The 144,179-nt window shown below is 43.1% G+C and overlaps 1 protein-coding gene, 1 non-coding gene and 2 pseudogenes across 2 annotated transcripts; 2 read left to right on the forward strand and 2 right to left on the reverse strand.

The window, feature by feature from the left end:
- Positions 1-1,176: 1,176 nt before the first annotated feature.
- TMC3 (transmembrane channel like 3) lies at positions 1,177-56,721 on the reverse strand. Its single transcript, XM_061394602.1, has 22 exons — positions 56,422-56,721; positions 54,416-54,562; positions 48,858-48,933; positions 45,106-45,187; positions 39,867-39,973; positions 38,673-38,771; positions 38,428-38,570; positions 34,811-34,958; positions 34,060-34,103; positions 32,490-32,637; positions 30,451-30,560; positions 27,810-27,888; positions 25,578-25,823; positions 24,116-24,244; positions 23,787-23,854; positions 19,531-19,659; positions 17,943-18,053; positions 15,700-15,825; positions 14,980-15,058; positions 12,854-12,896; positions 10,321-10,570; positions 1,177-3,939 (listed from the first exon to the last, which is right to left on the reverse strand). The coding sequence occupies exons 1-22, from the start codon at positions 56,508-56,510 to the stop codon at positions 3,120-3,122; spliced, it is 3,273 nt and encodes a 1,090-aa protein (XP_061250586.1). The 5' UTR covers positions 56,511-56,721; the 3' UTR covers positions 1,177-3,119.
- A 6,349-nt stretch (positions 56,722-63,070) lies between these two features.
- TRNAW-CCA (transfer RNA tryptophan (anticodon CCA)) lies at positions 63,071-63,143 on the forward strand. The gene has a single exon. It is a non-coding gene; the product is annotated as a tRNA-Trp (tRNA).
- Positions 63,144-97,492: 34,349 nt separating this feature from the next.
- LOC133233974 (neugrin-like) lies at positions 97,493-98,895 on the forward strand (annotated as a pseudogene).
- Positions 98,896-110,707: 11,812 nt separating this feature from the next.
- LOC133234267 (ribosome biogenesis protein NSA2 homolog) lies at positions 110,708-111,780 on the reverse strand (annotated as a pseudogene).
- Positions 111,781-144,179: the final 32,399 nt, after the last annotated feature.

A 144,179-nucleotide genomic window follows, 5' to 3' on the forward strand; every position in this document is an offset into this window, starting at 1 on the left:
TCTCTGTACTATTCTGCATCTTTTAAATTGCTGTAAATTAAAGTCATACCTGATACTAAGTGCTGGAGTGCATGTGAGCTGTGTTGCTCACTGAAAGCTGATGAACACATCTGCAACCCTGGATAAATATTGGCTAAACGCGTGTTTTCTTAGGAATGCTGCAAGGCCTGCCGGATGGAATGCTCCCCTACCTGCACAGAGACACAGGTACTGCTGCCTGGGGCAGAGCTAGGCTTTTTCAATGTCCCAGGGAACTCTAGGCTACAGCCCCAAGACCAAGCATGTGAACTAGAATACCTGCATGGACGAATTCCTGCAGGCACCTGTATCACAAAGGGATGTTCCCATGGCAGGGTAAGCTTTTCATCTGGAACACGCCACAACCTCCTGGGTCTGTCATGGTCGGGAGGGCATTTTGTTGTTGTTGTTGAGTCATTCAGTAGTGTCTGCCTCTTTGCAACCCCATGGACTGCTGCACATCAGGCTTCCATGTCCTTCACCATCTCCCGGAGCTTGCTCAAACTCATGTTCATTGAGTTGGTGATGCCATCCAACCATCTTATCCTCTGTCCTCCCCTTCTCTTCCTGCCCTCAGTCTTTTCCACCATCAGGGTCTTTTCCAACGAGTCAGCTTTTCGCATCAGGTAGCCAAAGTATTGGAGGGCGTGATACGAAGTAATTAAGCACTGTCAAGAAATGTGAAAATACTGCACATTTTTTTCATGGTTTTTTGGGAGGAGTGTTAACCTGGGTCTACTTTTTATTTTTTAAAGTTTTATTTAATTATTTTTGGTTGTGCTCAGTCTTCACTGCTGCACAAGCTTTTCTCTAGTTGTGGCACTCTCTAGTTGCAGTACTCAGGCTTCTCATTGCAGTGGCTTCTCTTCCTGCTGTGGTTCCTGCATTGGCAGGTGGGTCCTTTACCACTGAGTCACCAGGGAAGACCTCTGTCTACTTTTAAAATGGCATTATTTATATTAGATTTTTCTCTGAGGTTAGAATTAGCTGTAGATCTTGGAAGATAATCTTGTTACCATGTAATTTATGATTCATTCATTACTCCAGTCCAGTCATTTATTCATCCATCCATTTACACTTAACAGATGTTTCATGAAATACCTAGGATAGGCAGCCTTCTGAGATGCCCCCAGGATTCCTGCCCCTGTTGTACATTTCCTAAAAATTTATTGAGTATGTTGGCACCTGTGAATCCGATAAGATTTCACACTCATGATGAGGTTCTATTATATGGTAAAGGTGAATTTATTTAGATATAATTAAGGTCTCTGACTAATGAACTTTGAGTGAATCAAAAGGACATTATCCTGAACGGGCCTGACCTAATCAGGTGAGTCCTTTAAAAGATAGTCCATGTCTTGCCAAGAGAGAGATTCAAACGTGGGAAGGCCTTCTCTTGCCGGCCTTGAAGATACAAACAGCCACACTATGGAGAGGATCATGTGGTAAGGCAGGCCGCCTCTGGGAGCAGAACACCTCAGTCCTACAACCCCAGGGAAGTGAATGCTGCCAACGGCCACACAACATTGGAAGGTGACCCCCTAGCCCCAGATGAGATGCAGGCTCTTGGATGATACCTTGCTTGAGACCCTAGCTGAGCATCCAGGTAAACCATGGAAACTGAGATGATAAATGAGTGCTGTTTTAAGTTACTAAGTTTGTTATGTAATGAGAAGGGGAAAACAAGTACAAAATCTGTTATATATCAGTTACTAGGGCTGCAGAAACGAATAAACACCATCCCTCTCCCAGAGGAACTCAACAGTCTGATGGAGGAGACAGAAAACTTAAAAGATAAATTTAAAGTGAAAGAGTTATCATGGAAATAGGAGAGGAGTGCAAATGAGTATAGCTCTGTTCTTTCCTTGGGGCTCATTGGCTGGGTGCCATCAACCTGGAATTTTCTGTGTCTGTGCATTCCTCCCCCACCTACTACATGGAGAAAGCCGTTGGCAGTTAAGAGAAAACAAGGTCAACAAACAGAAGTAGAGTTGAGAAGACAAAATCCAGAAGGTGTTTGATAGCCAGGTCCACCTGAGCCTGAAGCTAGCTTGATTCTCATCCCTCCCAGTTAAAGGAACCAATAAACCTTGGGGAGATTTTGTTACCTCCAACCCAAGTGTCCTGACTAATTCATACAGATATATGTGTGTGCTTAGTTGCTCAGTTATGTCTGACTTTTTGTGACCCCATGGACTGTAGCCCACCAGGCTCCTTTGTCCATGGGATTTTTCGGGCAAGAATACTGGAGAGGGTTGCCATTTCCTCCTCCAGGGGATCTTGCCAGACCCAGGGATCCAACCTGTGTCTCCTTGTCTCCAGCATTGCAGGCCAATTCTTTACCCGCTAAGCCATGGGGGAAGCCCTAATACAGATACATATTTGGGTAAACAGTATGGTACGTTCTTCAGTTCAGTTCAGTTCAGTCGCTCAGTCACGTCCGACTCTTTGCGACCCCATGGACTGCAGCACGCCAGGCCTCCCTGTCCATCACCAACTCCCGCAGTTGACTCAAACTCATGTCCATTGAGTCAGTGATGCCATCCAACCATCTCATCCTCTGTCGTCCCCTTCTCCTCCCGCCTTCAATCTTTCCCAGCATCAGGGTCTTTTCAAATGAGTCAGCTCTTCACATCAGGTAGCCAAAGTATTAGAGTTTCAGCCTCAACATCTTACATTCTTAATAAATTTTACCCTGGTCACTATCAAACTGATTATTAATATGAAGTAATTAAGCACTGTGAAATCTTTAAGGGCAGCCAACTCATTTTGGGGTGCTTACCAGGAAGAACTGAGTTATGTGTGCTGCAAGAGAACATTATAACACAAACAGGTCACTCCTAGGATTCAGGACAAGAGTAGACATGTCAGGTGAGGGTTTTGCAATTAGACGAGCTGCCTGGCTTGCTTATGATTTGGAGTCACACTGAATGGGTCTCTGGGCCACAACCAGCAGATGACGTGCCTGGATATGCCCCACTGATCACATCCGCTGGGTGTGTTTGTCTGTCTTCCCAGAAGGGGAGGGACCATGCATTGTCAACCACACCACACTCCACCAGTAGGAGTGATTTCTAGGAACAGGATGCCAGAAGAAAGCCCTAGACGTTTGAACAAACCAGGTCATTCAGACCTGCAGTCAACTCCTGCCTCGATATGGCCTTCCTCCGGCCAAACTGGCCCGCAGACCTCGGGAACTTGGGCTGGCTGTGGGTGACCTGGAAGTACTGGTTGATGCCACTGTTCTGCTGGTCCCTGCTGGATGCTGCTGACATGAAGTCAGATTCTGTGACAGATGGCTCAAACTTGGCCTTAACCCTGGGCTTCAGAGGGTGCTGGGGGTATTGGAAATTCTGGGAGCGTGCTTTTTTGTGCATGTACATAGGCCTGTCAAGTTGACCCTCAAAGCCATCATTCCAAGATGTGTAATGTGTTGGTCTCTGGAGCTCAGGAGTCAGGGCCTGACTTTCTGAACTTTCGCCAACATAAAAATGATGCACCCCATGGAGGTCGGTCAAGGAGCGAGGGTGGAAGGCCCGTCTGCTCACCTGTCTCCTTGGAACCTCCTCCTCTTCTTCACTGAGCTGTGGAGAAGCCAGGGGTGCACACGGTCTCATGTTCCTGGGGTACATATCCACAGTGTCCCCAGAGGTGTCTATCTTGAAATGTCTTTCTGGCCAGAAAGTTGAATGTTTCTTTTGCTGAGAGTCACGTTCATTAATGAGATAGTATCTGAGGGCGTGGGACCGAGGACTGTGTGGCACCAAAGCTGAGACCCCTAACCCATGGTTGATTGGCTGAAGATCTTTTCGGAAAAGAGGTTCTGAGTGAACGTCTTCAATGTGCTTTGTAAACATCCCAGGTGTGCAGGATCTGCTCCTATGAAGGTCACTTGTGCTCATACGTGGGCCACATGGATACCTGAAAGACAGAGGCTGTTAGACACCTGTGGCTTTGGTGTTCTCAGAGCCCCAAGCCATACAAGCGTTGCAGGACAGGTGGCCGCTGCCTCTACATTTTCATCAAAACCTGCTCTGAAGTATCAATGAGTGTCCAGTGATTAAGACTCCACGTTTCCACTGCAGGGGGTGCGGGTTCCCTCACTGGTTGAAGAGCAAAGATCCCACATGCCATGAGGCCAAAACACCAAAAGGTAAAACAGAAGCAATATTGTAACAAATCAAACCTGACACATCAGGGCCCCCCCTCCCCCACAGGGGAGAGGAGGAGAGCGCCCAACTCCTGCAAGACATTCAGGAAACTCGTCTGCACAGGGAGCTGACCACACCGCACACAGGCTGGTTCAGGGGACTTACTATCCTATCCTAAACTTCCCAGTCGTAACCTCAAGGATAGCATTTGGAAATCGTAGTGTCTTTGTCCTCCAATATGAAGACAAACCAGGGTCAGGTCCCTTTGAATGCAGCAGCTCAGTAACAGAAGCTACAAGATAGACTGATGTGAGGCAATAAGCAATAAGAGCAGGCTTCAAGAAAAGGAACCAAGGACCACACTATTAACGAGTGCACAAAAGTCTTAGAACCCCTATTCCAAATGCCACCTTGAATAACATTATAATAAAAAAAAACATCTAGGAAAAAATTTTTTAAAAATGTGTAGGACCCTGTATTAGTAATAGCCTGTGTAGTGTTAGTTACTCAGCAGTGTCTGACTCTTGCGATCCCATGGACTGTGCTCCACTGTCCAGAGGATTCTCCAGGCAAGAATACTGGAGCTGGTTGAAATGCCCTCTGCCAAGGGATCTTACCAACCCAGGGATCGAACCTGTGTCTCTTGCGTCTCTTATGTCTCCTGCATTGGCAGGTAGGTCTTTATCAATTTTGCCACCTGGGGAGCCCCAATAGTCTGCAGGGCACCATAAAAGAAAAGCACACACTGGATGCCTTAAACAGCAGAAATTTATTTTTTCACAGCTCTAGCGGCTAGAAGTCCAAAATCAAGGTGTTCTTAGGGTTAGTTTGGTCAGACTTCTTTTACTGGTTTGTTGACAGTCCTCTTCTAACACTGTAGTTCTTGTTTAGTTGCTAAGTCGTATCCTACTCTTTTGCAACCCCATGGACCGGACTGAGCCTGCCAGGCTCCTCTGTCTCCATCCTCACAGAAGGAGAGAGAGTTCTGGGTGTCTCTTCCACTTCTTATAAGGATGCTTCCTATTGGATTAAGCCACCCCCTCCCCCCACTCCCGGTTTGGCCCCATTTAACCTCTAACCTCCTTATAGACCCTGTCTCCAAATACAGGTGGTTAGGGCTTCAGTATATAAATTTTGAGGGGATACAGTTTTGTCTGTAACATTCTGGCTTTTGGCCCCCCAAATTCATGTCCTTCTCATGTGAAGAATACACTCACCCCATTCAACATCTCCAGAATTCTTTAGGCCTAGGGGCTTCCCCAGTGACTCAGAGGTAAAGAATCCACCTGCAATGCAGGAGACACAGGAGATGCAGGTTGGATCCTTGGGTTGGGAAGCTTCCCTGGAGGAGGAAATGGAAACCCACTAGAGTTTTCCTGCCTGGGAAATCCCAGGGACAGAGGAGCCTGGTGCACTACAGTCCATGGGATCACAAAGAGTCAGACATGACTGAGTGACTAAACCACGACTAAACCAGTGTGTCTAGGAATTGTGGAGTGCATTCTGTGAACATTGCCCCTGATCATCTCTGCCATGTAGCTGTCCAGATTCTTGGACAGCTCCTCCCCATAATGTATGGACAAAGATTGTCACCTTCAGTTACGCTACCACAAGTCAAGGAACTACCAGAAGCCAGGACAGGCTTGGAACAGATCCTTCTCTAGAGCTTTCAGTGGGAACAGGGCCCTGCAAACAACTTAGGCTCAGACTTCCAGTCTACATAACCAAGAGACAATACATTTCTGTTACACTAAAAAAAAAAAAAAGAATGTCACCTGCCATTTCTTTAAACCAAAAATGTAAAGCCATCAGGCACAGCAGCTACCCAAAACAGGGCAGCCTGAGGGAATTTCAGAATGGAGAAAAATAAGATACTGGCCCTAGGTAGCTGAGATTCAAATCAAATGAATGATTTCAATGAGCCCAGACTCTTGCATCTTTCCATAGAATAGGGAGCTCAGCTCGGTGCTCTGTGATGACCTAGAAAAGTGGGATGAGGGTATGGAGGGAGGCTCAAGAGGGAGGGGATATATGAGTACATATGGCTGACTCATGTTGTGCAGCAGAAATAAACACAATATTGAAAAGCAATTATACTCCAATAAAAATTTTTTTTTAAGGCACTAAAATCATTAAGTTGAGTTGTCTGTATTTTGCTACTAGCAGTTATCCTTTGATGTTCCACCGCATGGTTGCTGCTGCTGCTGCTGCTAAGTCGCTTCAGTCGTGTCCGACTCTGTGTGACCCCACAGATGGCAGCCCACCAGGCTTCCCTGTCCCTGGAATTCTCCAGGCAAGAACCCTGGAGTGGGCCACTGCATGGTTATTTTCCAGCAAAACTTCCTATGTATTCTGACTTCTCCCTTACCTCTTTGGAACAGTCCCTCACAACTATCTGAGATGCATGTCCTAGGCCATAGTCCTCACTGTGTGTGTGTGTGTGTGTGTGTGTGTGTGTGTGTTAGTCACTCAGTCATGTCTGACTCTGCGACCCCATGGACTGTAGCCCGCTAGGGCTTGCCACTTGCCACTTGCCCACTCCAGTATTCTTGCCTGGGATTCTCCAGGCAAGAATACTGGAGTCGGTTGCCATTCCCTTCTCCAGGGGATTTTCCTGACCCAGGGCCTCCTGCATTGCAAGTGGATTCTTTACCATCTGAGCTACCAGGGAAGCCCAGTCCTCAGTAAGTCTGCTGAATAAAACATAATTCTCAAACTTTAGGTTGTGTGTTTGTTTGTTTTTTTTCAACTGACATCTCTCGAGGACTATTGGAATCCCTCCTCCTTGCCAGAACCCAATATATACACAAAGACAATTCCTGTTAACTTACTGTCTTTAAAACAAGACAATCCCCCCTGCCAAATAACCGTCCTATATTTTATCTATATTGTTTTCACTGTGTTACATTCTGATCAAATATAATTCTCCATATAAGTTATGGCCAGTGTGTCCTTTTCGATACCCAGTCTCCATGAAAAGACCGCAGGGTTCTGCTTTCTTATGTGTAGGTACAATTGAAATAATTGACCCACATAATGCAGAAATGGTCTTGCCAATAACTTAGCCAGCCTAGAACTAAAATATAAAAGATCTTGCCCATAATATAGTCAGTCTGGAGTGAAAACAAACAAAAAAAGATAAAAACTTTAAACAACAAAGACCTACTGTATAGTACAGGCAACAATAGTCAGTATCTTGTGATAACCTATCATGAAAAAGAATCTGCAAAAGAATGAGGTGAAAAGAAAGTGAAAGTCACTTGTCTGACTCTTTGTGACCCCACAGACTGTAGCTCACCAGACTCCTCTGTCCATGGGATTTTCTAGACAAGAATACTGGACTGGTTAACCATTCTCTTCTCCAGGGCATCTTCCTGACCCAAGTATTGAACCCGAGTCTCCCGAATTGCAGGCAGATTCTCTACCCTCTGAGTCACCAGGGAAGTTATATGTATATATCTATGTTTATATAACTAATCACTTACTAATGTGACTTTGTAAATCAACTATACTTATTATAATAATAATAAAGAGACAATGTTCTAATTCCAAAGAGACTCAAAGGCCTTGGTGGTTCAGCATCGCATTTCTTTCCAGCCTCATCTCCTGCCTCCCTCCCAGGCTCTCTGTGTGTTTGTGTTCAGTTGCTTACTCGTGTCTGACTCTTTGTGACCCCATAGACTCCTCTCTCAGGTGCACTCTGTCCATGGGATTCTCCAGGCAAGAATACTGGAGTGGGTTGCCATTTCTGTCTCCAGGGGATCTTCCCCACCCAGGGATCGAACCCACGTCTCCTGCATTGCTGGTGGATTCTTTACTCCTGAGCCACCAGGGAAGCCCTTCCAAGGCTCCCTTTTCTATGGTCATTTTCCAAACATGCTTCACTTCCTTATAACATCATACCTTTGTTCATGCTTATTCTCTGCTATGGTACATTCTTTAATTTTTTTGTTTTTTATTTTTAATTTTTTGTTTTTTCTTTATAACATTCTCTCTATATCCCCAAACCAAAAATATAATAAATGGAGATGGGTTAAATAAATCATAGTGTGTCTGTATAGCGGAATAGTAATGGACCTTTTCAATTACTAGTATAGTAATATACACCTCATCTTTATTGAGGTATAATTGACATATAAAAATTATATATGTTTCAAGTACACAACTTGATTTAATATATGTATATATTGTGAAATAATTACCACACTCAAGCTAATGAACACATTCATCACCTCACACACTAACCACTTTTTTTACACAAATACCATTGTCTTCTTTTTTTTTTTAATCTACTGCAGTGTCTCCTTTTTTTTTTTTTTAACTTTAGCTCTTACATATACATGTATCCATTCTCCCCCAAACTCCTCTCTCATCCAGGTTTCCATATAACATTTAGCAGATTTCCCTGTGCTATACAGTAGTAGGTCCTTGTTGGTTATCCATTTTAAATATAGCAGTGTGTATAGGCCCTTGTTGGTTATCCATTTTAAATATAGCAGTGTGTGCATGTCCATCCCAAAGGTCCTAACTATCCCTTCCCCTCATTCTTTCCCCTCAACCCCCTGGCAACCATAAGTTTGCTCTCTAAGTCTATGAGTCTCTTTCTGGTTTGTAAGTCCATTTGTATCATTTCTAGATTCCACATATAGAGTATGTCATACGGTATTTCTCCCTCTCTAACTTACTTCGCTCAGTATGTCAATCTCTTGGTCCATCCACGTTGCTGGAAATAGCATTATTTCATTCTTTTCAATGCCATTGTCTCCTTTTAATGGAGGGATTTAATTGACTAAGAACTGCAAACTTTTTTTTTTTAAACTGGTATAGGTCTTAGGCAATACTGTCTATAACCAAGAATGCTCAGGATCATAGTTTCTTTCTTAATAAATAAAAAGAATTGTACATTGTCACCAGGTGTGGTTTATCCCAGAAATACAAGAATTGTTCTTTTTAAGTCAATTTAAAAAGTGGCTTTTCATCAATACTATTTTATGGGATTTTCCTTGTGGTCCAGTGGTTAAGACTCTGGTTCCTGATGCAGGGGGCATGGGTTTGATCCCTGTTCAGGGAAATAGATCCCACATGCTGCAACTAAGACCTGGTGCACCCGAATAAATAAATAAAAGTTTAAAAAAAAAAACACAGTTTATTACTCAATACTATGGTACATTCTTGGCTTTTCTCCATTAGTGAGCTCTTACTTAGTCTTTAAGGCCGAAGTCCGTTTCTATTAAATATTTATGCATTCTCCATGTAGACTTACCCCGTCCTCTGAAAGTATATGTTTATCACAGAAGTATAGCATTTATCACATTATATAAAAATTACTGGTATCACTCTCCCACTATACTGTCAACTCCTTGAGGCAGAGACTGTGTCTGATCATCTCTGCAGCTACAGTAATCACAGAGACTAGAGTTGATTCTCAATAAAAGCTTGTTGAATTAGACACTAGAGAATTCTTTACAATAAATTTGTTTTGGGAATTCATGAGTTAGAGTGTTGCTGCCATTGATAAGCAAACAATTGACACACTAATTAAAATTAATCCCTCTGGGATTTCCCCGGTGGTCCAGTGGTTAAGATTTCACCTCCCAATGCAGGGGGTGCAGGTTCGATCCCTGGTTGGGGAACTAAGATCCCACATACCTCCTGGCCAAAGAACCAAAACATGAAACAGAAGCAATATTGTAACAAATTCAATAAAAGACTTTAAATATGGTTCATATTTTTAAAAGTCTTAGAAAAATATTGATTTAAAGGATAAAATAAAATTAATCCCAGTCTTCATTAAAGTCCCCAATGGAAAAAAAAATTTTTTAAGGCATTTTCTTTTCATAGGCTATAGAAATAAATACCCTAGGCTGGCGGGAAGGTTTGCTTATAGGTTACATGGCAGAAGGCTGAGAAGGAAGAATTCATCCTGCTTGATAAACTTTGTCCTCTCATTTCTTCTCAATAGCAGCTGTCACAGGAAGAAGTGGCCTTGTGACATGCAGCAGAAATGGAATGTAATGGCTCTCACTTCCTTGGAAACTGTTAGGGCCTTTGAAGCGTTAATGGCTTTTTATGCTGCTTTTTATGGCCCTGGGCCATCACTGGAGGGTATCACCAAGGAGGCAGATTTTCTGCCGAGTTGCAGATGACTCACCTGGTAGAATAGTGCCTAGACCTGGAGAAGCCAGGAAGAGGGGAGCTGGGGCTGCCGGGCCCTGGCTGGGGGCTCGGGGTCGTGGGCTGGGCAACGGTCTCCACCCTACTACTCCTGCTGCTCGATGAGTCAAAATTGACCACAGTGCCGTTGTTCTGGGGTGTCACCGAGTAAGCCGAGGACAACTGGCTGCCGAGATCACTGTCCTTGGGAAATCTCTTGGTGGTTTCATCCTGGGTTTGGATGCGGGCTGCAGGAAGAGGGAGGGCAAGGGGAAGACACACTCAGGTTGGTGTCACTGTCAGTATCCTGACTTCCTGCAGGTGGATCTAGAGTTGTGTGCACTTGCAGATACTCCTAGCCAGATGGGTGACACTTTATCATTCAAATCATTTCTTCACTGAGAGTTGGAGTTGGAAGGAAGTGTTGTTTACTTGCTCAGTCATGTCTGACTCTTTGCGACCCCGTGGACTGTAGCCTGCCAGGCTCCTCTGTTCATGGGATTTCCCAGGCAAGAATACAGGAGTGTGTTGCCATTTCCTTCTCCAGGGGATCTTCCCAACCCAAGGACTGAACCATGTCTCCTGCATTGGCAGGCGGATTCTTTACCACTGAGCCACCTAGGAAGCCAGAAAGGAGTGTCGGAGGAATCAAACGAACTCCAAGCCTTTTTAGCTGCACCATCTAATGGCCCCATTAGCTCTGGGGCTCTGGTCGTTTATCTATGTAATGGATATAGTGGAGCTTGGATGATAATTACGATGTTTTAGAAACAATTCAGAGAACATTGTGAAAAACAAATGTGGTCTTGGGCTGGAAAATGAACATTAGAGGATGATATTGCTATCCCGAGAAAATTTATAGAAATCCTAATTTTTGAAGGCAACTGGAACTAAGCTGAATTATGCTCCATTGGCAAATAATACTTGACAATGACAGTGGAATTTGGCCACCTGATGCTAAGAGCCAACTCATTAGAAAAGATCTTGATGTTGGGAAAGATTGAGGGCAAGAGGAGAAGGAGGTGGCAGAGGATTAGATGGTTACATAGCATCACCGACTCAATGGATATGAATCTAAGCAAGCTCCAGACAATGGTCAAGAATAGGGGAGCCTGGTGGGCTGCAGTCCAGGGGGTTGCAGAGTGGAACACGACTTAGTGACTGAACAACAATGAAACAGTGGAATTTTGTAACATAAGCTACAGTCTCTTCCCACAGCAGTTTTTATGTGTAGGCTTGCTCTCTGAGAAAGTGGTTGGAGCAAACACAACCCTGAGGCCTCAAGGCTCTTAGGCATTTTCCTGGAAGGAAACACATCCCTCCCAATTAGTTCTGGATTAAAGCAGATGAAACGGGACTTCCCTGGTGGTCCAGTGGCTAAGACTCTGAGTTCTCAGTGCAGGGGGCCCAGGTTCCATCCCTGGTCAGGGAACTAAGAGATTGCATCCCACAACTAAAAATCCCATGTGCCAAAACTAAGACCTGGGGCAGCCAAATAAAGAAACAAATAAATATCAAAAAACCATCGAATTTAAAAAAAAAAAAGGAAAAGCAGACATAAGAACCAGCCAACAGAGCCTTTAGGGTCATTTTCTCATTCATTTTCTGCAGGACAACATGAGCCACGCAATTTTGCCATTGTCTGGTGATCCTTCTGGCTCATACCATGACTTGTCAGTGGCTCCAAGTGGCAGATGTGTTTCCTTTGAGTTGTACCTGTCCACTTTCCCCTCCCTTCAGCCCACAATCCTCCTTATATTTTCATTCTTTCTACAGGGATGTTCTTTCCTTCTCCCTGGATAAGCCTAGATGGGAGCAAGTGTGTCCAAGAACTGCTGGGCAAGACAGGAAGAGGTGAGCCCATTGGGCTTGGATTCCTTACTGGGAAATCTGTTTTCATGGCTGGACCTGCCCACCTGACATTGTTCTGCAGGTGGAAGACACAGATGCCCCCACAGGGTCATGGGGGACATGACCCAAGGGGCAGAGACAGGGGAGGGCATCTTGCAAGGAAGAAATGAGCCACTGAGAGGAAGTACACAGATGTGAACAAGGCCAAGTCATTCTTATGGGCTTCCTCCAGAATTTTGTGCTGCTTTTTCTTGCCTATTTCAATATTTCCTTCTGATTTCGGACATGTTTTGGGATTATTCACAGGCTTAGGTCTGGTGTAAAAATTATAGATACAGACCAACATTTATATCCTAAGATTATTTTTTAAAGAAGGCTTTAGGTTACAGTTTTTGTTTCATTTTTTATTTTATTTATTTTTGATCACACCTTGAGGTATGTGGGATTAGTTCCCCAACCAGGGATCGAACCTACACTGCCTGCATTGGGAGCACAGAATCTTAACCACTGGACCACCAGGTATTTGCTTATCCCTAGATTTTTATTGGGTCTAATTAATTGTGAAAACTGAACTAGAGTAGGAAGTTTTATTGTTGTTGTTGTTAGTGTTGAACCTTAAACTGCTGTTTTTTAAAAAATGCCCACCAACTGAGACATCAGGAACTCTTGTTTGTACTTACCTTCTACCATTTGGGCAACTTTTTTCCTATCTTCAGATCTTGCCTAAAATATAAATGATAATCATACATTTGTTCTGGATTTAGCAGGAAGGAGTAACAAATACTATTCTTATGGGGACTGGGGAAGGCGCTTGTAGCTGGGCCATCATTGCTCATAGTTGGGCCATGGCCAAGCTACTACCATCACCTGAGGACAGCATCTGCTGACCCTAAGCCTGTGACTTGAATGAATACATGCTGATACCTGAAAGCTGAACTTTAATCCCTGGCAAGTTTCGCTTTTAGGGGCAGCTGTTTGATAGATTTTGTTGAGATTCTGCTAAGAATGGTTTGCCTGAGACACAAAAGAGAAATATGCATCCACCACATGGCAGACGTGTTTTCATAAAAATGCACTTTGCAGCTCCGGCTGCATCTCTCTCTCTCTCTCTTTCCTTTCTTTCTTTCTCTCTTTCTTTTTTTTTTTTTTAGTGGCCAAGCCATGCAGCCTGTAGGATCTTAGTTCCCACATCAGGGATTGAACCCGTGCCCCCTGCAATGGAAACCCAGTCTTAACCATGTGACTGCCAGGGAAGTCCCCAGATACATTTTTTTATTTGACTTGTTATGAAACAAGTTAGTGTTTCTTCCCATTAATTGATATTTATGAGAGTTTAAAAAAAAGAAAGGTGGGAGTTTTTCACATGGGGTTCTGGGGCTGGGGTGAAGCAAGTGAGATCTCCAGGGGCCAAATTTAAGGAGGAGCTCACACTTGGGGCTGTGAGAGCACAGGGTCGATGTGACCCTCTGAGTCTGTGCCTCTAAACTGGGCACCCTGGTGCCTCGCTTGTCTCCTCCTAGTCCCAGGCCTAGGGGAATACCTGGGATGCGTGCAGAGGAGGAGAAATTGTGGAAAGACTGGTGAGTATTGGTCATTCTCTGACTGTTCTGAGATCTGTGGTTTGAGCCCCAGACACGAGAGAAGGTACAGTAAGTCCCCTCCACACAAAACTTCAAGTTACATACTTTCAAAGATGTGAACATGCATCCCATCAACATCTGGCCTGAGTGACAGCTCAGCTCACCCTCCGTCTCCTATTGTTGACGACCCTTCAGCTCCACCATCTCCCACCTCCACTCCCTCCTCCAGTCAATAACTCTTCTTGCCTGTTCACTCGATGAGAGCCCCTGTGTGCCAGCTGTTGTACTGTGCTACTGTACTTTTCAGGGTACTGTACTGTAGGATTAAAAATGTTTTATTTATTTTGTATGTCTGTTTGTTATGTACTTTTTATGTGAAAAGCATGATAAACCTATGACAGAACAGTGCTGCTGCTGCTAAGGCGCTTCAGTCGTGTCCGACTCTGTGCAACCCTATAGACGGCAGCCCACCAGGCTCCCCCATCCCTGGGATTCGATTCTCCAGGCAAGAACGCTGGAGTGGGTTGCCATTTCCTTCTCCAATGCAGGAAAGTGGAAAGTGAAAAGGAAGTCTCTTAGTCGTGTCTGACTCTTCGTGACCCCACCCCATGGAGGAGCCCACCAGGCTCCTCCGTCCATAGCATTTTCCAGGCAAGAGTGCTGGAGTGGGGTGCCATTGCCTTCTCCAATGACGGAACAGTGATACATAGCCAATTATGCTAGCTGAGTACCTATGCTAACTTTTTTGGACTTACAAACAAATTGGACTTACAAATACACTCTCTGAACAGAACTTGTTCATTATGTAGGGGACTTACTGTAATGACAACCAGAAATTAAAAGATAGGGAAAAGGTAGGTCTTTGAGTCTAAACAGTGTCTTTGGATTCAGATTCCAACTTGACATGGGACTGGGGAGGAATCCTTTCTCCCCTCCCAGTCAGCAGAGCCAGAAGAGCCTAGTCCATTGTAAGCTCCATGTGGTCACAGGAGAGGATGCTGATGCTCAGCCCCTTTGCTGAGGGCTTCAGCAAAGCGTCTGGGACAGGAGGCTTATTCTGACAATAGAGGGCCTGGGTATTCTTGTAACGATATAGCCCTGGGAGGTCCTGACCAGGGGAGGGAGGGCCAAGAGTCCAAGCATGACCTCATTTGTATTTCCTGGCCAGGGACATCAGTCAGATGGCTAACACACATTCAGAACAGTAAAGGTTACACAATACTTGCATTTTGGATCTGCATTCTGAGCTGGTGGTTGCTGAGTTTTAAGGATCTTGCAATGCTCTGCAGGTAATAGATGAGCATGCTAGGGTGGAAGAGCACAGGGTGGTGAGTGTACTTCATCTCCTTTCTCAGCTTTTCTGGCCGTGTTCCCCGCCAGATGTGGGCGACCAGCCAACCCCCACTCCCACCCCAGCCCACCCTCTGAGGACAAAAGGTATCAGCGAGTTCTCAGACTGGTGAGCACCAGGAAGGGGCGGCATTCCTTTTCTCTCTCCTGATTTTCAAAGCCACCTCCGTGGACCTGAAATTCTTCACAGGTGACAACAGTAAGGAAGGAGTGAAGATGGGTGAGGCATTTACAGTGCAGCATGCCAGGAATCTTGGATCCACTATTTGATGTTCTTTTCCCTTTAAGTCAAAACAGACACTACTGAGCTGCACTATAAAATTCCATGTTGAGAGTAAACCTCTGGAAAGTAAAATAATGATAATGACACTAAACCCCATGATAATGGCCACAGCAATAGCTCAAATCCTGGTGATGAATCCATCATGCTCTGCCTCCCTGGTCCCCATGGGATTCAGTGTTCCAGCTCAGATCATCAGGCTCCATAAGTGACTTTTGAATGAACTCACTGAATTTATACTCTTACTGGGAAGCAGTGATTTTCTTGTTGGCCAAACACATAGAAGTCCCCCCAGAACTGGCAGGAAAGTACTCACAAAAGTAGCAGTACGGCTGGCAGGATGACCACAGGGCTACTGATATACCCAATCACAGAGCCAAACCACGTGGGAAAGTCCTTCTCAATGGTTTCTGACACGATGTCATAAATTTTCTCTTGTCCACTGTGAGAAAGAAAACCATAATTCCAGATTATATTGCTTTTGGCAGAAGGATCCTGTGAGCCATTAAAAAAAAGGAGGCGGGGGAACTAGTTGGCTAGAGTCCAATCCCCAAGTCAGTTTCACAGCTTAAGTAAGTATCTGATGAATGTGGATGATATGTAAGGTTCCTAAGATGATACCGTCTGAAGTATTCATTTGATTAACATGTAGACTTGAAGATGAGGTCAATAATTACATGGGGGTATGAATCAAGATTGCCCGGAGAAATATCAATAACCTCAGATATGCAGATGACATCACCCTTATGGCAGAAAGTGAAGAGGAACTCAAAAGCCTCTTGAAGAAAGTGAACGTGGAGAGTGAAAAAGTTGGCTTAGAGCTCAACATTCAGAAAACGAAGATCATGGCATCTGGTCCCATCACTTCATGGGAAATAGATGGGGAAACAGTGTCAGACTTTATCTTTTTGGGCTCCAAAATCACTGCAGATGGTGATTGCAGCCATGAAATTAAAAGACGCTTACTCCTTGGAAGAAAAGTTATGACCAACCTATATAGCATATTCATAAGCAGAGATATTACTTTGCCAACAAAGGTCCGTCTAGTCAAGGCTATGGTTTTTCCAGTGGTCATGCATGGATGTGAGAGTTGGACTGTGAAGAAAGATGAGCACCGAAGAATTGGTGCTTTTGAACTGTGGTGTTGGAGAAGACTCTTGAGAGTCCCTTGGACTGCAAGGAGATCCAACCAGTCCATTCTGAAGGAGATCAACCCTGGGTGTTCTTGGGAAAGAATGATGCTAAAGCTGAAACTCCAGGACTTTGGCCACCTCATGCGAAGAGTTGACTCATTGGAAAAGACTCTGATGCTGGGAGGGATTGGGGGCAGGAGGAGAAGGGGACGACAGAGGATGAGATGGCTGGATGGCATCACCGACTCGATGGACGTGAGTTTGAGTGAACTCCAGGAGATGGTGATGGACAGGAGGCCTGGCGTGCTGCAATTCATGGGGTCGCAAAGAGTCAGACACGACTGAGCGACTGAACTGAACTGAACTGGTGTGTGTATAAGGTTTACAAAGACAGACTCTAAATGTTACATAAATGTATCAAAACTGACTTAAATGGGATTTCCTCAGTGGTCCAGTGGTTGACTCCATGCTTCCAATGCAGGGGGCGTGGGTTTGATCCCTGGTGGGGGAACTAAAATCCCATAAGCTGCACAGCCAAAAAATAAAATTAAAAAAAATCAAAAAACCCTAACTGAAAGCAAATCCTAGATGGAGATACCTCTAGGGACTTCTGTCTTGATGCAGCTAGATAAGTGTAGAATCAAAAGTGACACTAGGGACTTCCCTGGCCCCCCAGTGGTTAAGACTCCATGCTTCCAATGCAGAGAGTGTGGGTTTGATCCCTGGTCAGGGAGCTAGGATCCTACGTGCCTCATGGCCAAAAAAACCAAAGCATAAAAAACAGAAGTAATGTTGTAACAAATTCAATAAAGACTTCAAAAATGGTCCACATCAAAAATATCTTTTTTTTTAAAAAGTGACATGGACAATCTTTTAGTAAAATCTTTCTGAGTTCTAGAAGGGTAAGACTGACCAGGTAGAATTTCTCTCCAGCACTGGAGCAATGCCTTTCTCCATTTTGATTTTAAGTGGGCTGTATCTTTTAAAGATGAGCACAAAGATGATCATATTTGAGGGCAGCTGGCTTAGCAAGTGAAGAACACAGGTCATGGATTTAAAAGACATGAATTTGCAGTTTCTCTCTGCTGTTGACCTGCTTTGTGAGCCAGGAGAATTCAGTTCAATACAGGAGTCCTTTCCCTTCTGCTGTCAGTAGCTCCAGGCAGAGCCGAATAAACTAAAATAACTTACCTGTGCGTGCATGCTCAGTCATGTTCAACTCTTCTGAGACCCCAGGGACTGTAGCCCTCCAGGCTCCTCTGTCCATGGGATGCTCATCTATAAATGGCAAGAATACTGTAGTAGGATGCCATTTCCTATGCCAGAGAGTCTTCCCTACCCAGGGATCTGACCTAAGTCTCTTACTTATCTTGCATTGGCAGGCAGGTTCTTTACCACTAGCGCCACCTGGGAAGCCCTGACTTACCTGAATGGTCCACAATTTAAAGATGGTTTGTACCGGACAATAGCAAAAATGGTTGGCAGCATGCATAAGAAGAGCATAAACAGGAGCATTGCCAAGTAGAAATTGTTGGATCTGCAAAGAAAACAAGTGCCAGGTGTTGAGTTCGTTCCCTGGCCAGCTGCCACTGATGCGTATGTATCACCCCACCTCTCCTGCCCCCCAAAACATCAACACAGAAACTGTAGCCCTAACTCTCTGGAAACAGAAAAATATCCTCCTCCCATTACTGCTAAGGAAAGGGTCTGTCACAGGGTCACAGGCAATTTAGCAAACTAGAAATGGATACTCCAAGGAAATTAGTGATCACCCAGCCCAACCTGCTCATCTACTAAACACTTTCTGAGCACCTGTCCACCTCAAACCAAGAGAGGGGTGACCACATGGCCAGTAAACCTAATTCATGGAAAAAATCTTAGAACCTTTGTCCCACCCACCTGAGTCCTTAAGTAGTGATTCCCTCTCTAGTCCCCAGCCTTGAGCTTGTCCCCTATGTCTGAGGATGGTGTGACTCCTTCATTGTGGTTCTTAACTCTCTCGCTTGGATGTGTCTTTCAGCCTTTCATCTGCTCTGCTCCTAGCTTCTCAGGGTGAAAAATAGTTCCGCCTGATTAAGCCCTGGGCCCTGGATCCTAAGTTATTATCTGAAAGCTCGGCCACTCAGGCTTCCCCTGAGGACAGTGCAGGTCTCTTTGGTGATCTGTCCACCTACAGATTCTCAGACAGCACGCTCTCTCTAATGAAGTAGACTGACTAGAAGAATAAAGAAAATATCGGGCCACTTAGAATGTAGTAAGTAGGTGAGTATTAATCTGTGAAGCCTTTCTCTATTTATGCATACACATTCTTTACACATGCATGCTAAGTCGCTTCAATTGTGTCCGACTCTGTGAAACCCTATGGACCATAGCCCACCAGGCTCCTCTGTCTATGGGATTTCCCAGGCAAGAATACTGGAGTGGGTTACAGCGCCCTACTCCAGGAAATCTTCCCAACCCAGGGATCAAACCTGTGTCTCTTATGTTTCCTTCATTGGCTGGCAGGTTCTTTACCACTAGTGCCATGCAGGAAGCCCACACATTTTATATAAAATGTATATACACATATAAATATGTATAAATATATATATATAGGAGCTGAGAAAGTTCAGACGGTAAAGAATCTGTCTTCAATGCAGAAGACCTGGGTTCAATCTGAGTTGGGAAGATGCCCTGGAGAAGGGAATGGCAACCCACTCCAGTATTCTTGCCTGGAGAATTCCACGGACAGAGGAGCCTGGCGGGCTATAGTCCATGAGGAGTCGGCCATGACTGAGTGAGTGACTCTGATGATGATTAAACTTCAGGAAAAAGTTGTAAAGGAAGTGTCATGAGCTTAAAGAAGAGTCGTGATTCCTTCCAAGTTCGGGGTGGAGGGGAGCAGTGGGCACTGGCAACGGCTTCAGGGAGGAAATGCAAATGGAGGGTGAACAGGATTTTGACAGGCAGAGAGCTGGGGAGACCCCCCTGGATAAGGCAAGTGTGGTTGATGTGAGTTCTCTCCACTCACTGACCTGGAGGCCCGGAAGACTTGCTGGTGCGGTGCATTGCAGGTCAGCACGGCCCAGCTGCGCAGGTACATGAGCCCAATGAGTTTGAGGACGTTGAAGGCAGGGAGACATGGGGAGAAGAAGGCTCCCATCCTGAAACCACAAGGGGAGGCCAGTTAGCTTCTGTTCTCCACATTCAAGATGTGTACTCTGTGCTTAAATAACTGAGGAAGCCCCTGGAAATCTGAGATCCAAAACCTCCACCTTCTGGGAATAAGACTAGTCACTTCTGTGGATGAGCTGAGAGCCTATTTTAAAATAGCCTTTTAAGAAAAAACCAGAAAGGACTTCTCTGGTGGTCCAGTGGTTAAGACTGCAAGCTCCCAATGTAGAGGGCACAGGTTCCATCCCTGGTTGGGGAACTAAGATCCCACATGATGCACTGCTGCTGCTGCTGCTAAGTCGCTTCAGTAGTGTCCGACTCTGTGCAACCCCATAGATGGCAGCCCACCAGGCTCCCCCGTCCCTGGGATTCTCCAGGCAAGAACACTGGATTGGGTTGCCATTTCCTTCTCCAATGCATGAAAGTGAAAAGTGAAAGTGAAGTCGCTCAGTTGTGTCCGACTCGTAGCAACCCCATGGACTGCAGCCCACCAGGCTCCTCCGTCCATGGGATTTTCCAGGCAAGAATACTGGATTGGGGTGCCATTCACATGCTGCACAGCATGGCCTAAAAAAAATTCTCTTGACACAGGAATGCTAAGTGTCTTTTTACAGTTAGCAAGGGAAAGACCCTCTTCTGGTCAAGATACAAACAGTGGATAACTATGATTCTGAGTAGGCTCTAGATTTTGCCTATCTTTGGTGAGGGCTAGGGCTTCCCTGGTGTCTCCTGCCTGCAAAGCAGGAGATGCAGGATATGTGGGTTCAATCCCTGGGTCAGGAAGATCCCCTGGAGGAGGGCATGGCCACCCACTCCAGTATCCTTGCCTGGAGAATCCCATGGACAGAGGAGCCTGGTTGGGCTACATGGAGTCGCAAAGAGTTGGACACAACTGAAGCGACTAAGCATCTAAGCATGCATGGTGAGGGCTACATTAATCAGTTATTGACTTTCAGTTTCCATCAACATATGTGCAGCACAGCTACTTTTGTTGCATCTTGGGCTGTGCATCCTCACACATTTTGGCCCATTTAACCTTCTGCAATCATAGAGGGGGAGTAGGGACTTCTCTGGTGGTCCAGTGGTTAAGAATCTGCCTTCCACTGTAGGGGACATGAGTTCAATCCCTGGTTGGGAAACTAAGATCCCACATGCTAAGCGACAACTAAGCCCTCATGCTGCAATTAGAGAGAAGACCACACATAGCAATGAAGACCCAACACAGTCAAAAATAAAAATAAACAAGCATATTAATATAAAAATAAAATATAAGGAGGGGTTAGTATCCAAAGTTGGGTCTGGGAAAATTAGGTAATTTGCTCAAAGGCTAATAATAAGAGGGTGACCTATATCAACCAAATTGAGTGCTTTTGGGAATGACAGGCCTGGAATAAAATACCAGGGAAACAGAGATACAATTACCCTGCAAATAAGTGCCAAATAGGGAATGAAACCCAGAACTTCTGACTTAAGGCTAATCTGCTTGTACTAGATGCTCATTCAATACAATACTTGTCAAATTTGGATTTAGCAGCAGGAAGATAAATATAGATACAAGGATACGTTTGATAAGTAAAACTCTAAGAAAAAACTTTTGGTTTCTCACATCAGGCAAAAAGATCACTGTCTATGTGATGTGAGGCAACACACTTGGCTTCTCTTTTCTTTAGTTTCCTCATATTAAAATGAAGAAGAAAATACTAATTACCTCATACGGTCTCTATAAGGATTTAACCAATTATTATAGGTAAAAAAAAAGTGCCCAGTATCTTGCAAATGTTAAATAAATGTTATGTATTATTTTAATACTATATTTATGAAAATATTTTTCAAAATAAGTGGACTATAAGAACACAGAATTAATTTTTTTTCTTGCAATGATATCTTTTTAAAAAAATATTTATTTGGCTGCACCGGGTCTTAGTAGTGACACTCGGGATCTAGTTCTCTGACCAGGGATTGAGTCCAGGCCCCCTGCATTGGGAGCTTGGAGTCATAGCCGCCAGACCATCGGGGAAGTCCCAAGAACACAGAATTTGAATAAAGGAGTATTACTTGATTCTCTATTTCTCCTGCATTTTACTGTATGATGAGAAGAGATTGTGTCTTGTGAATGTGTGGGACATTCAGGCACTTCTTCCTTTTCTTTGTTTGCTTGTATTTTAACAGAGAGCACTTTAGGGGGTCCAGGAGGGAAAGCCAGAGGTGAAGGAATGATTAGGGAGCTCTCCACCATGCCCCCAGGGACACACCCGTCCATGCGGATCAGATGATCCCTTCCAGCCTTTAGCATCTTTATGAACATGGTTGCCATGGCTGGGAGTTGCCCTGGGTGAGCAGCTTTCCCCTAGGATGGGTCTGTCTATCCAGCGGATGGATGGTCGTGCACCTGGGCTTAGTGAAAAGATGAAACGAGAGGACTTCCCTGGTAGCACAGTGGGTAAGAATCCACCTGTCAGTGCAGAGGACACAAGTTCAGTCCGGGAAGGTTCTGTGTCCCTGTTTGGTCCGGGAAGATCCCACAAGCTTTGAACCAACTAAGCCCATGCACTGCAACTGAATCTGTGCTATAAAACCCATGCTCCACAACAAGAGAAGCCACCACAGTGAGAAGCCCATGTACCTCAATAAAGAGTAGCCCCACTCACTGCAACTACAGAAAGGCTGCGAAAGCAGCCAAGACCCAGGACAGCCAATAAATAAATAAATGAATAAGTATTCTCAAAAAATATGAAAGGAGAGTGGGGTGCTGAGGGCAAGCTCTCCTCTGTGATACAGCTACTGGAGGAAGTCCTCCTGAGGGGTCAGCAGCCACTCCTCCTAGCCTCCCCCCGCCACCAGCCCCACCTTCCTCAAAAGTTTATTCTACTGGTTCTTGGTTCTTGTGCAGTTTTGTTTGCTTATTTGTTTTGTAGGGACTGATAGTGGTCGAACTGGACATGGAACAACAAACTGGTTCCAAATAGGAAAAGGAGTGCGTCAAGGCTGTATATTGTCACCCTGCTTATTTAACTTCTATGCAGAGTACATCATGAGAAACGCTGGGCTGGAAGAAGCACAAGCTGGAATCAAGATTGCCGGGAGAAATATCAATCACCTCAGATATGCAGATGACACCACCCTTATGGCAGAAGGTGAAGAGGAACTAAAAAGCCTCTTGAAAGTGAAAGAGGAGAGTGAAAAAGTTGGCTTAAAGCTCAACATTCAGAAAACGAAGATCATAGCATCCGGTCCCATCACTTCATGGGAAATAGATAGGGAAACAGTGGAAACAGTGTCAGACTTTATTTTTTGGGGCTCCAAAATCACTGCAGATGGTGACTGCAACCATGAAATTAAAAGATGCTTACTCCTTGGAAGGAAAGTTATAATCAACCTAGATAGCATATTGAAAAGCAGAGACATTACTTTGACAACAAAGTTCCGTCTAGTCAAGGCTATTGTTCTTCCAGTGGTCATGTATGCATGTGAGAGTTGGACTGTGAAGAAAGATGAGCACCGAAGAATTGGTGCTTTTGAACTGTGGTGTTGGAGAAGACTCTTGAGAGTCCCTTGGACTGCAAGGAGATCCAACCAGTCCATTCTGAAGGAGATCAACCCTGGGTGTTCTTTGGAAAGAATGATGCCAAAGCTGAAACTCCAGTACTTTGGCCACCTCATGTGAAGGGTTGACTCATTGGAAAAGACTCTGATGCTGGGAGGACTTGGGGGCAGGAGGAAAAGGGGACGACAGAGGATGAGATGGCTGGATGGCATCACTGACTCGATGGATGTGAGTTTGAGTGAACTCCGGGAGTTGGTGATGGACAGGAAGGCCTGGCATGCTGCAATTCATGGGGTCACAAAGAATCAGACAGGACTGAGCGACTGAACTGAATTGAACTGATAGTGGTCTAAAAATGGACTATTTCCTTCATCATTCCTTTCCACAAAATGCTTCAAAAACCACTACTGAAATGACTATTCATATGACATCCTTCAGTTATAAACTGTTTATGTCCTTTCCTAATTCTTATGACTGTGTTTACTATGGTCACACCCCATTCAGTCCAAGTAAATTAAAATCTCAGCCCACATTTAGATGTGAGCACAGGCAGGAAGAAGCTTTGATACATACCAAATCATTCCTTGGTTGTAGACTAAATGTAACACGTTCTCTGCAATTTTGAATTCCCCGTATTCAGGCTACAAGGGAAAATGAACTTCTGCATTAAAAAACATTCCAAAGTTCTTTGTGTAAACCAGTTTATTATAATAACATTCATAAAATTCTTTGCTCCCACCATCTGTGTGGCCATCCCAGAAAATAGTGAATGGGGAAAAAAAAAGAAATGGAAACTTAGTTTTGTACATCCTTTCTCTCGTCCCTTACATGTTTTCTCTCAGACATGTCAGTTTCCCAGCCTGGCCATCAGGAAAGGGTGGATCCAGCAGCATCTTACTTACAAACTTGCTCTCCAGGTCCCAGCACCAGTAGTCACTTAAGTACCTAACGAAAAGTCCTCGGAAGAAGTCTATGAGCAGAATGCTGGCCACGGTGAAGAGCATGTCAATGATGGACAGCTTCAGCATCTCCTGAAACACAAGGCATCCTTGCATGTCACCATGCCCAGCCCTCCCCATGGCCACTTTCTCATCAGGATCCTCCCGTCTCTGTTCATTTCCGTGACATGAACCACTGAGCCAGGGTGACTTCATTTTTGGCACACAATGGGTGCTCAATAAATATTTGTTCATCTGGGGACTTCCCTGGTGTTCAGTGGTATAGACTTCACCTTCCAATTCAGGGAGGCCAGGTTAGATCCTTGGTTGGGGAGCTAAAATCCCACATGCCTCGGGGCCAAAAAACCAAAATGTAGATCAGAACTAATATTGTAAAACATAAAACAAATTCAATAAAGACTAAAAAATTGTGCATGTGTGTGTTCAGTCATGTCTGACTCTTTATGACTCCATGAACTGTAGCCTGCCAGGCTCCTCTGTCCATGAATTTTCCAGGCAGGAATACTGGAGTGGGTTGCCATCTCCTTCTCCAGGGGATTTTCTCAACCCAGGGATGGAACCTGTGTTTCCCTGCCTTGACAGGCTGATTGTTTACCACTGGGCCACCTGGGAAGCCCCAAAGTGGGAAGACTAAAAAATGGTCCACATCAAAAAAATGTTTAAAAAAAAATTGTTCATTTGAATTTTTATATTTGAGGCCAGCATTACACCAAACCAGGAAAAAAAAAATCTATGATTCGGAGCCATTTAATAGGAGACTACTTGAGGCATGATTATGGGATAATACCTAGGGAGTGAGATTCTCTACACAAGACAATAGAGCAAATGTGAGGCAGATGGGCTCAGAGCACAGAGTTTGGAGCAGATGCCTACATTTGGGGTATCACTCTGCTTTTACATGTGTGCATGCTCAGTCGTGTTCGACTCTTTGTGACCCCATGGACTATAGCCCACCAGCTTCCTCTGTCCATGGGATTTTCCAGGCAAGAATACTGGAGTGAGTCGCCATTTCCTCCTACAGGGTATCTTCCTGATCCAGGGATCAAACCCACGTCTCCTGTGTCTCCTGCATTGCAGGAGGATTCTTTACCGCTAAGCCATCAAGGAAGCCCCTTAACTATCTGTCATGTGGGTAAGTTACTTAACCTCTGTGCTTCAATTTCCTTATCTCTGGTTCTAAGGATGATAACAATAAAATTCTAGACTAAGCACTTACAACAGGGCCAAGCACATGGTTAATACTGCAAGAGTCTTTACACTGGTTATTATTATTTGTTTTGAGACCTGGGCAATCTTAAACCCCCAATGAACTTATTTTTCTTTTCTATAAAAGAGGCATAATGGCAGTCAGAGAGTTGCTAGATGAAATCGACTCAAAAGGGTTTTGTAAAGGACAGCAACCTACCTGTCCAACATAGGTCTCCCAGCATTGGTCTTGTGGACTCCGGGTGGAGACCGTCGTCTTGTTGGCTCCTGAGAGAGGTGAGATGTAAGTTGGAATGTTGGCCTCTTCCGAGGCCCACGTGCTGTTTCTCCTGAGCCCTATTCCAGGCCCAAGTGTGGACCATCTCTCTTCTCTGGGGGCTGCCCTGGTGGCAAAGAAGACGGTAGAATCTATCCAGTGACTTGTGCTATTTTGGGGAGCAGCTTCCTGCAGACAGAGGGAAGGAAGAAAAGAATTTGCTCAGTTACAGTTAGTTCCCAACATGTGAACGAGTTCAGTTCTGAGATTGTGTTCATAAGTCCAACAAAGTCAGCCTAGGTACCCAACAAACACAATCTGCTGTATAGTACTGTACGGTCATAGGTTTACAATACTTTTCACACAAATAATACATTAAAAACAGACCCCAAAAATAAACAAAACATTTTTATTCTTACAGTACAAGACCTTAAAAAGTACAGTAGTACAGTTACAATTTAGCTAGCACACAATAGCATGTTCACATCTTTGGAAGTATGCAACTTGAAGGTTCATATGTAGGGGACTTACTGTATTTGTAAGTAACAATCTATCATGAACACCAAGGGTATCATTGCAATGCTTGGGAATAATCTCTTTCTGTATCTCTGTTTCTGTCTCCATCTCTCTGTCTTTCTCACTCTCCCACTCTCTCTAGCTTGGTTGATAACCACTTGACTAGAAAGGGTCCAGGAATGGACATTGTAATTGAATAGTATTTATTGGTCACTAGTAAGTGTCAGAGGCTGTCCTAGGTTATAGTCTGTTCTATTTCTCATTCTCATGAGAGGGTCAGGTAAGAATGATTATTCCATGTGATAGATAGGATATGTGATAGATGAGGTGAGTGCTTCGTACTAGGAATGGGTGTGATAGATGAGATGAGCTCAGCTAGATGAAGTAAGATGCTAGTAGGTGGCAGGTAGGGACCCAGTCTTTGCAACACCAAAGCCCTGATGCAGAACCATTACTCCCCATGGCCTCTGCTGTCTTACAAGCCACAGGATTTGATGTTAGTCAGATATGGCTTATATAAACAACCCTAAGAAACCTCCTCTTCCCTGCCTTTCCTCCCCCTGCCCTTTGGGATATTCTCACAGGTGGATCAGGTTTAACATGAACTCCAAACCTACCCTAGGCTGGGAGTGGATCCCCTGGTGGGTATTGGGAGTGGGGCTGCTCTGAACTGTTCTCCATAAGATGTTTATATTCTCCTGATTTTCTGAGTGAGTCACATAGCCTGCAATCCTCCCGGGATCACTTACCAGAGCTGTTGATAGCCTTTCCTGGTGGAATTCCGGGAAAGACAGTCGGGAAACCCAGATTCTCATTCTGGCACTTATCAGTGACTAGCCATCAATTCTGGCCTCACTTTCTCTATCTTGGAAATGGGACTAATTTTCCCATCCTTATGTTGAGAAGACCACAACTGAATTGAATTTCCAAAATGAAGAATGGACTGCAAGTACAAGCAGTAATGCTGACAATACTGATGATGGCCCTGTATGTGTGTGTGTATATGTGTGATTGTGTGCGTGTGTGTGTGTGTATATATATATATATGTATGCTTATGTGTATATGTGTGCATGTGTATATGTATGTCTCTCTGCGTACTTGTGTGTATATGTGTACATGTGTTTGTGTGTATGTATGCATATGTATGTATATTTGTATACATGCTTCATGCTAAGTCACTTCAGTTATGTACAACTCTTTTGCAACCCCATGGACTGTAGCCGACCAGGATCCTCTGTCCATGGAATTCTCCAGGCAAGAATACTGGAGCGCGTTGCCATTTCCTCCTCCAGGGGATCTTTACAACCCAGGGATTCACCGGCACCTCTTCCATCTCTTACATTGGCAGGCAGGTTCTTTACCACTAGCGCCACCTAGGAAGCCCAATGTGTGTGTGTGTGTGTGTATGCATATATATATATGCACGTGTGTGCACACGTGCACATGTGCGCGCACACATGTGTATGTGTATATGTGTGCACGTGTGTATATGTGTGCACACACATGTGTGTATGAGTAAGTGTTTGCATGTGTTTGTGCATGTGCATATATGTGTGTAAATGTTTGTGTGTGTGTATGTGTATTTGTGAGCATGTGTCTGTGTGTGGTATGGGGGAGGCAGTGGGCAGCTGGGCAAGTTCCCAGGGCAGAGCACTCACCTCAATGCTCATGCTGTTAACTTTGTCCAGGAGGGCGATGATCAGACTGTAGAGGTTCCCCAGATAGAGTACAAGGACCCTGAAAGCCACAAATCCACCTTGAATGAGCACACCACCACACAAAATCCATGCTTCTGTCTGATCCATGCTTCTGCCATGATTCTGGAGTGACTACCGTGCTTAGGCTAAGACAGTGGTTGGTTTTCACCCTTGGTTTCCTTCAGAATCAGATTGTGTTAAAAAAAAAAAAACTGAACTCATGAAGGGCAAGTCTATTGATGCCTCTGTTTCTCTAGTTTTGAACGGGAACAACGAGGTTAATCTGTATACTAGGAATGCAATCATAGTATTGCTTCTCCCTGGTGTGTACCTGTGACGGAGCTGCTGAGGAATGCTCTTCTCTCTCCTGGGTTGACAGAGGAGGTGCTGAGCGCAGCACAGAGGCAAGGGTTGGAGCCCAGGGGCTGGGACCACCCCTCCCCATAGAGCCACCCTGGATGAGGGGTTTCTACATGCCATCCCCTGATCTTTCAAGTGTTTCTATCTTTGAAACGACAATTGGACTTCCGTTGGACTTCAAGGCTGTCAAACAACAGCCTTTTAGCCAAATCCTACCCTCTTCTATTTCTGGAAATAAAGCTGCAAGAAACACGGGCACACCCCTTAGATGCTGTATGGTCCATGGTCATTTCCCTACTATGACCTCAGAATTGAGCCTTCATAGACCTTCATAGTCTCTCTTCAGAGACTTCATAGACCAGCACGATTAAAAAGATGTACTTGGTGCATATATATGGAATTTAGAAAGATGATAACAATAACCCTGTGTACGAGACAGCAAAAGTGACGCTGATGTATGGAACAGCCTTATGGACTCTGTGGGAGAGGGAGAGGGTGGGAAGATTTGGGAGAATGACATTGAAACATGTAAAATATCATGTATGAAACGAGATGCCAGTCCAGGTTCAATGCACAATACTGGATGCTTGGGGCTAGTGCACTGGGACGACCCAGAGGGATGGTATGGGGAAGCAGGAGGGAGGAGGGTTCAGGATGGGGAGCACATGTATACCTGTGATGGATTCATTTTGATACTTGCAAAACTAATACAATTATGTAAAATTTAAAAATAAAATTAAATTAAAAAAAAAAAACCATGTGGATGCATGAAAGAATGTAAGAAGTGCTGATATATTGCAAAGGACCTTATTTGTTGTCTTTTAAGGTACATAATGACACTCTGCATTACTTATGTCTTTATATCATAGACAACAATAATATTTTTATTTTAATCACAGTAGTTTATGACACAATGTATGTATGAAAATTAGCCTTTTTCTAGGCATAGAACCTTACTTTTTCCCAAGCAATGCTTTTAATTTATTAAATTCATACCATGAGTTGTATCTAGAGTATTAGTTTTTTTAAAAAAAAGTCTTTGTAAAACTTTTTTTTCCTAAAAAAATTCAAGTAAATGAATTTTTGCTCAATTTCTGAATGTTTAGCATTTCCCCATCTCTTTTGAGCTGGTGAATGGCCTTCTTTAATTGGTGACAAGTTGAACAGTTGCAATGAAACTGAGATTTATTTGGTTTCTATTTCTAGTAGTAATATATAGTTGTTCTTGAATATGTGACTAAAATGTTTGCTTTCATCTTATTCAATTATCTCTCTATAATAAATATTTTTTCAAAGAATAGAAACAAACAAACAAAAAAAAGATGTACTTGGTCCTTTACAGAAAATATTTGCTGACTCCTGAAAGAGAGTCATTCTTCACAAAGTGATCTGGGGGAAATTTGTTCTGTAGAACGTGATCCAGTGTTACAAGAGGAAATACAATCAAAGCACTGGAGGGCCCAGAGGGATGGGAGACAAGTAAGCCAGGTTCTAATATCTCTGCCCTCTGCGACCATCACCCTAACAGAACATCCCCTAAAGCTGCACGTCTACTGACAAAGAGGCTGCTCCAGGGAGGAGATGGAAATTTTTCAGTAAGACAGTGATGAAGCCAATGCTGCAATGAAATGTGGTTTCATGAGGCCGGCCCCTCTGACCTCCCCTGTCCCTAGTCTGCTGTGGCTCACATCTGCATCTACCACCTGCTGAACACCCACTGACCATCCTGACATAGCCTCTATGGGTCTGTGCTTTGGGGAATTACGAGTAAAGCATTATGTTCATCTCACATCTGGAAAGACAGCAAGAGTCTGTCACCTCTTGTGGTCAATCCACCAAGGGACTCAAAATGTGAGCAAAACAGGGCAGCCTTTCCTTCATCTTCTGGTCCTCTTTCTCTCACATCTGCTTTTTCTGCCTGTTTTCCCCTTTTCTCATCCTCTCCATCCCTCCCTCCCTCCCTCCTTGTCTTTTCCTCTTGTTCTCATCACCACCCTTTCATCCGTCTCTTCCATCCAGTCTTCCAGGTCCTTCCTCTCCAGCCCCCTCCTCTCTCCCTACCTCCTCTTCCCCGTCCTTCCGATCCTTCAACCCCTGTGCCTAAGATGCTCCATAGGGCTAGTCCTGTGCTAAGGCTGGCAGCGTGGGGCAAAGCAAGCCCTGGCTCCTGAGAGACTGAGTTCCCACGGTGGGTGGCCAGACAGTGAACCCATAAGGAAACCTCCCAGCACAGTGGCCGTACCTTGCCAGCTGGAAGCGCAGTGTGGTTCGTGGGTGGTACATCTCCAAGGCGGCAATAAGGTCGAAGGCCGATGGTGCCAGCATGGTGACGAGGGAGACCACCACACTCACCTACCAAGAGAATGCACGCCCCACCAAGCTCCTTCAAGGGCCCCCCACCCCCGAATCTCAGCCTACATCACCTGACAATTGATCTCGAAGCCTAATGTTTGGTAGGGGAGATGGGTATTCAGAGGATCATGCAGTTCTTACATGGAAAACCTCCCCCAAATCTTAGCTAATTAGCTGCTTGACAAGGCCACTTTGCCATGGGTTTATTCTTTCCAGTGGTGGCGGTGGTAGTTTAGTCACTAAGTTGTGTTCGACTCTTTGCAACCCCAGGGACTCTAGCCCACCAGGCTCCTCTGTCCATGGGATTCGTCAGGCAAGAATACTGGAGTGGGTTGCCATTTCCTTCTCCAGGGGATCTTCCTAAGCCAGGGATCCAATCCACGTCTCCTGCATTGCAGGCAGATTCTTTACCAACTGAGCCCCCAGGGAAGCCTTATTCTTTCTGGGAACTTTCCTTAAACTAAAGACACTCATACATGCCATTTGGGATTCACTGGTATCTTGGCTGCCTTCTTCAATTACCATCTTATTCTATTTATACTTTTCTTACCTTGGATAGAAGAAGAAAATAACTGCAGCTGTTAAGAACAGATAAGGAAAGTCTGAGAGGTAATAAATATTCTTTCTGCACATGCAAGATTTAGAGCATTACTTTTGAATGACTCCTGTTTCTCTGTATTTATGGCAAGTGAAAGCAGAGGCTTAGCTGGTACATGAGAGGTGTGAGATAAAGAAGAAATAATTTCTGAATTTATCTTTCAAAAATTTATCTATCCACACACAAGCACATATTTCTATAGCCCACTTAATTGACATAAAATACAGAGGTATGAGAAGAGACTCTGTAATGCAGTCTCAGATTCTGAAAAATTATTGTACATTGAGGATGAATGTATTGCCTGCACACTTTGTTTTTAATTATTTTTATAGAAGTGGTCTGAGAGGTGGCATTTGTGCTACTTCTGCCATTCAAATATTTACAGGTAAATCAAACCAAACTTTCAGGACCAGAGTCTTACAATAATTAGTAAGAATTATAAAACTGTTTATAACTTTCCTCTTTGTAATCTTCTATTTGTGGGAATAGTCACATAATGGAGGGGAAAGGACTTTTACAAAAATGAGCCATTGGTGTGAAGCTATTTTGGGAAGCATTATTGTGACTTAGAAATACAGAGGGACTTCCCTGATGGTCCAATAGTTAAGAATCCATCTTCCAATGCAGGGGATGCAGGTTCAATCCCTGGTCGGGGAACTAAGATCCCACATGCCTCAGGGGAATTAAACCTACATGCTGCAACAAGAGAAGTCTGCACACTGCAGCGAAGACCCAGCACAGGCAAAATATAGAAATATGGAAACCACCTAAATGTTCAACAATCTCCACGTGGTCAACTTCAACACATGCAATGGAAGACAATGCAATTGCTAATGCAAATGCTGGTTAAGTCAGTTTCTGGAAACATGCATATAAAGAAACACAAAGCCAAGAAAGCAAAGCACAGTCAGCAGTGCAACTCCAAGGGAAAGAATGTACAGATCTTGAGGGTGGTTTTGAATCAAAACCTTCCTCATTAAGACCAGGGATATCATTCAGCCAAGCCTGAGTGTTGCCACTCTGGTTCCAAGCCCTTGTGATCCGTGCTCTAGAATAAGAGGACTACAGTTTTTCCATGGAGATACTTCCAGTGAATCCACTTAAGAAACGCCACAGGGGGGACTTCGCTGGTGGTCCAGTGGCTAAGACTCTGCACTCCCAGTACAGAGGCCGTGGGTTTCATCCCTGGTTGGGGAACTAGATCCAACATGGTGCAACTAAAGATCCTGCATACTGCAACTAAGACCTGGTGCAAATTAATTAATTCATTAAAAATAAAAACTAAGAAACACCCAGGAAACAGAGGAGGGTCTGCCACTGTGTGTGGGTACCTCGTTCTTCTCCCAGAGTGTCAGCTCCTTCTTGGACTGTGCCAGCTTCTGGGACCGGTCCACCACGAAGTAGATGAGATAGATGCTCCCAGCGAGTGAGACAAGCACCAGGATGTTGGCGACGACCCGCAGACAGATAGTCACTGCCCTGCAGGGAGAGGCAGATATGGGGACAGTACGCTAGGCTCCACACAGGGAGCCCAGATGCATGTCTTCCTCACATTTTGACAGAATCAGGAGGATTCAGGATTTGTGTGTGGGAGAGAAATGAGAACTGGACTTTCTGCTGATTTGTTTGCTTGTAATAATGAATCACTGAATGAGACATTTTTGAGTGGGAATGTGTTCAGGATGGCTGCAGCTTTCACATTTGAGGGAACATCAAAATCACCTGTGAGGTTTACTCTGCGAGACATGCTAAGAATATGGACTCTTGGGTCTCACTCTCAGAGATGTTAATTCTGTCAATCAAGGTGGGCATTGGAGGGATCTGCATTTGCAGCACCTTGCAGGTAATCCTCATGTGGGTGGTGCTCTCTGCCCCCTGAGAACACAGATGGAGTCCCATCCTTTCATTTCATAGCTGAGGAAGCAGCTGCCCCGAAGAGTCAAGGGCATTTTGGGGTCATAGAAATTAATGACAAAGAGAGGGCTAGAATCCATTTTCCAACACCCTATGGAGAGTCCATCCCCCCATAACAACTGCTTCCTCTCAGGGGCTGGTGTTTCCTCAACTCCCTAGGTCTCCAGCATCCCCTGGACAGGCTTTCTGCATCGCAGGAACTAACCATGAGCTTAAACCACCAGTGAGGATGGACCTAGAGACTGCCATTCAAAGTGATGTAAGTCAGACAGAGAAAAACAAACACAGCACAATTAGCACTTTTATGTGCAATTTAGAAAAGTGGTAGAGATGACTTATTTGCAAAGCAGAAAGAGAGACTGATGTAGAGAACAAATGCATAGACCCAAGGGGGTAGGATGAATTGGGAGGTTGGGATCAACATATAAACATTGCTCTGTATACCAGTCAATCCTAAAGGAAATCAACCCTGAATATTCATTGGAAAGACTGATGCTGAAGCTAAAGCTCCAATACTTTCGACACCTGGTTCAAAGAGCCCAATCATTGCAGAGACGCTGATGCCGGGAAAGATCGAGGGCAGAAGGAGAAGGGGACGACAGAGGATAAGATGGTTAGATAGGATCACCAACTCACTGGACATGAATTTGAACAAACTGCAGAAGATAGTAAAGGACAGGGGAGCCTGGTATGCTACAGACCATTGGGTCGCAAAGAGTCAGACATGACTGAGCAATTAGACACTCAACAGGGAACTACATCCCACATGCCGCAACTAAGACCTGTCACAACCAAATAAATAAATAGTAAATATTCTTAAAGAGAGAAAAATTATAGGGTTCCCACCTACCACATTATGAGATGGATAGATTTTAAGAAAAAAGAACTGCCTGACGTTGTATGAAAATGAGATAGACTCTGGTGATTTGGGCACCAAATTAAAACAGCTTATCAATGACTCTAGTATGGGGAGTTTGTCATACATACAGGTTTTTGCTTTTCTTCTTTTCCTGTTCTTCCAGTATAGCCTCCTTTAAAGAAAGACACATACAGTATTGAAAGCTTAGTATTATCATTAATCATGAATTTTTACAAATAGTTTATGAGAGAAATGACTTATCCAGTATTTTTAATCATAAATTCAATGCCTAGACTTCATTCTATAAGACTCTATTGATATCAGCACTTTGTATAATAATAGATTTAAAAAGGCAACTAGAGAATGGAAAGAATAAATGGAGAAGTAAATTATTGAGATCATCAAAATGATCTGAATCATTTTTTTCTCAGAAGCAGGCACCATTTAGCTGTAATGTTGTTGTTCAGGAGCTCTGTCTCTGAATGCTTTTTACTGTGTTATCTTCTAAGTCAACACTAAGAGCTTGTATCTCCCACATAGATGTATTTATTCATTTACAAGTTAAATACATGCAGCATGGTAGTAATCCATTATGCAAATTAACACAGATACACACATGGAAATTTTAGAAGGATGAAATTTTTTTTAAAAAGTTCCAGTGTCTTCCTCCTGTACACCATCAGATTGTTTGGGGCATGTGGGGGGCAGGGCGGGAAACACATCATGTCACGTGACTTTGGAGACTGTGGCTGCCTTGGTCTGAGCACTGTGGGAACAGGACCATGCTGACCCCCAGCAGAAGGCCAGCGGCTCTTGCTATAAAGGCTGTGGTCTGCAGAGCCCTGACTCCTGGCAGCCTGGACAGGCTCCCTAACTCACCCTGATGCTGTTCACGATGGCTGCGGTTTTGCTCTCGGCCGCCTCTGGGTTTCCAATGAGGTAATCCCAAGCGCAGAACACCCGCCAGCAGAATGTGTAGTTTTCATTGGAAGCACTGGCGAGGCTCATGCGGGAGTTCTTAGCCATCCTGCACAAGAGGACCAGAGAAAACCATAATTCAAAAAAGACACATGCACCCAAATGTTCACTGCAGCCCCATTCACAATAGCCAGCACATGGAAGCAACCTAAACATCCACCAACAGAGGAATAGATGAACATGTGGTGTATATAAAAATGGAGTATTACTCAACCATAAAAAGAATAATAATGCCATTTGCAGTAACATGGATGCAACCAGAGATCCTCATACTAAGTGAAGTAGGTCAGATAAAGACAAATATCATGTGATATCACTCATGTGTGGAATCTTAAAAAACAAAAAGTCTACAAATGAACTTACCTACAAAACCAAAGCAGAGTTAAGATGTATAACATAAACTTATGGTTACTGGGGGTGGGATAAGGGTGGGGGAGGGATAAACTGGAACATTGGGATTGACACATACATATTGCTGTACATAAAACAGATAATTAATAAGGATCTGCTCCATACCATAGGGAATGCTACTCGATACTCTTTAACGGCCTATGTTCTAAGAGTGAACTTGTGTATATGTAAGCTTCCCCCAGGTGGCGCTAGTGGTAAAGAATCCACTTGCCAATGCAGGAGATGCAAGAGATGTGGGTTCAATCTCTGGGTCAGAAAGATCCCCTGGAGTAGGAAGTGGCAACCCACTCCAGTATTTTTACCTGGAGAAGTCCATGGACAGAGGAGCCTGGTGGGGTACAGTCTATAGGGTCACAGAGAGTCGGACAGGACTGAGCAACTGAGCACATTAGCACACATATATAGGTATAACTGATTCACTTGGCTGTACACCTTAAACTTACACAATATTGAAAAGTCAACTAAATACTAAATATTTAGCCTAGCAGAGCCTAGGCTGGGTTCAGCCCCACTTGTGGCTTGTGTCCTCAACCACCTGCTCTGAACAGTGTGAAAACAGCACGTTCTTGGGTGAGTCCATTGCATAAGCTCTCTCATCACTGGTGGTCAGGAGGTCCCTGTAAGTGTGTGCACTCACTGCACGTGTGCAGCTGTGACTGTGAAACAAAATTCTTTTTTTTAGTAGTCTGATGTTTTTATTGTGTTTTTGCGTTAAGTTCTGGCTCGCGAAGGATTGGAAATTTTTAAAAAGATTTAAGAAATCTTTTAAAAGGTTCTTCATCGCAGATCGTTTAAGCAGCACTGTTCTAGAATCATTACAAGTCAGCCATACATATACCATGTAACTATAGGTAGAACCAGTGCAAAATAAAGAACACATTAAAATAAACATTCCAAGTGAAAGCTCAGAAATAAGGTATCTTTAACTTAACAATGCTCAAGTACTTAAATGTTCTTATGAGAAAAGCAGTGGTATGGTCTAAGCATGGGAAGTAAAGTAAGTAAAGTCAAGTCGCTCAGTCGTGTCCGACTCTTTGCGACCCCATGGACTATAGCCCACCAGGCTTCTCCATCCATGCGATTTTCCAGTCAAGAATATTGGAGTGGGTTGCCATTTCCTTTTCCATGAAACAAAATTCTTTACTTTGAACTAAATCAGTTCTCCTTGGAGCCCCTGCCCGATGAAGCAACTACCCCACCAAGTGGGAGCCTGTTAGATACCTCTTATACAGGACTTTGCATTAGATGTAAGGCAGGAGTCGCGATTCTGTCCTCAGGAGAAAGTCCTCCTGTTCTTCAGGCCAGAGATCCCCAACTCCTGAGCCATGCACCAGTACTGGTCCGTGGCCTGTTAGGAACCGGGCCGTTCAGGGCAGCAAACGAAACTTCATCTGTACTTCAGCCACTCCCCATCTCTCTCTCATTACCCCCAGATGGGACTGTCTAGTTACAGGAAAACAAACTCAGGGCTCCTAGAGTGTGCATAATGGCGAGGTATATAATTATTTCATATTACAATGTAATAATAATAGAAATAAAATGCACAATAAAAATAATGCACTTGAATTATCCCCAAACCATCCCCTACCCTCCATGGAAAAATGGTCTTCCATGAAAATGGTCCCCAGGGCCAAAAAAGCCTGCTGCTCTAGAGCTTCTCTCCTCTTAGAAGCTTTTCCCTTTCTGTCTATCCATGTTTCCTGCTCCAGAGTTGACAGCAATTTGTCTCTTAAACTGTAACATCCAGAAAAGGGTTCGTGTTGTAGGTGGGGTCTTGAGGCCCCCCAGAGGCTAAGCTGGAAAGCTTCCTGTGAACTTTCGGCCCTCAAGTCACTCTGCATCTCCCTGTATGTGAGTATACATGCTCAGTCACTCAGTTGTGTCTGACTCTCTGCAGCTCCACGGACTATAGCCCACTAGGTTCCTCTGTCCATGGAATTTATCCAGGCAAGAATACTGGAGTGGGCTTCCATTTCCTTCTCCAGCGGATCTTCCCAACCCAGAGATGGAACACACATCTCCCGCTTCTTTTGCCCTGGCAGGCAGATTCTTTACCACTAGCACCACCTGCTGTTTCTTCTGTTTTATAATAATTTAATTATAACCATAATTATAAACAGAACCTTACATATCAATAAACATATTTCAACAATATTCTTATTGGCTGGTTTTCATCATGTTCCTGTTTTTCTTTAACCTTTTATTGCTTATTAGGGTTTTGGACTGCAAGGAGATCAAACCAGTCCATCCTAAAGGAAATCAGTCCTGAATATTCACTGGAAGGACTGATGCTAAAGCTGAAACTCCAATACTTTGGCCACCTGATGCAAAGAACTGACTCATCGGAAGAGACCCTGATGCTGGGAAAGATTGAGGGCAGGAGGAGAAGGGGACGACAGAGGATGAGATGGTTGGATGGCATCACTGACTTGATGGATATGAGTTTGAGCAAGCTCCGGGAGTTGGTGATGGACGGCGAAGCCTGGTGTGGTACAGTCCATGGGGTTGAAAAGAGTTGGACATTAACTGAACTGATAGCAGATTAACAATATTGTGATAGCTTCAGGTGCAGAGTGAAGGGACTCAATCATACATATACGTGTCCACATTTTTGCATGAACTCTTAAGGTCCTCAAGTCACTGCATCTCCCTAGATTTTGTCTGCTTGATGATAATGATGATGATGACTGTTTTATCTTTTTTTATCCTAATCCCTTCTACCTGAACTTGGCTATGATGACACAAGGGGCAGTGTGATGAAGACAAGCTGGTGTGTACACAAGATCGGAGCTTCCCTGGTGGCACTAGTGGTAAAGAATCCGCATGCCAATGCAGGAGGCACAGGTTTAATCCTTGGATTGAAAGATCCGCTGGAGGAGGGAATGGCAATCCCCTCCATTCATGCCTGGAAAATTACAGGAACAGAGTAACCTGATGGGCTATAGGTCATACAGTTGTTGCAGAGTCAGATAGGACTGAGCAAGGACACCAGGCCTAATCTGTAACATGGGCAGATGTATGCCCTGACTTTGCAGGATTAGTGACAAGATGAAATGAGATCATCCACAGCATTTTGGCATGGATTTTGAGGAACTGAACGGACATACTTTTTTAAGAGGATGATGAAGCTGTAAGCAAACACCGCCATCCCCACCAGGAAATAGGCCAAGGGCAGCCGGTAGCCAGCTCTCCCGATCCGTCTCTCCCTGCCATAGTAGCCATAGAAGAGGACTGAGTACTGGAGGTAACCCTGCAGAGAGAGCACTCGATGTCATTTCTGACTCCCAGGTTCTAGAACATTCACAACCCCCTCCCACCTCGAGACAAGAACGTGGCTGGGCCTGAACCTCACCCCCAGAGACCAAACGGTGTCCAGATCTTGGGCAGATGCAATATGCTCCTTGGGGATGGTCTTGCTGGCTGTGCTTCCAAACGGTTGGCCTGCAATGAGCTGGTGACAGAGGAAAGGCAATCACACAGTCCTCTGGAAGAAAAGGGGCCACTGATCTCCATGCACTTGTGAAGATGCTGCACCTACAAGACTCTTAGGAAGTGGATTCTTCACAAGTGGCCAGACTTTCATTTGCCTGATTGGGGCCAGTCTGAGTGTGCTCTCTAGTCTGGACATGGCTTCTAAGGGAGGATATTTGAAGCCACTGGGTTTCTATAATGGCATAGGAAATGGTCCCATTTGCTTTGCAAAGATAAAGTTTAGTTGAGAAATAGATTTTACTTTAACACAATGTCTGCACACTGGCCCATAAGCCAAATCCAGCCTAACACTTCCTTTTGTGTGGCCCAAGAGCTAAGGAAAGTTTGAGTGGTGGTGGTTTAGTGGCTAAGTCATATCCAATTCTTTGTGACCCCATGGACTATAGACCCCCAGGCTCCTCTGCCTGTGGGATTTCCCAGGCAAGAATGCTGGAGTAGGTTGCCATTTTCTTCTCTGGAGGATCTTCCCAACCCAGAGATCAACCCCACATCTACTGCTTGACAGTTGGATACTTTACCACTGAACCACCTGGGGAGACCATTGCATATTTTTAAATGGTTGGAAAAGAATCCAAAATTGCTTCCCAGGTGGTTCAGATGGTAAAGAATCTGTCTGCTATACAGGAGACCTGGGTTCAATCCCTGGGTCGGTAAGATCCCCTGGAGAAGGGAATGGCTACCCACTCCAGTATTCTTACCTGGAGAATCCCATGGACAGAGGAGTCTGGGGGCTACAGTCCATGGGGTCGCAAAGAGTCAGACATGACTGAGTGACTCAGCACTCATAAATAAAATTTTATCGGAATGCAGCCACACTTACTAGTGACCTAGGGCTTATCAGTCACGTTTGTATGATGTAGCAGATTTAAGAAGCCCACAAAGACTGAAATATTTACTATCTGGCCCTTTACTGAAAAAAGGTCACCAAGCCCTGTTTGGACACATAGATTATCCTTCCCACCAGGATAATGAGTGTGCCTGTCTTACGCTACAGCTCTAAACATCTCTTCTTTATAACAAATGGCACTTTAAACTCTCCTGATATAGTTCTTACCTCTGGAAGAACAATAAAAGCACCTGTCATAATCGTGAGCACAATATTGATCCCAAATAACCATCTCAAGAATATGAAATAAGAGGCAACACCAGATCCAAAATGACCTAAAGAAAAACAAGGTAAGGAGCACAGTTTAAAGAAAATTCTCCCAGTGTAAGAAGTTCTCTGTAAAGCAACACTTATTTTTTTTTTTCTTACATCAGCAGGACATTGACTAAGAATGCAATAATGTCCCTATCAGGGTCTTGACCCATGATGATCATTCAGAAGGATTAACACATTCCTTTATATCTACCAGTTACATACATACATCCTTAATCCCTAATGTCACACTTTCCCTCATGTCATATGGATCTAAAATGCTTTTTATCAGATTTACATTTCATCTACGTTCAGAAATATCAGCCTCTTTTGAGGATTTAAAAGATTTCTTTTTCATTTTGCATAGTTTGGAAAATTCCAAGGATATTGTAAGGATTCTTTTGTCTTAATTTCAAAAGAAATAACAGCGTGTTAGATGTTAACATTAGGTGAAAGTGGTCAAAGGGGTTATTAGAATTCTCCTTGCCACTTTTCCATACATCTAAACTTATTCTAAAATAAAAAAGGACATTTAAAAACAAATTTCTGGGACTTCCTTGATGGTCTAGTGGTTAAGACTCCCTGCTTCTACTGCAGGTGGCCCGCAGGTGGACCACTCCCTGGTCCTGGAACTGAGGTTCCTGCATGCCCCACAGCATAGCCGAAAAATGACTAAAAACAAATTTCTACTGAGAAAACAAGGGGGCTTAGAGGAGGTTTGATGGGGATGTAGGTGACACTTCTGATGACTTTCTGGAGCAGGTGGACTTGTATCACACTTTGGAAAAGTAGCATCTTGAAATTTTATTTCAAATATATCTTATGTTTCATAATAAGTAGTAAAACACAAAGAAAGCCAAAAAAAGTCACTTACTCCAAGGCTACTAAATTAAAATCACTACTACAATTACTTTCTAGTAAATTTTTAGTGGAACCATCCATTGTCATCCTATATGTGTATTTTTTGGTATAAAACTGCCATGTCTCTACATATCCAGGGTTAACAATCTATTATGAACATTTTCTCATACTAAATGTTTCCCTATAAAATGAATTTTATTGTTCCATAATTTATTTAACTTAAACTCAACTCCCTGACTTTTTGGAAGTTTCTAACTTTTCACTAGGTAGAGTATTTGCTAGCATAAATGATTCTGCAGAAATCAGTTTCTAAGGTCAGATTTCCTAGAATCAGAGCCTGAGAAGTCCTGGGTGTTCTTTGGAAGGAATGATGCTAAAGCTGAAACTCCAGTACTTTGGCCACCTCATGTGAAGAGCTGACTCATTAGAAAAGACTGATGCTGGGAGGGATTGGGGGCAGGAGGAAAAGAGGACGACAGAGGATGAGATGGCTGGATGGCATCACCGACTCGATGGATGTGAGTTTGAGTGAACTCCAGGAGTTGGTGATGGACAGGGAGGCCTGGCATGCTGCAATTCATGGGGTCGCAAAGAGTCGGAAATGACTGAGCGACTGAACTGAACTGAACTAAACTGAACATGATTTATATCCCAAAGAAAGGGAATGCCAAAGAATGTTCAAACTACCGCACAATTTCACTCATCTCACATGCTAGCAAAGTAATGCTCAAAATTCTCCAAGCCAGGCTTCAACAGTACATGAACCATGAACTTCCAGATGTTCAAGCTGGATTTAGAAAAGGCGGAGGAACCAAAGATCAAATTGCCAACATCTGTTGGATAATCGAAAAAGCAAGAGAGTTCTAGAAAAACATCTACTTCTGCTTTATTGACTATACCAAAGCCTTTGACTGTGTGGATTACAACAACTGTGGAAAATTCTTAAAGAGAAGGAAATACCAGACCACCTGACCTGACTCCTGAGAAACCTGTATGCAGGTCAGGTAGCAACAGTTAAAATTGGACATAAAACAACAGATTGGCTCCAAATCGGGGAAGGAGTATGTCAAGGCTGTATATTTTCACCCTGCTTATTTAACTTAAGTGCAGAGTATATCATGTGAAGTGCTGGGCTGGATGAAGCACAAGCTGGAGTCAAGATAACCGGAAAAATATCAATAACCTCAGATATGCAGATGACACCACCCTTATGGCAGAAAGAGAAGAACTAAAGAGACTCTTGATGAAAGCGAAAGAGGGTGAAAAGTTAGCTTAAAACTCAACATTCAGAAAACTAAGATATGGCATCTGGTTCCATCACTTCATGGCAAATAGATGGGGAAGCAGTGAGAGGTTTTCTTTTTTTTTTGACTCCAAAATCACTGCAGACGGTGAGTGCTGCCATTAAATTAAAAGACGCTTGCTCCTTGGAAGAAAAGCTATGACCAACCTAGACAGCCTATTAAAAAGCAGAGATATTACTTTACCAAAAAAGGTCCATCTAGTCAAAGCTATGGTTTTTCCAGTAGTCATGTATGGATGTGAGAGTTGAACTATCAAGAAAGCTGAGCGCTGAAGTGTTGATGTTTTGAACTGTGGTATTGGAGAAGGCTCTTGAGAGTCCCTCGGACTGCAAAGAGATCCAACCAGTCCATCCTAAAGGAAAGCAGTCCTGAATATTCATTGGAAAGACTGATGCTAAAGCTGAAACTCCAATACTTTGGCCACCTGATGGGAAGAACTGACTCACTGGAAAAGACCCTGATGCTGGGAAAGATTGAAGGCAGAAGGAGAAGGGGACGACAGAGGATGAGATAGTGGGATGGCATCACTGACTTGATGGACATGAGTTTGAGCAAGCTCTAGGGGTTGGTGATGGACAGGGAAGCCTGGCATGCTGCAGTCCATGGGGTGGCAAAGAGTCGGACATGACTGATCGACTGAACTGAACTGAACACAATATATTGAGGAAGCAATCTCAAGAGAAAGTGGGTCAGAGGAGGTCAGGGGAAAGAGCTGAGCAAAAATGTGGTCTCAACTTGAACCTGGCTTAGCCTAATCCCATGGGGAGCTCTGGAGGGCAAGTTTCATCATAGTGTTGGTTCCACTTTGAACAAGAAGCTAGACTTGAATACCCCTTAGTCATCACCTGTAGGCTCTCCAGTGGGGCTGGGGGAGCAGGTGATGTCTGCCCAACATCTGGAACAATGTGGGCCAAGACTAATCCTCGAGAGAAGGGAGCGGCCAGAAGTCATAGCAGCCAGTGCTCAGAACAGCTGAAAAAGGGTGGACCAGACAAGTAAAGGGATCTGGGAAGGGAATCAAGTGTGTTTGATTTTGTTGTGGCTACTCTTTTCTCTGGTTGTTAGGGAATAGAAGGGTTCTATCAAACAGTATAAAGATTTTGAAGATGTTTGGTTCAAATTACCACTTTCCCCTAGAAATAGCATCCCAATTGACATTTCTACCACTGGTATGAAAGGGATTAATATCACTTAAATGTTAAAAATGCTTTTCCCCTCCTCAATTTGTAATCTAACTTTTACCTCTATTTTTTATGTACATAAAATTTCTTTTATGTGTAGTTAAATATAACAGTATGTTCCTGGGTGATTCCTTCTTTACTTTCAGAATTTGACAGGCTTCCATTCTCACATCACAGTACTTGTATTTCTTTTTATTCCCTCATGGTTTCCTATTTAAATCAAATCCCTTATGATTATACAGTGGAAGTGACAAATAGATCCAAGGGATTAGATCTGATAGACAAAGTGCCTGAAGAACTACGGATGGAGGTTTGTGACACTGTACAGGAGACAGTGATGAAGACCATACCCAAGAAAAAGAAATACAAAAAGGCAAAATGGTTGTCTGAGGAGGCCTTACAAATAGCTGTGAAAAGAAAAGAAGTGAAAGGCAAAGGAGAAAAGGAAAAATATACCCATTTGAATGCAAAGTTCCAAAGAAGAGCAAGAAGATATAAGAAAGTCTTCCTCAGTGATCAATGCAAAGAAATAGAGGAAAACAATAGAATGGGAAAGACTGGAGATCTCTTCAAGAAAATTAGAGATACCAAAGGAACGTTTCATGCAAAGATAGGCACAATAAAGGACAGAAATGGTATGGACCTAACAGAAGCAGAAGATATTAAGAAGAAGAGGTGGCAAGAATACACAGAAGAACTGTACAAAAAAATATCTTCATGACCCAGATAAGCATGATGGTGTGATCACTCACCAAGAGCCAGACATCCTGGAATGCAAAGTCAAGTGGGCCTTAGGAAACATTACTACGAACAAAGCTAGTGGAGGTGATGGAATTGCAGTTGAGCTATTTCAAATCCTGAAAGATGATGTTGTGAAAGTGCTGCACTCAATATCCCAGCAAATTTGGAAAACTCAGCAGTGGCCACAGGACTGGAAAACGTCAGTTTTCATTCCAATCCCAAGGAAAGGCAATGCCAAAGAATGTTCAGACTACTGAAGAACTGCACTCATCTCACATGCTAGCAAAGTAATGCTCAAAATTCTCCTACCCAGGCTTCAACAGTACATGAACCATGAACTTCCAGATGTTCAAGCTGGATTTAGAAAAGGCAGAGGAACCAGAAATCAAATTGCCAACATCTGTTGCATCATCAAAAAGGCAAGAGAGTTCTAGAAAATCATCTACTTCTGCTTTACTGATTATGCCAAAGCCTTTGACTGTGTGGATCACAATAAACTGTGGAAAATTCTTCAAGAGATGGGAATACCAGATCACCTGACCTGACTTCTGAGAAATCTGTATGCAGGTCAAGAAGAAACAGTTAGAACTGGACATAGAAAAACAGACTAGTTCCAAATAGGGAAAGGAGTAAGTCAAGGCTGCATATTGTCACCCTGCTTATTTAACTTATATGCAGAGTACATCATGAGAAATGCTGGGCTGGATGAAGCACAAGCTTCAATCAAGATTACTGATTATATATATATATGTATATAATATATATACAATATATATTATACAATATACAATATTATATAATATTGTATATTATATAAGGCATGAACTGACAGAGAACTGACAGAGCTCCAGAGGAATGTGGGGCTGTTTTTATCCTGGGAGGTGGCAGAGACAAACACTATGTCTCCCACCTCTATAGACCCCTGGGCAGCCTCAGTCAGCACTGTGTGTACAAGGGCCCTGACTGCCCAGTGTAGGAACCAGTTCACCCCAGACCCATCTCAGACCTCACTGCTGGCTGCCCACCAGCACCACCTCCCACCCTACTCCTCCAAGCGCCAGCACTTACTTTCGATTTTCTTTATCCTCATTTCCCAGGGGATGAAGATGACTACGAAGTTACAAGCCAGGCGAGCAAACTTCCGCCACAGCTAGAGAGAAGGGAGCAGGATTAGAGGACTTGACATTCATGATGGTGGCAGTGATTGTGTGGAGCCCAGGTCCTACATGGGGGTGAGGCTCCCAGCGGGCATGCTCAGTCGCTCAGCTGTGTCCGACTTTTCAAGCCGGTGATCTGTAGCCACCAGGATCCTCTGTCCATGGGATTCTCTAGGCAAGAATACTGGAGTGGGTTGCCATTCCCTTTTCCAGGGGATCATCCCGGCCCAGGAATCAAATCCAGGTCTCTTTCATTGCAGGCAGACTGTACCATCTGGGCCACCAGGGAAGACTTTTAAGAGCAAAGTGAACACAAAATTAAGCAAAACCAAGGAAGAAATGGGTCCTAATTTCAGGCCTGGGTTATTGAGATTTGGTAAGGCTTCTAAGATCATTGGGAACAGATGTGTACTAACAACATGTATCATAGCTTATGAACAATCTGTCCATCCAGAGTGTGTACTGACCACCTACATTGCGTTTCCAATACCTCGGATACAAATCATGAGCAAGACGTGTGAGGTATCAGCTGGTATGGAGTTTGCATCCAGGTAGAAGGGAGGAAACAACGAAGAATTCAACTCATTAGAACTGGGGGATAGCTTTTTGAAACAAAGGGTCAAGGAAGGTCTATCTGGGGAGGTCATACATGAGCTGAGATGTGAATGAAAATTAATCAATAGTTCAAAAAATAATTAGTCCTTAGAGGAGCTACCTAGAAAGGGAGAATAGCTAGGAGAAGCCTGTGGGTTAGCATTAGCTGGGCATTTTACAGGAAAGAATAAGAAGAAAGGAATGAGAGGAGGTCAAAAAGGTAGGAAATGGCTGATCTGGTGGGTCAGAGGATGGAGTCTGGATTTAATTCTGAATGCAATGTATATACGATGTACATTAATGTATGTAAGATGGACTATCACTCAGCCATTAAAAGGAACAAAATTGGGTCATTTGGAGATATGTGGATGGACCTAAAGTCTGTCATATAGAGGGAAGTAAGTCAGAAAGAAAGTACATCAAGGCTGTATTTTGTCACCCTGCTTATTTAACTTATATGCAGAGTACATCAAAAGAAATGCTCGGCTGGAAGAAGCACAAGCTGCAATCAAGATTACTGGGAGAAATATCAATAACCTCTATGCAGATGACACCAGCCGTATGGCAGAAAGCAAAGAACTAAAGAGCCTCTTGATGAAAGTGAAAGAGGAGAGTGAAAAAGTTGGCTTGAAACTCAACATTCAGAAAACTAAGAACATGGCATCTGGTCCCATCACTTCATGGCAAATAGATGGGGAAACAGTGGAAACAGTGTCAGACTTTATTTTGGGCTCCAAAATCACTGCATATGGTGACTGAAGCCATGAAATTAAAAGACGCTTACTCCTTAGAAGAAAAGCTGTGACCAACCTAGACAGCATATTAAAAAGCATAGACGTTACTTTGCCAGCAAATGTCTGTCTACTCAAGGCTATGGTTTTTCCAGTGGTCATGTATGGATGTGAGAGTTGTAGTATAAAGAAAGCTGAGCACCGAAGAATTGATGTTTTTGAACTGTGGTGTTGGAGAAGACTCTTGAGAGTCCCTTGGACTGCAAGGAGATCCAACCAGTCAATCCTAAAGGAAATCAGTTCTGAATATTCATTGGAAGGACCGATGTTGAAGCTGAAACTCCAATTCTTTGGTCACCTGATGTGAAGAACTGATTCATTGGAAAAGACCCTGATGCTGGGAAAGATTGAAGGCAGGAGGAGAAGGGGAGGACAGAGAATAAAATGGTTGGATGGCATCACTGACTTAATGGACATGAGTTTGAGCAAGCTCTGGGAGTTGGTGATGGACAGGAAGGCCTGGCGTGCTGCAGTCCATGGGGTCGCAAAGAATCAGACACAACTAAGCAACTGAACTGAAGTCAGCAAAAGAAAAGCAAATATCATATACTAATGCATATGTATGGAATCTAGAAAAATGGTACAGATGAACCTATTTCCCAGGCAGAAATATAGACATACTTGTAGAGAAGGGACATGTGGACATGGCGGGGGGAGATGGGTGGGACAAACTGGGAGACTGGGATTGATATATATATACTACCATGCATAAAATAGGTAGCTAGTGAGAAGACGTTGTATAGCACAGGGGGTTCAACCTGGTGCTCTGTGATGACCCGAGAGGAGGGATAAGGGTGGATGGGAGGGGATATATATACACATATATAGTTGATTCACTTTGTTGTACAGCAGAAATTAATACAACATTGTAAAGCAATTATATTCCAATAAAAAAGACACAATCATTGATCACTATCATATGAGATATAAGAATGAATAAAGTTAACCCCGAAAAAAAAAGGGGTAGAGAAATGATGTTATGAATGAGGAGGGGAAGAACCAAAGTGTCAGAATGAAAAAATCTGCTGTCTTCATAGTGGATGGTAAATGCTTTTGGAAAACAATTGATTAATATTTATCAAGAACCAAAAAACATGGATCATCCTTTTTTCTACAGAGGTCATAGTTTTGACATGTAGCCTAGAAAAAAGACTTTTAAAAGACTGGAAAAGCCATCTGTACAAAGACAATCTTTGCAGGTCTGTTTACACTAATGAAAAATTAGAAGCTATTTAAATATCACCAGCAGGCAAGTAACTAATTAAATTAACATGCATCTTCCTGATGGAATATTACAGAGTCATCGAAAACAATAAGTACAAAAACATGGTGAAAAATAAAACAGCAACATGGAGAAAAATCCTTGTTATGGTGTTACCTGAAAAAAAGAAAGCAAGACAAAAGTATTTGTATACTATAATTACTCTGGGGCTTCCCTGGTGGCTCAGATGGTAAAGAATTCACCTGCCAATGCAGGAACAGTGGGTTCAATCCCTGGGTTGGGAAGATCCCCTGGAGAAGGAAATGGCAACCCACTCCAATATTCTTGCCTGGGAAATTCCATGGACAGAAGACCCTGGTGGCCACAGTCTATGGGGTTGCAAAGAGTTGGACACGAGTTAGTGACTAAACAATAACAACACAATTAGTCTGATGTGAAAATTATATATCCAATGACTGAAATGTGAAGTTTAAAGAAAGATACTAGCAAAGCAGTAAAAGTTACTCTTATCTACTTCATCCCCCGCCAAAAGATACTATGGAAAGGAGGATTAGAGTGGAAGAAATAATTTTTTTCATTGTTTTTGAAGCATTTATGAAAATTATTGGAATGTCTTTATTAATAGATACTTTCATGTATACTAAAGTTCAATGGTCAGTAACTGGATAGGAAAAGTAACAAGCAATAATCTAGCACTTATAAAGTGAGCATTGGAATATGCCTGCAACTTTCTTATTAGATGAGATACAGTGAAGAAAACCCACACATGTAAGTGGGCTTCACTTGGGAAAGAGGCCAGATCATTCCCCCAAGGGAAGATCTCCTTTTTCTGATGAGTTGGGCTTCCTCCGGGAAGCATAATTTGTTAAGTGACGTCACTGGGACTTCAAATGCAAGTTTTGGGAAACTCGGACCTTCGAGCTCACCATACTGTTCAACAACTATTAATGAGGGACGTTTATAACCCATATAGTACAGCAAGTGCAAGGTTAATTACAACTGCCTGGGCTAGGGGACCAGAGGAAGAGTGGGCACCTGCGTGTGTATGCTCTTTACCTCGGCACCGGCTGCTTGGTAGCCTCGAGTCCTGGTCAACCGCCCTTCAAACTTCAGCACAATATCCTTTGCTCGCCTGAGAAAAGAACAAAAACATGGTGGTGAGCACAAGTTTATCACCCGGGTAATCTCAGCAACACATGTGAATGTGCAGTAGGAATAGATAGCCAAACAGTGGAGAAGAGATGCGCTTATGCAAATCTTGCATTTTCTAACTTTTGACAACCAGTTGTTGTTCAGTCTCTAAGTCGTGTCTGACTCTTCGAGACCCCAAGGACTGCAGCATGCCAGGCTCCCCTGTACTGCACTATCTCCCAGAGTTCACTCAGACTCAGGTCCATTGAGTCAGTGATGCCATCCAAACATCTCATCCTCTGCCACACCCTTTCCCTCCTGCCCTCAATCTTTCCAGTCAGTTATAGATCAAACCAGTCAATCCTAAAAGAAATAAACCTGAATATTCATTGGAAGGACTGAAGCTGAAGCTGAAGCTCCAGTACTTTGGCCACCTGGTGAGAACAGCTGACTCCCTGGAAAAGACCCTGTTGCTGAGGAAGACTGAAGGCAAAAGGAGAAGAGGGTGTCAGAGGATAAGATAGTTAGATGGCATCACCAATTCAATGGACATAAATTTGAGCAAACTCTGGGAGACAGTGGAGGACAGAAGAGCCTGGTGTGCTGCAGTCCATGAGTCACATCAAATGTTACTTAGCGACTGAACACCAACAACAGACGGGGCCTATATCAGTGAAAATAATAATTCATTTCATTTCATTCATTCATTATAAAATTTTAGGTCAATTTTTTTCTTTTCTGATTGGGATATAGGTGCTTTATGATGTTGTGTTAGTTTCTGCTGTTCAATGATGTGAATCAGCTGTATGCATACATATATCCCTTCCCTCTTATACCTCCCTCCCCATCCCCATCCGACCCCTCTAGGTCATCACAGAGCACCCAGCTGAGCTCTGTGTTACAGCAGTGGAGCTTCCCACTAGATATCTTTTTACACATGGTAGTGTATATGTGTGAATGCTATTCTCCCAATTCATTCATTACATTTTCCATGCAAGCGACTTTCTGCACACCTGTTTAGGTCAAGTACAGTGGAACACAGAGGTGCATAAAATACAGTTGTTCCCCTGGAATAGCCCATTAGCTAATAAGGATGACAGAACTGAAGCAACCATGGGAGAGGGTGGGTGTGTAAGGACTGAGTAGGGGGCCAAGGCAGCAGTGAGCCAGGCTGGGACCTGGGACCCTTTCCTGTAGTGTGTGCACCTGGACACACCTCCCAGGCAACAAAATACAAAGAAACTAAAAAGAACTAAAAATAACTGCCTGCACGCACAGTTGAGGCAAATTATGGACAATAAGATAAAAAGAGACCAAAACCCAAACTGTCACTTCTGAAGAGTCAGGAACAAAAGCAGGGTACTGTGCATGCCCCCTGCACACAGCACCACCTCAGGGTGGGCAGACCACCTAAGCCACCCCTCCGGCCTGACCCCTGAACACACCCTACCCTCACTGCATGTAAGGAACAAACTTGTACACCCCGCCCTGCTTCAATGAGCTGGCAAACAAGGGAACCTGTTATCTGTTCTTGTTCCCCCCTGCTGCAGCAGGGACCCCAATAAAGCCTCGTCTGAATTTCTTGTCTGACCTCTGGTTAATTTCTATTGATTAAGGAGGCCAACAGCCAGTTGTGGACGTGACTGGTGATGGAAGCAAGGTCCGATGCTATAAAGAGCAATATTACATAGGAACATGGAACGTTAGATCCATGAATAAAGCAAATTGAAAGTGATCAAACAGGAGATGGCAAGAGTGAACGTCAACATTTTAGGAATCAGTGAACTAAAATGGACTAGAATGGGTGAATTGAACTCAGATGACCATTATATCTACTACTGTGGGCAAGAATCCATTAGAAGAAATGCAGTGGCCATCATAGTCAACAAAAGCATCCAAAATGCAGTACTTGGATGCAGTCTCAAAACTGACAGAATGATCTCTGTTTGTTTCCAAGGCAAACCATCCAATATCACGTTAATCCACGTCTATGCCCTGACCAGTAATGCTGAAGAAGCTGAAGTTGAACAGTTCTATGAAGACCTATAAGACCTTTTAGAACTAACACTCCAAAAAAGATGTCCTTTTCATTAGAGGGGACTGGAATGCAAAAGTAGGAAGTCAAGTAACACCTGGAGTAACAGGCAAATTTGGCCTTGGAGTACAGAATGAAGCAGGGCAAAGGTTAATAGAGTTTTGCCAAGAGAACACACTGGTCATAGCAAACACCCTCTTCCAACAATACTAGAGAAGACTCTACACATGGACATCACCAGATGGCCAACACCAAAATCAGATTGATTATATTTTTTGCAGCCAAACATGGAGAAGCTCTATACAGTCAGCAAAAACAAGACTGGGAGCTGACTGTGGCTCAGATCATGAACTCTTTATTACCAAATTTCGGCTTAAATTGAAGAAAGTAGGGAAAACCACTAGACCATTCAGGTATGACCTAAATCAAATCCTTTACAATTAGGCAGTGGAATAGATTTAAGGGCCTAGATCTGATAGATAGAGTGTCTGATGAACTATGAACGAACATTCGTGATATTGTACAGGAGACAGGGATCAAGACCATCCCCAAGAAAAAGAAAAGCAGAAAAGCAAATGGCTGTCTGAGGAGGCCTTACAAATAGCCGTGAAAAGAAGAGAAGTGAAAAGCGAAGGAGAAAAGGAAAGATATACCCATCTGAATGCAGAGTTCCAAAGAATAACAAAGAGAGATAAGAAAGTCTTCCTCAGTGATCAGTGCAAAGAAATAGAGGAAAACAACAGAATGGGAAAGACTAGAGATCTCTTCAAGAAAATTAGAGATACCAAGGGAACATTTCATGCAAAGACGGGCACAATAAAGGACCAAAATGGTATGGACCTAACAGAAGCAGAAGATATAAAGAAGAGGTGACAAGAATACACAGAAGAACTGTACAAAAAAGATCTTCACGACCCAGATAATCACGATGGTGTGATCACTCACCTAGAGCCAGACATCCTGGAATGTGAAGTCAAGTAGGCCTTAGGAAGCATCACTATGAACAAAGCTAGTGGAGGTGATGGAATTCCAGTTGAGCTATTTCAAATCCTAAAAGATGATGCTCTGAAAGTGCTGCAGTCAACATACCAGCAAATTTGGAAAACTCAGCAGTGGCCACAGGACTGAAAAAGGTCAGTTTTCATTACAACCACAAAGAAAAGCAGTGCTAAAGAATGTTCAAACTACCACGCAATTGCACTCATCTCACATGCTAGTAAAGTAATGCTCAAAATTCTCCAAGCCAGGCTTCAGCAATCCGTGAACCATGAACTTCCAGATGTTCAAGCTGGTTTTAGAATAGGCAGAGGAACCAGAGATTAAATTGCCAACATCCATTGGATCATTGAAAAAGCAAGAGAGTTCCAGAAAAACATCTATTTCTGCTTTATTGACTATGCCAAAGCCTTTGACTGTGTGGATCACAATAAACTGTGGAAAATTCTGAAAGAGATGAGAATACCAGACCACCTGACCTGCCTCCTGAGAAATCTGTATGCAGGTCAGGAAGCAACAGTTTGAACTGGACATGGAACAATAGACTGGTTTCAAATAGGAAAAAGAGTATGTCAAGACTGTATATTGTCACCCTGCTTATTTAATTTATATGCAGAGTACATCATGAGAAACGCTGGGCTGGATGAAGCACAAGTTGGAATCAAGATTGCCAGGAGAAACATCAATAACCTCAAATATGCAGATGACACCACCCTTATGGCAGAAAGTGAAGAAGAACAAAAGAGCCTCTTGATGAAAGTGAAAGAGGAGAGTGAAAAAGTTGGCTTCAAACTCAACATTCAGAGAACTAAGATCATGGCATCCGGTCCCATCATTTCATGGCAAATAGATGGGGAAAGAGTGGAAACAGTGGCAGACTTTATTTTGGGGGGCTCGAAAATCACTGCAGATGGTGACTGCAGCAATGAAATTAAAAGACACTTGCTCCTTGGAAGGAAAGTTATGACCAACCTAGACAGCATATTAAAAAGCAGACACGTTACTTTGCCAACAAAGGTCCATCTAGTCAAGGCTATGGTTTTTCCAGTAGTCATGTATGGATGTGAGAGTTGGACTGTGAAGAAAGCTGAGTGCCAAAGAATTGATGCTTTTGAACTGTGGTGTTGGAAAAGACTCTTGAGAGTCCCTTGGACTACAAGGAGATCCAACCAGTCCATTCTAAAGGAGATCAGTCCTGAGTGTTCATTGGAAGAACTGATGTTGAAACTGAAACCTCAATATTTTGGCCACCTGATGCGAAGAGCTGACTCATTTGAAAAGACCCTGATGCTGGGATATATTGAAGGCAGGAGGAGAAGGGGATGACAGAGGATGAGATGGTTGGATGGCATCACCGACTCAACGGACATGAGTTTGGGTAAACTCTGGGAGTTGGTGATGGACAGGGAGGCCTGGCGTGCTATGGTCCATGGGGTTACAAAGAGTTGGACACGACTGAGCGACTGAACTGAACTGAAGGATGCCAAGAACCCTGGTCAGTAACAGCAGTGGGGACAGTTCCTAACCCAGACCTCGTCACAGCCCAGCCTCTCTACAGGTAACAAATACATGCTCTGTCCTCCCAGATAGGTGGCTGTAGGTCCAAACCCAAGGCTGGAGTTCCCTGATTTCTCTGCCTCAGCAACACTCCCTCGGCCCAGAGCAGTCAGGGTCCACTGCTCTCTCTGCCTTCCATAGATCTGGTGAGTCTCCGCAGGTCCAATTACTGGAGTAATGCTCCAGTAGTTTCTCAAGGTAATTGGGAGGAGACAGGTGACAGGGAGGAGACAGGTGACAGGGGATGACAAATGCAGGTCTTGAAGGGCGAGCTGATCTCCGAGAGATTGATGGCTGGCCTGGGCCTCCCTGGTATCGGCGTCTCAGAGCCCTGGCTACACTTACGGAGGAAGGCCTGGTTCATTCCTTGAATCCTGACTGAAAAGTTATCATTTGCTTTGCTATCCCCGCAGGTTAAAAAAGACTCACCCTCTTACAGTTCAGATAATCATTAATCATCAGAGTTTCTGTATGCTTTTCAAAATTCTGATAGAATACATGACTTAGATTTTTTTTTTTTGATGTGGACCATTTTTTAAAACTTTATTAATATGTTACAATATTGCTTCTGTTTTGGGGGTTTTTTTTGCCCCAATGCAGTGGGATCTTCGCTCCTTGACCAGGGAAGGAACCCACAGCCTCTGCATTGGAAGGCAAAGTCCCAGCCACTGGACCACCAGTCAAGTCCCTACACGACCCTTTGTGTTTTTTTGAAATAGAGTTGATTTCTGGAGAAGGCCTTGGCAACCCTCTCCAGTATTCTTGCCTGGAGAATCCCATGGACAGAGGAGCCTAGCAGGCTACAGTCCTTGAGGTCACAAAGAGTCAAACAGGGCTGAAGCAGATTAGCACACACACTCTTGCAATAACCACCTGGTGCTATCGGGGCCCTTACCTCAGCGCCCTCAGCTTCTGCCCCATGGTCCAGGGTCGACAGCGAATGTTTGCCATGAGATCTTTCTGGAACTGTATGTTCTGAAAGATTTGTTCTGGATCATGGCTGTCCCCCGTTTCATCCGCAGTAAAGCTGTCCTCCAAGTTGCTGAATGGATCAGGGCATTAAGGAGGAAATCGGATTAGTAGAATTACTTCCCGCCAAGATTTTGCCCTGGGTAAGTTCAGCCTCTTGCTCTCTGGGGGTCATCTGTATGAAGCTGGTGTGTGTGGAAGAAGAGGAGAGGGATCTGGGGTGTTGGAGAGAGAATCCAGTAGTGTTAGCAGCCACTGGAACACATTCACTGACTTTGATGGGTCAGTGAAAAACAAAAGCTTCGAAGGATAAAAGATGCTATCAGAAGCTGTCGTCAAAGGAACCAAGAAAGTACTTATGTAGGATTCCTGAAGAGCAGCATCTTTGGTGGCAAAGCATAAAGAAAGGACTCCTCCTGCCCCCTAATTCTGGATGTAAAATAAACAAAAACCAAACTATCTCATCTAGAGAGCACCCCCAGGCCGCACTCCTGCTTGGATTCATTTGAAATCTGAGATAAGGATGGGAAACAGGCGGCCGTTTCTATGAACAAATTAGCTAAACAAATTTACACAGGTAAATATTTCAGGATATTAGTTACTCTCTAAGGAGAACAACTTTCCAAAGTGTAGCAACATTTATTCCCAGTGAAAATGAATACACTAATTCTAATGCAAATTGTTTTCTGTAATGTTACATATTTTTTATCTATTGGAATATAATTGCTTTACAATGTTGTGTTAGTTTTGTAACTGGGAAAGGTTAATTTTGAATTTATGTTGGAACTGCTTCTGTGACCTTAACCCTTTTTTGTTATTAAACATACATAATGGCCTGCCTGAGCCGCCCATCTGTGAAAGACTGCAAGGAAGTGAAACTAACACATCCCCCTGCCTGAGGCTTGCCATTCTAGAGGATATTTGTAAGGATTGAAGTCTTTTTACTTTTGTTTCCTCACTTCCCCCCATCTCTGATCAAGGAAAGGACCTGGCAACCAAGTCGTAACTAGATGGTTATTTTGAGGCACTAGCCTGCCATCTTCTCCGACAGCCCACTCTCCTCAGTTAAAATCTGTTCCTTGCCTCAACCCCTCCTCTCTCAGATTCATTGGGCTGGCGTTTGGCAAGCAGAGTCAGCTTGGACTCCATAACGGTTTCTGCTCTACAATGAAGTGAATCAGCTTAAAGTATAGAATATATCCCCTCCCCACTGGACCGTGCCCCGTGCCCCCGGCCCCAGCCCACCCATCCTTGTAGATCATCACAGAGCACCTGAGCTGAGCTTCCTGTGCTTAATTCAAAAGGACACATGTACCGTAAAGCAACTTTTCAGGAGGGGATAAAGAGTATTGTGCTATGGCTATTTCTTCAAGGAAGCACTTAAAGGTAAGGGGAAATAATTCCTTTGTTTTTTCTAATTCAGGTTGTTTTTACTTACTCCAAGGAGAATTTTCTCCAGCTTCTCTGAATTTATGGAGGTTTTAATATACCTTTGTAAATGTTTAACAAATTCAAGTAACACTCCCCCACTTCTAACTAGTCTATATTCCAACAGAAACCTCATTTATTATGACAGATGTATTGTCTGTTACTCTCGATACATCAGCTCTCTCTTGATATTGCTGATGGAGTAAAAGAGAAGAGAAAACAGATAAAGCACGACTGTGGGTTTGGCCAGCAATAAAGGCAGGTTGGGGTGTAAGCTTTTTGATGCTGATCAGAAGCAGGTAGACACTACCCTCTGTGCACATGGCTGAGGCTGTCTTCCTTGACGGATGAAGACCTGGATAAAGGAGTTTCTGAGCTTATTCTGAAGGAGAGCCCAGGAAGATGGGCACTTGGTCCTCTGGAGAGATGCAAGCAAGGGGGACCCAGGCTTTTCCTCCTCACACACCTGCCTTCACTGCACAGTGGATGGGCGGGACGGCTCACCTGAGCAGCAGGGACTCCTGATAGAAGTAGTGCTGGTTGGCATTTCTCCGGATGCTTCTAAAACGCTGGGATGCCTTCGGTGGTTTCATGGGAGCCAGCTGGCTGCCAGGGATCAGGAGAGGTGGGCAGGGCGCTGAGAAGCAGGCAGGCAGGAGTCTGCTGTGCGAGTTGCTCTGCCCTCCAGTTCTCAGGAGCAGGACTGTGCGTCTGCAGTGATGCTGTGAGCAGAGAAGCCAGGAAGCCACTCATGCATATGCATGTTAAGGTGGCTGTAGCAGCAGAGACTGGCTGGAGTTAAGACAGCCAAAGGCAAGAGGCTTGACCAGGTGATCTAAGACCACTTGGTGCTGCCCAAATAATCACGTGGGTGACCCCTTGTGCCAGGAAGGGCTCTGCTGTTTGCAAAGCACTTTATATCTGTTACCATGACTGGTGTTCAGAAAATATTTAGGGAGGATGCAAGGCATAGCTTGTTTGTTTAGTTTTTTAATTATCAATAAAAAAGTTTAGAGACAGTAAGAATCTTGTCGTGTCCATGTAATGGGAAAAATAAATCTGACTCCATATTAAATCATTTCTTTTATTTTAACCTTTGTATTCTATTGTGTTAAGAATGTTGCCTATAGCTTGAAATACACAGGAGAGCCCATTCTCAAGGCTCTGACCTTTAAGGGTGTAACACTTTTCCATTCCTATAGAGATGAAAAGTTGCAGAACAGAGAACAGTTTCTCCTGTTGGAGATCTATAGAATACTTGATCTATCTGGGAACAAAGGACTCCTACACCAAGACTTTGCAATAATGAACCATGCCTCCTCCCTTGTGTGCGCTGTCACTTCAGTCACCTGCGATTCTTTGTGACCCCTTGGATGGTAGCCTGCCAGGCTTCTCTGTCTATGGGATTCTCCAGAAAGAATACTGGAGTGGGTTGCCATGCCCTCCTCCAGGGGATCTTGCCCCAGAGACTGAACTCCCAGAGAACACTTCTCATAAGAGAAGTGTCTCTTACGTCTCCTGCATTGACAGGCGGTTTCTTTACCAGGGGATCTTGCCCCCAGAGACTGAACTCCCAGAGAACACTTCTCATAGGAGAAGTGTCTCTTACGTCTCCTGCATTGACAGGCGGTTTCTTTACCACTAGCTCTACTTTACCACTCTTTACCACTACCACTATTCTCAGCTTAATTTTTCTGTTTTGAAAAAAGTCAAACCTACAGAAATGTTGATAGAACAATACAAAGCATACAAGTACTGTATACTCATAACCTAGACCCACCAATTGCTAACGTTTTGTCACATTTGCTTGATTTTTATCTATACATTTCCCCCCTACACCATTTAAAAGTAACTAGAGGGGACTTCCCTGGTGGTCCAGTGGTTAAGACTCCATGGTTCCAATGCAGGGGATGCAGGTTTGATCCCAAGTCGGGGAATTAGATCCCACATGCCATGTGGTGCAGTCAAAAAAAACTATCCAAAAAGTGGGCTTTCCAGGTGGTGCTAGTGGTAGAGAACCTGCCTACCACTGCAGGAGACATGAGAGATGCAGGTTCCATCCTTGGGTCGGGAAGATCCCCTGGAGAAGGAAATAGCAAACCACTCCAGTATTCTTGCCTGGAGAATCCCATGGACAGAGCGGCCTGGTGGGCTACAGTTCATGCTGTCGCACAGAGTCAGACATGACTGAAGTGACTTAGCACAAATGCACATCAAGAAAGTAACTTAGAGAGGGTAAGAAACTTGTCCCTGTTCGTGTAATAGGGAAGAATAAATCTAACTCCATATTAGATTTGTTTCTTTCAAACAAGATGAATTCTTTAACTTTTGAATTCATCTATAAGTCCAGGACTTTCCAATAGTTTCACCACATAAACCTCCATTTTAAAAAAAAATTGACACAAGAAATTATTTGCTTGCAGTAAGGTTGGTTGAACTGAACTAGAAAAGGCCCTTTCTGTTGAAGACTCTGCATTGTCAGTACACTAGAGACACCTGAGTCATGGAATGGGCCAAGCACTAGACAACCGGGCAGAAAGGAAATCTGCTAGCAACTCCAGGCTTGGGGCTTAGGAGGGGGACTGCATTCATGCATTCTTTTATTCATTTATTAGCAAGTCATTAGATTCCTCTTTCTGTCTGTCATGCATGGGTCTGACAAACAAAGCCAGAACCCTAGCCTGGGATCTTGGGGTTCAGGGGCTGCCAGACAGGTGTTTAGATCCCCGGGCTCAGGGTCTGGGAATGAAACAGAGGCCTGGGCACCAGAGCTGGCCCTCACTCAAGATGGACTTGGGGCCTTGTGACATCTGGTCACCTGTCTGTCAATCTCCCTGAGGTCATTTGACCTGATAGTCCACCTAGTAATACTAGATAAAATCTGTGTTTATCAAATGGACAAAATGGCATATATAGTAGAATTGCTTCTGTTGGTTGGTTTGTGTGTGTTTTTTTTTTTTTAGGAAATGGCAATCCATTCCACTGTTCTTGCCTGGGAAATCCCATGGACAGAGGAACCTCGCCGGCTACAGTCCATGGGGTCACAAAGAGTCGAACACGACTGAGCGACTATATATATATACACATGTATATATATATTTGTGTTTTTAGAGGGGTGAAATTGAAAGTGTTAGTCACTCAATCGTGTCCAACTCTGCGACCCCGTGGATTGTATTCCGCCAGCTTCCTCTGTCATTTAGAGAGATAGGAAAAGGTAACGATAGCAAATTTTAAAGGATTCTACAGGGATTTATTAAAACAAATTATGATGTGTTTTTTGAATATTGGTAGAATGAGCTTTAATGTGCTCTGATGTGTGTGTGGTCTTTTTATGGTTTCCTTCTCCTGATTTTTAAAATTCTTTTTGAGTCCACCAGACAGTCACTGTGGCAATGAGCACAAGGTGAGGGGGTCGTTGCCGCTCCTTAGCCCCAGCACAAGGGACTCAGATTCACACACACTCCGCTCTTGTCCTGCCTAGTTCCTCTCTGGGCCTCAGCTCCTCTGGGCTCACCAGGGCTGGTTAGAAAGAGGAAGTGCAGGCAGATGTTAATTTCTGAGAGCTGGGAATAAATGACTGGGCTTGCATCTGACTTCCTCTGACAATCTGATTAGCGGCTTTAGATGTGCTGGATGGTTTTAAGTTAAGCCAGCATGTGTATGTAGATAAATGACTAAAAATCCCTCCAATGCTAATAGTGGAAACACTTTAAAAAATCATAAAGGATCCAATGTCAAGATGCACTAAAACCATTATTTTCTAGATCGACTGCTTACAAGTTCTGGGTGGTGTGAGAAGGAGGAAGATAATATTGAAAAGGAGAGAAAAATCACGTGGAGGTCTATTTGTATAACATACAAATCCTTTTCAGTTGGAAATAAAAATAAAAATTTGTTATAAATGCCAGGAGGTTTTAACAGAAATCATGAGGTGGCTTAGCTTACAGGCAAAACAACATTCATTCCCTTCATCATCTACAAAAGGCATTCCCCACCCCGCCACTCCCCACTTGCTGCTAAGTGAATACTAATACCCCTAAGGTACCATCTGAGTCCTATCAGCAACGCCAAGCTCCCTTTTCTAAGTTATCAAATGTTTAGCTCTGCATTTTACAAGAGAGACGTTTCCATTTTTGAGATATATTTACGTGCCTGTTATATTGTCTGAGTGACACTAAAAGCTTTTGTTTGAAGTTTAGAATTACAATTTGGGCCCAGAAAATGTTATTTAGGGGAGACGTTCAAGAATTGTTTCCAGTTTTCCAATTAACAAGGGAATTTGTTGAGACATGAGAGCAAATTACTGTTGTTGAATTCCTCCTGAAATCATCTCCTGCAGATTGAAGTTGAAACTGAGCAGATATGAAACTGAGATTTCCATGAGGGAGATTGCGATACTTTGTTACTCATTTAGTTATGAGAGGCTGACCACAGGGCAGGAGGGTGGGGCTGTCCTCTGCTACACTTGCCCCTGCAGTTAAGCGAAGACAGATTGTCACCACCCCAACAGAATCCTGTGGACGAAGGCAATGACTGTTAGAGGAGTTGCAACTGGGATATGAAAATAGAGATCTCCTATCCTGCTCTGCAGTTGTGCTTCCTCAAAAAAAAGAAATTCTTTTTCATAGATGATTATATCTAAACACATAAACTGTCCTAAGGGGACTTTCCTGGTGGTTCAGTGGTAAAGAGTCTGCTTCCCAATGCAGGGATGCAGGTCCGATCCTTGTTCGGCGAACTAAGATCTCAAGTGCCATGGGGCAAATAAGTAGGCATGTCACAGCTAGAGAAGTTCGTGCATCACAACTAGAGAAGCCTGAAACAAGACCCAGCACAGCCTAAACAAATAAATATTTTTTAAAAACAACAAAATTAAATTAAAGAAATAAAAGCCAAGTGAAAATTGTACCTAGATTATTGATGACCCACTATGGGTTAGTAGTTTATCTATTATGTATCCTTAAAAAGCTCACTGAAATATGGGTTATGTGACTGATACTCGCTTCCACCATGTTTAAAGCTTTCTCTTATTTTGACAATCCTTGACCTTAACCTTTCACTCAAGGCTACCAAAGGGCTTGGATTCCCCTCATCCTATTGCTTGACATTCTGCAAATCTGGTTTTCATTTTTGCCATGTCAATTTCCACTCACATTTTTTTTTAACCCTTCCGGCCTTCCTTTATAACTCACTATCTTTCCTTATTACCTCAATTTTGCATCTATTGTTTCAGAAAGAACCCTTTGATTTTATTTCATTGAGAAAAGTCAGTATGGGCTAAGAATTACATTTTGTTTTCTGTAGTAAATCTCCTGAAATATGCTTTTTCTCTACCTCTTGCGTGCTTCATGTTCATTGCCTTTTTTAATATTATGGGATTTTTAGTTAATTCTTTCTCTGTCCTTGCTCCTCGAATACCCAGTGTTCTTGTTGTTTGGTATTTGTTCCCCAATAATGTTCTTTAATTTTATGCACTGCTTCAAGGATGCTGTTAGATATAATCTCTCAGCTTGTCACTGGGGGAGACTGCTGGGTAATGACTTTGTGGGGTGAGGCAAGTTCAGTTCGGTTCAGTTCAGTCATTCTGTCATGTCCAACTCTTTGTAACCCCATGAACTGCAGCACACCAGGCCTCCCTGTCCATCAGGGAGGTAAACTCTCAGAGTTTACCAACTCATGGCCATTGAGTTAGTGATGCCATCTAACCATCTCATCTTCTGTCATCCCCTTCTCCTCCTACCTTCAGTCTTTCCCAGGGTCTTTTCAAATGATTCAGTTCTTCGCATCAGATGGCCAAAACGTTGGAGTTTCAGCTTCAACAATAGTCCTTCCAATGGATATTCAGGACTGAATTCCTTTAGAATGGACTGGTTGGATCTCCCTGCAGTCCAAGGGACTCTCAAGAGTCTTCTCCAACACCACAGTTCAAAAGCATCAATTCTTTAGCACTCAGCTTTCCTTATAGTCCAACTCTCACATCCATACATGACTACTGGAAAAACTATAGCCTTGACTAGATGGACTTTTGTTGGCAAAGTAATGTCTCTGCTTTTTAATATGCTGTCTAGGTTGGTCATAACTTTTCTTCCAAGGAGCAAGTGTCTTTTAATTTCATGGCTGCAGTCCCCATCTGCAGTGATTTTGGAGTTAAAAAAAAAAATCTCTCACTGTTTCCCCATCTATTTGCCATGAAATGATGGGACCAGATGCCATGGTCTTAGTTTTCTTAATGTTGAGTTTGAAGCCAACTTTTTCACTCTCCTCTTTCACTTTCATCAAGAGGCTCTTTAGTTCTTCTTCACTTTCTGCCATAAGGGTGGTGTCATCTGTATATCTGAAGTTATCGATATTTCTCCCAGCAATCTTGATTCCAGCTTGTACTTCATCCAGCCCAGCATTTCTCATGATGTACTCTGCATATAAGTTAAATAAGCAGGGTGACAATATACAGCCTTGACGTACTCCTTTTCCTATTTGGAACCAGTCTGTTGTTCCATGTCCAGTTCTAACTGTTGCTTCCTGACCTGCATACAGATTTCTCAGAAGGCAGGTCAGGTGGTCTGGTATTCCCATCTCTCAGAATTTTCCACAGTGTGTTGTGTCCACATAGTCAAAGGTTTTTAGCATAGTCAATAAAGCAGAAATAGATGTTTTTCTGGAACTCTCTCATTTTTTCTATAATCCAACGGATGTTGGCAATTTGATATCTGATTCCTCTGCCTTTCTAAAACCAGTTTGAACATCTGGAAGTTCATGGTTCACATACTGTTGAAACCTGGCTTGGAGAATTTTGAGCATTACTCTACTAGTGTGTGAGATGAGTACAATTGTGCAGTAATTTGGCATCGCCTTTCCTTGAGATTGGAATGAAAACTGACCTTTTTCAGTCAGTTGGCAAAGTCAGTGGCCACTGCTAAATTTTCCAAATTTGCTGGCATATTGAGTGCAGCACTTTCACAGCATCATCTTTTAGGATTTGAAATAGCTCAACTGGAATTCCATCACCTCCACTAGCTTTGTTCATAGTGATGCTTCCTAAGGCCCACTTGACTTTGCATTCCAGGATATCTGGCTCTAGGTGAGTGATCACACCATCGTGATTAACTGGGTCGTGAATATCTTTTTTGTGTAGTTCTTCTGTGTATTCTGGGCTTCCCTGGTGGCTCAGAGGTTAAAGCGTCTGCCTCCAATGCAGGAAACCCGGGTTCGATCCCTGGGTCAGGAAGATCCCCTGGAGAAGGAAATGGTAACCCACTCCAGTATTCTTGCCTGGAGAATCCCATGGACGGAGAAGCCTGGTAGGCTACAGTCCACGGGGTCGCAAAGAGTCAGACATGACTGAGCAACTTCACCTACACCTTCTGTGTATTCTTGCCATCTCATCTTCTGCTTCTGTTAGGTTCATACCATTTCTGTCCTTTATTGAGCCCATCTTTGCATGAAATGTTCCCTTGGTATCTCTAATTTTCTTGAAGAGATCTCTAATCTTTCCCATTCTATTGTTTTCCTCTATTTCTTTGCACTGATCAGTAGGGAAGGCTTTCTTATCTCTCCTTGCTATTCTTTGAAACTCTGCATTCAAGTGGGCACATCTTTTCTTTTCTCCTTTGCTTTTCACTTCTCTTCTTTTCACAGCTATTTGTAAGAGGCAGTGGAGGGGGAGGGCAACTAGGAGCATTGTCAGCCACAAATTGGCACTTGCCATGGGCACTTGCCGTCTACTTCCACAAGGATTAAATCAGGTTCTGCTGCAGCTGCTGACCTTACCACACCCCCTGAAAGGAGTTCAGGATGGTGAGCAGAAATGAGGCACTCTGTGCTCTGGAAAAACTGGTTGAACAGGTCTTCAGATAGTTAGATATTCTCAGGAGCTGATTTTATGAGCCCAATTCTTGTATCTCCTCATATCTAGAAAAGCACTAAAATCTTTCATGGTGATGATTTTCTCTCGTGATTAGCAGAAGCTTCACGAGACCAGCAGAAACTTTCTACCAAAAAAAAATATATGCTTGCTTGCATGTATTCCCCCTTCACCGAAATCACATCTCTACTGTCCTTTCCCCCCTGCCTCTTTGGAGCAGTTTCTCAGAGCTATCTGAGGTGCTGTCATCCAGGCTGCAGTCCTCATTTTGCCCCAAAATAAAACTTAACTTGCAACTCTCACATTGTGTGTTTTTTTAGCCGACAGTACCCTGGAAAGAAGAACTGGGGATTTGTTCTGTTAACTCCTCCCTTCTTGCGCCCGTGGGTAGTTCTCTCCTTCCGTTCTTTGTTCATATGGCCTCTTCCTCAGATACCTATGTGGCTTTGTCTGTCTCCTTTCCTTCTCTGTTAGGAAATTTTCCACAGCAGGAAGATCTCATCACTGTGGAGAGAGTTCTAATCTGTGGAAAATACCGACGCTGGAGACTTCCTATTCGGAATGGCCACTCTTGTTTGGATCACCTCTGTCTCTATAATGTAATTATGAATATTCATAGTATTTGTCACTGTAACCAGTTCAAGTGTGCAGTTCAGTGGTATTAAGCACATTCACACTGCTGTGCAACCATTATTTCCATCCATTTCCAGAATTCTCTTCAGGGTGCAAAACGAAAACTCTGTACCCGTTAAGCAGTCACTCCCCCCACCCGCCCTTCTCCTCAGCCTCTGGCAGCCATCATTCTGCTTTCTGTCTCAGTGCATTTGACCACCATGCTAGGTACCTCATGGGCTCCCCTGGTAAAGAGCTCAGATAGTAAAGAGTTGGCCTGAGATGCAGGAGACCCAGATTCAGTCCCTCTGTCGGGAAGATCCCCAGGAGAAGGGGATGGCTACCCACTCCAGTATTCTCGCCTAGAGAATCCCATGGATGAAGGAGACTGATGTCCATGGGGTCGCAGAGTCAGACATGAATGAGCCACTAACACTTTCACTTTCACATATGTATAGGTATAAGTGATTGATTTTGCTAAACAGCAGAAACCAGCACAACATTGTACAGCAACTGTGCTTCAATAAAATTTAATTTTTAAAAGTGTGAAGAAAACAAAAATAAAAACAAACAAAAAAACAGAGAGTACCTATTGTGCCCACTGGGGCCCTGAGAGTATCGCCTACCTGTGACCTCGCAGGACAGTGGTTTTAGCTCAGCTGAGAAAGAGAGCTTTCTGTTCCTCCCTGTTGGTTTAACCATATGATACATGATCCTGTAAACAAATTAATTTCCCTGGGGACTTTTGAAAGCATCCTAACTGTATTATCATTTTTCTGCATAAAGGAAGCTTAGCAAGAAAACAATTATAGAATAGACTTGAAATGATCTCCAAATGGCCATCAAATAGAGAAGGCAGTCCACAGACATGCAGGAGGGAGGAAAAAAAAAAGGTTTTTCTTGTTAAATCTAGATTTGTTTATTCTGAAAACTCAGTTGATCCTTTTCTATTCTTTTCCCCTTTGGGCAGAAATTCTTGGCATCATCATTTAAAAAAAATTTTTTTTTTGTTCCTCTGCAACTGTCCACAGCTTTTCTATTCTGTCCCCTCCACTCCAACCTCATGTGAAGGCCAAGGTAGAATTCTCAAATTTGGCCTGTTCTGGGACGAACTGACCTGGCTGGGGCAGGGAGCAGACGAGCCAGGATGTCAGCTGTAAACCAGCCCTTTGGTTCTTGTGTTTGCTCATCAGGCATTTGCTGAATGTCTGCTTTGTGCCTGCTTTGTGCTTCGTCCACATTTCCTTAGGGACAAAATGGAAAACAAGACACCAGTCTCTCCTTAAAGCAACTTGATGCTTCATGGAATGAGCCAGTGGAATTTGCTGCATGATGCAGGGAGCTCAAACCCAGTGCTCTGTGACAACCTAGAGGGGTGGGATGGGGTGGGAGGTGGGAGGGAGGTTGAAGAGAGAGGAAGACATGTGTATACCTGTGGCTGATTCATGTTGATGGATGGCAGAAATGAAACCAATATTGTAAAGCAATTGTCCTCTGCAGTGGAAGCACAGTTTCTTAACTACGGGACAGCCAGGGAAGTTCTTAAGCAGCCTTTTCAAATGTCATTTCTTCCTTTTATTTTTATGGTATTTCTTATGTGCAGACCACGTGTTCACTAACATGGAATAATAAATAATGATAAAGTTAACTTTCTCTAAGTACCTCCTATGTACTATTTACACACACACCTATTAACTATAATAGCATCTCTCATACAACTCTGATAATAAGGACAGTTATGAGGCAGTATGGCACCCCACTCCAGTACTCTTGCCTGGAAAATCCCATGGACGGAGGAGCCTGGTAGGCTGCAGTCCATGGGGTTGCTAGGAGTCGGACACGGCTGAGTGACTTCACTTTCACTTTTCACTTTCATGCATTGGAGAAGGAAATGGCAACGCACTCCAGTGTTCTTGCCTGGAGAATCCCAGGGACGGGGGAGCCTGGTGGGCTGCGGTCTATGGGGTCACACAGACTCGGACACGACTGAAGCGACTCAGCAAGCAAGCAATGAGGCAGTAAGTAAGGGTCAACCAGGACTCACCCGTATCTGTTTTTCTGTCCTTCAGGGACACACAGAAAGACTATATTTCCCAGAACTTTTGTGATTAGTCCAGGTCATGTGGGCTTCCCAAGTGGCTCAGAGATAAAGAATCTTCCTGCCAATGCAGGAGACATGGGTTCAATCCCTGGGTCAGGAAGATCCCCTGGAGAAGGAAATGGCAACCTGCTCCTGTATTCTTGCCAGGGAAATGCCATGGACAGAGGAGCCTGGTAGGCTACAGTCCATGGGGTCGCAAAGAGTTGGACACAACTGAGCAGCTGAACAGCAACAACAAAGCTGGGTCTTAGTTGCGGCATGCAGGATCTTTGATCTTCGCTGTGATATGTGGGATCTAGTTTCCTGACTAGGGATTGAACCCAGGCCCCCTGCATTGGGAGCTTGGAATATTAGCCACTGGACCACAAGGGAATTGCCCCAGATACTAGTTTTGATTGTGTTGAACACAGCCTCCTTAATGATGACTCTCACAGAGCCGAGATAAGGTATAATATCTACTATGTAATCACAATGTAGTCTTTATCGATATGATGGATGATCTGTTTTGTAATAAAAATCTCTTGACGAATATTGGCTCAAGGAAAGACAATCACTGAGAGAACTATAGCCTTGTTTCATATCTTTGTGTAAGTCCTTGAAGCGGACCCTTCTGGTTCTTTCTAATTCCAACAGCCAGCTTAAACCTTTCAGTGTCCTTCTCACTTATTCTGACCTCTGTTCTTTCCTGTTGCTTGATGATCTTCCTATAAATTGTATAGGAAATGAAGCAAATGCAATTACAGTGTCCGCCAGCCCTGATGCAGATAAATAGGAGGAAGTCTAGCCAAGTGTCTTCCCAAGGCAGTTCTCAGGGTCTGCTACTCAGAACAGAAAGAAGTTGCCTATCAATCTCAGAGCTGCCTGTTCCAAAGATATCACTGGCTCCTGGAGACCTCATGGGAAAGCCATTTCAAATGAACATAAGAGATCAACACAAACAAAGCTCCTTTGGGAATAGACCTATAAATTTGCATTAGAATTCTGACTTCCTGGTGAATGAATAATCTGTTGCCTCTTCAGGCCACAGCCAATCTTCTACTATAACCTCCCTCATCTCCGTGTCCGCCTGCTAAAGCAGGAGACAGGGGTTCAATCCCTGGGTTGGGAAGATTCCCCGGAGGAGGGAATGGCAAACCACTCCAGTATTCTTGCCTGGGAGATTCCATGGACAGAGGAGCCTGGCGGGCTACAGTCCATGGGGTCACAAAGAGTCAGACACAACTGAGCAACTGAGCACGCACACATGCATGCATGCTAAAGAGACAACTTAGGAAGGGGGCTGGTCCTGGAAGAAAGACCAGCTGTGATTAAGTGGATTAAGGCTTTGAGCCAGGTGATATCAGCGAGAAAATCTCTTATTCCTGTCTGCTGAAAACTGACTCGTGACTTCTCCATGACCTCTCCATTTTATAGATGGGATCAGAGACTGGACTAGAAATTAGTTAAGATATTTCATTCTGAAATAGTAAGTACAGAAATTCCAGGGCCTGGGATGCATTCCAGGACTAGGATAGAGTCTCCATCTTGTGGCTAAATTCAGCTCTGCAATCACCCTCAGTACTGAACATCTTGCAAACTTAGAGGAGCAGCTAGGTGGTCAACGCCTTCCATGAGAAACATAAATAAGGTGTGTCAGCTTCGATCCAACAGGAAAAGCTTCATTCAGCCATTTGGGACAGAATTCCAACTTGTACAGTGAACTATGCAAAGACAACTGTTCATTCTTTTACTCACGAGAGGGCCTACTATGTGCGGGGAAGTGAAGATACACTGGTGAACACAGCACAGCCCCTGCCCCCAACGATATCACAGTCTAGTGGGGCAGGCGCACAGACAGGAAAGTCTAGGGGATTCGACGCTATGGGGGTAGGGTGTGCTGGGGAGACTCTGGGGTACCTGGGGACACCAGTGGGTATTCTAGAACAGGAGAAACCTGAGCTGACCCCTCAGGGAGGTGTAGGAGCTAACCAGGAAAATGCATTGGGATGCAGGAGAGAGTGGTCGGTCATTACACATGAGGTAAGAGCGGGTAGGATTTAATTTAATTTATTTCATTGATTTTATTTCATGTATTTTATTTTTATTTATTCTATTTCATATATTTTATTCTATTTTCTTATTTTATTTCATTTATTTTATTCTATTTTCTTATTTCATTTATTTTATTCTATTTTATTTCTGTATTTCATTTATTTTTTATTTCTTTATTTTATTTCATTTATTCTATTCTATTTCATTTATTCTATTCTATTTCATTTCATTTATTTTATTTTATTTCTTTTTATTTTATTTTATGCCACACCTTACTGCATGCAGGATCTTAGTTCCCTAACTGGGGATGAAACCTTGAGGCAGAAGCGCAGAATTTTAACCACTGGACCTTCAGGGAAATCCCTGGGTAGAATTTTAAAAAGGAATAAAATCTTCTACCACAATGTAAATGACTACCAGGAGCTTAGGTTTTTTCCTGAGGGTTGACATTGAAATCCTATGCATTTAGAAAGAACACCTGGTGTCTTAGGAAATGGATCAGGAGAGCAAGGGAAGCTCAAGAGCTAACAGTGGTCCAACTGAGAGAGGAGCAGGAAGGATGGAGAGAAGGATACAGAAGTGGATTAGATCTAGGCCCTGACCAGGTCCTCCGTGCTCTTACAATAGTGGTAGCCAAGGTGGAATAACAACTTTAAAAGTGATGGGAATTGAAATGGTTTGAGAAACTCAAAAGTCAGGATGATGGCTGGGTGGTTCTTGTGCGGGGTGGCAGCATCTGAACTGCTAAACTGCATATAAAAATTGCATTAGTTTTCTGTTCTGTGTAATAAACTACTACAAATCTACTGGATTGAAAAAACACCTTTTTTTTTTTTTTTAATCTCATAATTTCCATAGGTCAGAAGTCTGGGCATTCTGTGTTCAACTGAGTTTCTTGTTCAGGGCGTCACAAGACTGGAATCAAGTGTCAGTTGGTGTTGTGGTCTCATTGGCATTTGGGGTCCTTTTCAAAGCTCATGTGGTTGTTGGTAGAATTTAGTTCCCTGCCGTTGTAGGAAAGAAGCCCTGCACTCCTCTGGTCCCCAGGTTTGTAGCCCTGTCTGTAAGCTGTTCACATCAGAGCTGCTTATTTCTTCTGGATCAATGTTGCGTGGCGACCCCTCCTTTCTGTCTAATAAGACGGAGTTTCATGTAATATCATGTTGTCATCTTCTTTGCTGTAGGACCTAGCATAATCAAGACTTCTCCAATGGCTCAGCAGTAAAGAATCTGTCTGCAATGCAGGAGATATGGGTTCAATCCCGGAGTCAGGGAGATCCCCTGGAAGAGGAAGTGGCAACCACTCCAGTATTCTTGCCTGGGGAAATCCCATGACAGAGGAGACTGCTGGGCTACAGTCCATGGGGTTGCAAGGAGCCAGACACAACTGAGCGACTGACACTATGTGTGAAGGCCCAAGCTCACTCAGCTGTGCGACTGCACCTCTGTCACCACTCTACCTCTAGGAGATGTGAACTCAGCTCCGTGGTTGAAAACCGTAGCTCTTTTATTTTTTGACTGAGCCGTGCAGCATGTGGGATCCTAGCTCCCTGACCAGGGATCAAACCCTCGCCCCCTGCAGTGGAAGCTCGGTGTCTTAACCACTGGACAACCAGGGAAGCCCTGTAACTCTTTAAAGATTCTAAAATATCATCATGGTATCAGAATTTCAGGAAAAGTTATACAACTACTGAGTCTGTGCATCCCAAAGAGAGAAACCACTGCAACCAGAGACCAGTAAACCGCAAGTAGAGAGTAGTCCCAGTTGCCAAAAGTGGAGAAAGCCTCCACATGGCAATGAAGATCCAATGCAACCAAAAATAAATAAACAATAAAATAAGTACATTATAAAATTAGCGAAAAAGATGGGCAAAGGTATACAAGGCAAATTTAAGCAAAACCAAACAGGAGTTGCAGTTCCGAGACCAGAAAACATTCCATGAGAGGGAGAAGGGCACGTTACAACTCTGAAGTGTGCACGGTTAACGCAGGAAACCAATCTTCACACCTCTCCAGTGGGGCCGCCGGAGTCCCAGCATCTGTTTCAGGAAGAGCGCTGTTTACTTTCAGCTGTGAGGAGCGCAGTTCTCATGAAGGGATAAATCATTATTCTCTGTGATACACAGTTTTAGAAAGAAAGCACATCATTGAAGCTGGTGATAGAAGACAAGAAAAAGAATCTCAAGAAAGTGTTAACATGTAACAGGCCTGGTAATAGGGCTGAACCAGTTGGTTTTTACCTTTCTTAGGAGATAAAAGTTTTAAATTTTATTAAATTGTGGCTAGATGATTGCCTGGAAGATGGAAGTAGGAGAACTAAGATATTCAGACTAATAGAAAACAGACTTGTGAAAGGACAGTGAGGTAAAGGATGCTTTTCTGGAATTTGGCAAAAAGGAATTAAATAATATACAGTATGGATGGAGCATAAGTTATTTCACCCATATATTACTCCTACCATTTAATGTTTTTTTTCTTTGCTGTTATAAACATTCTACTGAGTACATTCTTATGGCTAAAGTTAAATGTTACACATGTTCATGATTATTTCCTAAAGATAAATTCCTAAAGGTGGGGTAGCTAATTCAACAGAATACTTATTTTTTTTAGCTTTTATTTAAATATATATTTTTTTCAGAACACATATTTTAAAGAGATTTGGTATTGAATTACAAATTGTTCTCTAGAAAGTCTGCACCAATTTACTTCTCAGTAAGCATGTTACAAGAGTGAACATTTATTTCCCAAATATCAGGCAGCTATTTTAATCTTGGACCATTTGTTATGTGAAAATGCAATTGTGGTGTGGTTTAAGTTTGTATTTGTTTATTAATAGGTAAATGAAACATATAATGTCTTAAATATTCATTAGCCAATTACATTTCTTCATTTTGTATCTTGTTTTATTATTGGGGCAATTTTTAATATATTTTTATTTTTTTAATATTTATATTTATTTATTTGACTACACCGGGTCTTAGTTGTGGCATGTGGGATCTAGTTCCCTGACCAGGGATCAAACCCAGGCCCCCATGCATTAGGAGCTGAGTCTTAGCTACTGGACCACCAGTGAATTATTTTTCAAATTGATTCTTACGTGGTTGATGTCTTTGGCAAAATATAACTGTTAATGCTTAGCTGTCCAGGCTCCACCATCCTTCAGTGTCTCCTCTAGTTTGCTCAGATTCATGTCCATTGAGTCGGTGCTGCCATCCAACCATCTCATCCTCTGCCACCCCCTTCTCCTCCTGCCTTCAGTCTTTCCCAGCAGTCTTTCTCTGCCTTCAGTTTTTCCCAGCATCAAACCCAGGTCTCCTGTGTTGCAGGCAGATTCTTTACCATCTAATGGGGAAGACCATTATAAGACTAACAATCACTAATGTGGGCTTCTTACGTGGCGATAATAGTAAAGAATCTGCCTGCCAATGCAGGAGACGCAAGAGACAAGGGTTGGATCCCTGGGTCGGGAAGATCCCCTGGAGAAGGGAAAGGCAACCCACTCCAGTATTCTTGCCTGGAGAATTCCATGGACAGAGGAGCTTGGCGGGCACTCCATGAGGTTGCAAAGAGTCAAACATGACTGAGTACAGTCACTACTATAATAAGAATGCTGTCTTGTTTCAGAAGTTAATTTGTGTGTTATGTTAACGTGAATTTAAGAAAAAGGAAGCAAACGTCCTGTGCAGCATGTTTTTTACTCACACCCTATCTTGTTGCCTCTTCAACGAGCAGTCTGTTGGAGGCCATACTTTCCATTTCATCCATATCTGGGGATTTCAGCTTCCTTCTGTGTGTGTCTAGACATTCTTTCTTGTCCACCTGTGATAGAGTTCTCCATACTAATCCTGAGTCCTGCCTGTTGGTACAATGGCCCCAGCTGGATTGTGAAGCATGAAGATCCTTCTCCTCGGGCAGGATCAGATCTTGTTCCCCACCCAGCATCCATCACATTAAGTCCCCTGGGTTGACTTCACTAGAACTGCAATGGGTGTCATTTCCAATAGCGAGAGGGAGTTCCAGCGGTTTGTTTTCAAAAGCAAAGTTGTCTGCTTACATTCAACTTGACCTCATGCCTTGACGCTGAACCCAGCTCTTTCAGGAAGTGCTCACTCCCCAGACCTCACTGTCTTCACAGGCATAAAACCTGCCCCCACCAGCTGGACTAAAAGGCTTCATTATTCAAGGGCCATTGGGTGGAGGGCTCAGAAGGGTCTCGTACCACCCAAGTATGTCCTGGTATTTGTTGAGCTCTGCACTCTAGGGTCTGTGGGAAGCACTTTCGGCACTTTATGTCATTTAATTTTCACAAAGACCCTATAGGGTACAGACTATATAGCTCATTTTGGAGAGAAAAAAATAATTGCTGTTTTTAGAAAAATTTATTTACTTGTTTTATTTATTTCTGGCTGCACTAAGTCTTCGTTGCTGCTTGTGGACTTTCCCTCTAGTTGCAGTGAGCAGGGGGGCTGCTCTGTTGTTGCGGTACACAGGCTTCTCATTGCCGTGGCTTCTCTTCTTGCAAAGCATGGGCTCTAGAGCATGAGGGGTTCAGTAGTTGTGGCACAAGAATTTAGTTGCTCCATGGCATGTGGGATCTTCCCGGACCAGGGATTGAACCTGTGTCCCCTGCATTGGCAGGTGGATTCTTAACCACTGGACCACCATGGAAGTCCAAAAAAGATAATTTATATAGCTCATTTACTACCACAGTTTGTAAATGCTGGCAGTGGTATTTGAACCAATGCAAACTGTCTTCAGAACTCACGCTATTAAATAAAAATGCTTTTTCTGTTTTCCTGTTGTTCTCCTAACACTTGAACTTGGGCTAGTGTAGTTTCAGCCTGAGTCTACTTGAGCACTAAATCATTGTCTAGTGAGTCCTTTCAGGGTAGGCAGTCCATCTGTATACCTCTTTCTTTCTCACTCCTTGAACAGACGATAAGCTGTGCTATTTGATTTTACATTTAGTTCAGTTCAGTCACTCAGCTGTGTCCCACTCTTGCGACTCCCTGGACTGCAGCACACCAGGCCTCCCTGTCTATCACCAACTCCTGGAGTTTACTCAAAACTCATGTCCATTGAGTCAGTGATGCCATCTAACCATATCATCCTCTGTCGTCCCTTTCTCCTCCTGCCCTCAATCTTTCCCAGCATCAGGGTCTTTTCCAATGAGTCAGTTCTTCACATCAAGTGGCCAAAGTATTGGAGTTTCAGCTTCAACATCAGTCCTTGCAATGAATATTCAGTACTGATTTCCTTTAGGATGGACTGGTTTGATCTCCTTGCAGTCCAAGGGACTCTCAAGAGTCTTCTCCAACACCACAGTTCAAAAACATCAATTCTTCGGCACCTGGCTTTCTTTATAGTCCAACTCTCACATCCATACATGACCACTGGATAAACCATAGCTTTGAGTAGACGGACCTTTGTTGGCAAAGTAATGTCTCTGCTTTTTAATATGCTGTCTAGGTTAGTCATAACTTTTCTTCCAAGGAGTAAGCGTCTTTTAATTTCATGACTGCAGTCACCATCTGCAGTGATTTTGGAGCCAAAAAAAAAAAAAAAATGAAGTCTTTTGCTATTTCCATTGTTTCCCCATCTATTTGCTATGAAATAATGGGACCAGATGCCATGATCTTAGTTTTCTGAATGTTGAGTTTGAAGCCAAATTTTTCACTCTCCTCTTTCACTTTCATCAAGAGGCTCTTTTGTTCTTCTTCACTTTCTGCCATAAGGGTGGTGTCATCTGCATATCTGAGGTTATTGGTATTTTTCCCGGCAATCTTGTTTCCAGCTTGTACTTCATCCAGCCCAGCATTTCTCATGATGTACTTTGCATATAAGTTAAATAAGCAGGGTGACAATATATAGCCTTAACATACTCCTTTCCCTATTTGGAACCAGTCTGTTGTTCCATGTCCACTGTTGCTTCCTGACCTGCATACAGATTTCTCAAGAGGCAGGTCAGGTGGTCTGGTATTCCCATCTCTTTCAGCATTTTCCACAGTTTATTGTGATCCACACAGTCAAAGGCTTTGGCATAGTCAATAAAGCAGAAATAGATGTTTTTCTGGAACTCTCTTGCTTTTTCAATGATCCAACGGATGTTGGCAATTTAATCTCTGGTTCCTCTGCCTTTTCTAAATCCAGCTTGAACATCTGGAAGTTCACGGTTCACGTACTGTTGAAGCCTGGCTTGGAGAATTATGAGCGTTATTTTACTAGCGTGTGAGATGAGTGCAGTTGTGTGGTAGTTTGAGCATTCTTTGGCATCACTTTTCTTTGGGACTGGAATGAAAACTGACCTTTTTCAGTCCTGTGGCCACTGCTGAGTTTTCCAAATTTGCTGACATATTGAGTGTGGCACTTTCACAGCATCATCTTTTGGTGGTGGTTATTTAGTCGCTAAATCGTGTCTGACTCTTGCAACCCCATGGACTATAGCCTGCCAGGCTTCTCTGTCCATGGGATTCTGCAAGCAAGAATATTAATCATCTTTTAAGATTTGAAATAGCTCAATTGGAATTCCATCAACTCCACTAGCTTTGTTCATAGTGATGCTTCCTAAGGCCGACTTGACTTCACATTCCAGGATGTCTGGAAGGACATATGGTCAAAAGTATGTAAATAATCTCCTCAGTCCAGTGCTTCACTTCACCTCTAAGGATTCAACAAAGAGTCTTAATTTATGAATTACATACTCATTCCTCTTTGTCAGGGGTCCCCAGCCTCCAGGATCTAATGCCTGATAATCTGAGGTGAAGCTGATGTAATAATATTAGGAAAAAAATCCACAATAAATCTAATTCGCTTGAATCATCCCAAACCACCCCCGCTACCTGGGTCCATGGAAAAATTATCTTCCACAAAACCGGTTCCTGGTGCCAAAAATGTTGGGGACCACTGCTCTTTGCCACACATCTGGACCTGTTTCACTGAAATAAATGATTGGATGTGAATGTAGCATCAGACCTCCAGAGGGCACCAGAGAGCTGCTGCTGCTGCTAAGTCGCTTCAGTCGCGTCCGACTCTAGAAAACAAAAATTATATTTCCAAAGAGCTTTTGTGTTATCACCATCTGTGACACCCTCATATGTAAGGAGGCACAGAGGCTCTTTGCTTATGCCTGTTGTTGTTGTAGATTCGTGATGGTGGAAATCTCTGATGCAAAAAAACAAAAAAGATGCAGGCTTTGTCTTCTTACAGGGTTAGAATACCTTTTTTTTTTAAAGCCTATTATCTTAATACTTATGTCAGCATTGTCTTCAGTGTTAAAGGCCTGCCTTAACTCTGCGTTAAACTTAAGGTGTCAGTCAGTACAAAGCGATGGAACGTCCATTCTGAGCCAATTCCATTATGTGTAAATTCATACCATTTTAATATTTTATGCGATCTGACAAGTAGATGAGCTCAGATTTGAAATTCTTAAAAGCATGTTTATTGCAACAAGAAATGTATATGTTAATATTTTCTGCGTGCATGCTCAGTCGCTCAGTCATGTAGACTCTTTGAGACCCTGTGGACTGTAGCTCTCTAGGCTCCCCTGTCCATGGGATTTCCCAGGCAAGAATACTGGAGAGGGTTGCCATTTCCTCCTCCGGGGGATCTTCCTGACCCAGGGATTGAGTGCATGTCTCCTGCCTTGGCAGGTGGATTCATTACCAGTTACCAGTGAACTACCAGGGAAGCCAATAATACTGCCATTTCAATAAAGATTGATGTGTTACAAAAACAGACAAACAAAAACCCTAATCCTAACCTCTAGAGGTAGATTCTCTCAACTCTCTTTGAATCACACTTGGGAAAGTGCTCAGAGATCTGTCACTGCAGAGCTGACTTATGAACATTCTTGTTGCAAAGTGTAGATGTACAAAAACATCTGCTAGAAAAGCAGGAACATAAAAGCCTACACGAATTTAGACTTCCTGTGATTTCTTCTCTTTTGAGATAATGAGTCCTGCTATGGAGTTCATCACGTGATGGCAAAAGACCAGATTGAAAACTGAAGGTGGTGACAAGTCTGGTGGACGATTCACAGGGTGAATTTGATTGCATCAACCTACATTCAGAGACCTGCACACACTCTGTTTCCTAAATCCACGAAGGAAAAAGCCTGGCTGAGCCGGCAGGAGAACTCGCAGTTCTGAGCAATAGTTGCTTCCCACCTTACGTTCCTCTGTCTGTTATTAGCTAATATTTTAAATATTTTATTTTATTTATTTGGCTGTGCTGGGTCTTGGGTCTTCCCTGGTAGCTCAGAAGGTAAAGAATCTGCCTGCAGTGTGGAGATACGAGTTCATTCCCTAGTTGGGAAGATCCCCTGGAGGAGGATATGGCAGCCCACTCCAGTATTGAGGGCATGGCAGCCCCCTCCAATATTCTTTCCTGGAGAATCCCAGGGACAGAGGAGCCTGGCAGGCTGCAGTCCAAGGGGTTGCAAAAAGTCAGACACAACCGAATCGACTGAGCATGCCGGGCCTTAGTTGCCACACATGAGGTCTTTGATTTTCACTGTGATATGTGGGATTTTTTTTTAGTTGTGGCATGCAAGATTTAGTTCCCTGACCAAGGATTGAACCCAGGCCCCCTGCATTGGGAGCTTGGAGTTCTAGCCACTGGATCACCAGGGAAGTCCCTGTAATTAGCTGATCTTGCAAACACAGGTTTTACCCAAAGAAACCAAAGAGTCACCCCCACCTGCAGCCCACCCCTGCTATACTGCACATCTAGCCTTCTGTAAGGAAGTCACATGCTAGGGACTAATGGGCACAGTCAACATTCCCCTCCACCGCCCGGCAACATCAGTACCTTTGATCCTACATTCATGTTGAATTCTGTAACACCAAGACACTCACCACAGCCAGACCCCAGCGTGCAAGGGGAGACCTTCCTGGAAGGTTCCATCTCTGGCTTGCCTCCTGGCTCCGTCTCATGTCTCAGTTCATACGTCACCTCACTGGAGAGAACACGCCTGACTGTTCCCTCTAAAATGATTTCCAGTCACTCTCTCAATCTCCCTTCTTATTTTGTGTGTGTGTGTGTTTAAAATTAATTTTTATTAGAGTATAGTTTCTGTACAATGTTGTGCTAGTTTCTGCTGTACAACAAAATGAATCAGCTATAGGTACACATATCGCCTCTCTTTTTTGGATTTCCCTCCATTTAGGTCACCACAGAGCACTATGATAATATGCTCTATCTAGATAATATGATACTAGACACAGTTAGAAATGAATGCTCTTCCATTTTTGTTTCTGTTTCTATTCCACAGATATAGGCACTGTTGACACTTTAGATTACAGTCAGTTTTCTGTTTATACATATGCAAATATAACATGTATCATTATATTTCAATGTGTTCATATGCTGATATCTGTTGTATTTCCTTTTATATGACTTCACATAACTTATGTGTTTCATGGTTTCCTTTGGTTTGTGTTTTGATTCATGGTATTAATATTTATTTTTGTGTTCTCCAATGATGACTTGCTTTAAATTCTTTAAATGTTTTCAGTTAGTTGCTTAATACTCTGCAAATGATGGGAGTGAAGTCATATCACTTGATATCCAGTTCAGGCAAATTCAGCTCTGAGACTAGAGGGAAAGAGGCTGAGAGAATCCTTTTATCTGCTCTTTTGCCTTCCTGAGACTTTTCCCCAAATGCCAGAGGAGAAGAAAGGCATCACTTTAAATGTACAGAACAATGAAGGGAAAAATAAATCATGTCTTTTGAACTTCAAGGGCCTGATTCCCAGTAATTTGAAGGAGACTTAACGTTTTGGGGGATTTTTTTTTCTCCCAGGGTAGACTTGCCCACACTTTTTCTTTTAACTCTTGCACTGAGTTAAGATTCTCACTCCAGCATCAGACACAGTCCACTGTAGTGTTGAATTCCTCAGAAGCCTTTTAAAAACCTGTTTCTCTGATTTTGGAGCCAAGAGTGAAATGTAATCTTTACTCCCCAACCTAACTGAGGCTCACATTTAGGAAGGAAAAAGACACCAGGGTCTGGGATCGGAGCCCCGATCCAGGGGCCAGGGCCATGCTGTGCTTTAACAAATCTGCTAGAGAAGCAGGCTTCCTCTTCAGGGACGGGTGACATGTATCATCTTCACTAATGCTTCACACACATACACCTCCCCCCGCCCACAAAAATAGGAAATGTGCTCATCTCTCTGCTCCTGTAATATTCCATATGTTGTCATTGTTATTTGGTCGCTAAGTTGTATCCAACTATTTTGCCATTCTATGGGCTATAAGTCCACCGTGCTCCTCTGTCTATGGGAATTCCCAGAGAAGAATACTGGAGTGGGTTGCCATTTCCTTCTCCAGGGGATCTTCAGGAAGATGGAAGTAGCAAGTCCAGTATTCTTGCTTGGGAAATCCCATGGACATTGGAGCTTAGCAGGCTACAGCCCATGGGGTCGCAAAAAGTTGGATACGACTTAGCGACTAAACAACAACTTCTTGTACTTGGTGAGCACCCAATCTCAGGAGGCTTTTTTCCTAAATTCTGCTTTTTAACAAAATCTCAAAGAGATGTATTCACGTCTTCAGGTGGTTATCCAAACGTGATTTGGAAAAAAAATCCTGAACCCAGGGGCTGTCTTAGTTAGCTCACCAGAAAAAGAGTCAAGGGCAAATTAACAGCTCCAATAAGCTTACATGGTTTAGATAAAGATGGGGACATTTTTATTAACTTGCTGCTGCTGCTGCTGCTAAGTCGCTTCAGTTGTGTCCGACTCTGTGCAACCCCATAGACAGCAGCCCACCAGGCTTCCCCGTCCCTGGGATTCTCCAGGCAAGAACACTGGAGTGGGTTGCCATTTCCTTCTCCAATGCATGAAAGAGAAAAGTGAAAGTGAAGTCACTCAGTCGTGTCCGACTCTTAGTAACCTCATGGACTGCAGCCTACCAGGCTCCTCCATCCATGGGATTTTCCAGGCAAGAGTACTGGAGTGGGTTGCCATTGCCTTCTCCATATTTAAGGCAGTGCTTCTCAAAATAGGGCTTGTGAATATGAGCCCCTCCTGAAATAGTTTTCACTGACCTGCAGTGAGATAAATATAGAAATTGGGAGTAAGTGTTTGAACTTTTACAGCAATTGGACAGAGTGAGTAATTTTATGTCTCTTTAAACATTTAAACAAATCTCTGAGGATTATATTTTGTATCTTTGTTTTAGAAAATTTTTTTTGATGTGGGCCATTTTTTAAGTGTTTGTTGAATTTTGCTACCATATTGCTTTTGTTTTTTATGTTTTTGGTGTTTTGGCCATGAGGCATGTGAGATCTTAACTCCCTGACCAGGGATCAAACCCACATCCCCTGCACTGGAAAACCAAGTGTCAACTGCTGGACCAACCAGGGAAGTCACTATTTTGTATATTTTAAATTTCATCTATGTAACAATTCACTTTTGTTACCTTTTCCAAGATGATTTGTTAATGATGCATTGGGCAGAAAAAGACTTTTGTTTCTTTCCACACAGAATTTGAGAAATGCCATGCCGGTGCATAAAGTGTTCTAATATTGCCTGACTGCAGTGAAGTGCCTGGAGAGTCCCATGGACGGAGGAGCCTGGTGGGCTGCAGTCCATGGGGTCGCTAAGAGTCGGGCACGACTGAGCGACCTCACTTTCACATTTCACTCTCATGCATTGGAGAAGGAAATGGCAACCCACTCCAGTGTTCTTGCCTGGAGAATCCCAGGGACAGGGGAACCTGGTGGGCTGCCGTCTATGGGGTCGCACAGAGTCGGACACGACTGAAGTGACTTAGCAGCAATGAAGTGGAAGCTTATAGTGAGTTGTCAACAGTGACTTTAAATACTCATTTGGAAGTCATTTGGGAAGAAATCCACACTGAGAGAAGATTATGCTAGCAAATAACAGACAAAGTGCAAAAGCAGTTATCTCTGCCACGTAGCACACATTTATAATCATTGTTCAGTTGTTCTAGGTTTTCGATTACAAGTTTGAAATCACAGGAGAGGAAAATGCCCCCGACACAGTGTCCTGATTTTATCTACCCAATAACACTATTCAGCCTTTGATTTTTGTTCACACCCACAGAGAATATATGCTATTAGCATAAATTATATATGCAGATGAAAATGTGCACTAGTATTCTTGCCTGGAAAATCCATGGACAGAGGAGCCTGGTAGGCTGCAGTCCATGGGGTCGCTAAGAGTCGGGAACAACTGAGCGACTTCACTTTCACTTTTCACTTTCATGCATTGGAGAAGGAAATGGCAACCCACTCTCTTGCCTGGAGAATCCCAGGGATGGGGAAGCCTGGTGGGTTGCTGTCTTGGGATCGCACAGAGTCGGACACGACTGAAGCGACTTAGCAGCAGCTCTTCTTAATAACCATTTTTAAAGCTCACACATCCCTGCCTAGCTTTACAAGAAATACATGCGATAAGAACATCAGGCTCCATTTTTTTCAGCCTCCAAGAGTCAGAGTGAAGGAAAGCCATTGATTTTACACAAAAACCTTGTTTGGTAAGTTATTCTTGTTAATAAAGTTGAAAGTACACATTAACAGGATAAAAGGTTGGTTGCCTGGCTTCAGGAAAAACCAGAAGATTTCACAGTGCTAGAAATAGAGTCGTCAGACCACCTGCGACGGAAAAATTTCCTTTGAGGAAAAGCCGTGTAATTTAGACCCAATTTCTCCTCTTAGATTATGTTCAACAACACACAGCCTTGGTGAAGGCTAAGGAAAAAGTGTGCACATTCTGTCTTCCTTACACACCAGACAGAAAATGCATTGGAGATTTTTATTCTCCTCCAGATTAAATTTCATGCAACTTCGTGAAGACTCACTATCTTAGTGAAATGAAACATGGCAATGTTTCTCAAGTTTACAAGATTGAGTTTTCTTTCCAGGAAATACAGAGCACAGGACAGCTTCAGTGGGAAGATGGAGCAGAGAGCATCTTTTAAAGGGACACTGGACCACCTGGTCACCACTGTGTACTCTTCTCTAATTGAGTTAGATTATAGGATACTGCAAAATTCACATATTTATTAAATGTCATAAAAAATAGTGGGATGGCTTTACTTTGCCTACTGTGGGAAAGTTTAGGTTATTTAATATTCAGTGATGTCAGAGCAATTCTCTAAAAAGAATTATTTTTAGTCACAAAGAGCTGAACACAACTTAGCAACTGAACAACATAGTTGGGAAGGAGTTAGAAGGTAGGGGGAAAACAAGTGAGCAAATTAAGAAAGTCACGGGAAAAGTGTACAAAATGTACATCACAGACTGTCTTTATAAGGGTAAACTTTTGGAACAGAGTTATGCTATCCAGGAAATACTAAGTTTACCTGAAGAAGGAAATGTGCTAGGCCCCTAGCACCCCACAGTTAGAGACACATATTCAAGGAGACACTCACCAAGGTGCGCACTGAAACTGTCATAATGCAAAATCTGAAAACAGCTCCAAGGCCAAACAATAGTGGAACAAGCTAGTTTGTAGCAAAATGTACAGATATACTACATTTTGTATGGATATTATAATACAGTAAAATGAACACATTACAATTGTATGTAAAACATATATTAACTATAACAGCTATTGGACAAGCAAAAGCAAGTTGTAGAATATGTACAGTCCGATCTATGAAATTTAAAATCAAGGAAATGATTATTTCTGCTGAGAGAAGCTGGACAAAGATATATGCCAGCTTTAAGATGAGGTCTTTACTACTGGGGAAGAAAAGCAAACTGGACAATGAGATTAAAGGTTCAACTCTACCAGTGCTTTGCTTCTTAAAAAATATGGAAAATTGTTGACATGCGTCAAATCCGGCTATAGATACATGAGATTTCACAATACTGGTCTCTGTATCATGGGCTTCCATGGTGGCTCAGATGCTAAAGAATCTCCCTGCAATTCGGGAGACCTGGGTTTGACCCCTGGGTAAGGAAGATCCCCTGGAGGAGGGAATGGCATCTCGCTCCAGTATTCTTGCCTGGTGAATTCCTTGAACAGAGGAGCCTGGTGGGCTACAGTCCATGGGGCTGCAAAGAGTCAGACATGACTGACTGACTAACACACACACACACATTCTCTGTATCATTTGAATATTGTAAAGCTTTTATAATAAAATTATATTTTAAAGAGTAAGTTCAATTCACTTGACTTGTTTATTAATCCATGATGTTTGCTCCTTTCATTCCTGATTTTTCACATTTCCTTTAAAAACTCACCTCTTTATTAAAGCAGGAAAAACAATATTCAGACAGAAATTGAACTTAGTACCTAATAAATTAATCCATATCTAGGCACTGCTTCATTTTGAAATAAATTCTCTGGATCACTTGAAATATAATTCAGCCACATGTAGTGAAAATTTCCAATGGTTTCTGAATCAAATAGACCCAGATTAAAACTGTGATTCCCCCAATTTCCTAACTGAATAATCAAGGATTTATTTAACAAATTGAACCTGGTTCACTGAATGTTAAAGTGATTTGGCATAATTTGATGGTTATTACGAAGACCAAATAAAATGTAGGTTAAATGCCTCACACATTTGGTATTCAAAGACAATGGTAAATTAACCACAGATAATATTAATTGAGATCTTAACTATTTCCTGCCTCTTTCTGTGCATTTAATCTCCTCAACAACCTTGTAAATTAGATACATCTATGATGCCCTTCCTTTTCTGATACAATTAAACAACCTGCCAACAGTTAGTATTTAGATTTTAAATTCAAATTTATCTGATACCAAATTCTGTGTGCATAAACACTAACCTACAGAATGAGAACGCTATATCTATATCTACACATATATACCTATGTTGTTGCTATTTAGTTGCTAAATCTTGTCTGACGTTTTGTGACCCCAGGGCACCTCTGTCCTTGGGACTTCCCAGGGAAGAATACTGGAGTGAGTTGTCATTTTCTTCTCCAGGGGATCTTCCCGACCCAGGGATGGAACCTGCGTCTCCTGATTGGCAGGCAGATTCTTTACTACTGAGCCACCTGGGAAGCCCCTATCTATAACTATATCATCTATATCTATATATGTATATGTACACTTTTAGAAGAAGCCTGTCAATTTTGTGATTCTGACCTGGATCTCAATGACATGTCTAAGCTACACCATCTAGCTCAGAATCCAATCTTGGTAAGACCTGACACATATTGAGCCCACCTTGGTTTCTACATCTTATTTCTTAAAGAGTGAACAACGTTTTTGGAAATTCAAAACCAAACTCAAATAATGAGATAGTCCAGGATCCCCCAGGTATTACCTGTGAGGGTGTGTATTACCTGTAGAAAATGCTGTCCTTCTTACCAGAAGGATGTTATTCCAGCTCCATGGGCTGCTTCATTTCCATCCTCCTTTCCAAACTGACCACCGCTTACCTTGGAGAACAGGACATTATCTGCTGGGGCTGCTATTTCTCCTTCAACTCTATGTAGTAGTTGATCAGTTACTCTCCCTCTTGCTTATGTGGTCTGAGAGTGGGCTGATGCTCAACAGGGCTGTGTTTTTTGTCCTTGTTTCCGTGGAACCGTCTCTTCCCCTGTCTGCTCACCAACAATCTAATGGTGAGACTTTCATTGTGTCTTGGCTTCCCTGCATCTTTTTCTGAGGCTGATTATATTCTCTTTGCAGCTATTACAGTGCTTTCATTAAGCACTAACGGGAACTTCCCACAGTGAGAAAGCAAAACACATACTGACTATAATGTATGTACAAGGTTTAACTTTAATGGGACCACTAGAATTACAGCTCCCTCTTCTTCCTGCCTCTCCTCTTCCTTCTTCTCCTTCCTTTTACTTTTCAGAATTTCAAAAAACCTATTTGCAGGGCAAGAATAGAGACGCAGACACAGAGAAGGGACTTGTGGACACAGTGGGGGAAGGAGAGGGAGGGATGAATTGAGAGAGCAGCCCCTACCATGTGTAAAACAGACAGCTAGTGGGAAGCTGTTGTTAACACAGGGAAGTCAGCTTGGTGCTCTGTGATGACCAAGAAGGTCATGACCTAGTGGGATGGGGGATGTTGGGTAGGAGGCTCAAGAGGAAGGGGATATATGTATACAAACAGCCAGTTTACTTTATTTTCCACCAGAAACTAACACAGTATTGTACAGTAATAATACTCGAATTAAAAAAAAAAGTAGGCATCTACTGAAAAAAAATCATTTTTCAAAATACAAAAGTACAGGCTTCAGTTTACTGAGCTTCCTTTCCCCATTAATAGTCACTAAGTGTATACTCTACTACATTGAAACTGAATACTGGCCCATTCTCTGGCATACATCACACCCAATAAGACCTGGCTAAATTCTCTTCTTGATTGCCTGTTGTCAGTGACATCATTCAGAATTCCATGTCTCACTTACTTCAGCCAGAGTTATATTTTTATTACTTACTTATTTAATTTTTTTGGCCTTGCCGCACAGTGTGTGGGATCTTAGTTCCCTGACCAGGGATTGAACCCATGCCCACTGCAGTGGGAGCACTGGAATCATGGACTCTTAACCATGGACCACCAGGGAAGTCCCAGAGTTATATTTTTAAGATGCAGTTCTGGTCACTAAAAGGCTTGGTAGATCTTGGTAATTCTCCATCATCTGAAGAATTAAGTGAGGTGTCATTATCTATACTTGTATATGTATTAAGAAAGCCCTTTTATATCCTCTAAACAAAAGTACTTCAGAACTTGAAATTTTTTAAATTCTGTATAGGCTCATTTTTATGTTTAGTTTAGGATCATCAATGTTTATACCACATAGAAAGAGAGATTAATGAAGTAGAAATAAAGTGTATAATAGAAAAAAAAGTCAAAAGTTAGTTCTTCAATAGATGAAGTCTTATATGTAGAAGACAAAGCTATAAAACTTTTAAAATAAAGTATAAGCGAATATGGTTATGAATTTGACATATGAGAGGAATTCTTACCCAAGAGATGCAAAGCACACTCCAGAGAACAAAGCTGATACACTTTACTACATTAAATTAAGAATTTGGTTTAACAAAAGGCTCATTAATAAAGTGATGGGACAATGTGTACTATCTAGAATATATAAATAATTTTAACTAATGAATTTGAAAAAGAAAATGGCTCATAAAAAAATAGACAAAATTTTGAACAGATATCATTTAGAAAGGGGCTTCCCATATGGCTCAGTGGTTAAAAAAAAAAAAAAGTCCACCTGCCAATGCAGGAGATGCAGGTTTGATCCCTGGGTCTGAAAGATCCCCTGGAGAAGTAAATGGCAACCCACTCCAGTAGTCTTTCCTGAGAAATCCTATGGATAGAGGAGCCTGGCAGGCTACAGTCCACGGGGTTGCAAAGAGTTGGACATGATTGAAGTGAATAAACAATAAGAACAAAAAAATGAGTAAATAATGAGATACTATGAAAGGCAATTTACAGTTTCTGATACAGTAAAAACTGTTAGTTGATATTAGAGTTATTATTAATAAAAACATATTGTGGCATATGTCATAAAGAAAAGTGTTTTCATAGAACTAATTAAAAATAAGTAAATTAAAAGATGAGACAGCATGGTAACTTAGGAAAAGAAAGAAACTGAAAATTTAAGGAAAACAAAACTTAAGAATTTAAAAGTTAAATATAAGGAAATTGGGGTGGGGGCAAAATAATGCTATATCAGGACCTTGAACTTTAATATTAAAAGCTTAAAACATTAGCAGTCTATGGAGAAATTAAAACAATCACAAGAGATAAACCACTTGCTCAGAACTTACAGTGAACTAATTGTGTCAAAGTTAAACTACCAAAGGGTGAATAATAAAAATTAAAAGAAGATAAATAATTAAAAGGAAACTTATAAAGAAGATTAACAAAACAAAAATATGAATGCTAGAAGCTCACTCAATATCCAAAAAATATTTATTTGAACTTTTCTCTGTGCCATGAAAAGTGCTCATTGCTGGGAATGAAAACTTAGACATCAAAGGACATAAAAATGATGCTGCGTTTAAATTATTAAAGGGTAAATAATAAAATATGTAAAATATTTAATGGACAAATAGACACACATTTAAAGGACTGTAAAAATGAGAGATAAAAGGGATTATGAAATCCTGAAAGCTTAATAGGTTAAAGTGAGATGAGACAAATTAAGGCACTTTAAAAGAAATGTATTAGTTCACCATTAAGAAACCAAAAAGCTTAATGGTACGAGCACACATTGGGAGTGATCACTTACTGGTGGTATGGCTGTGAGCACACCGCTAAGCTGCCTCATACTTGTCAGATTTGTAAAAAGTGGATAATCATGGTTCCTATTTGTGGGAGGGGAGTTGTGAAGATCAAGTGAGGTCACAGATATAATGCAATGAACACAGTGCCTGGCTGAGGTCAGCTCTTGACAACAGTTCAGTTCAGTTCAATTCAGCCACTCAGTTGTGTCCGACTCTTTGCGACCCCATGGAAAGCAGCACAACAGGCCTCCCTGTCCATCACCAACTCCCAGAGTTTACCCAAACTCACGTCCATTGAGTCAGTGATGCCATCCAGCCATCTCATCCTCTGTTGTCCCCTTCTCCTCCCACCTTCAATCTTTCCCAGCATCAGGGTCTTTTCCAATGAGTCAGTTTTTCCCATCAGGTGGCCACAGTATTGGAGTTTCAGCTTCAATATCAGTCTTTCCAATGGATATTCAGGACTGATTTCCTTTAGGATTGACTGGTTGGATCTCCTTGCTGTCCAAGGGACTCTTAAGAGTCTTCTCCAATACCACAGTTCAAAAGCATCAATTCTTCAGTGCTCAGCTTTCTTTATGGTCCAACTCTCACATCCACACATGACTACTGGAAAAACCAAAGTTTTGACTAGTCGGACCTTTGTCAGCAAAGTAATGTCTCTGCTTTTTAATATGCTATCTAGGTTAGTCATAGCTTTTCTTCCAAGAAGCAAATGTCTTTTAATTTCATGGCTTCAGTCACCATCTGCAGTGATTTTGGAGCCCCAGAAAATAAAATCTGTCACTGTTACCATTGTTTCCCCATCTATTTGCCATGAAGTAATGAAACCAGATGCCATGATCTTCATTTTTTGAATGTTGATTTTTAAGCCAACTTTTTCCACTCTCCTCTTTCCCTTTCATCAAAAGGCTCTTTAGTTCCTCCTCAGTTTCTGCCATAAGGGTGGTGTCATCTGCATGTCTGAGGTTATTGATATTTCTCCTGGCAATCTTGTTTCTGGCTTGTGCTTCATCCAGCCCAGCATTTCTCATGATGTACTCTCCATATAAGTTAAATAAGTAGGGTGACAATATACAGCCTTGACACACTGCTTTCCCAATTTGGAACCAGTCTGTTGTTCCATGTTCAGTTCTAACTGTTGCTTTTGACCTGCATACAGGTTTCTCACAAGGCAGGTCAGGTGGTCTGGTATTCCCATCTCTTCAAGAATTTTCCCAGTTTGTTGTGATCTACATAATCAAAGGCTTTGGCATAGTCAATAATAAAGCAGAAATAGATGTTTTTCTGGAATTCTCTTGCTTTTTCAGTGATCCAGTGGATGTTGGCAATTTGCTCTCTGGTTCCTCTGCCTTTTTAAATCCAGCTTGAACATATGGAAGTTCTCAGTTCATGTACATTTGAAGCCTAGCTTGGAGAATTTTGAGCTTTACTTTGCTAGTGTGTGAGATAAGTGCAATTGTGCAGTAGTTTGAACATTCTTTGGCATTGCCTTTCTTTGGGATTGGAATGAAAACTGACCTTTTCCAGTAATCATTCCCTAAAATAAATCCCAAATGAATAATTTTGGAAACTATAGGATGGGCTTCCCAGGTGGCTCAGTGGTAAAGAATCTGCCTGCCAATGCAGGAGATGCAGGAGACGTAGGTTGGATCCTTGGATTGGGAAGATCCCTAGAGGAGGGCATGGAAACCCACTCCAGTATTCTTTCCTAGAGAATCCAATGGACAAAGGAGCCCAGAGGGTTATGGTCCATAGGGTCACAAAGAGTCGGACACGACTGAAGCAACTTAGCACACACCCACGCAACCAATGAGGACCTGCTGTAAAGCACAAGGAACTCTGCTCAGTGTTATGTGGGAGCCTGGATGGGAGAGTTTAGGGGAGAATGGATATGTATATGTATTGTTGATTCCCTTTTCTGTCCACCTGAAACTATTACCACATTGTTCATCAGCTATACTCCAATGTAAAATAAAAAGTCAAAAAAGAAAACCGGCAAATAACAAAAAAACGTACGTCCTTCCTTTGCATGTCCTGCTGCATGTCAGCCTGCAAGGAGTTTCACCGTGTGGTCAGGGCAGACTGAAAAAATCACCCCCTGTAATACTAAGCGAGCAGAGACAAATGAAAACAGTCTATTTGGGCTTGGTGTTTTCATGCTCTTGTCCCTAAACTTTACTTTCAGCTTTAATCTCACAGGAAAAGAAAAGGAGCTTTACTTTAGGATATGAATACTTCTGGATGATTTGCACACAGACATTTGTATTTGGCATGGAAATATATTAAAAGTGGGGAAAAAAAGAGAGAGAGAGCAAATTGGCAAAGGTCTGTCTCAAATCACAGAGGAGAACAACTTTTAGGGATTGCTAAGAGGGAAAGTAATATCTTAAGTGATCTTACAGTCAGGAATATTGGCAATGTCAAGAGTGTTCCATTTTATTCTCCAGAAGAAGCAGAATTTGCAAGCAAATTTGGCATAGAGAAAGATCCTAAAATGCCTTCTTAACTCTGCACATTTTCTCTCATGCAAAGTGCTAATAAAAAAAGGAAAGAGTTGAAGGAGGTACAAAGAGGGGAATGAATTTTAGTTTGCTGTCCACACGGCAGTGGAGAAAATAAAGCAGGCAGTTGTACATGTTGGCATTGCACAAGAGAATGTCTTTTCTTTCTTTTCACTTAAAAGTTTTATTGGTTTCTATCAATGTCAGAATTCTTCAGAAAGCATCTGTAAGTCATGTCTAAAATAGCAGAAATTATCCCAGAACAGATATCCTGTCCACTTTGTCGACTTAGGGCTGGAATGTAAATGAAATCTCTTGAATCTGGTGAAAACACGGAGACATGGCAATCTGAGGCCACATATTCATAAATGTATGCTTCTCACACATTCACCTTAAAACGACCATGGATGGGGAAGGGTTTGTACCATCACTCGAATTCCAGAAACTTCAAAAACATTTTACAAACCATGATGAAGTTAAGGTGACAACTCAATGCAAAGCTGAATTTCCCTTAAGGGGAAACTTAATGCACAGTCCAATTTCAAGAGAAGGAATTTAGTCCACCTGGGTAAAGCCTGTGCCTTCCAAGTTTCATTGAAATAACCAGAGAAGTATGGAAACAGGCAGAGAAAACCAGTCTGAGGACTTAGAAAGGGAAAATGACCTCAGTATGCCAGAAACTTTGGGGAACTTCTACATGATAGACACACACAGGACCAGATCAAGGGAGCACCGACCACTCTGCAACCTCTGAAAGCCTCAAGTTCACAGCTTAGATTGGGAATGATGGCAACCACGGGCCGCTGAAGAGACAAGGTGGGTATCTCCAGGATCTCAGCAAAATGCTTGGTGCTGATGGAAAGAAGAGGGTCATCTCTTGGCTGCCTTTTTGCAGAAGGTTTGATGCTTTCGAACTGTGGTGCTGGAGAAGACTCTTGAGAGTCCCTTGGACAGCAAGGAGATCAAAACAAATGATCAAAAGAAATCAACCCTAAATATTTATTGGAAGGACTGTTGCTGAAGCTGAAACTCCAATACTTTGGCCACCTGATGCGAACAGCCGACTCATTGGAAAAGATCCTGATGCTGGAAAAGATTGAGGGCAGGAGGAGAAGGGGACGACAGAGGATGAGATGGTTGGATGGCATCACTGACTCAATGGACATGAAATTGAGCAAACTCTGGGAGATAGTGGAGGACAGAGAAGCCTTGCAGGATGCAGTCAATTGGGTGTCAAAGAGTAGGACATGACTTAGTGCCTGAACAACAACAGAATAGCAGGCTGTGAGTAGCCATCTGCGATCTTAAAAAGTGTTCATCTCTACTTCTTGCCCTGGATTGAGTTTGAGTAACCCAGCTCTGAATATGTCCTTTGCACATCATCCCTAGCCTCACTAAACTTGGTGACCAGGGTCATGGACTTCAGTAGACATGTAAGTGTCCTGGGATGATGTCAAGCGTTTTAAGTGGTTAAGATGCAAAGGGCATCCTTCTTGCTTAATTGCATGTGTGCTCAGTCACTTCAGTCATGTCCTCTGCAACCCCATGGACTGTACCTACCAGGTTCCTCTGTCCATGGGATTCTCCAAGCAAGAATACTGGAGTGGCTTGCAATGCTCTCTTCCAGGGGGATCTTCCTGACCCAGGGATGGAACCTGAGTCTCCTGTGGCTCCTGCATGCAGGCAGATACTTTATGCTGAGCCACCAGGGAAACCCTCTTGCTCGATTACTAGTGGGCTAAGTGTTGCCTGTGGTCAGAGGAACAGTGGTTAAAAAGGCAACAGACATGGCCTCTGGGCTCACGTGGTGGTCAGGGTCCGTACTTAAAGCCACGTCAGACAATCTGTAAAAGTGACCTAGTTGCTACACTTAGTGTGCCCTGCCCCAGCCTCTGCTGGCTCCTCTGTTCATCACTTCCCTCCTGGCATTTCACCATCTTTCAGGCCCCAAGTGTATGTGTGAGTGTGTGTGTGTGTATGTGTGTGTGTAGGATGGGTTCAAAGGAGAAAGAGTTGCCCTCCTGGCTACTTTTTTCCTAAAGTCTTTGTCTAATCTTTAACTCCTTCTGTTTTCTCTCCAGACGTGTGTTTTTATATCAAATCAAATAGCAGCTACTTTTATCCCTGCCGTCACACTCTCCTTCAGAAATAATAAGCAGAGAACAAACCAGTTCCTACACAGAATTGATGTTTTTGAACTGTGGTATTGGAGAAGACTGTTGAGAGTCCCTTGCACTGCAAGGAGATCCAGCCAGTCCATCCTAAAGGAAATGAGTCCTGAATATTCACTGGAAGGACTGATGCTGAAGCTGAAACTCCAATACTTTGGCCACTTGAAAGGAAGAACTGACTCATTTGAAAAGACCCTGATGCTGGGAATGATTAAAGGCAGGAGAAGGGGACGACAGAGAATGAGATGGTTGGATAGCATCACCAACTCAATGGACATGAGTTTGAGTAAACTCTGGGAGTTGGTGATGGACAGGGAGGCCTGGCATGCTGCAGTCCATGGGTCACAAAGAGTTGGACATGACTGAGTGACTGAACTGAACTGAACTTAATAGAGAAACAGACATAGCAAATACTTATGGACATGGGGAGAGGGGATGAGAGGGTGAGATGTATAGAAAGTGTAACATGGAAACTTACATTATCATATGTAAAACAGATAGCCAAGTGAAATTTGCTGTATGGCTCAGGAAACTCAAACAGGGCCTCTGTATCAACCTAGAGAGGTGGGGTGGGGAGGGAGATGGGAGGGAGGTTCAAAAGGGAGGGGATATATGTATACCTATGGCTGATTCATGTTGAGGTTTGACAGAAAACAACAAAATTCTGTAAAGCAATTATCCATCAATTAAAAAATAAATAAATTTTTTAAAAAGAGGCTCTTTGGTTCCTCTTTGCTTTCTGCCATAAGGATGGTGTCATCTGCATGTCTGAGGTTATTATAAATAATTTAGAGATGATTTAAAGTATACAGGAAGGTGTGTGTAGGTTTTATGCAAATACTACACCATTTTACGAAAGGGATTTGAGCATCCATGAATTTTCCAGACTTCACGTTGCTTCATCATTGTCATCTTTTATTGTTAACCATTTGGACATATGCTCCATGAGAGCAAGACCTTTGAGTGGTCATCACTCACTTAAAAGAATGCCCAGCACTACGGAACAAATATCCAGTGAATTAATGACTCCCCCAACTATTTCCTAGTAAGGCAAGCTGGAGCCTTTTGCATTGTTCTATAGCCTCTTATTGGGCTTCCTTGGTGGCTCAGAGAGTAAGGAATTTGCCTACAATGTGGGAAATCTGGGTTCCATTCCTGGGTTGGGAAAATCCCTTGGAGAAGGGAATGGCTACTCACTCCAGTATTCTTGCCTAGAGAATTCCATGAACAGAAGAACCTGCTGGGCTAGCTGGACACAACTGAACAACTAACAGAAAGCCTCTTATTAGAGGAAAGGTCAAGACATATTTTACAGTCTAAAATGTTATAATGGTATATACTCTTAAAGAAGTTTGAATTTTCATACAACTATTTCCATATTTAAAAAAACTTATGTGAACAAATATACCCATTGCTTTTTTTTTTTTAATATTTATTTATTTGGCTGTGAGGTTTTAGTTATTCGCGACATATGGGATCTAGTTCTCTGACCAGGGATCAGTCTTGAGTCCCCTGCATTGGGAGTGCAGAGTCTTAGGCACTGAACCACCAGGGAAGTTCTGCCCATTGTTTTTTGTTTACTACTCTGAATTTCTCATCTGAGTCAGAAAGATCTCTCCTGGTTTTCATCATCTTGTTACTTATTTTAAATCATTTTTTTTTCTGTATGAATTTTATTACTCCAAACTAAGTCATGACCTGGATAACTATGATGGTGTGATCACTCACCTAGAGCTAGATATCCTAGAGTGTGAAGTCAAATTGGCCTGAGGAAGCATTACTAAGAACAAAGCTAGTGGAGGTGATGGAATTTCAGCTGAATTGTTTCAAATCCTAAAAGATGATGCTGTTAAAGTGCTGAACTCAATATGCCAGCAAATTTGGAAAACTCATAGTGGCCACAGGACTGGAAAAGGCCAGTTTTCATTTCAATCCCAAAAGGGCAATGTCAAAAAATGTTTACCACACAATTACACCCATTGCACATGCTAGCAAGGGAATGCTCAAAATCCTTCTAGTGAAGCTTCCTGAAAGAAATCAACCCTGAATATTCATTGAAAGGACTGATGCTGAAGCTGAAAATCCAATACTTTGGCTACCTGATACGAAGGCTGATTCATTGGAAAAGACACTGATCCTGGGAAAGATTGAGGGCAGAAGGAGAAGGGGGGTGGCAGAGGATGAAACAGTGGGATGGCATCACTGACTCAATGGACAGGAGTTTGAACAAACTCGGATAGCTAGTGGAGTACAGGGAAGCCGGCTTGCTGCAGTCCATGGGGATTTACATCCTTTCAGCCAGGCCTCCCCTCATTGCTCATTTCTAACTTCCTTGCTAACAAGGGACACTTGAATTGTTTCCACTCACTTGCTTTAACAAATAGTGCTCCAGGACATAACTTTGTGTACACATCAGTCTACAACATATCTGCCAGAAGTAGGTAAATGTATTTGCATCTTGATAGTGAAGTGAAGTGAGTGAAGTCGCTCAGTCGTGTCCGACTCTTTGTGACCCCATTGACTGTAGCCTACCAGGCCCCTTTGTCCATGGGATTTTTCAGGCAATAGTACTGGAGTAGATTGCCATTTCCTTCTCCGGGGGATCTTCCCAACCCAGGGCTCAAACCCAGGTCTCCCGTATTCTAGACAGATGCTTTACCATCTGACCACCAGGGAAGTCCAAAACCAAGCTTTGTCACGACAGTGTTAATCGCTCAGTCGTGTCCGACTCTTTGTGACCCCATGGACTGTGGCCTGCCAGGCTCCTCTGTCCATGGGATTCTCCGGGCAAGAATACTGGAGTGTGCAGCCATTCCCTTCTCCAGGGGATCTTCCTGACCCAGGGATCGAACCCAGGTCTCCTGCATTGCAGGCAGATTCTTTACCATCTGAGCTACAGGGAAGATCCTTGTCATCTTGATAAACATTGCTCAATAGTCCTCCATAGGTCATATTCCATTTTCATTCTCATCAGAAAAACTCTGGAGTTGAGACTTAGAATAAGGGGGGTTTTATAGAGATGACCAAGATTTTATAAGCCTATAACACCTCTCTTTCTCAGCTTCCTCTCATGTATTGAATACCAGCCTTTTCAACCCTTCTTCTTATCTATCACCTCCCCTTTGGGGACCAGTAAATATCTTTTTATTCAGAGAAAGTCAGGCCTTTCGGTAAAAAGTTATTAAAGTGTCTTGGCTTCCTCCTTACTCTCAGTCTTGTACTCTGTTCATATCACTGGGGAAGCAGCCATCCTTCACTTGTCTAGGACCAGTCCTCTGGGTGCTCTAGGTCAAATCCCTACATAATTCCTCAGGGACCTCGATTTGTCAATTTAATATTGTTGGTGTTGTGGGTCAGGCTCAGTCTATCAATAACCAGTGCTGTGGCTGGACCAGCCCTTGTGGGTCTTAAGATTACAAGATGCCCTTCAATAACTGTCAAGAAATGTTGGCAGGGGGGTGGGGGAAGTTTAACACTTACAGGACCTGGAAATTACATGGCAAACCTGAGGCCACACCACACAGTCATGGGTAGAGAGAACCAGGGCCTGGAGTTCTATTTTTATTGGGGTTGAGCACTGGAGGGTGGAGCCTAGGATTTTGAGGGCTCACTCATTATTGGTGAATTTAACAGGAATTTAAGGCACAGGAAGAGAAAAAGCAAGTGGCCCAAGTGGTTAATCATTGAAGTCAACCATAATCTCTAAAACAAAGGGGCCTCAGTGTGGAGGTGGGGGGTGGGGATGGGAGGAGCCCGGCTTTTTATCTAGTTGTGTGGCTGGCAGTGTGTTTATTGAAGACAGCCATCTTCAAAATGCAGGCCTTGGCAAGCAAAGCTTAAGTCAAACATTTGGATTATACACACACACAACACACACACACACAAAACAAAACCCAGCTGTCAAGGCTACACTACACTCCCTTTTCCTCCTCTTCCTTCTGTTGCCTCCTGGCTGCCTGACTGCCTGTTCTCCTTTTCGTTTGTCTCATCATGACAAAACTGCTCACAAATATATCAATGAATCCCTCAGTGCTAGGCATAACTGACTGTCAACACTTCAGCTTGCCTAACACTTCTCAGCATTTGACCTTGTCTGCATTCTTGAAATTCTCCCTTGACCCAGGGGACCACTCACCTATTGGCAGGACTGGTTTTCTGTTTCCTCCCTGGGCTTCCCTTCTTCCTCCTGTACCTTAAGTATTGCAATTTTTTAGAGTTGTGTCCTGGGTCATTTTATCTCTCTCTGGATATTTCCCTGCCTGATGCCAGGTGGCTTCAATCATTCCTGCTGTTGGCTTACGACTTCCAGATCTATCCTGTCCGGGCCTTGTTGTTGTTCTGAATCTATAGTCAGCTGTGCACTAGACTTCACTGTTTGGCTGTCACACAAGCTCCTCAAACTCAATGTGTTCAAAATAGAATTCATCATTGTTCTCTGACAATTTCATTCTGCTCCTGTTTTTGCTATATCCCTGAATAGTCCCACCAATCACCCACTCTAAAAATACTGACTCTCAGCCTATTTCTTAACCCAGTATTTAGTTCCTTACCAAGTACAACCATTTGGTCTTCCTAAAATATTTCTCAAGTCTGTTTTCTCTTCTGCTCCCAGTGCCCCTGCCTCAGTTCAGACTGCCTGAATTACTGACAGCCTCTTGCCTGATGCCTGATCTTTCCATCTTTGGTCTTGAACAAAAATACCCCACTGTTACTGAACCAGGTAACTGAATCATGTTCGTTTGTACAGCAAGTCAGGGCTGAGACCTTGAGGTCTGCAGCAGAGAAAGGGGTTACACGGGTACAGGCAGCCAAGCAAGGAGACAGGAGAACAAATCTCAAATTGGCCTCCTTGAAGGAGACGCTTAGGATATTTATGGGGTAAAGAAGCAGTGTGGGAGACTTCCTGGTGGTCCAGTGGCTAAGAATCCATGCTCCCAATGCAGAGGACCCGGGTGCAATTCCTGGTTGGAGATCTAGATCTCAAGTGCCACACCTAAGACCCAGTGCAGCCAAATAAATAAAATTCAAAAAGAGAAGCAGGGTGGTTTGAAGCTTCAGGAAAGGTTATTGAAGGTTAGAAAAAGGTGAAGTAATTGGAACTGTGCACAGAGGTATCTGAGTTACATGGTTCTTCACAGGATGCATGTTACGAAAATGATGGGCTGCATTATCATGATCTCAAGATGGAGATTTTTGCCCTTGACAATGCAAGAGCACCCATTGGACACTTGTGCAGGCCCAGTTGAATGGTCAATGGTCTCAACTGGTTTGAGCTGGGCAAAACTAACCCCGTATTCTGAACAACAATTTAATCAACTATTACTACACTGACCCCTGGTCAGAAGTGTTGTCTACAGGGGGCAGTTAGAGGAGTTGTGTGATATATTTTCTAGGCTGTGAAGCCAGGAGGGTATGCAGTTTGCAGGAACAATTAAAACACACTTGGTCAGTGAACGCAAGTTATAGGTTATTACTCATTTATGTACAGATTATAGTTCAAGGAATCTAATTAATGACTGCTCCTGTTTCACTATCACTGGTTTGGGCTTCAAAATGAAAATTTGCTCACGGCATTCTGCTGCTTGAAATTCTTCCTTGTTCACTGTTGCTCTGAGATAAACTCCAGAATGCCTAAGCGAGGCCTGGCCTTGCTCCAGCTCCCACTGTCACACAGATTGTGCTCTTCCCAACAAAAGTGATGTGCTTCCTTGTATTTCACCTGCTGCCTGCTCTACCGTCAGTTCCTTTGATCCTCTCTTTCTCTCCTCCCCTGTACCAGCTTGTTACAACTGCTCAAGCTTTCAGACCAGCTCTAGCATGGACTTCCTGAAGCAATTCCTGGGCCACCACGCAGGCGTGGCACCAGCCTGTCCCTGCCTTTCCTTCCCCACTTTTCTCACAGCATCCTTTGGTGGGATCCTTCTCATAGTGTTGCTGGGTGTTAATACATCTGTCTCTACCACCAGATTGCATTTTCTTTTTTTTTGAATGTCCACTTAGGAACAGGCCCTGAGCGGGGTACTTATTACACATTATACCATTCAATCACACAGCAGTCTTTTTTGTGTTTTGTTTTGTTCTGGGGTGCATAGTGGGGTAGGTAGGATCTTAGTTTCCCAACCAGGGATCAAACTCCACCTCCATTGGATCTTCCAGCTCCTTGCATTGGAGGCACAGTCTTCATTACTGCGCTGTCAGGGATGTCTGGACTGTATGTTTTCTGAAGGGAAAGACTGTCTTCTTGCATCATCAGGATCTAACTGGGACCTGTCATGCAGTGAGAGGAATCCAGCTGATATGAAATGAAATGACCAAGAGTAGTTGGGTGTTGCTCTCAGCACAGAAGAATAGGCTGTAGTCATTTAGTGGCGCAAGACAGAGACTGCATTTGCAGTTTTTCCAAGCCTTCTTTTCATGAATTTATCTCTAGTGTTACATAATCTGTTAACTGTTCTGATAGGAGATGTCTTCACAAATGGCAAATCTGCTTCTTTTTTTCATGGGTATTTACACAGGGAATTTGCAGTCTTGGTCAGTTCCCGGACTGGCTGAAGTCTTTGATGTCAGCACTGATGTGAGCCGAAGGGTTTTAGAAAGCAAATTTGTACCTGTTAGGGTCCATAAGGGGCACAGAGCATATTATTTAAAAATGGTCCATTGCGCTGACCTGGCGAACAAGGGATGAAGTCACAGTGGCCACATTGCCCTGGTAGCGTCCTGTTTTTCCTTAAGACAGTGTCCCATTTTTCCCTGCTGGTGCCAGTTTCTCAAGACTACGTGACCATCCGCCTGTGAGACCCCTCTGACTATGTGATCACAAGACCCCCAGCTGCAGGCTAAAGATAAACTAAGGCCCCCTCCCTTCGGGGCACAATTTCCCATCGATAGGGTATAAGAAGGGTTGGCTGTGAAGGGACATCACTGGTTTCTCTCTAAAGCCAGTTACTTTCTCTCTTCCTATAATAAAGCTTTCTCTGCCGGAAAGCCCAGCTCACTCTCTTTTTCCCCGTGTTCACCTTCCAGTAACCACATTGGAACAGAAACTGAAGCAGGATCAAAAAGTCCTTAAGAAACTGGACTTGCCCACTTATTCCAGGAGCTCCCAGGCCCTGGATTCCTCAGAACTACTTTCTGCAAGCCAGTCTGCATCAGGCTGTTTGCTGATGCCTGGGGATGAAGCCTCATCCAAAGGCCATGGTCACAGCACAGCTTTGAAAGCCATTGAATTGAACACTCACAGTAGATACACCAAGGATACAGAAGGAAAGGAATAAAGGAGTCCAGGGCCTGGAGGAGGGGAAGTGTTTAGTGCCTGTTGCTGCTGCTCTAGGTCACCCACCAGCAATTGTGGGGGAGCGAGAGGAACTGACAGCGATCAGAGGTTGGAAGAGCTGAAGGCAGGGGACCCAAGTGACCAGATCTTCAGCGACAGAGTTGTGCAGAGGGGATGAGAGTTTTCCAACAGCAATGGGAACTTCCTGTACAGAATCTGAGCCAGAAACGTGCCACATGACACACAGCCGGCCAAGAATATTTGGTTCTGCCTGGGTTTCTGTGTATGAATTACCCACCTTGGAAGCGGGGGAAATGATGAGCATGGAATGTCGGATGAAAGGTTTGAATCTGACAAAGGGCAGAGGACTTCACAGGGCAGAAGTGCCTGGGAGTGGGGCAGTGACCAGCCACGTACAGTCCAGCCTCCTGGAGCACAGCCCCTGCTCTGATCCACATACATCTTCAGGACTCACCCGTCTTGCCTGTGCTCTGTGACTTGCTCTCTGTTACTTTTGTTACTGTAGTCACACATAATGGCCTGCCTCAGAGAATCCTGCCCCTCTGCCTGACTGTTAAATTAAAGTGCCTTTGTTCAGAACTCTGTCCACCTGTGGATGGCAGGAAGGAAGAAATTAACACATTCCCTTCCTGAGACTTGCCATTCTACAAGATATTTGCAAGATTAACAGCCTTTTCAGTTTGTTTCCTCACCTCTTCTATCTCTAATTCATAAAAGAACCTGGCATCCAGCCCCCGAGAAGATGGTTATTTGGAAACATTAATCGGCCATCCTCTTGGTCAGCCGGCCCTCAGAATGCAGCTGTATTCTTTGCCTCAACACCTCGTGTCATGTGGTGAGCATAGCGAGCTTGGACCCTTGACCTTGCTCCTGACCTCTGTCCTCAGCTGATTTTAATCTGCATCCTAAGCAGCTCTGAGCCAGCTGCAAAGACAGGGAGCCAGTTCACACATCCCTCCCAGGGCAGGAGGCCCATCTGGGCAGGACTCAGCACACAGGAACCGTGCACAGAGCCCTTGTTGCAGAGCACCCCCAGCCCTCTTCCTGGGCAGAGCTGGCTCTGAGCATCTCAGAGCAGGATTTGGACTAACAGCTGCTCCTGGACAAGTTGGTGACCCTGGGCTTCACTCTGTGTGGCCTCCCTCCACCAGGTCTTCCAGAGGCTTCCACTGCACCAGGACCCTGGGCCCCTGTCTCCACCCACTACCCCTTTTCTTCCTGACTCCTGGGTCCCTCTCCTTAGGAGAAAGCCTCCTTGAAATTCTGTCCCACTCGTGGGCCAGAAAAAATGATTAGAAATCAGGCCAGAGCTTCAGGCCCAGGTCCATCCTGACCCTCAAGACTACACTTTTCTGTTCCTTGCACCTGGCCAGCACAACAAGGCCCATTTTTGCAACTGTGAGCCCCTGAGGGGTGAAGATTGGCTGACCTAGACGAGCCACCCAGCCCTTCCCAGCAATGCCTGGGTTGAGGTCTTTACAAACAGCCCCCTCCAAGAGATGGGGCTTCCCTGGTGGTTCAGTTGGTAAATGAATCTACCTGCAATGCAGGCGATGCAGGTTCCATCCCTGGATCAGGAAGATCCCCTGGAGAAGGGAATGGCTACCCACTCCAGTATTCTTGCCTGAAAAATCCCCTGGACAGAGGAGCCTGGCGGGCTACAGTTTATGGGGTCTCAAGAGACCAACCTTACGCTTAGACCTTTATCTTGAAAATCTGTTGCTAAGCCATGTCTGATTCTTTTGTGACCCAATGGACTATAGGCCACCAGGGTCCTCTGTCCATGGGATTTCCCAGGCAAGAATACCGGAGTGGGTTGCCATTCCGTTCTCCATGGAATCTTCCCCACCTAGGGATCCAAACCCAAGTCTGTGGCATTGACAGATGGGTTCTTTACCACTGAGCCATACTAAAATGGGATCTTTATCTTATTTGGAGCTTATTCTTGTGTATGGTATTCGGGAATATTCTAATTTCATTCTCATTTTCACTGTTCAAGAAACCAGTGAGGTAGGAGATAGATGGGCTCCAGGTTGGAAATTCACAATCAGCCAGCCTCTGCTCTGCATTTCCTGAGGCAACATAGGTGGGGTCCAGTTGAGGAATTTAAAACCAGCCCCCTGTTTGCTCTCAGAAATTGAAGTAACAATAGAAACAGAGTAAGTAGCCAGTCTTTGTCTCTAGTAAACATCTCAAGGGAATAATCTTGGCAAGGACAAAGAGAGGCAAAGCCCTGATTGAGTAAAGGATTAGGGAGAACACTACACGCGCGATGCGCATAAAGGCTTCTTGGAGTCAAAAGTCAGAGGATAATTCCAGGCCATAAAGAGTCATGCTCCTCCCAGAAGCCTCCCACTTCAAGATACATCTTGGCTAAGGTTTGTATGTGCACCCCAGGGGAGGGTTCTGAGACAAATTAACCGGTGGGGGGGGAGGAGGGGTTACAAAGATCACAAAGCAAGATGATTGGCCTGAGGGAAGACAAAGACCCAGATAACTGGCCTCTTATAAAGGATATAAACTTCCAAAGGCACGACTCTCTCTCTGAGCTCACCTGTGGATCTTTCCACATGTACTTTTTTTCTCAATAAACTTTTTACTTTACTCTTTACTTTTTGCCTCCTCACCTGAATTCATCCTTGACCAGGCAGGCAAGACAAGGGACCTTAGCCCTGACTGCTGGCTCCTGTGGTTCAGTGGTTAGGACTCCCCGTCTGGGAAGCTAAGACCCTGCTTCCAGCTACTGCTCACTGCCGCTTAGAGCTGGGCACATGGGAAATGACCAGCACACTGTCCTCCAGAGTGGCTGTCACCAATTTGTATTTCCAGCAGCAGAGGAGGACGGTTCCCCTTCCTCCACAGAGTCTGCAGCATTAAACGTTTGTGGAGTGCTTAACAATGGCCGCTCTGACTGGTGTGAGGTGATTCCTTCTTGTAGTTTTGATTTGCATTTCTCTAATATTTAGCGATGGTGACATCGTGTGACTTTTCTTAAAGGATGTGAGTTAAAGGTACCTGCTGAAGGCGGCTCCCTGAACATCTGCCCAGTTTTGAATTCTTTTTTGGTGACCACCCTTGGGGGACTTCCGGAGGGCAGTTGTTTACTTCCAGCCCCAGGTCCTTGGGAATATAAAGTGCCCATCAGTGCAGCTTGTATAGTTGCTGTCACAAAAAACAGCACAAGGGCGCAGCATTTCTTCATGTTCCACTTTCCTTTTTCCTTTTTCTGGGCATTCATTGTTATTTTACTTTGGAGTAGAATTGATTTCTGATATTGCATTTTGTTTCAGGTGTATGGGCACTTGATTTACTTAGACACAGACGTTTATCAGTTCTTTTGGGGGTTCTCTTTCTCATATAAATGATTAAAATCTGTTCCATAGACTGCCCTGTACTATTCAATGGATTAGTTGATTGTATCAAACAACTATATTAATGATATATAGTTTGATATATATTAATTAGCATAGGTTATTAGCAAAGTCTTAATTTATCCCTCAATTCTAAGATTTTTTTTTGGTAATCATAAATTTGTTTTCTAAGTTTGTGAGTCTGTATCACGCAATATCCGACATTTGCATTCATTTCAAGAATTCAACTGTCAGTGATGCCCTGTGATATTTGTCTCTCTCTCTGACTTCCTTTACTGAGTAAGGTGATCACTCTGTCCATCCACGCTGCTGTCAATGGCGTTATTCTGTTCTGATTCACGGCTGAGTAGTGTTCCAGTGTAGAGGTACAACACTCGGTCCTCATTTTTCTGTCAATGGATTTCTTGGTTGAATTTGTTGCAGTGAAAAGGAAAAAAGGAGGAATGAGTTTTTTTATTTCTTAAGAACAAAGAAGATGAAGAAACAGTGAGCAGGCCTGAAAGTTCCTAGTTTTTTTACTTTAATGCTCTAACTCTGCATGCCTGTAACTAAGTTTGCTTTTCTGCCCCCTAACTCTGCAGGAGCCACACTTTGCACCTATTTTCCTTTGACTCTGTGCTAAATACATCCCCTATCTGGTGTTTACTCTTGCAACACCCTTCCCCTTCTAGTTGCACATCAGAAAGAAGGCCACCGAATTGCCAGACTCAACTACTGGGTTATTGATGCCAGTTTATGACTATCTTTGAAACAGTCTCACAAACTTAGAAAACAAATTTATGATTACCAGAAAAAGTCTTAGAATTGAGGGATAAATTAAGACTTTGCTAATAACCTATGCTAATTGATACATATCAAACTATATATCATTAATATAGTTTGGAAGAGGAAGAAATCAAGATCCTGTCGCCTTTGTTCCTCATCACTGACTGTGAGACCTCCTCTTACAAACTCCTCATGGGGGGCACAGTTCTTGAGGCACGAGCCTACTGCATTCTCCATTTCACCAGCTGAGAATTAAAGCCACTTTCTATTTCCTCCAAACTCTGTGTCCATATTTTTTATTTGGCTTCACCTGGCAGAGAAACTCAAGATTTTGGCCAGCAGCAATTCTAGTTCTTGGCCATTGTCAACCGTGCTGCCCTGAAAAGAAGGGTGCGTGGGTCATTGTGAATTCTGATCTTCTCTGGGTCTAAGCCCAGACGTGGGATTATCAGACCTTACGGTTTCTGGATGTTTAGTTTATAAGGAACCTCTTTGCTGGTTTTTATTGTTCCTGCACCGGTTTACATCCACACCAAGAGTGTAGGAGTGTTCCCTTTTGCCTCCATGCTCTGCCAGTCGGATTTTCTGTAGATGTTTTAGATGGTGGCCATTCTGACCTGTGTGAGGGGACTTCTCATGGTAGTTTTGATTTGCCTGGGCTTAGGAGAAGGCAATGGCACCCCACTCCAGTACTCTTGCCTGGAAAATCCCATGGACAGAGGAGCCTGGTGGGCTGCAGTCCATGGGGTTGCTAAGAGTCGGACACGACTGAGCGACTTCACTTTCACTTTTCACTTTCATGCATTGGAGAAGGAAATGGCAACCCACTCCAGTATTCTTGCCTGGAGAATCCCAGGGACGGGGAAGCCTGGTGGGCTGCCGTCTATGGGGTCGCATAGAGTCAGACACAACTGAAGCAACGCAGCAGCAGCAGCAGCAGCGTTGAGTACAGTTTGTCTCTTGAAATCGTCTTCTTGAAAGATGGCCCTGTTTGAATTCCTTTCCCCTGTCTTCCTTCTGATATAGGGCAGGTGACTGAAGGGCAGGTGTCATTTACAGATCCCCAGGCTTGTGAATGTTCAGAGCCTGACAGCACCTGTTTTAAAGTTGTCTGGAACGCAGTCCTGAGGAAACAGCATTACTTCCTGCACAGCTCTCGTCCTCAGCCAATGAGTCTTATGGAAAACTCTGCTCCTGGATCGTCAACTAAGGAGAATGTGCCAGAAGAAACACCGAAGGCTTGGGTCTCCTTTCTCCTCCCCTTTACCCTTTATCCCCAGGATACATTCCAATTTTTGGAACACCACTCTGCAGAGGGTGCTATCATCTGTCAGTGGGGCAGCCCTAAGGACAGAGGCTGGAGTTGGGAAATCCAGTATATGGGACATATGGTGCCCTGGGGACCGTGCAAAGCTTTTCCAGCCCAGAGGCTCCACCATTTTTGGGGTGAAGTAGTTGAAGTAGGTGTGGTTTCTCTGCAGGTGGGCCTGGATCTGGAGATTGGGTGCTCATGCAGATAGCAAGAGGCCCTCCAGGTCCATCGTAGGAAGCACGTTTCCTGCCACATGCTCCTAGCTCTGTCCGCCCCGAGACCCTCCAGTCTTGAGACCGAAGCCTGCTCAGGCTCCAGGGATGTGACACCAGGCCAGGTTACTGTAGCCTGAGGGCAAGAGTCAGCACTCTATTTCTCTTCTTCTTTGTGTTTTTATTGTTCTCTAATTTGAATTAGAGTATATAGTTGAATGACAAGGTTGTGGGGTTTTTTTTCTTTCCTTTTGGATCTACGGCAACTAGATTCACTTACACATAGATGTACATATGTTCTTTTCCGTGTTCTTCTGCAGTGCAGGATATTACAGAGTGCTGAATAGGATTTCTGTGTTACACAGTGATTCCTGGTGGCTTTTTATAATAGCCTCCCTGTGTTAGACTGAAACAGCTCTTTTCCCTCAGGCACAGCTTTCTTTTCTGGGGAACGTAGTTTGTGAGACTGTTTCTCTTTGGTAAAGTTCATTTGTATCCATTTTTGGATTTCAGCTAGAAGTAATATCATATGGTAATATCTCTCCCTGTGTCCCCCACTTAACTTGGTATGGTCATTTCTACTTTCTTCTCTAAGGCTGGACATAGCATTACGCTCTGCTTCTTTATGGCTGAGTGATGTTGCTTCGCATCTGTGTGCCCCCCTCTTCCCTGTCCATCATCTGTCCTTCTATGTTGCTTCGCATCTGTGTGCCCCCCTCTTCCTTGTCCATCATCTGTCCTTCTATGTTGCTTCGCATCTGTGTGCCCCCTCTTCCCTGTCCATCATCTGTCCTTCTATGTTGCTTCGCATCTGTGTGCCCCCCTCTTCCCTGTCCATCATCTGTCCTTCTATGTTGCTTCGCATCTGTGTGCCCCCCTCTTCCCTGTCCATCATCTGTCCTTCTATGTTGCTTCGCATCTGTGTGCCCCCTCTTCCCTGTCCATCATCTGTCCTTCTATGTTGCTTCGCATCTGTGTGCCCCCCTCTTCCTTGTCCATCATCTGTCCTTCTATGTTGCTTCGCATCTGTGTGCCCCCTCTTCCCTGTCCATCATCTGTCCTTCTATGTTGCTTCGCATCTGTGTGCCCCCTCTTCCCTGTCCATCATCTGTCCTTCTATGTTGCTTCGCATCTGTGTGCCCCCTCTTCCCTGTCCATCATCTGTCCTTCATGTTGCTTCGCATCTGTGTGCCCCCCTCTTCCCTGTCCATCATCTGTCCTTCTATGTTGCTTCGCATCTGTGTGCCCCCCTCTTCCCTGTCCATCATCTGTCCTTCTATGTTGCTTCGCATCTGTGTGCCCCCTCTTCCCTGTCCATCATCTGTCCTTCTATGTTGCTTCGCATCTGTGTGCCCCCTCTTCCCTGTCCATCATCTGTCCTTCTACACTTCGGTTGCTCCGAGTCTTTGCTATGGTACCTCGTGCAGCCACGATCACAGGGACCACTGCCTTTCAAAATTTTGACTTTCTCGGGATTGATGCCCAGGCGTGGGGTTGCTGTGTCCTCGGGTAATGTTATGTTTATATTTTTTAAGAACCTCCATGGTGTTCTCCCTAGTTCATGTACCGTTTCACTCTCCCAACAAGAGTGTAGGAAGGGTCCCTTCCCTTCACAGCCTCTCTAAACTTATTTTTTGATGTTTAGAGATGGCCAATCTCACCTGTATAAAGTGATACTCACTGGGCTTCTGATTGGCCTGTCTCTAATAATTAGTAATGCTGAGCATCTTTTCATGTGCCTAATGGCAATCTGCATGCCTTCATGTAAGAAATATCCATTTTGATCTTTGGCTCATTGATTTCTTGGGTTTTTCATCTTTTTGATATTAAGCTGCAAGGATTGTTTCTATATTTTGGACACAGATTCCTTGTGAGTATCTTCATTTGCAAATGTATTTTCCCATTCTGAGGGTTGTCTTTCTCTTTTGTTTAAGGTTTCCTTTGCTGTGCAAATGCTTTTAAGATTAATTTGGCCCTGTTTTCTAACTTTTGTTTGAAAGTGAAAGTCACTCAATCGTGTCCAACTCTTTGTGGCCTACCAGGCTCCTCTGTCCATGGGGATTCTCCAGGCCAGAATACTGGAGTGGGTAGCCTTTCCCTTCTCTAGGGGATCTTCCCGACCCAGGGATCGAACCTAGATCTCCCACATTGTAAGCAGATTCTTTACCAGCTAAGACACAAGGAAAGCCCAAGAATACTTGATTGGGTAGCCTATCCCTTCTCCAGGGTATCTTCCTGACCCAGGAAATAAACCAGGGTCTCTTGCATTGCAAGTGGATTCTTTACCAACTGAGCTATCAGGGAAGCCCAACTTTTGGATTATTTTTCATTATTCTGAGAGGTGGATCCTAAAAGCACTGGTGGAATTGATGTCACAGCATGTCCCACCTATAGTTTCCTCAAGAATTTCACAGTATCCATCCTTACATTTAGATCCTTATCTTATTTGAAGCTTATTTTTGTGTATGGTTTGAGGAATGTTATAATTTCATTCTCATTTTCAGTGCTCAGAACCACCCTGCTGGCCTCCATACTGACTTTCACCTATTTTCCTTTCCGGCAGTGGAGGAGGGTTCCCTCTTCTCCATAGCTTCTGGCGGATTTACCCTTAGCAGTTGTTGTTCAGTCTCAGTCATGTCCGCCTCTTTATGCCCCGTGAACTGCAGCACGCCAGGCTTCCCTGTCTTTCACTACCTGCCTGAGTTTGCTCAAACTCACATCCCCTGAGTCAGTGTTGCCATCCGACTATCTCATCCTCTATCACCCCCTTCTCCTCTTGCCCTCAATCTTTCCCAGCATCAAGGTCTTTTCCAGTGAATCAGTTCTTCACATCAGGTGCCAAAGTATTGGATTTTCAGCTGCACTCAATATGCCAGCAAATTTGGAAAACTCAGCAGTGGCCACAGGACTGGAAAAGGTCAGTTTTCATTCCAATCCCAAAGAAAGGTAATGCCAAAGAATGCTCAAACTACCAAACAATTGCACTCATCTCACACGCTAGTAAAGTAATGCTCAAAATTCTCCAAGCCAGGCTTCAGCAATATGTGAACCGTGAACTTCCTGATGTTCAAGCTGGTTTTAGAAAGGCAGAGGAACCAGAGATCAAATTGCCAACATCCGCTGGATCATGGAAAAAGCAAGAGAGTTCCAGAAAAACATCTATTTCTGCTTTATTGACTATGCCAAAGCCTTTGACTGTGTGGATCACAAGAAACTGTGGAAAATTCTGAAAGAGATGAGAATACCAGACCACCTGACCTGCCTCTTGAAATTTGTATGCAGGTCAGGAAGCAACAGTTAGAACTGGACATGGAACAACAGACTGGTTCCAAATAGGAAAAGGAGTACGTCAAGGCTGTATATTGTCACTCTGCTTATTTAACTTATATGCAGAGTACATCATGAGAAACGCTGGACTGGAAGAAACACAAGCTGGAATCAAGATTGCCGGGAGAAATATCAATAACCTCAGATATGCAGATGACACCACCCTTATGGCAGAAAGTGAAGAAGAACTCAAAAGCCTCTTGGTGAAAGTGAAAGTGGAGAGTGAAAAAGTTGGCTTAAAGCTCAGCATTCAGAAAACTAAGATCATGGCATCTGGTCCCATCACTTCATGGGAAATAGATGGGGAAACAGTGGAAACAGTGTCAGACTTTATTGTTTTGGGCTCCAAAATCACTGCAGATGGTGACTGCAGTCATGAAATTAAAAGACGCTTACTCCTTGGAAGGAAAGTTATGACCAACCTAGATAGCATATTGAAAAGCAGAGACATTACTTTGCCAACAAAGGTTCATCTAGTCAAGGCTATGGTTTTTCCTGTGGTCATGTATGGATGTGAGAATTGGACTGTGAAGAAGGCTGAGCGCCGAAGAATTGATGCTTTTGAACTGTGGTGTTGGAGAAGACTCTTGAGAGTCCCTTGGACTGCAAGGAGATCCAACCAGTCCATTCTAAAGGAGATCAGCCCTGGGATTTCTTTGGAAGGAATGATGCTAAAGCTGAAACTCCAGTACTTTGGCCACCTCATGCGAAGACTTGACTCATTGGAAAAGACTCTGATGCTGGGAGGGATTGGGGGCAGGAGGAGAAGGGGACGACAGAGGATGAGATGGCTGGATGGCATCATTGACTCAATGGACATGAGTCTGGGTGAACTCTGGGAGTTGGTGATGGACACGGAGGCCTGGTGTGCTGCGATTCATGGGGTCGAAAAGAGTCGGACACGACTGAGCGACTGAACTGACTGACTGAACTGACCAGTTCTTCCGGTGAATATTCAGGACTGATTTCCTTCAGGATTGACTGGTTTGATCTCCTTGCAGTCCAAGGGGCTCTCAAGAGTCTTTACCAGCACCACAATTTGAAAACATCAGTTCTTTAGCATTCAGCCTTCCTTATGGTCCAGCCTCACATCTGTTCATGACTACTGGAAAAACCATAGCTTTCACCATAATGGACCTTTGTCAGCAAAGTCATGTCTGCTTTTAATACACTGTCTAGTTTGGTCATAGCTTTTCATCCAAGGAGCAAGCGTCTTTTAATTTCGTGGCTGCAGGCACAGTCTGCATTGATTTTGGAGCCTGAGAAAATGAAATCTGACACTGTTTCCACTTTTTCCCCATCTATTTGCCATAAACTGATGGGACCAGATGTGAGGATATTCTTTTTTTGAATGTTGAGTTTTAAGCCAACTTCTTCACTTTTCTCTTTCACCTTCATCAAGAGGCTCTTTAGTTCCTCTTTACTTTCTGCCATTAAAGTAGTCTCATCTGCATATCTGAGGTTATTGACATTTCTCCTGGCAGTCTTGAATCCAGCTTGTGAGTCATCCAGCATTTCATTGTGAAATCCAGCATTTCACATGATGTACTCTGCATATAAGTTAAATAAGCAGGGTGACAATATACAGCCTTGACGTACTCCTTTCCCAATTTGGAACCAGTCTGTTTTTCCATGTCCAGTTGTAACTGTTGCTTCTTGTCCTGAATGGAGGTTTCTCAGGAGGCATGTAATGTGGTCTGCTATTCCCATATCTTCAAGAATATTCCACAGTTTGTTGTGATCTAAAGAGTGAAAGTCTTTAGCATAGTCAAGGAAGCAGAAGTAGAGTTGTTTTTTTTTTTTAATTCTCTTGCTTTTTCAATGATCCAACAGATGTTGGCAATTTTATCTCTGGTTCCTCTGCCTTTTCTAAATCCATGTTGTACATCTAGAAGTTCTTGGTTCATGTACTGCTGAAGACTAGCTTGAAGGATTTTGAGCATAATCTTACTAGCATTTGAAATGAGTGCAATTGCATGGTGGTTTGAACATTCTTTGGCATTGCCTTTCTTTGGGATTGGAATGAAAACTGACCTTTTCCAGTCCCATGGCCATTGCTGAGTTTTTCAAATTTGCTGGCATATTGAGTGCAGCACTTTCACAGCATCATCTTTTATGATTTGAAGTAGCTCAGCTGGAATTCCATCACCTCCACTAGCTTTGCTTGTAGTAATGCTTCCTAAAGCCCACTTGAATTCACACTTCAGGATATCTGACTCTAGGTGAGTGACAACACCATTGCAGTTGTCTGGGTCATTAAGAACTTTTTTGTACAGTTCTTCTGTGTATTTTTGCCACCTCTTCTTAATCTCTTCTGCTTCTGTTAAGTCCTTGCCATTTTTGTCCCTTTTTGCGCCTATCTTTGTAAGAACTATTCCCCTGGTGTCTCCAGTTTTCTTAAAAGATCTTTAGTCTTTCCCATTCTATTGTTTTCCTCTATTTCTTTGCAGTGTTCACATAACAAGGCTTTCTTATCTCTCCTTGCTGTTCTCTGGAATTCTGCATTCACTTGGGTATCTTTTCCCTTCTTCTTTGCCATTCACTTCTCTTCTTTCCTCAGCTATTTGTAAGGCTAGTCACACAACCACTTTGCCTTCTTGCATTTCTTTTTCAGTATGCCTTCCTGGAAGAAATATCGATTTTGATCCGTTGATTTCTTGGGTTATTCAACTTTTTGATATTAAGCTGCAAGGATTGTTTCTATGTTTTGGACACAGATTCCTTGTGAGTATCTTCAATTACAAATATATTTTTCCTATTCTGAAGGTTGTCTTTCTCTTTTGTTTAGGGTGTCCTTTGCTATGCAAATGCTTTTAAGATTAACTTGGTCCCATTCTCTAACTTTTGGTTTATTTTTCATTATTCTGAGGGATGGATCCCAAAAGCACTTGGTGGAATTGATGTCACAGCATGTCCCACCTATAGTTTCCTCAAGAGTTTCATAGTATCCATCCTTACATTTAGATCTTCATCTTATTTGAAGTTTATTTCTGTGTATGGTTTGAGAGAGATTCTAATTCATTCTTCTTTTCTTTTTTTTTTTTGTAAAATTAGATCATTTTAATGTTGGCTTTTTTCTTTTTTAAAACAGTAGAATAAATAGTTTTCTTTGACTGAAGACAACATGTAAGGTTGATTGGTAGTATTCAGAAATATCAGAGTAATGGTTTCCCAATTGGTGTGTAGTCTTCAGTAATTATAAGGAGTTATTTGTATGTAACTGCTGTCAAACCAGTAAGACTGCATTTATGCATCCATCATTTTCAGGATTATTAGTAACCTGGGCATATTTTCCCCAGATGACTTTGCCTCCTTGTGTTACAAGGCCCAACTTGCTCACGTTCACCTCAATGACAGTTCCTTTGGTAATAACACCCAAAGTTGTATATAGTGGGGATGAGGGATTCTTCTTTACACCAAGTATTGGCAAGCAAAAGGCAGCTTTCAGTTCAGGATGTGTTACATGAGCCTTCTTGAAACGTAATCCCATTGGCCTAATGAATCTTTCATATTTAGGTGGTTTTCGAGTAAAGCCATCTCCAACAAAGTAGACTTTAGTAACCATCCTCTTCCAGGCTTTCTTCTTTCTCTTTCCTGTTCAAATAACTTTTAATACTTCTGTTTCTCCCTGGGCACGAACTTTAGGCAGAGGGACCTCCCATTTTCCTGCTTTCTCTTTTCGTTTCTGTTTAATCATACTGGAAAGTACTTTAGCTCGAGACTGTCCCTCTCGGTCCAGTAGATATGCAGGTCCTGCTCCTTGTGGAGTCTTTTCATCATTCTTCTGTTTGGTGTTTCTCTTTTCATGGATCTTAATAGTCTTTTTCATTTGTATTTTCTCAGCATGGCGCTGTTTATGGTAGAGCTTAGCTTTCAGACCAGTCATCTTTTTTGCTTTCTTTGAACGTTCGTGAGCCTCTCAACCTTCCTTCTTTCTCTTTTTCTCATGGTAATCCAAACGATATCCATAGCGCTTACGGTGTAACTCAACATATTCATTTTGTGGCATGGTGATAGCTGCCGAGCCGCCGGGTGCAGTCTCCGCGGCACGAAGAAGCTCTCAATTTTCGGCTCTCAGAGACCCACCTCATTCTTCTTTCCATTGCTCAAGGAACCAGCAGGCTGGCCTCCATATTGGTGTTCACCTGTTTTCATTTTTAGCATCAGAGGAAGAGAGTTCCCTTTTCTCCACAGCATTTGGTGGATTTGACCTTTGTAGAGTATTGACAATGTCCATTCTGGCAGGTTTGGGGTGATACCTCATTTCAGGATTGAACACACTTCCCTAATATTTAGCGATGCTGACATCTTTTCATGTGATTTTTTTTTTTTAAGGTGTGAGTTAAGGGTACCTGTTAATACTGGCTTCATGAAGGTCTACCCAGTTATGAGTTCTTTTCAATGACCACCCGCGGCTGAGCGACTTCACTTTCACTTTCACTTTTCACTTTCATGCATTGGAGAAGGAAATGGCAACCCACTCCAGCGTTCTTACCTGTAGAACCCCAGGGACGGGGGAGCCTGGGTGGGCTGCCGTCTATGGAGTCGCACAGACACGACTGAAGCGACTTAGCAGCAGCCGCAGCAGCAGCAGCAGGAGACTCCTGGAAGGCAGTTGTTTACTTACACCTCCCTCCCACTCCCGGATCTTGTGAATATTAAGTGTCAGTCAACACAACTTTTATAGTTGTAGTTCCCAATATGGCCACACTTTCTTTTGTGCTGCACTTTCTTTTTTCTTCTTCTTTTTTAACCCTTTTTCTAAACTGTCATTGTTTTTTTTTATATTGGAATAGGGCTTCCCAGGTGGTACTAGTGTTAAAGACCCTGCCTGCCAATGCAAGAGACATCCTTTTAGGTGTTTTGAGATGGCCATCCTGACTGATGTGAGGTGATATCACATCAGACTTTTGATTTGCCTTTGTGTCAGAATGAGAGATGCTGAGCATGTTCTCATGTGCCTAATCACAATACCCATGTCTTCCTCCAAGAAATATCCATTTCTGTGTTTGGCCCATTTGTGTCTTGGGTTGTTGTGTTTTTGATATTGAACTATTTGGGGCTCCTTGTATGTTTTGGAGATGAATTCCTTGTCCGTATCTTCATTTGCAAATATTTCTTCCCATTCCAGGTTGCAATTGTCTTTCATTTTGGGTTTCCTTTGTTGTGCAAATGCTTTTATGGTTAATTAGTTTCTGTCTTCTTATTTTTGGTTTATTTTTCATTCATTTAAGAGTTGTATCCAAAGAGACCTTCCTGCAATTTATGTTACTGTATGTCCTGGCTATGGATCCTCAAGATTTTCTAAATCCTGACATTTAGATCTTTTATTTGGAGTTATTTTGTGTATGGTGTTAGGGACTATTCTAACTCATCCTCATTTTCCTTGTATCAGTATCCATCTCTCTATCCTTCACAGTGTCTGTTAGCAATTTACATTCCCAGCATCGGTGGAGGAATGCTCCCTTTTCTCCACACCTTCACCAGCGGTTATTGTTTGTCAAGTTTCTAGGAATGGCCATTCTGACTGCTGTGTGGTGATACCTCGCTGCGGTTTTGACTTGCATTTCTTTGATATTTAGCCATGTTGATGTCTTTTCATGAGATTTGTTTTAAAGGGTGTGAGTTAAACTTACCTCTTGAGATGGGTCTTGTATGCCTGCCCTGTTTTGAATTCTTTTTCAATGACCACCACTAGGACATGTCTTGAGGTTAGTTGTTTTTCACTTACGACAAAAGTCCAAATAGTCAAATCTAAGGTTTTTTCAGTAGTTATGTATGGATGTGAGAGTTAGATCATAAAGAATGCTGAGCGCTGAAGAACTGATGCTTTGCAATTGTGGTGCTGGAGAAGACTCTTGAGAGTCTGTTTGACAGCAAGATCAAATCAGTCAGTCCTTAAGGAAATCAACCCTGAATATTCATTGGAAGGACTGATGCTGAAGCTGAAGCTCCAGTACTTTGGCTGCCTGACACGAAGAGCTAATTGTTGGTAGAGACCCTGATGCTGGGAAAGATTAACGGCAGGAAGAGAAGAGGGTGACAAAGGATGAGATGGTTAGATGACATCACCTACTCAATGAACATGAGTTTTGGAAAATTCCAGGATATAGTCAAAGACAGGGAAGCCTGATGTGCTGCAGTGCATGGGGTTGCAAAGAGTCAGACATGACTGAGCAACTAAATTTAAACAGGAACCCTGTGAATATTAAATATCAGCACAGCTTTTCAAGTTGTTGTTACTGACAATGACCACAAGGTGGCAGCATTACTTTATGTCCAACTTTTCTTTTTTTTTTCAGTCCTGTCATTTTCTTATTATTTAGCATTGGCATAGAGGTGATTTTAGAGGTGATTTACGATGTGGCATTTGTTTCAGGGGTAAAGGAACTTGATCCAGTTATATATAGACATTTATCTATTCTTTTTCTTGTTCTTTTTCACATCTAGATGATTACCATCTGCTCAGTAAACTTCCTGTGGTATTCAAAACTCTTAATTTTCCCAACTTTATCTGGAGATTGAGGGCTCATGCAGAGGGCAAGAGGCACTCCAGGAACATCATGGGGCACCCTGCCTCCCACATCCTTCCAGGACCTGAGCCCCACAACAATCCAGCCTTAGCAGCTCAGCCAGCCCAATCTCCAGAGATTTGAAACAAGCCAAGGAAACCATGGGCTGAGGGGAACAGAGTCAGTTTTTGTTTTTCTTTTCTTTTTTTATCCTCTAGTTTGCAATGGAGTGTGTAGGGGTGCTTCCCTTGTGGCTCAGACAGTAAAGACTCTGCCTGCAATGCAGGACACCTGGGTTCGAAAGACCCCCTGGAGGAGGGCCTCCAACCCACTCCAGTATTCTTGCCTGGGAAACCCCAGGGACAGAGAAGCCTGGTGGGCTACAGATGGTGGGTGTTCCCGTGTCTTTTAAAATGTTGGTTTTCTCTGGATGTATACCCAGGCACAGGATTGCTGGGTCTGAAGGTACTTCTCTATTTTGTTTTTTAAGACTCTCCATACTGTTCTCCCTAGTGGATCACCATTGGACATGTCCAACCACAGTGCAGGAACATTCTCTTCTCTCCACACCGTCTCTAGCATTTATTTTTGGACATATTTTGAGATGGCCGTTCTGACCTGTGTGAGACTTCACTGGATTTGCTTTGTGTTTGTGTAAGAATTAGTGATGCTGAGAATGTCCTCAGGTCCCTAATCACAGTCTGCATGTCTTCCTCCAAGAAATACCCATTTCTGTGTTTGGCCCATTGGTGTCTTGGGTTGTCTGTGCTTTTGATATTGAGCTGTATGAGCTGTCTGTGTGTTTCAGAAACGTGTTCCTTGTGGATATCTTCATCTGCAAACATTTCTTCCCATTCTGGGCTTCGTCTGTCTTTCATTTTGGGTTTCCTTTGCTGTACAAATGTTTTATGGTTAATTAGGTCCCATTTTCTTATTTTTGGTTTATTTTTCATTCATCTAAGAGGTGAATCCAGAAAGACCTCACTGGGATTTATGTCTATGTGTGTCCTGCCTATGTTTTCCTTGAGCTTTCACAGTATCCATCCTCACATTTAGATCTTTATATTCTTTGGAGTTTGTTTTGTGTATGGTGTTAGGAAGTATTCTAACCTTATTTTCTTTGCCTCAATAACCATCACAACATCCTTCACAGTGTCTGTTACCAGTTTATACTCCCAGCATTAGGGGAGGATACTCCCTTTTCTCCACACCTTCACCAGCGGTTATTGTTTGTAGAGTTTCTGAGAATGGCCCCTCTGACTGGTGTGACGTGATAGCTTGCTGTGGTTTCTATTTGCACTTCTAATATTTAACAATGTTGACATCTTTTCATGTAATTCTTTTTTAAGGGTCAAAAATTACATTTGACATTCTGTGAAAAATGACAGAATGATCTCACTTCATTTTCAAGGCAAACCATTCAACATCACAGTAATCCAAGTCTATGTCCCAACCACTGATGCCAAAGAAGCTGAAGTTGAACAGTTCTGTGAAGACCTACAAGACTTTCTAGAACACCAGAGAAAAGATGTCCTTTTCATCATAGCGGATTGGAATGAAAAAGTCAAAAGTCAACAAATACCTGGAGTAACAAGTAAGTTTAGCCTTGGAGTACAAAATGAAGCAGGGCAAATGCTAACAAGAGTTTTGTTAAGAGAACACACTGGTCATAATAAACATCCTCTTCCAACAACACAAGAGACAAGTCTACATGTGGACATCATCAGGTGGTCAATACCGAAATCAGATTGATTATATTCTTTGCAGCCGAAGATGGAGAAGCTCTATACAGTCAGCAAAAACAATACCATGAGCTCCTTATTGCAAAATTCAGACTTAAATTGAAGAAAGTAGGGAAAACCACTAAGCCATTCAGATATGACCTAAATCAAAGCCCTTATGATTATACAGTGGAAGTGAAAAATAGATGCAAGGGATTAGAGCTGATAGAGTGCCTGAAGAACACATGGAGGTTCATAACACTGTATAGGAGGCAGTGATCAAAACCATCCCTAAGGAAAAAGAAATGCGACAAATCAACATGGTTGTCTGAGGAGGCCTTATGAATAGCTGAGAAAAAAGGCAAAGGAGAAAGGGAAAGATATACCCATTTGAATGCAGAGTTCCAGAGAATAGCAAGGAGAGATAAGAAAGCCTTCGTTAGTGAACAATGCAAAGAAATAGAGGAAAACAATAGAATGGGAAAGACTAAAGATCTCTAAGAAAATTGGAGATACCAAGGGAACATTTCATGCAAAGACGGGCACAATAAAGGAAAGAAATGTCAAGGACCTAACAGAAGCAGAAGATATTTAAGAAGAGGTGGTAAGGAAACACAGAACTATACAAAAAAGGTCTTACCAACTTGATAACCACAATGGAGTGATCACTCACCTAGAGCCAGACATCCTGGAGTGTGAAGTCAATTGGGCCTTAGGAAAGATTATTATGAACAGAGCTAGTGGAGGTGATAGAATTCCAGCTGAGCTACATCAAATCCTAAAAGATGATGCTGTTAAAGTTGCACTCAATGTACCTGCAAATTTGGAAAACTCAGCAGTGGACACAGGAGTGGAAAGGATCAGTTTTCATTCCAATCCCAAAGAAAGTTCAAACTACCAAACAATTGCACTCATCTCCCACGCTAGCAAAGTAATACTCAAAATCCATCAAGCTAGGCTTCAACAGTATGTGAACCAAGAACTTCTAGATGTACAAGCTGGGTTTAGAAAAGGCAGAAGAACTGGAGATTGCCAACATTCGTTGGATCATAAAGAAAACAAGGGAATTCCAGAAGAACATCTACTTCTGCTTTAAAGCCTTTGACTGTGTGGATCAAAACAAATTGTGAAAAATTCTTAAACAGTAGGGAATACCAGACTACCTTACCTGCCTCCTGAGACACATGTATGCAGGTCAAAAGCAACAGTTAGAACTGGACATGGAACAACAGATGGGTTTCAAATTGGGAAAGGAGTGTGTCAAGGCTGTATATTGTCACCCTGCTTATTTTAACTTATATGCAGAGTACATTATGCAAAATGCTGGGCTGGACACATCGCAAGCTGGAATTGAGATAACCAAAAGAAATATCAACAACCTCAGATGTGCAGATGATACCACTCTAATGGCAGAAAGTGAAGAGCAACTAAAGAGCTTCCTGATGAGGGTAAAAGAGAGTGAAAAAGCTGGCTTAAAACTCAACATTCAAAAAGCTAAAATCATGGCATCTTGTCTCATAACTTCATGGCAAATAGACGGGAAAAAGTGGAAACAGTGACAGACTTTATTTTCTTGGGCTCCATAGTCACTGCAGATGATGACTGCAGCCGTAAAATTAACAGACACTTGCTCCTTGGAATACAAGCTATGACAAATGTTTTTTCAGTCATTCAGTCGTGTATGACTTTTTGTGAGCTCATGGACTGTAGCATGCCAGGCTTCCCTTTCCTTCACCATCACCCAGAGTTTGCTCAAACTAATGTCCATTGAGTCAGTGATGCTATCCAACCATCTAATCCTCTGTTGTCCCCTTCTCCTCTTGCCCTCAGTCTTTCCCAGCACCACGGTCTTTTCCATTGAGTCAGCTCTTTGCATCAGGTGGCCAAAATATTGGAGCTTTATTTTCAGTATCAGCCCTTCCAATGAATATATAGGGTTGATTTCCTTTAATATTGACTGGTTTGATCTCCTTGCACCCCAAAGGACTCAAGAGTCTTTTCTAGCACTGCCAATTCGAAAGCATCAAGTCTTCACTGCTCAACCTTCTTTTTGGTCCAACTCTCACAGACATATATGACTGCTGGAAAAACAAGTAGCTTTTATTCTCGCATATGGGATATTGAATTTGTCTTCACAAATTGTCTGCTATATTTAGACTCTTGGTTCATACTCCATGTCACCATATAGTGTGGTAATTAAATACAATTAGAAACAAAGATTTAAGGATGTGGTTTGCCTACCAGCAGCATAGGAATGTTCCATTTTCTCCAGCCCCTCTTACCCTGGTATGACATCTCAAAACTCAGAAACTCTTACTTGTTGATATGATTATCAATTTCATTTTAGCTCAGTTTGAACAGAGAAGCAAAAAAATGAGGGGGCCAAGTTTTTTCAGGTTTTAGGGTTTTACTTTTGTCTGTTTTACTTTTGTCTGTTAGACAAAAGTAGGTTTTACTTTTGTCTGTTAGAAGACAAAGTACATGCAGCTTGTGAGCTCTTTGAGTCACTCATTTTTTGCAGGAATTTTCTTGTATTTGTTTTCAAGTGTGATCTTTCATTCACATAATAACAAATAACATAATTTGAAGAAACTAGTTTGAAATGATGGCTTGCTTCTGCTCAGAAAATCTGAACACAAAGGAACCAATGTGAACCGCAAAGATCAGGATGCCAAGCTTTTAAGAATATTTTAGATTTGCAAATAATAACTAATGTGCTTGTTTTTTCAAGAGTATATTTTCACTCTGATAAATAATAAGCTTTTCCAGAAGGCTTCCAGTGTCCACCTCCTGCTGGAAGCCTAGGATGCTGGAATCAGGCCACTTCCTGTCTGTCTTCATAAGACACTGGGCTGCACTCTAAGAATATCTTGGCTCTCCCCAGGATCTGGACCATCACAGGGCCACAGAAATTGGTAACAGTTTTGTTTTGCCTGTTGAAATGTTTAATGGCAAAGGTTCTTTCAATTCCTGATGTGGCTGAAGTGTGGATCCCAGTGATGATTTCTTTAAGAAATGTACATCCTAATTCCCACATGAGGGTGAGTCCTCTGTCCAACAACGAGAGACCCTGCATGTGTGTGGCCGGTGCCTCCTAGACAGCAGCTTTACGCTAGTCTAAACCTGACCAAGTTCTATCTACATGGTAGATTCAGGCCTCCCTAAATCATGAAATTAAAAGACGCTTACTCCTTGGAAGGAAAGTTATGACCAACCTAGATAGCATAATCAAAAGCAGAGACATTACTTTGCCAACAAAGTTCTGTCTAGTCAAGGCTATGGTTTTTCCTGTGGTCATGTATGGATGTGAGAGTTGGACTGTGAAGAAGGCTGAGCGCCAAAGAATTGATGCTTTTGAACTGTGGTGTTGGAGAAGACTCTTGAGAGTCCCTTGGACTGCAAGGAGATCCAACCAGTCCATTCTGAAGGAGATCAGCCCTGGGATTTCTTTGGAAGGAATGATGCTAAAGCTGAAACTCCAGTACTTTGGCCACCTCATGTGAAGAGCTGACTCATTGGAAAAGACTCTGATGCTGGGAGGGATTGGGGGCAGGAGGAGAAGGGGACGACAGAGGATGAGATGGCTGGATGGCATCACTGACTCGATGGACATGAGTTTGAGTGAACTCCGGGAGTTGGTGATGGACAGGGAGGCCTGGCGTGCTGCGTTTCATGGGGTCGCAAAGAGTCGGACACGACTGAGCGACTGAACTGAACTGAACTGAAATCTTGTCTAGGGGTTCCCTTGTGGCTCAGGTGGAAAAAAATCTGCCTGCAACGCAGGAGACCTGGGTCAGATCCCTGGGTTGGGAGGATCCCCTGGAGAAGTGAATGGCTACCCACTACCAATATTCTTGCCTGGGGAATTCCATGCATAGAGGAGCCTGGCAGGCTACCGTCCATGGGGTCACAAGTGTCAGACATGATAACACTTTCATTTTACTGTTCAAGTCCTGTCTACACTCATGTTTAGATGAGACAGTGCACTTTTTATGAGAACATTTAGACCTGACTGTTCCGTGTGCACTGGGACGTGAGGACCTGGGTGCAGGCCTGGCCTGGCCTCTGTCTGGGAAACTCCGTGCCTGCGTCTGAGCGTCAGTGCTCAGATGTCTGGGCTCTGGGGCTGGGGTGGGCTTCTCAGGGTGACCATGCTCTCCTCTGAGTGGGCTTCCATGGCCCTCCCAGGGGTCAGTGCTGCAGTCGGGTTCCTAGTCTGTCCCTTGCCAGGTTCACCTCCCTGGGGCTCCTGGAGACCCCCCAGGTGGCTACCTGGAAATCATTCCAATTTTCCAACACATTTTCAGGTTGAGTAGGGAGGCAGGTTCACCTGGTGAATTGATTCCCGGGCACAGGGATCGGGCAAAAAGTCAATGGGCAGCAGGTGAGGTTGCTGCTGTGCTCTCCTTCCAGTCGACTCTCTCCTCCAAAGAGAACAGAGCTGCCCCTCGTCTTTCAGCGCAGCTCTCCTGTGTTTTCTCAACACCTCAGTGGGACAAGAAAGACAGAGCCTGCCAGAACCAAGGTAGTGTGTTCACCTCTAGCATGAGCTTTCAAAGCAGCAAAAAAATCACACAGAACCAAAGTGAAAACAGGAGGGGCCTGACTTCTCATGGACAATTGTGGGGAGAGGAGACAGTCACTACACTTCTTTCTAGGATCCCAGGGGGTCCCAGAGACCTGGCTTTTTTACACATTGGGGACCCTCTGACCACAGCCATGGTGTTCTTGTCCTGACCGAGGGGACGTGTGACCCCATCTAGGGGGTCTGGGGACCATGTGAATCTCACCCCATCTCCATGGGTCAGGATCACGTGTATGGGGAGACCACACACACACAAAACTAAGAAAAAGGGAAGAATACATGACAGCTTCACTTGTGTGCAGGAATTAATACTTTACGGTGTTCACTTTATACAGGCCTGTGCCTGTTTGCCTCTTTATCCCTGGGAGGTTCACCTTCCCTGGGGCTCCTGAGGACCCCTCAGGTGGCTACCTGGTAACTATCCCATTTTTCCAGTACCTTCAGGTTTAGAAGGGAGGCAGGTTCACCTGGTGAGTTGATTGCAGGGCACACGGATCAGGCAAAAAGCCAATGGGCAGCAGGTGAGGTTGCTGCTGTGATCTCCTTCCAGTCGACCTTCCATCCTGAGCAGAGAGCAGACCTGCCCCTCGTCTCCCAGCCCTGCACCTGGCGTGTTTTCTCAACGCCTCAGTGGAAAAAGAAAGGACTGAGCCTGCCAGAACCAAGGTAGTGTGTTCAACATTATCATGACAGCTGTAAAAACAGTTAATATCACAGAGAACCAAAGGGAAGAGAGGAGGACTTCTCTGGGACAAGCATCGGGAGAGGAGACCAACCCCACACTTCTTTCTACCATCCCAGGAGGTTACAGGAACCCACTCGTTTCCACCTTAGGGGCCCAGCAGAGACCTGGTGTCCTAATCAAGGGTCGTGTGAGCCCAGGTGCAGGGTCTGGGGAGGTGGTGTCACCTGGAGAGTGTGGAAGTGTGTCCCCAGTGCAGGCTCTGGGGACTGTGTGGGTCTCACCCCATCCATGTGGGTCAGGATCCTGTGTACACGGAGACCACAGGTCTGCTCTTTCCCTGCAGTGTGTCCTGTCCCCTCGGAGATTCCCAGCATCTGAATTGAGAGTATTGCCCTGAATAACCTGTGGTCCTTTTCCTTCTCTTCATCTTGTCGCATTCACATGAGGTCAGGCGGGTTGCTGCTCTGTGTTATGCTGAGTGAAAACCTTTGGTGGTGTCGTATTAATATCAGCGTATCCCATATCTAATCATGGGGGTCACCACTGTCTGGTGTCCCCTGGACCGAGCTCAGGTAATTTATTTTATATTGGAGCAGAGTTGATTTCCAGTGTTTTGTTTGTTTTAGGTATATATGAACTTCATTCAGTTATACATAGACATATATCTATCCTTTTACTGTTTTTTGCCTCATATAGGATATTACCATCTTTTTCAGTCGAGTTGCCTGTTCTATTCCATAGGTCCTTTTTCATTATCAACTTGATATATATCAGTGTGTATATTTTCATTCCAAACTCTTAATTTGTCCCTCCCTTCTTTGCTTTGATAATCGTAATTTGGTTTTCTCAGTCTGTTTGTTTTGTACACTAGTTTATTGGTATGAATTTATAGATCCTGTGTATACATGATATCTTAGGATATTTGTCTTTTTCTCCCTGACTTACCTTACTTAGTATGATAATTTCTTGGTACATCTATGCTGCTGCCAATATCATTTTTTCTGTTTGTTGACTGAGTGGTATTCCAGTTTATAGACATACCATGTAGTCTTCATTTTTCTGTCACTGGACATTTTGATGAGTTCCATGTCTTGGCTGTTGTGAATAGTGCTACCCTGAAAATTGGAGTGCACATGTCATTTCAAATGATGAATTTCTCCAGATCTAAGCCTGGGAGGGATTGCAGGATCATATGATACATCTGTGTTTAGTTTTTCAGGGAACCTCCTTGCTGTTTTCCATAGTGGCTTCACCATTTACATTCCCACCGAGACTGTAGGAGGATGCCCTTTTCTGTACATCCTCTGCAGTATTATTCTTTGTAGATCTTTTTGAGGATGGCCATTGTGACCAGTGTGAGGTGATACCTCATTGTAGTTCGGCATTGATTTAATAATTGCTGATGTGGAGTATCTTTCCTTGTGCTTTTATTGTTTTATGCCTTAAGAGTACAGTTTACCTCTTGTAACGTGGCCCTGTATGGAATTCTTTTCTCATTACTTACCCCAGGACATTTCTTGAGAGGTTTCATTTACAACCCTGTCAGACTTGTGACTATTAAGACCCCTTCAGCACCTGTTTCATGGCTTCCCTGCTGGCTCAGTGGTAAAGAATGCGCCTGCAATGAAGGAGACTTGCAGGAGACATGGGTTCAATCCCTGGGTCGGGAAGATCCCCTAGAGCAGGAAATGGCAACCCACTCCAGTGTTCTTGCCTGGAGACTCCCGGGGACGGGGGAGCCTGGTGGGCTGCCGTCTACGGGGTCGCACAGAGTCGGACACAACTGAAGCGACTTAGCAGCAGCAGTCTAAGTATGAAATTGCTGCATCACTTGAGGTACCAAGTGATGTACTAAACCTCTATGTTTAGTTTTTAAAGACCCTCCATAATGTTCTTCCTAACTGGGGTACCATTTTATAATCCTACCAACAGTGTAGAAGGGTTTCCTTCTCTTCACACCCTCTGCTGAATTTACTGCTGTAGCTTTTTTGATATGGCCATTCTGATCAATGGGAGGTAACACCTTGTTGTACATTTGATTGTTTTTCTTTAAGAACTCATGATACTAAGCATCTTTTTATGTGCTTTATGGCCATCTCTATGACCTCTCTGGAGAAACGTGCATCTGGATCTTTGGGCAATTTTTTATTGTTTGGGCAAGTTTTTGTTGTTATTGCTTATATTGAGCTGTACTATTGATTTGTGTTTGTTTCGGGTGTACAGGAACTCAGTTCAGTTATATTAATACATAATATTTATTCTCATTTGGATTCTTTTTTCATATAGGTGATTAGAGTATGTTCAATAAACTTCCCTATGGTATTCCAAAGGTACTTGTTGATCGTCTATTTGATGTACATTAATGTGTGTATGGAGATCCAACCAGTCCATTCTAAAGGAGATCAGCCCTGGGTGTTCTTTGGAAGGAATGATGCCAAAGCTGAAACTCCAGTACTTTGGCCACCTCATGCGAAGAGTTGACTCATTGGAAAAGACTCTGATGCTGGGAGGGATTGGGGAAAGGAGGAGAAGGGGACGACAGAGGATGAGATGGCTGGATGGCATCACTGACTCGATGGATGTGAGTTTGAGTGAACCCCGTAAGATGGTGATGGACAGGGAGGCCTGGTGTGCTGCGATTCATGGGGTTGCAAAGAGTCGGACACGACTGAGCGACTGAACTAAACTGAACTGAACTGAATGTGTGTATGTTAATTCCAATCCCTTAAACTATCCTGCCTGCATCTGGAGGACAACAGGCACTCCAGGTCCATTGTGGAGGCACACAGCCTGCTACATACTCCCAGCTCTCTCAGTCCTAGGACACTGCAAGCCAATCAGGCTCCAGGGACGTGACACCAGCCTTATTTTTTTTTTAATTTTTTAAATTTATTTTAGTTGGAGAATAAGTACTTTACAATATTGGATGATTTTTGTTGTACATCAACATGAATCAGCCACAGGTATTCATGTATCCCCACATCCTGAATCCCCCCTCCCCACCACATGCCTCTGAGTTGTCCCCGAGTACCAGCTTTGGGTACCCTGCTTCATGCATCGAACTTGTGCTGGTTGTCTGTTTTACACATGCTAATGTACATGTTTCAATGCTATTCTCTTTCTCAAATCATTCCACACTCGCCTTCTCCCACTGAGTCCAAAAGTCTGTTCTTTACATCCGTGTCTCTGATCAGAGTCAGCATTTCTTTTTCTTTTTTTCCACCATTTGAACTGGAGTATATACGTGAATTACTGCCTTGTTGGTGTTTTTTTTCCTTCCACCACAACTTGTTTCACTTCTTCTAATACATAAATGTGTATATATTTTGGTTTTTTTCCATATTAGTTATTACAGAGTGTGGAGTAAGTTTCCTTGTGTTATACAGTGGGTCCTGGTCATTTATTTTATAAACAGCATTGTGCATATATTAGTCTGAAGTTACTCATTTCTCCATGGCCCCCATCTTTATATCTTGGTGACTGGAAATTTCTAAGTCTATGAGGCAGTGTCTCCAGGAAAGAAGTTCATTTATATCCATCTTTAGATTCCATCTAGAAACTATATCATAGGCTACTCATCTCTCCCTGTCTGCCTTAATTCACTTGGAATGATCATCTCTACTTTCTTTTCCCTGGCTGAACATGGCATTATTTCCTATTCTTTATTGTTGAGAAATATTGTATGTATGTACCCCATTGTCTGTATCCATTCATCTTTTCTTCTACAATTAACTTGATTTTCCCTGTCTTGATTGTTGTACCTACTGGGCCAAAATCGCACACCCATCTCTTTGAGAGACCCATCTCTCTTAAAATTTTGGTTGTCTCCACCTGGCTTTCTCAACCGCATCCCAGTCCAAACATGAGACACAGCCCGCTCGGGCTCCAGGGATGGGATAGCAGCCCAAGAGAGGGAGGTTGCAGGGAATTGACTAGGCATCGGTTTCTTTCTTTTCCTCATGCCGATCCTATGTTGGAGTATAGTCGGTTTATAGTTTTGTGCTTACTGTCAGTGTACAGCACTCGATTCAGTATTGATATATACATACAGGATGACTGTTCTTCTTTGGATTCTTTTCCCATAGAATTTACTGCAGAAGGTCAAGCAAAGTTCCACATGCCTATATGTACCACATCTTCTATAAGCTTTACTCTTTCGGGGGACATTTTGATGGCTGTGTGTCTCGGCTATGGTAAGTAGTGCTGCAGTGAACATCGGGGTGCATGTGTTATTTTGAATGATGGTTTTATCAGGACATCAGGATACCAGGCCCAGGTGTGGGAATGTCAGATCCTAGGTGTAGTTTCCTTGGAAGTTTTTTTTTCCTTTGGCATGTGAAGACGGTCTTTTCTAGTGGCTATTGCCAGAGTCCCTTCCCACCAACCACGTAGGAGGGTTCCCTCTCCTCCTGTCCCCCATTTGTTGTCTGTGGACTTGTGAGGGTGGTCATTCTGACTGGTGGAATTTAATTTCTTGTGGTTGTTTTGATTGGCATTCCTCCTGTAATAATTCGGGATGCTGAGCATCTTGTCCTGTGAAAGTATGCTTTTTTCTTTGTTTTCTCCTTCATGGTTGTGAGGGAAATATACCTGTTGTAGTTAACTTTTTGACAGTGGGTTGTGTTTGTAATTTATTTCTACAGTATTCTCCCTAGGATCTTTCCTGAGGGCAACTGTCATTAACAGCCCCCAAGTCTTTAATTGGAGGTGCCATTAAGCACAGGTCAGGCTTCCCTGGTGGCTCAGATGGTAAAAAATCTGCCTGCAATGCAGGAGACCTGGGTTCGATTGCTGGGTGGGGAAGATCCCCTGGAGAAGGGCATGGCAACCCACTCCATTATCCTTGCCTGGAGAATCCCATGGACCGAGGAGCCTGGCAGGTAAGCACGGGTGGTCAAGTTGTAGTTACAGAAAATGTCCACATGGTGGCAGCAGTTTTCATTCCCAACTCTGGTTCTTGGGGCAACCAGAACCTAAGGAAGACTTGGCTTCCTAAGCTGTGAACCGGAGTGGAATGTGCCTGAGCAAACGCCCAAGGGCCTGTGTCTCACTACTTGTTCCCCCTAAAGCTTCACCCCTTTCCTCCAGACTCATCGCAACAGGGGCCACAGCACCCTGCTGAGGTGCTAGGAGGCTGCATTCTCAAGAAGAAGGCTTGAGCTGTGAACCCCATCACCAGGAGAACTGAAAGCTAGGTGGCATTTCCAAGGTCCTTGAGGCCAGACGGTCGTCACAACATCCCTTGGTGCACTAGGGACTATGGTCCTTGTCAGAGCAAACCAGAAGGTGTAAGTTTAAGAGGGGCTCAATTAAGGGCACCCTGCCTGGTGGTTTCAACCCCACCCCAGTCCAGTCTTTGGACCAAAGCCTGCTCAGGCTGCAGTGATGGGATAGCAGCCTGGGTCAGGAGAGTCAGCAGGAATAAACTAGGCAAGGCTTTTCTTTTTTGTTCTTTTCTTTAATTTCATGTACGCTGCAGTATTGTCGGTGTGCAATGTGACTGTTGTCAGTATCCAGCCACCTGATTGAGTTATGACATGTATGCCATAACCTGTATTCTTTTCTGGATTCATCTGCTGTAGAAGTTATTGCAGAAGGTGGAGCAAAGTTCCCTGTGCTGCATATCGTGTCCTTGTGGAATATCTGTTACATATATAGTTCTCTGTGGAAGGAATGAAGAAAGAAAAGGGATAATCCTTGTGGATTATCTACTACCAATACACATTTCTGTGTATTTGTTAGTCCTGACTTCCTAATTCATCCCTGGCTCTTCTTTGGTTTTATTTATTTTTTCGCAATTCTTCATTTTATTTGATTCTCAGAGTCTCTTTTTATGTTGTAACTGAATTCCATTGAATCTCTTTTTTCCTTTTACCTAGAAGGGATATCACATGCTATAGTCTTCCTCTGTCTGGCTGACTTCACTTAGTGTATGATCCTCCAAGGTCTATCCCTGTGACTACCAGTGGCATAATTTCATGATTTCAGTAGTAGTTTTTCATGGCTGAGTAATACTTCATTTTTTGTATGTACCACATTGCTTTTAAGCTTTAATCTGAAGATGGACACTTTGCTGGGTCTGTGTTCAGGCTACTTTAGTGCTGAAGTGAACATTGGTGTGCAGGTGGCTGCTTGAAAGATGATTTTCTTAGGATACAGGCCAACATGTGGGAATGTCAGATGGTAGGCTTCAGTTCAGTTCAGTCGTTCAGTCATGTCCGACTCTTTGCAACCCCATGAATTGCAGCACGCCAGGCCTCCCTGTCCATCACCAACACCTGGAGTTTACCCAAACTCATGTGCATCGAGTCAGTGATGCCATCCAGCCATCTCATCCTCTGTCGTCCCCCTTCTCCTCCTGCCCCCAATCCCTCCCAGCATCAGGGTCTTTTCCAGTGAGTCAGCTCTACGCATCAGGTGGCCAAAGTATTGGAGTTTAAGCTTCAACATCAGTCCCTCCAAAGAACACCCAGGACTGATCTCCTTTAGGATGGACTGGTTGGATCTTACAGTCCAAGGGACTCTCAAGAGTCTTCTCCAACACCACAGGTCAAACACATCAATTCTTTGGCACTCAGCTTTCTTCACAGTCCAACTCTTACACCCATACATGACTACTGGAAAAACCATAGCCTTGACTAGACGGACCTTTGTTGGCAAAGTAATGTCTCTGCTTTTGAATATGCTATCTAAGTTGGTCATAACTTTCCTTCCAAGGAGTAAGCGTCTTTTAATTTCATGGCTGTAGTCTAGGTTGGTCATCGGAGAAGGCACTGGAGACCCACTCCAGTACTCTTGCGTGGAAACTCCCATGGATGGAGGAGCCTGATGGGCTGCAGTCCATGGGGTCGCTAAGAGTCAGACATGACTGAGCAACTTCACTTTCACTTTTCACTTTCAAGCATTGGAAAAGGAAATGGCAATCCACTCCAGTGTTCTTGCCTGGAGAATCCCAGGGATGGGGTAGCCTAGTGGGCTGCCGTCTATGGGGTCACACAGAGTCAGACACGAATGACGTGACTTAGCAGCAGCAGCAGATTGATCATAACTTCCCTTCCAAGGAGTAAGCATCTTTTAATTTCATGGCTGTAATCACCATCTGCAGTGATTTGGGAGCACAAAAAAATAAAGTCTGACACTGTTTCCACTGTTTCCCCATCTATTTCCCATGAAGTGATGGGACCCGATGCCATGATCTTCGTTTTCTGAATGTTGAGCTTTAAGCCAACTTTTTCACTCTCCTCTTTTGCTTTCATCAAGAGGCTTTTGAGTTCCTCTTCACTTTCTGCCATAAGGGTGGTGTCATCTGCATATCTGAGGTTATTGATATTTCTCCCAGAAATCTTGATTCCAGCTTGTGCTTCTTCCAGCCTGATGGTAGGCTTCAGATCACATCAGTTGCTCAGTCGTGTCCGACTCTTTGCGACCCCATGAATCGCAGCACGCCAGGCCTCCCTGTCCATCACCAACTCCCGGAGTTCACCCAGACTCACATCCATCGAGTCAGTGATGCCATCCAGCCATCTCATCCTCTGTCGGCCCCTTCTCCTCTTGCCCTCAATCCCTCCTAGCATCAGATCTTTTCCAATGAGTCAAGTCTTCACATGAGGTGGCCAAAGTACTGGAGTTTCAGCTTTAGCATCATTCCTTCCAAAGAAATCCCAGGGCTGATCTCCTTTAGAATGGACTGGTTGGATCTCCTTGCAGTCCAAGGGACTCTCAAGAGTCTTCTCCAACACCACAGTTTAAAAGCATCAATTCTTCGGCACTCAGCCTTCTTCACAGTCCAACTCTCACATCCATACATGACCACTGGAAAAACCACAGCCTTGACTAGACGGACCTTTGTTAGCAAAGTAATGTCTCTGCTTTTCAATATGCTATCTAAGTTGGTCATAACTTTTCTTCCAAGGAGTAAGCGTCTTTTAATTTCATGGTTGCAGTCACCATCTGCAGTGATTTTGGAGCCCAGAAAAATAAAGTTTGACACTGTTTCCCATCTATTTTCCATGAAGTGATGGGACCCGATGCCATGATCTTCGTTTTCTGAATGTTGAGCTTTAAGCCAACTTTTTCACTCTCCTCTTTCACCTTCATCAAGAGGCTTTTTCGTTCCTCTTCACTTTCTGCCATAAGGGTGGTGTCATCTGCATATCTGAGGTTATTGGTATTTCTCCCGGCAATCTTGATTCCAGCTTGTGTTTCTTCCAGTCCAGCGTTTCTCATGATGTATTCTGCACATAAGTTAAATAAACAGGGTGACAATACACAGCCTTGACGTACTCTCTTTCCTATTTGGAACCAGTCTGTTGTTCCATGTCCAGTTCTAACTGTTGCTTCCTGACCTGCATACAAATTTCTCAAGAGGCAAATCAGGTGGTCTGTTATTCCCATCTCTTTCAGAATTTTCCATAGTTTATTGTGATCCACACAGTCAAAGGCTTTGGCATAGTCAATAAAGCAGAAATAGATGTTTTTCTGGAACTCTCTTGCTTTTTCTATGATCCAGCGTAGCCTAAGTAGGCTTAGCTTGCATTTATTGTTTGTAGACTTGTGAGGATGGCCAACCTGGTGAGATCTGATTTCTCGTTGTCATTTTGGTTGGCATTCTTCCTGTAATAATTAGGGATGCTCAACATCCTGTCTTGTGGTAGTAAGTTTTTTTCTTTTTTTTTCTCCTTCATCGTGTGAGAAAAATTTACCAGTTGTAGTTCATTTTTTGAAAGTAAGTTGTAATTGTATTTTTTTATGCAATATTCTCCCTAGGACTTTTCCTGAATGTAGCTGTCATTAACAGTCTCCAAGGTCTGTTGGAGAAGGCAATGTCACCCCACTCCAGTACTCTTGCCTGGAGAATCCTATGGATGGAGGAGCCTGGTAGGCTGCAGTCCATGGGGTCGCTAAGAGTCGGACACAACTGAGCGACTTCACTTTCACTTTTCACTTTCATGCATTGGAGAAGGAAATGGCAACCCACTCCAGTATTCTTGCCTGGACAATCCCACTGACGGGGGAGCCTGGTGGGCTGCCGTCTCTGGGGTCGCACAGAGTCTTACACGACTGAAGCGACTTAGCTGTAGCAAGGTCTGTTGAACTGGAGGTACCAGTAAGGGCAGGTAGTCAAGTTGTAGTTACAGAAAATTTCCACAAGGCGGCAGCACTTTCCCCACACCCAACTGATTATTTAGGCAACCGAAGCCTAAAGAGCTGGCTTCCTAGGCTGTGAATTAGAGCGGAGTTGCCTGAGCAAACACCCAGGGGCTTAATCTCAATACTTGTTCCCCCTAAAGCTTAACCCCTTTCCTGCAGACTAATTCCAACCCGGACCACAGCACCCTGATGAGATGCCTAGGAGGCTGCACTCTCTGGAAGAAGGCTTGACCTGGGGACCCCAGCACCAGAAGATGTGGAAGCTGGGTGACTTTTCCAAGGTCATTGAGGCCAGAATGTCAGGACACCATCGATTGTGTTCCCTAGGGACTGTGGTCCCTGCCAGATCAAACCAGAAAGTACAGATTTATGAGGGGCCTTAATGAAGAGCAACCAGCCCAGTCAGTTCAACCCCACCACAGTCCAGCCATGAAAACAGCCAGCTGAGGCTCCAGGAATGGGATGGAAGCCCAAGTCAGGTGAATGTTTCATATCTGAGGATGAGATGGTTGGATGGCATCACCGATTCAATGGACATGAGTTTGAGCAAGCTCTGTAAGACAGTAAAGAACAGGGAAGCCTAGCATGCTGCAGTCCATGGGGTCGCAAAGAGTCAGACATGACTGAGTGATTGAACAACAATATACCCTATATGAATACACGAGTGCAAATTTAATGAATGAAAATATAATTTTCTATATTTCATATATGAAAATGTGTGCATATTTCATGTCTAAAAATATTCTATATTTCTTACATGAAAGTATGTGTGAATTTTCATATATTAAAAGATGTGTGCATATTTCATGGATGAAAAATTGAATTTTCAATATTTCATATATGAAGAAATGGGTGCATATTTTGTGAATGAAAATATAATTTTCTATAATTCATATATGAAAACATAGGTGCATATTTTGTGGATCAAAATGGAATTTTCAACATTTTATATATGAAAACATGGGTGTATATTTCATATATGAAAATAGAATTTTCTGTATTTCATATATAAATGATGGGTACATATTTCAAGGATGAAAATAGAACTTTCTATGTCATATGTGAAAGCATGAGTGCATATTTCATGGATGAAAATGGATTTTTAATATTTCATATATGAAAACACAGATGTATATTTCATAGATGAACATAGAATTTTCTGTATTACATGTATGAAAATGATGCATGTTTCATATATGAAAATAGAATTTTTGATAATTCATATGTGAAGCTGTGGGTACATTTTATATGAAAATAGAATTTTTTATATTTCATATATGACATAATGGGTGCATATTTCATACATGAACATAAGTTTTACATATTTCTGATATGAAAATATGAATACATGTCATACACAGAAATAGAATTTTCTGTATTTCATAGATTAAAACATAGATGCATATTTCATATATGAAAACATTTTTTCACATTTTACAGAGCAAAATATATTTGTATATTTCACATATGAAAAGAGAATTTTCTGTATTTCACACGTGAAAATATATGTACACATTTCATATATGAAAAGAAAATTTTCTATATTTCACAGGTGTAAATATAGGTGCATATTTCATATATGAATAGAGGATTATCTGTATCTCACAGATGAAAATACAGATGCATATTTCATATGTAAAAGAGAATTTTCTGTATTTCATAAATGAAACATCAGATCAGTCACTCATTCGTGTCCGACTCTTTGCGACCCCATGAATCGTAGCACGCCAGGCCTCCCTGTCCATCACCAACTCCTGGAGTTCACCCAGACTCACGTCCATCAAGTCAGTGATGCCATCCAGCCATCTCATCCTCTGTCGTCCCCTTCTCCTCCTGCCCCCAATCCCTCCCAGCATCAGAGTCTTTTCCAATGAGTCAGCTCTTCACATGAGGTGGCCAAAGTATTGGAGTTTAAGCTTCAGCATCAGTCCTTCCAAAGAACACCCAGGGCTGATCTCCTTCAGAATGGACTGGTTGGATCTCCTTGCAGTCCAAGGGACTCTCAAGAGTCTTCTCCAACACCACAGTTCAAAAGCATCAATTCTTTGGCGCTCAGCTTTCTTCACAGTTCAACTCTCACATCCATACATGACCACAGGAAAAACCATAGCCTTGACTAGATGAACCTTTGTTGGCAAAGTAATGTCTCTGCTTTTGAACATGCTATCTAGGTTGGTCATAACTTTCCTAACTTTCCTTCCAAGGAGTAAGCGTCTTAATTTCATGGCTGCGGTCACTATCTGCAGTGATTTGGGAGCACAAAAAAATAAAGTCTGACACTGTTTCCACTGTTTCCCCATCTATTTGCCATGAAGTGATGGGACCAGATGCCATGATCTTCGTTTTCTGAATGTTGAGCTCTCCTCTTTCACTTTCATCAAGAGGCTTTTTCGTTCCTCTTCACTTTCTGCCATAAGGGTGGTGTCATCTGCATATCTGAGGTTATTGATATTCGTAAGCCCTACCTGTGGTAATGTCAGATCCTAGGCTTAGTGTCTTGATAGCTTTTATTCGGGCATGCAGACATTGTCCTTTATTGTGGTTGTTGACAATGTACGTTCCCACCGACAGTGTAGGAGGTTTCCCTTTACTCCAAACTCACTCCTGCATTTATAGTTTGTAGACGTGAATATGGCTATTCTGACTGGTGGGATTTGATTTCTCATTGTCATTTTGATTGGCATTCCTCCTGTAATGATTGGGGATGATGAGCATCCTGTCCTAGGTGGAGGTATGGGGTTTGTTATTGCTGCTGCTGTTGTTTTTTTACCCTTTAAGGGTGTAAGGAAAATAGACCTGTGGCCCTTGGCCTGAAAGTTGTTTGTGTTTGGAATTTATCTTGCAGTTCTCGCCACAGGACATTTCCTGAGGGCAGAGGTCATGAGCCCCCGCCCAGCCCTTGTGAATTAGTGGCGCGGGTAAGCCCTGATGGTCAGTTTGTAGTTACAGAAAATGTCCACAAGGCGGCAGCACTTTTTGATGCCCACCTCTGGTTCTTGGACTTCCCTGTTGGCTCAGACAGTAATGCGTCTGTCTACAATGTGAGAGACATGGGTTCGATCCCTGGGTTGGGAAGATTTCCTGGAGAAGGAAATCACAACCCATTCCAGTACTCCTGCCTTGAAAATCCCATGGACGGAGGAGCTTGATGCAGGCTACTATCCATGGGGTCGCAAAGAGTCGGGCACAACTGAGCGACTTCACTTTCTTTCTTTCTGGTTCTTGGGGCAAGCAGAGGCTTCGGGAAAGTCGGCTTCCGGGCTGTGAAATAGAGTGGGATGTGCCTGAGCAACCACTGAAGGGCTTGTGTCTCACTGGTCTTTTCCCTTAATGCATCACACACACACCCTTCTAGATAGCATCACTTTTTCCACCTTAGAGCTTCTTGATAGCTTTCTCTTTTTTTTTTTTTTTGAACATTTGGAGACTGTCCATATATTATTGTCTGTGTATATTTCCACAGACAGTTTAGGGGATTATTTCCCTTCCACACTGTCTCCCGTATTTATAGTTTGTTGAATTTTGACAACGGCCATTGTGTGTGGTGGGATTTGATTTCCCGATTTTCATTTTGATTGGCATTCCTGCAGCCGTTAGGGATGTTGAGCATATTGTCTTGTGGAGGATATTTGTTTTGCTTTTTAGTTTTTTTCCTTTAAAGGGTGTGAGGACAATTTACCTTTGGCAGTTGGCTTCCTGAGAGTTGGCTAGTTTTGAAACATATTTCTCCAATACCCACCCCATGGCATTTCCTGAGGGCAGCTGTCATTAACAGAACCACAGCCTTTGTGGATTAAGATACCTGTGGGCGCGCCCATGATCAAGTTGTAGTTACAGAAATGTCCACAAGGCGGCAGTACTTCTGCCTGCCCAACATTGGTTCCTGGGGCAACCAGATTCTTAGGGCCAGTTGGCTTCCTGGGCTGTGAAATAGAGTGGAATGTGCCTGAGCAACAAGGAAAGGGCTTGAGACTCACTACTTTTACCCCCTAAAGCCTCACACAAACATTCTGTCCAGACTAATGCCTTCCAGGTCCAGGGCACACTGCTGAGGGCGCTTAGGTGTCTAGGAGGCAGCCCTCTCAGGAAAGAGGTTTGAGCTGGGAACCCCAGCGCCAGGAGAGGTTGAGGCTAGCTGAATCTTGCCTTCAAATTCCTGGAGGCCTTCATGCCACATGGGACTCTGGTCCCAGAACATAACAGATAGTAGTCCTTTAAAAAGGGTTCAACGAAGGGCACTGTGCCAGACTGTGTCAACCCCACCCCAGTCTGGGAGTGGGACCCCAGCCTGCTCAGCCTCCAGGGATGGGATTGCATCCCAAGTCAGGGAGGTAGATAAGAGAGCAGGCACTCCTTTCCTTTTCTTTAATCTCTTGCCGATGCTACTTTGCAGAATAGTTGATTTGCAATGTTGTGATTGTTGTCAGTGTACAGCCACCTGACTCAGTATTATGTATCTATGGGATATCTCTATTGTGTTTTTTTGGACCTTTGCCATAGAAGTTCGAGCAAAGTGCTGAGTATCAGGTCCTTGTGGAATATCTATCTCAGATGATCATTTTTGTGAATTATTTCTTAGAGATATAGAGTTCTTTGTATAGGTTAGAGATACAGATTTCTGTGCATATGTGGAAGGAAGGAAGGAAGAGGATAATCCTTGTGGGTTATCTATTACAGATACAGATTTCTCATCCATGTAGGATTCTACCTCCTAACTCATTCCAGGCCCTTCAGTTTTTTTTGTTTCTGGATTCAAATTCTGACTTTGAATTCTCGAAGTCCCATTTTAGGTTGTAAATTTGTTTCCTTGTATGTCTATTTTTATTTTTCCTGGAAGGTATCTCATACCATCATCTTCCTCTGTTTGACTGACTTCCCTTAGTGCATGATTCTTCCAGGTCCATCCCTGTGGCTCCCAGCATCATAATTCTCTAATTTCAGTGGCAGTTTTTTAGGAGTGAGAAATTGTCTACCATATATATGTATGACATCTTGCTTAAGTTTTAATCTTGGTGGAGATTTTCCTGGTTGTGTGTCTTAGCTATTGAAAGTAGTCCTGCAGTGTTCATTAGGGTTCATGTGCAATTGATCAATGATTTGCTCAGCATATAGGCCCAAGAATGGGAACGTAAGATCCCAGGTTTACCCATCTTGGTAGCTGGTTGTTTTCTTTTTGGGTTTTTTTTTTTGAGGCATTCAGAGACTGTTCATATACTGGCTGTAGCCAATGTATCTTCCCACTGACAGCTTAGGGAGATTCTTTTACTTCCAGGTTCCTTCCCACATTTATTGTTTGTAGACTTGTGAGGATGGCCATTGTGACTGGTGGAATTTGATTTCCCATTGTCATTTTGATTGGCATTCCTGCAGCAATTATGGATGCTAAGCATCTTGTCCTGTGGTGGAGGTTTGGATTTGTTTGGTAGCTAGCTTCCTGAAAGTCAACTGTGTTTGGAATTTACTTCTCCAGTATCCACACCATCATATTTCCTGAGGACAGCTATCATTACAGAACCCCAGGCCTTGTAAATTGAGGTGCTTGTGAGAACTGGTGATCAAGTTGTTTGGTTCAGTTCAGTTCAGTCACTCAGTCATGTCCAACTCTTTGTGACCCCATGAATCACAGCATGCCAGGCCTCCCTGTCTATTACCAACACCCAGAGTTCACTCAAACTCATGTCCATCGAGTTGGTGATGCCATCCAGCCATCTCATCCTCTGTCGGCCCCTTCTCCTCCTGCCCCCAATCCCTCCCAGCATCAGAGTCTTTTCCAATGAGTCAACTCGTCGCATGAGGTGGCCAAAGTATTGGAGTTTAAGCTTCAGCATCAGTCCTTCCAAAGAACACCCAGGACTGATCTCCTTTAGGATGGACTGGTTGGATCTCCTTGCAGTCCAAGGGACTCTCAAGAGTCTTCTCCAACACCACAGTTCAAAAGCATCAATTCTTCGGTGCTCAGCTTTCTTCATAGTCCAACTCTCACATCCATACATGACCACTGGAAAAACCATAGCCTTGACTAGACGGACCTTTGTTGGCAAAGTAATGTCTCTGCTTTTTAATATGCTATCTAGATTGGTCATAACTTTCCTTTCAAGGAGTAAGTGTCTTTTAATTTCATGACTGCAATCACCATGCAGTGATTTTGGAGCCCCAAAAATAAAGTCTGACACTGTTTCCACATCTATTTGCCATGAAGTGATGGGACCAGATGCCATGATCTTCGTTTTCTGAATGTTGAGCTTTAAGCCAACTTTTTCACTCTCCTCTTTCACTTTCATCAAGAGGCTTTTTAGTTGTAGTTATAGAAAATGTCCAAAAGGCGGCAGCACTTTTGCACGCCCACACTTGGTTCCTGGGGCAACCGGAGCCTTAGAGAAAGTTGGCTTTCGTGCGTGTGAAATAGAGCGGACTGTGCCTGGACAAACATAAATGGGCTTGAGTCTCAGTACTTTTTGCCCCTATGAAAGTGAAAGTGAAGTCGCTCAGTCGTGTCCGACTCTTTGCGACCCCATGGACTGTAGCCTATCAGACTCCTCCGTCCATGGGATTTTCCAGGCAAGAGTACTGGAGTGGATTGCCATTTCCTTCTCCAGGGGGATCTTCCCAACCCAGGAATCGAACCCAGGTCTCCTGCATTGCGGGCAGATGACCGTCTGAGCCACCAGGGAAGCCCCTATGGCATCACACAAACCCACCATCCAGACTAATCCCTTCCAGGTCCACAGCACCCAGTGCCTCAGAGGCTGCCCTCTCAGGAAGGAGGCTTTTGCTGTGAACCCCAGCTCCAGGAGAGGTCGAGGCTAGCTGAATCTTGCCTTCAAATTCCTCGGGCCCTTGATGCCAGAGAGCTGTAGATGATGGACCTTTAAAAAGTGTTCAATGAAGGGCACCATGCCAGGCTGTATCCACCCCTCCCCAATCCAGGAGTGGGACCCAAGCTTGCTCAGAGTCTGGGGATGGGATAGCATCCCAAGTCAGGAAGGTTATTTATAAAAGAGGAGGCCCTGCTTTCCTTTCCTCTCCATTACCATCTTGCCAATACTACATCGCAGCGTAGTCGAGTTGCAATATCGTGATTGTTGTCAGTGTACAGCCACTTGATTCAGATATTGCGTGTCTATGGGGAATCGCTGTTGTGTGTTTGGACTTTGTACAATAGCAAGTTGAGCGGGGTGCTTAGCATCAGGTCCTTGTGGATACCCCCTATTTCCTGCAGCAAAAACATGGGTGCAGGTTCTCCTGCATGAAATACGGAATTCTCCATATTGCCTTTTCCCTGCATCTTCATCAGCAGTTATTGTTTGTCGAGTTTCTGACAATGGCCATTAAGCCTTTTGTGAGATGATACTTTCCTGGGGTTTAGATTTGCATTTCTAGTATTTAGCGATGATGACCTCTTTTTCATGTGATTTCTTTTCAAGGGTGAGTTCAGCTCACCTCTCCAGATTGGTTCCCTTGAACTCGTCCTGTTTTAAATTTTTTCTGATAACTACCACTAGAACGTTTGTGGAGATCAGCTGTTTTTTACCTCCAGACCCTCTGACCTTGAGAATACTCAATGCACAACAGCACAGCTTTTCAAGTAGTTGTTATGGAAAATGGCCTCAAGGTGGCAGCTTTATTCAGCTCCACACATTTTTCCCCCTGTAATTTCCATGTTATTTTTAATAAAGATGATTTCTGAATTTATATGTTTCAAGTATATAGGAACTTGATTCATTTATGTATAGGTGTTTATCTCTTCTCTTTCAAGTTCTTGTTCCCATCTAGGTAATTACAGTGTGTTCAGTAAACATCCATCTGCTATTCAATCAGTAGGTCATTTTCGATCATCTATTTGGTACATATAAGTGTGTCTATGTTAATTCAAAGCTCTTAATTTACTTCACCTATATCTAGAGATTGAGGGCTCCTGCAGAGAGGGCAAGAGGCACTCTAGGAACATCATGGGGACGCACTGCCTGCCACATCCTCCCAGGTCCTTGAGCTCCACCACAATCCAACCTTGGGACCCAAGCCTGCCCAGTCTCCAGAGATGTGATACAAGCCAAGGTAACCACGGGATGAGGGGAATAGAGCCAGAATATGTTTCTATCTTTATAGTGTTTATCCAGTTATTTGAACTTAAGAATATAGGTGAATTACAATGCATTGGGTGTTTGATTGTTTTTTTTTAATTCATAGCAACTTGTGATTCACTCCTTGTGTTCAGTTGTTCAGTCATGTCTAACTCTTTGTGACCCTGTGGACTGCAGCACACCAGGCTTCTCTGCCCTTCACCGTCTCCCAGAGTTTGCTCAAACTCATGTCCATTGAGTTGGTGACGCCATCCAACCATCTCGTCCTCTGTCATCCCCTTCTCCTGCCTTCAGTCTTTCCCAGCAACAGGGTCTTTTCTAATGAGTTGGCTCTTCACATCAAAGTTTTGGAGTTTCAGCATCAGTCCTTCCAATGAATATTCAGGATTGATTTCCTTTAGGATTGACTGGCTTGATCTCCTTCCAGTCCAAGGGACTCTCAAAAGTCCTCTCCAACACCACAATTCGAAAACATCAATATTTTGGCACTCAGCCTTCTTTATGGTCCAACTCTCACATTCATACGTGACCATTGGAAAAACCATAGCTTTGACTATGTGGACCTTTGTCAGAAAAGTAATGTCTCTGCTTTTTAGTATGCTGTCTTGGTTTGTCATAGCGTTTCTTCCAAGGAGCAAGAGTCTTTTAATTTCATGGCTGCGTCACCATCCAAAATCATGCAGTGATTTTGGGGCCCAAGAAAATAAAGTCTGTCATGATTTCCATTGTTTCCCCATCTATTTGCCATGAAGTGATGGAACCAGATGCCATGATCTTAGTTTTCTGAATGTTGAGCTTTAAACCAGCTTTGTCATTGTCCTCTTTCACCTTCTGTAGTTCCTCTTCGCTTTCTGCCATTAGGGTGGTGTCATCTGCATATTTGTTATTGATATTTCTCCTGGCAAATTCTAGCTCATGCTTCTTCCAGCCCTGCATTTCGCATGATGTATTCTGCATATAAGTTAAATAAGCAGGGTGACAATATACAGCTTTGACATACTCCGTTCTCAATTTTGAACCAGTCTGTTGTTCCATGTCTGGGTCTAACTATTGCTTCTTCACCTGCATACAGGTGTCTCATGATGCAGGTAAGGTGGTTTGGTATTCCCATCTCTTTTAAGAATTTTCCACAGTTAGTTGTCATCGACACAGTCAAAGGTTAGCGTAGTCATTGAAGCAGAAGTAGATGTTTCTCTGGAATTCTCTTGCTTTTCCTATGATCCAATGGATGTTGCAATTTGATCTCTGGTTTATCTGCCTTTTCTAAATCCTGCTTGAACATCTGGAAGTTCTCCATTCACGTACTGTTGAAGTGTGTCTTGGAAACTTTTGAGCATTACTTTTGCTACTGTGTGAAATAAGTGCAGTTGTGTGGTAGTTTGAACATTCTTTGGCGTTGCCCTTCTTTGGAATTGGAATGATAACTGACCTTTTCCAGTCCTGTAGCCACTGCTGAGTTTTGCAAATTTGCTGTCACATTGAGTGCACTTTAACACCATCATCTTTTAGGATTTGAAATAACTCAGCTGTATCCTACCAGGCCCCTCTGTCCTTCATTGGGATTTCCCAGGCAAGAATACTGGAGTGGATTGCCATTTACTTCTCCATAGGACCTTCCTGACCCAGGAACTAAACCCCAATCTCCTGCATTGCAGGCAGATTCTTTACTGACTGAGCTACCAGGGACTGTTCGTGATTCACTCATATGTAGATGTGTATAGTTGTATTTTGGGTTCTATGCCTGTATAGGTATTACAGAGAGTGGAGTACCGTTCCTTTTGTTACCCAGTGGGTCCTTGTGATTTATTTTCTAAATAGTAGTGTGCATGTGTTAGTTCAAATAGCTGATTTCTATGGGCCTGGTACCTTTCTTCTCTGCTAACAATAAGTTCTTTTTTCTAAGTCTGTGAACTGTGTATCTTTGCTCAAGGAGCTCATATGTATCCATTGTTAGATTCCACCTAATAGATTCCACCATCATATTACATTTGTTCACTGTCTCTCTTCAGCTGCTATGATCATCTCTACCTTCTTCCCTGTGCCTGAAGATGCCATTGTTTCATTGCTTTTTATGGCTGAGTCATATAGCATTGTGTGTGTATCCCATTTTCTTTGTTCATTTCTGTGTCCTTCCACACTTAGGTTGCAGCAGTGTCTTTGCTATGGAAACCAGTCCGCCCGGGATGGCATGGGTACCCTTGTCTCTGAAAATGTCACTTCTCCCTGACTGTATGCCCAGGCATGTGACTGCTGTTTCTGAATGCACTTCTATTTTTAGTTTTAAGGAAACTCCATGTTGTTTTTTTCTATTGGATGAACCATGGACATTTTTAATAATCTCCAGATTAATTTCTAGATGGGATCTTTATTTTTAAAACTTTCCCATTTGAATTTTGTTAATGTTTCTTCTTGATTATGTTTTGTGTTTGTAGCTTTCCATCCATTATCTCTTTTAAAATTGAACTACAGTTGATTAATACTAATATATTTGCTTTGGGTTACAGCATAGTGATCCAGTATTTTAATGGAATATACTCCATTTAAAGATATTACAAAATCATGGCTATATTTTCCTCTGCTGCATACTATATGCTATTAGTTTACTTACATTGTTTATTGTGTTTATACCTCTTAATCTCTACCCTAGTCTGGCAACTCCCGCAGACAAATCCCCACAGGCATCCATTAGTTTCTATATTTGTGAGTCTCTTTCTGTTTCATAGATAAGTTCATCTGTGTCATAATTTAGATTCAACATAAATATTATTTCATATGGTAGTTGCCTATGTCTTTCTGAGAAATTTGGCTTAGTATATGGCTTAGAATATGTAGTTTCATATTCCTCAAAATAGCATTATTTCAATTGGAATTTTCCATATTCCATACAGAAAATATGGACACAGATTTTCCTGAAGGATATATAGAAGTTGCCAGTATTTCATACAAGAAAATATGGTCACAGATTTTCCCACAGGAAATATGCAAGTTGCATGTTTCATTCAAGAAAACATGGGTGGAGATATTCTTGCATGGAATTTGGAGTTTTCCATATTGCCTACAGGAAAATCTGGGCACATATGAAAATATAGGAAATACATTTTTTAATGTATTTCAAAATGTATTTCTTTTGAATCATTCTCTAAAGAAAATGGTCAAAAAAATTTTATATCTTATAATGGTACTAATTATCACATTGTGGGCTTGGTAAAATGTGGGTTTATCCTGGCCTTCTGGACCATCTTTATCTTGTTGGTAAATTAATTGGATTGCTTTGAATAATTAGTTCTTTCTGAAGCAACAATTAAAATGGTCAACCTAGCTTCTGTGATTTTTAGTAATCTCATTTAAATTAATTTCTTGATTGGATCTTCTGTTAAGAATTTTCCACTGTCATTTTGCTACTTTTTAATTCTTGATTTTCTTTCATGTTTGTAGCTATCCATCAAGTATTTTTTAATTGAAATACAGTCAATTAACATAATTCTATTTGTTTTTGGATACAACATAATGATTCAATATTTTACAGAATAAACTCCATTTGTGCATGTGTGTGTGCCTGGAAATGTGTGTATACATATAGTGTCTTTTAGTCGTTCAGTCATGTCCGACTCTTTGTGACGCTATGGACTGTAGCCCGCCAGGCTCTTCTGTCCCTGGGATTCTCCAGGCAAGAATACTAGAGTGGATTGCCATGCCCTCCTCCATGGGATCATCCCGACCAAGGGATCAAAACCACATCTCTTATGTCTCCTGCATTGGGAGGTAGATTCTTTAACCACTAACACCACCTGTGAAAGTGAAAGTGAAGTCGCTCAGTCATGTCCGACTCTCTGCGACCCCATGGACTATAGCCTCCCAGGCTCCTCCCTCCGTGGGATTCTCCAGGCAAGAGTACTGGAGTGGGTTGCCATCACCTGGGAAGTCCTAAACTCTATTTAAATATTACAAAATTATGAGCTGTTCATTGGTTTCAGAGATGAATTCCTTGTGGGTATCTTGGTTTGTACATATTTCTTCCCATTCTGGATTGCTTTTGTCTTTCCTTAAGGTTTCTTTGCTGGGTACCTGCTTTTAGATTGAAGTAGGTCATGTTTCACAAAGAGTTGGACACAACTGAGCGACTGAACTGAACTGAACTGAATTGAGGTCATGTTTTCCTATTTTCAGTGTCTTTTTCATTGCTCCGAGAGATGGATTAAAAAAGACGTTGCAGTTTTTATCATCACATGTCCTGCCTATGTTTTCCTTAAGATTCTCATAGAATCTCTCCTGAACTTTAGATCTGTATTATTTGAAGTTAATTTCATGTGTTGTGTTAGAGAAGTATTCTAACCTCATTCTCATTTTCTTTATTTTAATAACCCTCACTCTACCCTTCAGTGTCTGTTACCAATTTATATTCCGAGCATCAGGGGAGGAACATTCCCTTTTCTCCACATCTTCATCAGCAGTTATTGTTTGTTGAGTTTCTGATAATGCCATTCTGCCTTCTGTGAGGTGATACCTTCCTGGGGTTTCAATTGGTATTTCTAATATTTAGCAACATTGACTTCTTTTCAGGTGATTTATTTTCAAGGGTGAGTTCAACTTACCTCTCAAGACTGGCTTCTTGTAACTTGGCCCTGTTTTGAAATCTTTTCTAATGACCACCATTAGGATGTTTGTTGAGATCATCTGTTTTATATTTGTCACTCTCTGTCTCTCTTATTTCACTTACTATGATCATCTCTACCTTCTTCCCTGTGCCTGAACATGCATTGTTTCATTCTTCCTTATGGCTAACTAATAAACCATTGTGTGTATATATCCCATTTTCTTTATTCATTTCTGTGTCCTTCCACACTTAGGTTGCAGCAGTGTCCTTGCTATGGAAACCAGTCTGGCAGGGATGGCATGGGTACCCTTATCTTTGAAAATGTTGCTTCTCCCTGACTCTATGCCCAGGCACATGACTGCTGTTTCCTAAGGCACTTCTGTGTTTCATTTTTTCAAGATCCTCCATGTTGTTCATTCTCGTGGATGGACCAATGGACATTTTTAGTAATCTCATCCAAATTAATTTCTTGTTGGGAATTTCTATTTCTAAAATTTTCCCATTTTTATTTTGCTAACCTTCATTCTTGATTATTTTTTGTGTTTATAGTTATCAATCCACTATTTCTTTTTCCACTGAAGTATGGGATACCACATAGTGATTCAGTATTTTAATGGAATATTCTCCACTTAAAGATATTACAAAATCATGGCTATATTTCTTTCTGCTGCATACTATATCCTATTATTTTCCTTACATATAGTGATTTTTATCTCTTAACCTCTACCCCAGTCTGGCAATATCTACACCAAATCCCCACAGACATCCATTAGTTTCTGGATTTGTGAGTCTCTTTCTGTTTCATAGATAGGTTCCTTTGTGTCGTATTTTAGATTCTACACAAATGTGATTTCTTATGGTCATTTTATGTTTCTGACAATCATGCCTTAGTATGAGAATATATAGATTCATTTTCCTGAAAATAGTATAATTTCAATTGGAATTTTCCATATTTCATACAGGAAATTATGGGCACAAGTTTTCCTGTGTGGAATATGAAATTTGCCATATTTCATGGAGGAAATCATAGACACCATTTTCCTGTATGAAGTATGAAATCCTCCTGCATGAAATATGAAAATTTCCATATTTCATACAGGAAAATATTGGCATATATAAAATATGAAAATTATATCTTCAGACTGAACTCCTTTTGATTCATTCTTTA

Source organism: Bos javanicus, chromosome 21 (assembly GCF_032452875.1).
Source record: "Bos javanicus breed banteng chromosome 21, ARS-OSU_banteng_1.0, whole genome shotgun sequence".
NCBI lineage: Eukaryota > Metazoa > Chordata > Mammalia > Artiodactyla > Bovidae > Bos > Bos javanicus.

Coding starts and splice junctions, on each gene's coding strand:
- TMC3 (XM_061394602.1), bottom strand. CDS start 56,510: ATGAAACCACCGAAGGCATCCCAGCGTTTTAGAAGCATCCGGAGAAAT. Junction 38,571..38,672: donor ACACCGTTTGGTCTCTGGGG/GTGAGGTTCAGG, acceptor CTCTCTCTGCAG/GGTTACCTCCAGTACTCAGT. Junction 24,245..25,577: donor GGGAGACCTATGTTGGACAG/GTAGGTTGCTGT, acceptor CTTGTGTTTCAG/GAGATGCTGAAGCTGTCCAT.